General features: G+C 37.0%; 5 protein-coding genes, 1 long non-coding RNA gene and 1 other non-coding gene across 8 annotated transcripts in view; 3 read left to right on the top strand and 4 right to left on the bottom strand.

Annotated features, from left to right (window-relative positions):
• Positions 1-24747: 24747 nt before the first annotated feature.
• LOC132111441 (actin-histidine N-methyltransferase-like) lies at positions 24748-45791 on the bottom strand. Of its 2 annotated transcripts, none has more exons than XM_059518733.1 (13): positions 45703-45791; positions 42187-42314; positions 40377-40469; positions 39317-39465; positions 38552-38624; positions 36307-36563; positions 30511-30569; positions 29322-29436; positions 28071-28145; positions 27016-27182; positions 26204-26289; positions 25501-25661; positions 24748-25280 (listed from the first exon to the last, which is right to left on the bottom strand). In XM_059518733.1, exons 2-13 carry the CDS (start codon positions 42287-42289, stop codon positions 24816-24818), a joined length of 1803 nt encoding a protein of 600 aa, XP_059374716.1. In that variant the 5' UTR covers positions 42290-42314; positions 45703-45791; the 3' UTR covers positions 24748-24815. The 2 variants fall into 2 exon arrangements, with proteins under 2 accessions (XP_059374716.1, XP_059374717.1); XM_059518734.1 differs by having other exon boundaries at positions 42187-42298.
• Positions 45792-45960: 169 nt separating this feature from the next.
• On the top strand, positions 45961-52616 carry LOC132111440 (uncharacterized). The gene is made up of 4 exons (XR_009424807.1): positions 45961-46032; positions 49491-49727; positions 50944-51037; positions 51793-52616. It is a non-coding gene; the product is annotated as an uncharacterized LOC132111440 (long non-coding RNA).
• Positions 49120-83205, bottom strand: LOC132111439 (coiled-coil domain-containing protein 85C-A). Its single transcript, XM_059518732.1, has 6 exons — positions 82401-83205; positions 60765-60844; positions 56420-56524; positions 51748-51843; positions 50902-51000; positions 49120-49624 (listed from the first exon to the last, which is right to left on the bottom strand). Exons 1-6 carry the CDS (start codon positions 83104-83106, stop codon positions 49535-49537), a joined length of 1176 nt encoding a protein of 391 aa, XP_059374715.1. The 5' UTR covers positions 83107-83205; the 3' UTR covers positions 49120-49534.
• A 3654-nt stretch (positions 83206-86859) lies between these two features.
• Positions 86860-95901, top strand: LOC132111436 (HHIP-like protein 1). Its single transcript, XM_059518728.1, has 9 exons — positions 86860-87402; positions 90186-90832; positions 90914-91057; positions 91176-91504; positions 91646-91772; positions 92046-92191; positions 92353-92434; positions 94914-94996; positions 95298-95901. The coding sequence occupies exons 1-9, from the start codon at positions 87064-87066 to the stop codon at positions 95792-95794; spliced, it is 2394 nt and encodes a 797-aa protein (XP_059374711.1). The 5' UTR covers positions 86860-87063; the 3' UTR covers positions 95795-95901.
• Positions 95902-96845: 944 nt separating this feature from the next.
• trnat-ugu (transfer RNA threonine (anticodon UGU)) lies at positions 96846-96918 on the top strand. Its single transcript has one exon. It is a non-coding gene; the product is annotated as a tRNA-Thr (tRNA).
• Positions 96919-107859: 10941 nt separating this feature from the next.
• Positions 107860-125444, bottom strand: LOC132111435 (isthmin-2-like). The gene is made up of 6 exons (XM_059518727.1): positions 124640-125444; positions 118545-118787; positions 116468-116753; positions 112838-112975; positions 111071-111139; positions 107860-109679 (listed from the first exon to the last, which is right to left on the bottom strand). The coding sequence occupies exons 1-6, from the start codon at positions 124766-124768 to the stop codon at positions 109162-109164; spliced, it is 1383 nt and encodes a 460-aa protein (XP_059374710.1). The 5' UTR covers positions 124769-125444; the 3' UTR covers positions 107860-109161.
• An 891-nt stretch (positions 125445-126335) lies between these two features.
• Positions 126336-139594, bottom strand: part of LOC132111433 (serine palmitoyltransferase 2-like) — a 21924-nt gene continuing 8665 nt past the window's right edge. Inside the window, exons 10-12 of the mRNA XM_059518725.1 lie at positions 131411-131546; positions 130284-130413; positions 126336-128672 (exon numbers count right to left, since the gene is read on the bottom strand). Coding sequence (XP_059374708.1) covers positions 128553-128672; positions 130284-130413; positions 131411-131546 — 386 coding nt within the window. The 3' untranslated portion in view covers positions 126336-128552. The remainder of the gene's footprint in view (positions 128673-130283; positions 130414-131410; positions 131547-139594) is intronic.

Raw genomic sequence — 139594 nt, 5'->3', positions numbered from 1 at the left:
TTTTAATTCGAAATAAATTCCCATGATTCATGCTTTCTGGAAAATATATTTGCAACTGCAAAGAGGGCAGGAAATAACTAGTAATCACCCTTGTTTTGGAGCCTTAGTTTTAAACTAAAGGGGGTGCTTAGATGTAAATAACCAGCTAGTATGTTCAAATTGGCATTTCAATAAAACAAAAAATAAAAAAATAGAGGTCATACTTTAGTGTTAATACACGTGTTAACATTGAGAAAAGCTAATGAACTACATGCACTAAATATGTAAGTATTTTCTTGAACTGTGTGTAATTAGTCATTCTTTTTTATTATTGCCATAGCACTTAATTATAGTAGCATGTAATATGTGAACATGTTTAGTGTAAATTGAAACCAATTAGATAGACATGCTGTGGAAAAGTAAGCTAATGGTATGAGATTGAGGGGAACAGAACAAGTTATTACCGTTTTAATTCATGGAGACTGTATGTACCTTCAGCTGTTGATTAACCTGTGAGTAATAGAGTCATGGTGGATGGTCATGGAGTAACAGAGTCACAGAGGGTCTGACTTGTGCCAGTTCAGAGGCAGGTAGAGCCCAGATGAGAGCATGTCTGCGTCGATCCATCTGCTCATAATCCATCATGAGACGTGACGCTGGGTGGCACAGCCTCGCTAACAATGCCATACATCCTCCGCCCCTGAACTCTGTTAAACAGCACCCCGGCTTTCATGTAAATCCTTTAAGTAAGTAAGTAAGTAAGTAAGTAAGTAAGTAAGTAAGTAAGTAAAGTAAGTAAAGTAAGATAGATAGATAGATAGATAGATAGATAGATAGATAGATAGATAGATAGATAGATAGATAGATAGATAGATAGATAGATAGATAGATAGATAGATAGATAGTTTCCTTAAAGTGAGGCAAGAATAGCTGACTGATTTACATTAGAAATTCCAGGTGTTGCCAAAAAATGACATTGTATGATTTACAATCATCTTCCTGAAACTCAAGATTGGAGGAGGCTGTTGCTGCTCTGTTGCTGCTGAATTATTCTCCCTAAAAAGCGTGAAATGTTCTCTGAAAAGCAGTGGTTGCCCACAGCTGAGAATCCTATTTTATTGCATGAATTCATTGGACACATCCTGTACTTTGCTCGGTCATGTTTTTTATTGAATATTTTCCCCTTATGCCAATAAAACTGTCTCTATAACAATAGTTTTGTCTCAAATTGCAGTCCAAAAACTCTGAGCGCAAACTTTCTCCTCTGTGCATTACTAGTGGGGTGTGTATAAATAGTGTTTTTAGTTCTTGGTAACCTCAGGAAATGTATGCACATATACACAGATACAACATACCTAGTCTCAATACATACAGTATCATTACTGGTGATTGCACTTTTACACACTTTTATTTGTATGTTAATAAAGTATGTACAGTCGTGGCCAAAAGTTTTGAGAATTACATAAATATTGGAAATTGGAAATGTTGCTGCTTAAGTTGTTATAATAGCAATTTGCATATACTCCAGAATGTTATGAAGAGTGATCAGATGAATTGCATAGTCCTTCTTTGCCATGAAAATTAACTTAATCCCAAAAAAACTTTCCACTGCATTTCATTGCTGTCATTAAAGGACCTGCTGAGATCATTTCAGTAATCGTCTTGTTAACTCAGGTGAGAATGTTGACGAGCACAAGGCTGGAGATCATTATGTCAGGCTGATTGGGTTAGAATGGCAGACTTGACATGTTAAAAGGAGGGTGATGCTTGAAATCACCGTTCTTCCATTGTTAACCATGGTGACCTGCAAAGAAACGCGTGCAGCCATCATTGCGTTGCATAAAAATGGCTTCACAGGCAAGGATATTGTGGCTACTAAGATTGCACCTAAATCAACAATTTATAGGATCATCAAGAACTTCAAGGAAAGAGGTTCAATTCTTGTAAAGAAGGCTTTAGGGCGTCCAAGAAAGTCCAGCAAGCACCAGGATGGTCTCCTAAAGAGGATTCAGCTGCGGGATCGGAGTGCCACCAGTGCAGAGCTTGCTAAGGAATGGCAGCAGACAGGTGTGAGCGCATCTGCACGCACAGTGAGGCCAAGACTTTTGGAAGATGGCCTGGTGTCAAGAAGGGCAGCAAAGAAGCCACTTCTCTCCAAAAAAAACATCAGGGACAGATTGATCTTCTGCAGAAAGTATAGTGAATGGACTGCTGAGGACTGGGGCAAAGTCATATTCTCTGATGAAGCCCCTTTCCGATTGTTTGGGGCATCTGGAAAAAGGCTTGTCCGGAGAAGAAAAGGTGAGCGCTACCATCAGTCCTGTGTCATGCCAACAGTAAAGCATCCTGACACCATTCATGTGTGGGGTTGCTTCTCATCCAAGGGAGTGGGCTCACTCACAATTCTGCCCAAAAACACAGCCATGAATAAAGAATGGCACCAAAACACCCTCCAACAGCAACTTCTTCCAACAATCCAACAACAGTTTGGTGAAGAACAATGCATTTTCCAGCACGATGGAGCACCGTGCCATAAGGCAAAAGTGATAACTAAGTGGCTTGGGGACCAGAATGTTGAAATTTTGGGTCCATGGCCTGGAAACTCCCCAGATCTTAATCCCATTGAGAACTTGTGGTCAATCCTCAAGAGGAGGGTGGACAAACAAAAACCCACTAATTCTGACAAACTCCAAGAAGTGATTATGAAAGAATGGGTTGCTATCAGTCAGGATTTGGTCCAGAAGTTGATTGAGAGCATGCCCAGTCGAATTGCAGAGGTCCTGAAAAAGAAGGGCCAACACTGCAAATACTGACTCTTTGCATAAATGTCATGTAATTGTCGATAAAAGCCTTTGAAACGTATGAAGTGCTTGTAATTATATTTCAGTACATCACAGAAACAACTGAAACAAAGATCTAAAAGCAGTTTAGCAGCAAACTTAGTTTTTTTGAAAACTAATATTTATGTAATTCTCAAAACTTTTGGCCACGACTGTATTTTGGACCTCCTTTCTTAGATGCTTATGGGTAATTTGCACACAGTGGTCATTCAGATCCATAAAAGACAACTTCCATATATGAGCCTATAGAGGAGACGACACCAAAATGACATTAAACACATTTTGTGCATCTCAATTAAATATGGTTCTTCAAAAACAAACAAACTTAAAAAAATTAAAAAAAGACATCATTGTTTTTATCAAGACAAACTTCCTTGCTCTGAAGCGAATCACAAATCAAATATTGGAAGCACAAACTCTGAATTTAGTTTACTTCAGAATTTAGATACAGTACTCTGTATTTTAATATTGCAATGCTCCTGCAATAATTACCTTCATATGTGATGCAAAGTCCAGGACAATACATTTTCAACCAAATATATATATATATTTATAAACAATTTTTTTTTTTTTTCATTTACAAAGTGTGTCCACCACACTTGATAAGATATATCTTGCAATCTATCTCTCCTATGTGTTGAACTTTCAATGCAACAGCACCCTCTATTGGCCAGTTACTGCCACAAAGATTCAAAAGCATGGCTCTCAAACACCCATTTCACGCTTCATAATTGTTTTATTTTTTTATTTATTTATTTTTTATTATTAAAAATTCATGGCAAAATTTTGAATCACTTACATGTATTGCGTAGGAATTAGTTATCTACATATGTTTTTTTCTTCTGAAAATGCAAAATGATCTCATTTGTAAAGAATTCTTGTTTGCCCTTCATCTAGGCTACGTTTAGATTATAAGAATATAAAATGAGTAAATTAAATGGTTGGCTGAGTGGTCTAACACATTTCTTTAATTACAAATTAGTTTAATTATTTAAAAGAAAGATGTTGTCTCTTCAGCATTTTACAATGAAGACTTGAACAGACATTTTATTTGCTGAATGATGCAATGTATTCACAATTAGTTATATTAAGAGATGTTTAAGAAGCATTTAGCAACCTTCTTGGTTTTACTTGACTTCTTGTCATATCTCAAACAATACTGTGGAAAACAATATGTAAGCAAATCACAAATGTCTTGGATGTGTGTATGCTTGCAGATAGCAATGTAATAATTTGAAAAGTTATTAAAACTAAAATGTATTGATGAAAACTGACAGATTTACAAATGTGTCATGCATTATATTGAACATGATTGTACATTGTAAAAAATAGCCTGTCAGTGTACAAAAACATAAAATAAAATAAAAATAATAATAATTTAAATGTTATTTTGTAGAAATTATGGATTTTAGGACATTTTTCATAGAAACACGGAAACAAAAACCGAGAGGGACAAAATCTTTCTAAATTTCAAACCAGTTCTTGAAATTCATGAACAAAATCTAAATATTCCCTTGAAAATCACAGTGAATATGAATACACACCCAGCTTATCCTCATCATAGAGCTCATTAGGACTAGTCTATGAAGATTCATCTTATTTCATCTGTCCCCAACTCTCTCTCACCCCTGCTATGTCACCAGCAAGAGAGAAACATTAATCTACTGAATCTGAAAGGAATGTCAGCCTTAATTGCTGTTCATTGGGGGGAAAAAGAGAGATAAAATGGAAAGACATGGCTTTGTCTAGCAATAAAAGATGTGAGCGATAAGAATGTCTGATAAATCACATCTCAGCCTCCTGTCATCACTCAGCTCAAAGCCTGGTGGCCATCTTGTGGGCGGCTTTAACCTCAGGCCTGCAAATGAAACCAAACAGGTTTGTTTCTGTCCAGGGGCTTCAAGGATGTCTCCTATCACCAAACCCTGTTGGGACAGAGCATCGCCTGCACTTTTCCAGGACCCGGCGAGTGGGTCCGGGGGGTAAAACATGACTGTTTGAAAAGAAAAATGGCAACAGAGTGTGACTAAATCGGTTTGCTTGGCAGCCGGACAAAGGCTTGATTCCACAGCTCCCAAGAGAGAACACAGGCCTTGCAAATCCTGGCATCAGATCGGAAAGTTAAGCGTGGCCAAAGGCGCACATTCACAACAATTAGCTACCTTTTCAGTCCCAGTCCCCTGGTTATCCATCCCCTAGGTGGTTATCTAATCGCATGCTTTTGTTTAGAGGAACGTTTCTCTTTCACTCTGGGTTGACATCATTTACGGCTGTCGGCTGCCAATCTCAAAATCTGCAGAGGAGCGCATGAGTGGCATCCCATCGAGGAGTCTAAGTAGATAAACAGGGACATACCCAACCTCTTAATGCAACTTTGTAAGCCTCTAGCGTTCAAAGTGCTCCACAAATGAGCCAATCGTCTATTTTCTAGCTTGCTTTGTGGAGAAACTTTCAACAGAGGTGTAAGAGTGCCGGTCTGTTGACTTAAAACCACCACGAGGAGGAAGAGCTGGCATTTAGAGCCGGACCACAGGGATTTAAGAGACGAAATATGAAGAAGATTTCATCTTTATCTTTCAGCTTCATGTCAAGCCGACTACAGAGTTTCACTCAGCTGTCCCTTTTCCTGCACATTTCATCACTGAGGTGTTTGTGGCATAAAGCTGTCCATCATAAAATCTAGCATGTAATGGCCCAAATTGTCTCTATACTGTTTCTAGTCAGTGTTGGTCAGGTGACCGTGAGGTCTTTGCAATGATGAATAGTGCTGTCGCCATCTCCTGCCGCACTTACATAGAAGTCACTCCGATAACATCGCTCCAGCCGTAAATATGGGTCTTATTTACATCAGGCGATGACAAATGTGTGTGTGGGATTGCGTACGCACATGTCCTCCCACCGAGAGCTTGCGGGATGGTTCCAGGCTGTACCATATCAAAAGGCCTGACACGCTTTCAACAAGAAGACCAGGCACTATTACTGCAAAATACAAAAATGATGACACAAATTAGTTCTCATAGTTTTCTTGGGGGCATGTTGCAATGATGCAATCATAAGCAATGCTCACACTGCCATTTTTGAAGTGTCAGGGTACAAGAGAACGATGGCAATCCAGTTGCCCTGCTATCATGCATGCAGGAATGACTAAGAAACAGCTTTGCCACATATCTGCAAGGAGAATTTACAAAGTAGTAAGACACAAGAGGCTTAACCATGTCCTTAACTAGTCAATTTCTTTTATAAAAATGGAAGCAATAGCAAAAGGAAAACAGTACCAAGGTTCAATAAATAAATCAGTGAAGTGTGTATTTTCGGTGCCACTAATGTCAGACTGAATTACAAAAAAAATATGATAAATTTCAAACAAGAAATAAATTGTTTGGAAATTATTTATAAATTAGTAAAATTGATCATCAACCATTTCTGATCATAAAAAAAAATTCAAAAGTACTACTATCAAATTAAATATATCAGGTATTATCAAGTGACATCAAATATGATGAAAAAAAAAAAAGTTGCATTAAACATTTAATAAATGCATTAACTCTGACAGCCCTTAAAATATAATTTTGTACAGTCTTGTTTTTCTCCCTCAAATGATCTGCAGTCACACACCTTGCAACCTCTTTCGTTTGTAGCAATTTTGATTTATAGAATTCGATTAATCTGGTCACATGTGTGCATATATCAGCTTTGAATATCGCTCATCCAGTCAGGTTTTAACTTGAACTTTTATCATGTAAATCATGTTTTGGTCTGCTCATAATGTGAAGAGCAGCGATGCAGATTCTTTCACACCACAACTGTAAGCGATGGACAGAGTTAATCAACATGTCACACACACACACAGTGACCCCACAGGCTAAACCTGCTGTATTTCTTTGTAAACCTGCTGTATTCGAATCTGCGTTTCGAGGGACACTATACATGTTTTACACAAATAGGTCTTTGCACACACACTATCTCTTAGACACACACACACACAGACATACAATCTTCGCAGGCCCTGTACTCTGATGGTGAATAATGGCGTTCCAACCGTAGTCTTCTCCATCCAGCACCATCAGCACTTTAGAAGATTAAGTCCTACCTTCCCTTATCATGCTATGCTCCCTCCTGCAGGCTTGACACAGGGTCCTCGCAGGCCGTCCATGTCCCCCTCTGTCAGCCCTGCGTCGCTGTCTCGACAGTGCCTTAATTTTGGCCTCTCGCCGACTATCTTCTTGTTTCACATTTCTCTCTTCGGCGCTCTGAGCTCATCTCTTTCCAGTTGTGCGATTCATCACCGCAGAATCAGCAGCACACGGCCTCTCCGTCATTGAGCGTTATCTACCATCTCAATGTCAGCCCCTTCAGCCAACAGCCAGACTGCGTCACAGTGCACTGGGAAGAATGAAAAAAAAAAAAAAATAATGAAAAAAAAGTCATAAAAGCTTGCTTGGAACTAGATCTGGAATAAAAAATGAATGGATATTTATGGTTCTGGATGCTGACTGGTCAATAAAATGTTGCAGCCATATAGCTAAGATGTTAAAAACAAGAAGTTCTAACTCTAAACACAGGAAAGCATGGTGTTACAGGAAAAGTTTTTTTAGGAATGAATAAATTGACCAATTTAACCTAATAATGTTAGATTGCGACCATAGAGCATGCATCACGCCTGATGCATTCATTAGAGGAAATGTAGTGCCTTGTATCTGAGTACGCTTTAATCCCTTATCAATACAGTGCTTGCCCTTAATTATGCAGAGGTGACTGATAAATTAGTTTAGACAGAATTGTGATTATCAGTTCAATCTGCCTCTATCTGGAATTAAAATCGATGGCTCGTCAGCACACTACATGGTACACTAGCTCAAAAGGTGGAATACACAATATAGTGCAATATAGATTTTCTTTGTGATTATTTATGTAATATGTTAAATGGATGTCACTTTGTTTTAAAAAGTAGTAGGGAGTAAAAAAAATAAAATAATGGCTTGTTGGTCTAGAGGTAAGTCTTCTGCTTTGAGCGTGAGAAAACTAGGCCCGGGGCAGGAGCGAGGAAGTTGATAGCAATCTTATGTTTCAACAATCTGAAAATGTTCTTTTGCTGATGCAAACATGTCATCAAGCTAGCATCATCTACCTGGTTGACACAGATGAAGACCTGTTAAAAACTATGAGAGTGATTTGCCTGGGAAACATCGGTAAGAATGGGATGAAAATGCTAAACAAATCCGTAATATTTTTGCATATGAGACATGAATTTGATCTGAAATCTAAAATAAATAAATAAATAAACACCTATGTAGGTCTGACAATGTTGACTTATCACAGCAGATATGCCAATAAACATTAAAAACCTAAAAAGAAACATTAAACATTAAAAGACATCAGTAACTAAATAAATAAATTCAATAAATAAATTAAATAAATAACTTAATAAATAAATAATAAACTAAATAAATAAATTGACTAAATTGGCCATGGCAATAAATAAAAAATAATAATTTTACAAATATAATAATAATAATATAGCATAAAGCATAAAAGAGGCTTACGATAAGTTGATAAGTTAAGCAACAGCATAAACAAGATCAATATCCATTGCTATCAAAGCTTTCCGTGGGCCTAAAATAATAAATTTCAAACCGCTTGGTAAGTGTTTTTGTATTTTTCTACAGCCAAAATGCATGTATTATTATTATTAACATTTTCAGTCTTTAGATCAGAATTGAGCTGGACACCTTCATTAATTACAGGATTTGACTCATTAACTACCCACTACTGCCCTCCTCTGGTTGAATGCTTCCTAATGGTGAAAATGATATGATTTGTTGTATGAGAACCAAATAAGTAAGAAGTCAAAGGGGAATAATCATCCTTTAACTAAAATATGCACTCCCGCTTTGTATTATTTAGGTATTATAGAGCTATTTGCAAAGGCAACAAGCAATCAGTCATGTACAGAGCCTTAACAACCCATTGTACGATTGCTCCAGCCCGTCTAATGCCAGCTTTGCTCATAACTCCTGCTGGTGTGTGTGCTTTGCACCACTCTCTATAATTAACAGCAGTCGAGGTAGCACAGTCACATTTAAAAGGTTGCCATTCCACCAATATGAAAGCACAATTAAATATTAATTGCCTACTGAATAATATATGAAGAGTATCTGTGTACAGTTCAGGAGCCTAATTCCTGTTAAAGTACAAGTCTTTAATCAAGCAGTAATGAGCACTGCTATGTCAACAGGCATCGTGCCCTATCAGCAAAGAATAGAGAGAATTACCATCGAAGGCTCATGCTGCCGAGAGCCTGTATCAATTTTAATGTAATTATGCTTTACTAATAACAATTCAACTCATTATAGCAAGTGCTCGCAGAAATTGATTCTGTAAACAGCAGACACGCACAATTCTATTGAGATTATTCTCTAGAGGTTTGCTCCTGCTGTGTGGTACTTACACTATATGCTAGTTCAGAGACAACGTAAACTGCCTTTCTCCAAGGCTTCAGTATTTGCAGATTGCTGAGCTATGATTGACCTGTCGGCTATCATTTTACCCATTATTATAAATATATTATAAAAAAGAAATGAAAAGAAAGTAGCCTTCCATTAAACAGTCCCTATGACTTGAGTGCATTTCCATTCTGGAGGAGAGAGGGATTCTCAGACAGACAAAAGTAGTAATGCAAAAGCTGATGTAACTTTTCATAAAAACTATCAATGTAACATAGCTTGTGGAATTTTTAATGGAGCAATATTTTCCCAACACAAAGTTATCATATTAGGGATGCATTGTATATTGGCACTACCTTAATGTAATGCAAAAATGCTGTAAAAGCAATATTGTGAAATATTACAATAACCATTTTCTATTTTAATTTATTTTAAAATGTACTTTATTCCTATGATGATAAAGCTGAATTTTCAGCATCATTACTCCAGTCTTCATTGTCACAATGCTTCAGAAATCATTGTAATATGCTGAAACATTTCTTATTATTATCAGTGTTGAAAAAGTTGTGCTGCTTAATATTTTTGTGGATACCGTGATGCATTTCAGGATTCTTTAATAATTAGGAAAGTTCAAAAGAAAAGTGTTTACATGGAAATGAAATCTTGTGTAAAATTACACTGTAAATGTGTTTACTTCCACTTTCAGTCAATTTAATGCATCTTTGCTGAACAGAAATATTACATTTATTCGAAAAAAAAAAAAATGTAGTCCTACTGCCCCCAATTTTTTTAACAGCAGTGTACATCTTTTGTTTTGTTTTTTAATTGGTGTCAGAAGACAGATATAAATACATTAACTGGTATTGTAATGTTGAATATCCATTTTACATATTGTACATTAAAATGTTATAATGACTACATTCACTTATTATAGATTTCTTTTTTCATTTAGACACAATAATATAGAATTTTAACATAGACGATTTATCAGTTATCAGCCATAACATTAAAATAATTGTTGGTCTGTTTGTTATTTGAATTTTAATATCAGGCTTTAGAAATAAGTTGCATGTCTTATATTACATTTTTGTCTGGTTTCTGTCTTTTGTGGGGCTCTTTACTGTTCACTTTAGTTGTATGGACATGTGAAGCCAGGACATTCTGCAAAACATCTTCTTTCATGTTCCTCAGAAGAAATAAAGGCATATGAAGACAGATTTTGGGTGAACTATACTTTCATGGCATAAAATGAAAAAGAATGTAAAGTACGGAGAGCTTTTTGATGTGTGACACTCTACAGCCCGGTCAGTGTCTGGTCTTCTTGGGAAAATCCATTAAGAAAGATCTTGTGTCCTGCCCCAATTCTTCTCCTTGAGCTAGAAGAGACCGAGAGGAAGAGAGACGAGTTAATGCTACATTCACCTTTGATCATCTATGATTTTTCACACCGCACCGGTGAACTGTACTTTTCGCAGTCCGCTCATGGAAATGCGAGATGCTTTAGTGTCCGACTATATCTGCATCACAGCCACTTTCCCGCCACCCTGACCTAGAAACAGAGGACCCAGTGAGCCGGCTGACCGGTGAAGGGGGCGAGGGGCCCCGGCTGACATGAGCTGGCCACTCAGGTGGACGTACCAAGGAGAGGAAGACGAGATGGCTTGTGGCACGCTGGCTTTCCAGCTGGCCAACTCATCCCACTGTCAGGACGAATGTCTGCGGAAGAGGAATTCAGAGGAAGAGGGGAGAGAGTTCAGCATTAAGGCAGAGCCGATGAGGAGAGGCCAGTGGAGTTGAAGTCACACCTCAGGGACTGGCGCTCCTTTGGAGGGTCAGAGTGTTGGACTACAGGGGTTCAGGAAAAGGTGAAGGAGAGTCCGATACTGCAGCCTTGCAGTGCCAGACTTATGACCATCAGCATAAAACCTGGTCCACATTCAAACCTGTTCTATTCAGCAACTGTCCAATTACACTGGAAACAGACTTTTAAAGTTAGCAGTCACAGTTTGGCTTAAGACATGTTTAGGAATGGTTCAATCTGAAATTGAATAAAAAAAATAAAAAAAATTACAAATAAAAAAATCTGCAATAATGAGCTGCTTTCAAATCTGTTATAAAATAAGATCAATTCATGTTTTATTATTTATAAGGATGATGATTATTATTATTATTATTACCATCATCATCATTATAACAATAAGAAAAATGTAACTACTAATTCTTATCTTTTACTGTATAATTTTTGTTATAAATTATTAAAAATAGGTTTCTGTATTAAAGTAAAATATTAAATATTAGATTAAAAACTCCAAGTACTAAAGTACCAAAATTACTAAATCACTGAATTCGCAGTAAAGCTATATATAAGAATAACTTAAGAAAACTAATAAAAATGACAAAAAAACATAACAAAATTATTTCAAAATTACTTATTAAAATGAAAACTATATACAAATATATATACAAATATATATATATATATATATATATATATATACACACTGTATATATACACACTCACCTAAAGGATTATTAGGAACACCATACTAATACTGTTTGACCCCCTTTTGACTTCAGAACTGCCTTAATTCTACGTGGCATTGATTCAACAAGGTGCTGAAAGCATTCTTTCAGCAAAGAAATGGCCCATATTGATAGGATAGCATCTTGCAGTTGATGGAGATTTGTGGGATTTGAAATGATTCGAGCTTTGTGACATGGTGCATTATCCTGCTGGAAGTAGCAATCAGAGGATGGGTACATGGTGGTAATAAAAAGGGATGGACATGGTCAGAAACAATGCTCAGGTAGGCCGTGACATTTAAACGATGCCCAATTGGCACTAAGGGGCCTAAAGTGTGCCAAGAAAACATCCCCCACACAATTACACCACCACCACCACCAGCCTGCACAGTGGTAACAAGGCATGATGGATCCATGTTCTCATTCTGTTTACACCAAATTCTGACTCTACCATCTGAATGTCTCAACAGAAATCAATACTCATCAGACCAGGCAACATTTTTCCGGTCTTCAACTGTCCAATTTTGGTGAGCTTGTGCAAATTGTAGCCTCTTTTTCCTATTTGTAGTGGAGATGAGTGGTACCCGGTGGGGTCTTCTGCTGTTGTAGCCCATCTGCCTCAAGGTTGTGCGTGTTGTGGCTTCACAAATGCTTTGTTGCATATTTCAGTCAAAGTTGCTCTTCTATCAGCTTGAATCAGTCGGCCCATTCTCCTCTGCCTCTAGCATCAACAAAGCATTTTCGCCCACAGGACTGCCGCATACTGGATGTTTTTCCCTTTTCACACCATTCTTTGTAAACCCTAGAAATAGTTGTGCGTGAAAATCCCAGTAACTGAGCAGATTGTGAAATACTCAGACCGTCCCGTCTGGCACCAACAACCATGCCACACTAAAAAAAATTGCTTAAATCACCTTTCTTTCCCATTCTGACATTCAGTTTGGAGTTCAGGAGATTGTCTTAACCAGGACCACACCCCTAAATGCAGTGAAGCAACTGCCATGTGACTGGTTGATTAGATAATTGCATTAATGAGAAAATCAACAGGTGTCCCTAATAATCCTTTACGTGAGTGTGTATATATATATATATATATATATATATATAACTACATAAAAAAAAAAATTCATCTTTAAGTTTTAAGCTTTAAAATTGTTTTAAAAGAGCTTTGAATGTTTTGAAGGCAATACAGTCTGTCAGAGATAGATAGATAGATAGATAGATAGATAGATAGATAGATAGATAGATAGATAGATAGATAGATAGATAGATAGATAGATAGATAGATAGATAGATAGATAGATAGATAGATCACGAGTGCGAGGAATGACAGAGAGGACCCGGGAGAGAGGGGTTACAGATAGATGGATTGTTGCTATGCGGTTACTATGCTACCTTGGATGGTTGCTATGGGGTTGTTAGTCTATCAGGGATGGTTGCTCAGGTTTTGCTATGTGTTTGCTAAGGTACTCAGAGAGTTTCTAGGGTGTTGCTATGTCGTTGCTAGGGTACCCGGGATGGTTGCTAGGGGGTTGCTATACGGTTGCTAGGGTACCAGGAGAAAACTGAAAATATAAAAATATAACATACCAGTATATAAATAATACTAAAATCAAGTATTATACTGCTTTTTCTGTGTCTCAAAAAACAAAAGACTTTTTGATTAAGTGGTTCATATGTGTGGACTGGAGTTATGCTGACAAAGTAAAAAAAAAAAAAAAAGTAAAACCAAATAAATAATCGAACAAGCAAGCAAGCAAACAAATCACTCAATCAGTCAATCAATCAATTTTTGTCTCTGTACTTGGCATGCAATCACCACCATCTTGAAGTGACACTTCTCACTGAATTTAGGGGTTATCTGACCTCAACTGGTTCCAGTGGTTATTTTTTAGGTATACAACAGTTCAGTTGTCTGGAATGCAGTACAAGTATAATACATTTACAAATGCAATGCCATAACCCTCAAAAAATCTCTGTTTTACAGTTTAACATCTCACCTCTTTGTCTCTACAGTTCCTACAGAGGCCGAGTGATTGGCATCGATGACTCTGGTCACTTGAGGAGTGCTTTTACCAGGTTGCATGTTGTTAGGTCTCAGAGGGCATGCTGGTCTAGCAGTCATAGTGTCCACCTGAACGGGAGCATGACTTTTAATGTATATATTCTCTCCAGAGAAAGAGTCCGAGTTTGAAGACAAGTCAAGGTCCTCAAAGACACATACCAGAACTAAGACATCAATTTTCTTTTTCTCTTCTCCTAACATTTTTTGTGCACTCACATATTGATCTCACAAAGACCAAATTCATTTTCCCCAGCTCAGAAATGTAATTCTTTTATTACAGAAGTGTACCGAGTGAAAACAACACAAAATGCTCCCTATCACTTTCAGTACGACACAAGCCAGAATTCTATTATGGGAAAGCTGCACCAGATACAATGAAGTATTTTCAAGGGATCTTGAGGCAACAAAGTATATAAAATGCCATAAATAAATTATGGCAGACAATTTTAAGAGCATTAAAAGTTTGATCTCCTTCAGGGGAGGCTGGGACTTTTTGAAGCAGTAATTATTCATAAAAATGAAATGTCATATTAGTTTGTCCCGGTCTAATTTGATTTCAGGTTGATGAATTTTTTCCGCTTTGACAGAATTCAGTGGGACAAATGTGATGCTCTCCTTGTATCATTTTCTCTAATAAAGACACATTGAATAAACATTTGAATTTACAGATGAGGAGTTCCGATCAGTGACAGTAATTAAAACTATGAAGCCAATCACTGATGTTTAAAGTGTGTTATTGCATCTGATTAAAGTGACAGAATAAAATATATGAACTATGTTTTATTGGATTGGTACAGTCCTAAAAAGGTGCTTCAATGGTTCTTAGTGGAACACTTAAAAATAAACTCTGATTGGTATTAGTGGTTCTTGGCTATAAAACGGTCTCCTTGATTATAAAAAAAAACTAAACTAATTTGCCATACTTGCTTAGTTATACTGTTGTTGTTGTTTTTTCTTTTTTTGGCTAGCAAGATCAATTGCTTGTACTTAATTTACTTGAATGTGTATAAACACATATGTTATTATATTATAATACAAGAAATATTACAATACAAAAAAAACATGTATAAAAAATATACTATCTTTAAAATATTTGGGGTCAATGCAGTTTTTTATGTTTTTGAAAGAAGTCTCTTATGCTCACCAAGGATGCAAAAAAAAAAAAAAAAAATTAAAACATGAATATTGTGAAATATTATTACAATGAAAAAAAAAGTTTTTAATTTTAATAGCATTTTATTATTCGTGTGGTGGCAAAACTGATTTTTCAGCATCATTACTCCAACATACAAAAATCATTATAATATGCTGATTCATCAGAAACATTTCTTATTATTAATTATCTTTTTTGAGGAATTGAAAAAACAGCATTGTTTATTTTTTTAATTTATTTTTTTATAAAATAAAATGTTATAACAATGTCTTTACTGTTAAACTTTGATCAATTTAATGCATCCTTGCTGAATAAAATTATTAATTCCTTTGATTAAAACCCCAAACTCTTAAACAAGTGTAAATAAATAAATGCTGACGGAGCTTAAACAGTGTACTTTAGTGTTTAAACTGATACTTGGTTTTCTGGGAACATCACATAAATTCAGTCCTGATTTGTAATATTTCTCAAATTTGTTACCAGAAGTCGGGAGCAAGAGGTGCCCACAAGGTATGTATGGATGAAATGAAGTCTGAACCATCACTTGCATAGACAATTTATTTTAGCTTGTAATTCTCCTTCTGTTTGCCTGTTTTGCAACCACACAGTAAGCTGACTTACTTCCTTTTAAATATCTGACATTGCTTGAATATCTTCATACAAGATCTGGTTTGTTTGTTTCCATGGTGGACCACTTTTACTGGCTAGCACTATCCAAAGCAGATAATGAGATGGACATGGACCTGCACACAAAGGGTACTGAAACTGAGAGAGACACTATAGTGGGCTGACATGTCCTTTGAGTCCCAGACACACCTTGTTAAGGGTATTAGGATCAACACCATGATTGATCTTCATGCCAGATTGGTAAGTGAAGGCGTGGAGGCATCATTTTCCACCTGGAGGTCAATTAAGACACAGAGAGGTGATGAAACTGCTAGGACAGGTGCCTTACAGTGGATAGACCCTAACATGGAGATCTCACTACGCACACCGCATGAATATAGATGCACAAACCTAGCCTCATTTGATTGCTCAATGTCACTGCATGGGGGAAGGGTTCGGTCATGATAGACCGAGTGTCTTTTCTATGAAGTTATTCAGAGAAACAAAAGGAGGGGTGGTGGATGAAAAAACAGATGAATAAAAGGTAGAGCTTCATCTTTGACTGGGCTGAAGACTGTCTGTAGTCATTCAGTACTGCCTCATTTCCCTGTAACGTGCAGGGCTTTTCTTTTTCATTAGCGGAGTTCAGAGCACACGAGGAGTCAACCGTGTGGATATTCTAACACCCTTACAGCACTCTATTTAGTACCATGGCTCTTCAGTGATGTATCAAGGGGAACGTCTTCTCGGTATTAAATATAGATGCAGTCGAATTAACTTATCAGGAGAGAGTATGATTAATGTGAGATTACACTGGATAGCATTGCTGCTTTTTCCATCACTGCTGGAATAATGGACTTTGATTTGATTCCAATCATCCTTTGCCCATCAACACAAGCAGTCATGCTTAAGAGAGAGACGTGAAATCGCTTGACTGCTTTGACCGCATGTACAAATAATAAATGTAATTTGAGAATAAACTTCAGTGAACTTCTCTTGCTTGCCACTGGTCTAGATCAGCATTTGTCTGCCTTCAAAAATTCAGTCAAAAATGTGCTCTGCCATTTGGGCTACAATTGTTTTGTTGAAGAGAGGTGTACCAGTACCTTTCCAAGCGATCTATGACTTTGACATGGCAGGTGATAAAACGAAGAGAGAGAAAAATGAGTCCATAAATTTATTTTAAAGGAGGGCCTCAAATAGGGATACAATGATTCAATTAGTACTTAAGTTATTTTCAGAAAATTTTAAAATACCTTCATTATCACCCAAAACACACTAGCAACATAGCAACAACTTTGTAATGGACAAGTATTATCTTTAAAAAATGCAAAAACAGGAGGGACTGACATCATATCAAGAGATGTGCAAGTTAACAGCAAGCAAACACCCAGAACACACCACCAACAACAAAGCAGCACAGTAAACACTGCAGTATTATTTTAATTATTTCTCTGAAAACAATGTGAGTTGCACTTATCTGTGTAAATGCAAAAATCTAGGTTGTGCACTGAGCATCCTAGCAGCCAACTAGTATACCTTAGCAACCACTCTAATGCACATTAACAAAACCACAGCAACAACACTAACTACTAGAATCACGTCAACAGTTTTTTCCAGACAAACATACCCACATTCTTCAGAAAAGGGAAAATTTAGTTTATGAGTACTGAACATCCATCTAGCGTAATTAAGCATTCCACTACATATTAACCACCACAAAGCAGCATGCTAACCACTCAGAACACCTTAGCTACCACTCATAATACTCTAGCATCATAGCAGTGACTCACATGTTCTGATGAACATGTAAATAATCTAGTTTGTGAGAGCTAAACATTTCTGCCAACCACCTTACATACCTCCCAATACAAATTAACAACCACATAGCATCATGTTTACCAATTAGAACATCTTACCAATCATGGCGGAGACTTTCGCAAAGTGCCACTCACATTTTTTAAATAAGTAATATAATAATAATAATAATAAATAAAATAAAAGCCCAATAACCTTACCAGTCCATGACCACTTCATTTATTTTACTTGCTCTCTGCACCTTAGGAGATACATCACGAGTCTACGTGTGCAAATCATATTTCACCCCCTCAATAAATTGCCGAACCAACATATTGATATTTTCTGGCCTGGTCCCGTTTTGCCTACTTTCTCCTTGAGAGAGACACCCGGCAAAGGGTTAAACCCTCCCCCCTGTTCTGCCCCGTGCCACTGCGTCTCTCTCGCTCCCTCACTGTGTCTCCCTGCATCCATTTGCAAATGATCTCGCTTGTCTGCATATTGTCACTTGCAGCTTGCCCACACATTCATCAACTGTCGGTCGGCTCGCCGAGCACTCCCAGTGCCCTCTACACTTAATTGTTCCCACTCTGACCTGGGAGAATAGAGAATGATGTTTCTCTCATTCGTGCCGATGCAGGGCGAGGAGAATTAACAACTCTATGGGGATGGGCGAGCTGTGGTACGGTCGGTCAGGCTCTCCCCTCTCCCTTCTCTTTGTTTCTGGGGAACTGTCCTATTACCGGAGGCAGGTGAAGATTCACTAGCCACAGGAAGAAACGAGACAGAAGAGACCTTCCATAGGCCGCAAGTCGGAGATCTAGTACAGATATATCTGTGTAGACAAATGGACACTAGCTATCAAGATCTTGGGTGCAACTTTATATGTCTATATAAGAGAAAATATGTTATTTTAAATGTTTACCATAACTAGTTCATTTAAAAAAAAAATTTTTAAACTGTTCTAGACAGGGTTTAGCAATTCAAACAAATGAAATACAAAGCATACTACTATTACGATTTCTGCCATAAAAAAAAAAAAATTTTAGAGCATTTTTAGAGCATGCCATAAAATATTTTTTTTGATTTCCAAAAGAACATTTAGGCGAACAGATATTAAAATAAAAATGTTTCCTTATTGTAAACAACATTTTAATAATAACATTTATTTTTTCACTAAAAATAATGTTTTGTGAAATTTCAAGGTTTCACTTGCTTTATGTTTATTAAATCACATTTCAGGACTCCCACTTCATAAAGCATAATAGTTTTTTTTTTTATTATTATTATTATTTTTAAGTTAATGTGTCATTTAATGACCAGTCACTTTGACTGTTGACAGTCAAGTTGATCCCGATTAAGTATTTTTAATTCATATTAAAATCTAATTCTAATTACACTAATTAAATAATTTGAAATGGTATTTTTCAGGTCCACATTTTTTCATTTCCATACATTTCTGAATTACCTTCACTCACAATGCACAACAGTTTATTACATTTGCATATTTGACTAGATATTTCAATAGCCTAATTATAGGCCAAATCATTGTTCTTTTGCGGTCTAAGAGAATAAAAAAAGAAAAATTCTCTGGCCTTTTTCATTGAGGACAGTAAAATTGCATGTCATGTCAACTGCCTATCCAAATATATAACCATCGTGTCTGGTCGGGCCCCCGCTCCGTTCCAGCGGCGAGAGGTCAGTGCGTGTATGCGTGTCACAAGCGAGTGCTCCAGGAACGCGCCGGCACCGGGAACGTCACACACAATGGATTTATAGCTTCTTATCAGCATGCAATTTGCATTTGTGAAGAGATCTGCAGCATGGGCCAATTTTCTCTGTCTGGATAGCGGAGCGGCCTCCACTGGTGCCTAGGGGCTCCTCAATGCATCACTCTCTCCCTCCTTCGGCTGCTAAACATTCCCTCTGCATTAGCTAAGACAAGACATCAATTATACATGCTGTGGTTTCACTGTTGCAAAATACTATTTCCAGTAGGCTTAAATAAGATTAAAAATTAAATGTTGCTCGCCGAAAAAGAATATGAAATCAGCTTGAACTTCTGCTACTTCCAAGCAGGACATTTGGGGCCAGTGCAGAGCAAAGGGCCTATTTTGTGCGAGTCACATGCACGTGTTGCCCAAGTGATGGAAAAAAGGAAAGACTTTTAATTAGCTGTTTTTGGTCTAGCAAATATTTTCTCAAGCATCTCCCAAACAAGTGCTTTTAAAAGTTTGATTTAAAGCAGCCCTAACAGATGGTGAACCATGCGCTGGCTCATAACAAAGTTTCAGTGTGACCACGGGGGACCATTGCATATGTTAACTCAGAAGAAAAGCCGCTGGTATTGGTATCAGTTCAGCCATTCAAATCTTGAACTGCATACTCCGAGCTACAGCAGGAGGAAGCATTGAAACCACCTTCTGGAAAAAAAAGTGCATACCCACCACTAAATGTTCTTCACACTTCTCTTCATGGACTCAACTGCTCCTCCATTCAAATGTCAGATCCATAAAGAGCAGAGGTTGAAAGAGGAGTGGCCTCTTGGCTGATGGCTCATCCCCAGACCTTCAGTCCTGCCTCGTCAATTATGAATAGCTACTTCCATTACGAGGGCCACATCTGCTTTAAGGGCACACTTGCTCAAAGGAAAAAATGCTTTGGCAGTCTTCTTAGATTCAAGTTTTTATATATATATATATATATATATATAATATAATCGCTCTCTATCTCATACAAAAACTAACTTTCAAGGTAGTTTTTTTTTTAATTTAAAAAACTTTCTAATGTGCAAAGACACCTATAAGTACATTTCTTTTTGAGTGGCCCTACAAACAATGTGTGTGGTGTGGTTTAGAGCAGGAAATAACAACCCAACCAATTGCGGACTATTTAGTAACCTATGGGAAAGAAGGTACAGGTGGTTGCAATTTAATTTGGTGGCTCTAGACGCAGAGAAATATTACTTCAGCTGTAAAATCGACAGGAAATCAAAATCAACTATTTATTGTAATAAAATCGGTAAGAAATGGAAAATGTGGTCTTGCTTTTTGTAATGTTTGTCCCATGTAAAACAGCTTGTCGAACTAAAGAAAACCAGCAGGATTTGATTTGCGAGCAACATTAATAAAAAAAAAAAGAATTGACAATATAATAAACATATTTTACAGTGACTTTAATATATGTTCTGTTCTAACTAAACTATTAGTGAGCCCAAGTCATCCACCAAAAAAAATAAAAAAAAATAAAAAAATATTAATTTAAAAACTTCCTTTTCTGCTAAAACCACCCAATCCTCTTATCATTCAACAATGTGTCAAAAACTTTCCACAATCCAATACATTTCCACTATATTTAAAATGAAGTCCTTTCCCAGCTGCTTTTGCAGACATAGTTTAAAGATTAACTCTGAAATGGCCTGTAACACACAGCATTTAGTCTAAACACTTGAAAACAGAGCTCTTTACAGTCATACCTCAAAGTAGGTGGATGTCTTTCTGGGAGGCGACAGGCATTAGCCCTTTAAATTGAGCTGCATCTATAAAAATGACTAAGACAAAGTAAACTCTGGCCACCTAAAACCATCACATATTCTTATTTAACATACAAGGAAGCCACAGCTACTACTTGAAGTTACACATCACTTCAAAAGACAATGAAAAAACAACAGTGACCACTTTAAAGGGTGGAGAACACGAGACAGTTTCTCTGCGATTGTTCAAGGGCACTTTATAAATATGACCGTTAACACTTTCCAGTCATGTGTTATTTTAACTAAGCCCAAGCTGAGAAACCACAGACCGGAAGTCATGCGCGCTGAAGTATTCTCATACAAGAACAGAATTGCTTTCCATCACCTGCGCGACCTTTGCCTCAACTGGAGTTGGTTTCTGACCGCCTAATGTCTCACGTACCAAACTGTTTGCAGAAGCAGCTTAACACTTAAAATACAAATAAGAGGGTCTCCCCAAGGGTAGAGAAGTACCAATAATCCTTGATTCAATGCAGGTGATGTGTGAACTAACTGCAGAGCGGCTCTTCTCTAGAAAAACACTAGTTCACAAAGTAACAAGGCCACAGACACTGCTTCAGCATTAGGAGACCTAAATATCTTAAGAGACAGATCCCACTGCATGCATGCAGAAAGTTTTCACAAGACAACTTTCCCACTTTACATTAAGTGCCGAGAGGCATCAGAGACATTTTATAAATATAAAGGGAGCACCTTTTACCCACAATCTTAAAAGGTTCAGTGTTTGTTAGAAGACAGTGTTGTAATGGTAAGCAAGTCCATTACAGTCCAAGACCTGAGTAGGTTAAGTCGGACAGTCTTGACTCAGAGTCAAAATCAAGACAGGACCGACTCAAGACCTTCAACACTACAGAACTGGAACACTGTTAAAAACATCTTCAGGTTAGCAAAGAACCTACTCCTTTTGGGTTGTTTAATCTCTATAGTTTTGACAGTTAAATTTGAGTTATTCTAGGTCACATTAAATAACAGAAGAAATTAAGCATGCATGGTTATTTGCGGCACTACTGCTTTATCGCCAAGCAAGTTAATTTGTGACTCCTTGTACTGAAAATCAGATCTTCTTGCTTCCATCAAAGCACAAGGAGCTCTTTGGATCATCTGAAATCATGGAGAACATGATGGTAAACTGCTGGAGTTCATGCACCTCAAGTATTGCTAACATTACAGCAAAAAGAGAGACAAACCAAACATTCAGAAATTTATTTGAACGCAATTCAACTCATTATTAAACTCATTATTATGCAAAGGTTATGACATTTTGTGTTAAAGAATGCAAAAGAAACACTCATACTCAAGATTTTGGACCCCATTGTAGATGGTTTTCTTAAGACCCATGTAAAACCCTTTATAGAACATTAATTTCTAATAGTGCATTCTCTCCATAGCAACAGTACTGGTTGGGCCTCGACCACTTAACGTGCATGGAAATGTGACCCTGCAAACTTTGAACAAAGACCCCTCTCTCAAGCATGGCACATGTATTGGTAAATACTTGCATGACAATGGGTCCTCCGCCTGGGGTCTGACGCCATTCTATATTAATAGAAGCACTGTGTATTATTCATAGGCAGAATTACTTTGGTGGCATGGTTACAGGCCAAAGGGAGCTCCATGCACTCCTACTCTCAGCCCTGACATGAGGAATACTAACAATACCGGACATGTTCAGGGCTGCCAGAGTTTACCACTGCCCACACTATAGCCCATTATAATAATCTATTCAAAGATTAAAGGGGTTTTATCTTGAAGCCCATGAATAATGAATGTGGAATTTCAAAATTTAATTGCCCCGAATTAAATGATTCAAGATAATGTTTCTTTTATAAATTTGTAATGGGGATTGGGGGGCAAAGAATGAAAAAAATACATTAAATAAAACCTTTCTTTCCCCTCCAAATGAAACGAAGAATCAAAGGAAAATGGACGAGTGCCCCTTATGTCTCCTAACGGGATTTTTTTAAGGCCCTGTTAAAGAAAGACAGACAGGTCAAGGATTTGAAGAAAAGCACTCTACCTAATTTGATTCAGGTGAAAAATGCACAGAACTTTAATCTTGGACTTGTCATTGTAGACAGACTCTAATGGCTCTTACCTGTACAGTGGGAGTCAGTGCAATCCACTGTGTATTTTCTTTATGGCTAGATCACAATAAAGATTTGAGAATAAGTGTATTAAAGCTGTTAGCTTTCCAAAGCTATAAATCTATATACAGAAGCAGCAAAAACAACTGACAAGCTTCCATACACTCAAACATCTGTCAACATAAACCATTTTGAACAGTATATTGAACAGTGTTTTTCAGACGGGCAGAACACTTGAATTGAAATGTAATTTCTATTTCTATATATGTACACCGCTTCAAAAAGATAACAAAACATTGGGGGTATGTTTTGATTAATTTGTCATCGCCCAATACAAGTCACTATTGCCGGATCATGTGACTGAGTAGAGGTACACAGCCCTAAGACTTTATATATAAATGTTTTATGTTATTTATTATTATGCATCTCCTTGACAGTTCGAATTGATCAAAACCTATGCTGAAAAGCTTTTTAAGTCTTCCAAAAGCCATGTGATAGCTTTGTGTGAGGAAAGATGCAAGATTATCAGTAACTAATTGCTAAGCTTTAGGTAAAGAACAGACCAAAATGTATCATATGGCTTTAAAAGACGTAGAATACAGTGCATAACAAATAAATAATAAAACACAGATCTGAAAAAAAAAAAAAAACCATTAACTCTCATTTTGGGTGAAATATTCCTTTAATTAATAGCCCCCAGTGTTTTGTTATTTATAAGTTGACAGGGACAGGAGTTTTGCTTTAAGTGCACAAGGTCTTCATTCTGGATCAATATTTCTGTATCTGAAATCCAACTAAATGACGTTCGTTAAGGCTTAAAGATTTCCACAACAGTTTCATGACAAATGCGAGAGGTCATTTTGGTGTTGCAGTGAATACTAACATAAAAACAAAGAATAATAGATTTCCTAAAGATCACGCATGAGAGAATTAGTCCTCAGAGATCATAAACTTGACGTCCATTAACTGCAACGTGTTTCATAAGCACACAAAAGGATTAAAACAAATATATATATATATATATATATATATATATAACCAACAACCAACAACCTCTTACCCTCTGGTTCAGGTTACAACATTCAAAACCGAAACTAATTCTCACTTTGAGACCATTCTCTGAAGTGCGTGAAAATACAGCCTTTTTTGGGACCAAAGTCTTTCAGTAACCTTACTTTTTATGCAAGAAAAGTAACTAGCATGCAGCGAGGCAGTGTTGATCTCTTTACAGATCGATGTCATAACACAATGATTGTCAAGCAGCACTAAACATCAAGCATGTTTCTGGCATGATCTACAGCAACCGCTGGTTAGAGAGAAGTCGAGTTCCCTAAGCCAGTATTAGATGACTAAACCGAAACATCCTTGGCACATTATCATGTTAAAGTCTTTGATATATGTATTTTTCTTTCATTCTGTGAAGTCTGAGCAAGCCTTCATCTAGATAGTCCAATGTGATTGGTTACTTCCTCACCTTTACCAGGAACCTTTCTGGCAGCATTAGCGAAGCTACTACAAAAGAAACCAAATGTGGCACTGATAAAAACTCCAACAAAACAAAATAAAACAACAGGCTTCTTATCGCTTGAGCTAGCTCATACTTAAGCTGCATTTAATTAAAAAAAAACAAAAAAACTTGATCTTGAAAGCTGAAATCGACTGCTTTTTTTTATTATTATTAATTTTTTTTTTATTTAATTTTTTTTAGAAAGCTTTTACTCCTAATTGTGAGTCACTTAAATGAAAATAAATAAATAGCAGGAACTAAGATTGCCGCCGTGCTCTGGTTATGACTATTTGCTGCAATCTTTTGGTTCACCTTCAGTTCGTTTGGTACTCTGGTCGTGCTTCTTAACCTCACTCTCTTTCACCACCTCATTACTTCCTGGAGGATCTTCTTCAGTTCCATTGAGATCTTTACACTGTCCATTAAGAACGGGCATCTGGGAGGAGTCCAGACCAGCAGGGTCCGGCTTGATTTGGACCAGGTTCATTTCCTCCTGAAGACACTCATCATCTTCTTCCAGTTTGCGCAGGATTATGGGGAGTTTAGCATCTGCATTCTCCAAAAGGGCGATGTCGCTTTCTTCGTACAGTGGCAGCGGGGTACCTTCGTCCAGCTGCTTCTGGAAGTGCAGGCGCTTGGCCTGACCGCAGGACACAGCACGCTCCAGAATCTCTTTCTCCCCCAGCCGAAGCTTTATAGCGATGCGGGAGTGCAGGGACAGGTCGGGCTTCTCCAGCATTGAGCGGTCCTCCTGAACACCACAACAACAGAGATCTTAAACGAATGACGACTGGTTAAAATTATCATTATTTGAAACCAATCAGAAACCAGATGGCTTGATTGAACAAAATCAGTTGATGACAGAACTTTCTGCAGTTTTCTACCCTGTTCTAAGAAACCTATGCAATTAAACTTTTTATTGATGATGCGTGTGTGAAAAGTTTAGAGATTGTTTGCCATTGCTCCAGCACCTCTGAGGTCGTCTTGTAGGTTTTGAGAAGCAGTGCAGCCCGTGTTTCCAGGAACGTCCACAGCTTAATTTCGTTCTCCCAGCTGACAGGGAATTCAGTGTTGCCCAGGGTGAAGATCTTGTTGATGGCGTGATCGCCCACCAGGTAGTCCCTGAGTTCGTCTGCAATCAGAAACACACACCTCTCTGGTTAAGGGAGCAATCTGCCGTGCTAGTGAGCCGGCAGGTCTGATCTGCAGCGATTATGTAAGGTATGATTACACGGCTGCAAACGAGATGAAAGGGCTTGCTGAATGACTGCATTCCTCATGCTGAATCCTTTCACACCAGTAAAACAGAATCCCCCAGCACAGGGGCTTCGCTTCGTTTAAAAATTAACATAAAAATATCTGAATAATGTATCAGCTCAGACTTAAGAGGTCTTGCCAGAGGACATGGCCTTGCTTTATGGGATTTATGACAAAAACCTTTACACAGATGTTTATAAATATTTCACCGACTCTGGATCAGTCCTTCCACACATCTGCCGCACTGTCTTGATCAATTAAACACCTGAGGGACACTTGTTTAGGCTTTGTTGTCCTGTCTACTTTAGTGTAAGGATGTGATATGGAATAAGGCATCTCACTTCCTGTTTTATGGCTCACAGATGGTGTATCTTTGTGCCATGCTTGAAGGTATCTGGACAAACAAAACAAATTTACCTTCAGTCATGCAGAAGACACGGAGGAAAGCCAGGAGCTGAGCCGATATGGGAGGCTCGCTGCAGTGCAGAGCAAAGATACTGGACCTGAAGGAGGAGAAGAACCGGAGAGGGTTCAAAGCAGGGTGTTACTCCAACTGACTCCACCCCCCTCCCCCTCTCAAATCAAACCCCAATTAACTCCAGCAGAATGGGCAGGTGCTAATGGAAGCCACCTGCCTGCACAAGACCACATCGCTGCTCCGTCACATGACAACTGACTGATCTGAAGCGATGAGAGACCACTGAACTTGATGCATTTTTAAAAACATGCTCAATCATTTATAATTTACCATTTAATTACTGGAGCATATCGATGGCCTTTTCCTGTCTGACTTACAGTGAAATGAAAAGGAGCACCATATATATATATATATAAATGTATGTTAACTATCACCTAATATTATTATTAAGTTTATTTATTTTTATTGTTTTTTTTTATTATTATTAAAGCTACTTTCATTAAGTTATTAGCCATTTTTTGTCTTTAAGTGGCTATTCAAACTTCCTATTCACTTGATAATAATCACATGATGGCAAAATGTAAAAAGGCATGGCCAACAGAGGCAGTTTTTCATGACTAATCTAAAGTGAATAATTCTTGTAGTAGTAGCTATTTTTCAGAACGTATAAGCAAAAAATAAAGAGGATGAGGTCTGATGGGTTTTTATATGGAATTAAAACTAGACTGAACACTACAATGATGAAAAGAAAAGATAATGTCTTTACATGGATCATGTGGACTGGAGCTTCGTTTCTGTACAGGATACTCACGCAGGAATCCCAGCACGAGCCAGAACCTCGGCCTTCATGGCATACAAACGTTCACTCTTGCTCACACCCAGCTTAATCTTCACGCGGTCGTGTGCGTTGTCTTCAAAGAAGAAACCATTGTGGATCACAAACTCTGCATTGGATCTTGTACCATAGAATATGTAGATCTAAGGGGGAGAGAAACCGGAAAACATTTGTCATTTTGGCATAACTATATCACATTACTACAGTAACGCATAATTAGTATAAGCACTGCCTTTTCATTTCATGACAGAAACAGACATGGATTAACAGGTCCATTGCACAGGTCTATGGTAATGGATCTGATATTAACCAGTGGCAGTTTAGCCCTGAAAACTTCCTTCCCATACTACTGTCCTTTAAACAATGCTCAAGTCTTCAGCTCAACAGTAAATCCAAGACATTTACAGATAGTGCTGTGCAGAGAGAGTGTGAAAGAGAGAGATAAAATAGTGCTGAGAGAAAGAGAAGGGGCAGAAAAGCACAGTTCAATTTTGTTCTCAGCCTCTCCACATTGAGTTCCGGCCCAGTGTAAAATCTGCAGCAGGAATCAGGGATCAAACGGCTCTGTATGGAGCAATGCTCCCAAAACGACGCTCTCCTACTCCCACCCCCCCCAACGCTTGTCCAAGTCCCACACGCCAACGCCGCACTCTCTTTCTTCTTCCACTGGCTGTCTCTGTGAATCTTATCAAATAATCCACATTCTGGAGGGGGGGTGGGGGTGTACACCTGTCCTATCACTGTGTGCCCCGCGTATCCGCTCTCCCCATTGCTGAATCTGAATGCATCCACACTCTGACACTTCCCCCGGGCCTCCATAATGCCCACTAGCTGATAAATGCATCACGGAAGCACAAGCATAAAGCAACAGCACCAAGGTAAAAGTGAGCCAATGGAAATTGAAAACGTACATGTGCATTAGGTGGACCATGAAATCCACCCGCCGATATTGTCAATCACAGAGGCAGATGTGATTTTGTCTGAGATCCTGGTGTAAAAGAGTAATGGTCACACTAATTGTCAAGACTCACCTGTTCAGCCTCTTTGTAATCTCTAAGAGCCACACATTCGCATCGGTCATCCTCTAGATTGTAGCCAGTTGTAATCTAGAACAGGACAGAAAAAGTTTTGTTCATATTTGAGTCACTTAATATACTCCTGAGGTATATATTTTACGGATTCAGGGAAAAATGGAATTCTCAGAGTTTACGGTTTTCAACACTGGTAATAATAAATGTGTGTTGCCCCAGTTTTTTTATTTTTATTTATTTTTTATAATAATAATAATAAACTAATAGACCTTTAAAAAAAATATCCAGTGAGAGCATCAAATATATATACTAAAACAATTAAGACTAAAATTTTGAATCCAACTTTCTCATGTCCAGTGTTGGCCTTGTTAATTTGTCTATAGGCAATTATTTGTGAATTTTGTCACAAATCCTAACAGTGTTTAAACTTACAAATGAGATGAAGTGTTCCCTGAACCTAATTTGAGTGACTGAAACATTCTGGACCCTGTTTACACTTTAGCACTCTCCATTTGTCATCAGATCTCATGTTAATGTCAAACCAGTTGGCACGGTCAAATTAAATGGTCAGCAAAAACATTTTTGTTACTTTAACATGAATAAAAGCTTCAAAATGTTTAGACAAATTCCCTAAACAAAATATAAACAAATCCAACAAATAAATGCCACTTAGTTACAGAGGCAGCCTATTAAAATAACATACCCTAACAAATACAATCCTTCACTATTAAAATCTTCACAAATAAACTAAATCCAATAAATGGAGTAAATTGCCCACGAAAACACTGCTATGAAACATACAAAATGTTTTATTAAATCTTAACCAGGGGACTGCAGGAAAACCTTTTCATTATACATTTTAATGACCGTGACTTTCCATGCACATGATAATTTTGAAACAAAACTTTGTTTTAGGATATAAGTGCATTACAGAATCATATGAACAGAGGTGATATATTGCTCTCTGGCAAGAGCTACAGAGCACAATCAAAGACACATTATCCAAATAAATACAAACTATCCCTTGAGATGAAGCCATTATCTACCGAAAAATCCCATCAGATGCTCCTGCATTCCTTGAAAGAAAATGTTTTTTTATAGAATTCTTTCAATAGAAGTGGAAACACTGTAAACATCCATGTCATGGAGGAATTTATATAAAAATGGTTAAACTGGATTGGTTGCAAAAGCGTCTTATTATTTTTGATGGGGAGTTCTGTATTCATTTTGAAAGCAGCACTTAATACTCACCAGGCCGTTGGTGTGGTTGCACATGTCCCAGAGAGGGATGAGGGCCAGTGTGACCCGACTTCCGTCTGCTGTAGGAATCTGGTTCTGACGGGTCATCACAGAGGACACTGCCCACCTGACATACAAACGCCATTGCTTCATTATAGATTCAAATCTGTTTCAATACTTGTTACAGACACAAAACAAGTCCAAAATAATTTTCAATTTCAAAGAATTGTCTGCATTTGATCAACTAAAATTGCTGAATACTAAATGAGAATATAATGATAATGGGTTTCTCTTGCTCTCTCATGTATGGACACTAACTGCAAAAAAATGTTCATGGTATTTAAATCACAACCTTCCCAACATTAAAGTCAGCGTTAACTTAAACTGTTGACCAAATTCCTTATTGTGACATTGCTGAGTGAACTGGAATATATTTGGAAAAATAGAATGTTCTGCAGAAGATTACATAACTTTTTTTTATTATTAATTATTCACCACAAGACCAGTAATGTGTGCTAACAAAGTAAACATTTAGTTTTGATGCTCATTTCACATGCAAAAAGGTTAACCAAATCAAAACGGGTCATTTACATCTAAAATTCTTAAATATGTAAGAGTAAAAATGGCCTGTTTAATTAAGGTCAAAGTGAGGATAGAAAATGGTCATAAAACTAAATTTACACCCGCAAAATCTTATATTACAAGTGGACTTCAGACAGAGAAAAAAAAATTCATAAAAAAAAAAAAAATTATAGCTGCTTAAATAGTCTACATATCAGGCAATATAATGACTTTAGAACTGAATTTGTCCTGGAGAAAAATAAAAGGTCTTATCTAGTCTAAATAAATAATCTGGATGTAATTTATTAATAGAAACTTCATGAAGTCCACCGAAGACAACATTAGCTGTGACAAGACGCTATTCCATTCTCTTCACACATTACCCAACGGGAGCACAGACTTGCATCATATTCACCAATCTGAAGATGAAAGGGGACCAATGATAAATTATTCCTTCACAGATAATCTGGTGCTAATGAAAGAACAATGAGAACAAACACCTCATTTTTAAAGGCCATCGCGTAGCCCTACAACCAACCTACAGCTCATCTTCCTGCTCTTTTCTTTTTTTGAACCTCAGCAGGGAAGAGAAGTTCCACTTTTTTTTTTTTTTTTTACATGATAGGACATTTCAACCAACCTGTAGTCATCAAAGGTAAAAGCATCCTTCAAGGGCAGTTTGCTGGCGTTCGGATGAGTCTGGGAATTGAACATGAAGAACAGAGAGTGGAGTGAAGGAAAAAGAGTTAAGGACAAGAGAGAAGGAGATATGGAGGTAGAGGGGGAAAGGAGGAAAGAGAGAGCAAGAAAAAAAAAAAAAAAAAAAAATCAGTCAGTGGAATTTCATTATGTGGCTGCCTAACAGATCCTAACAAGAGTGTAGCCAGGCAGAGAGCGTCCAGTGGTGCTATGCAAGGATCATGGTGGCATTAGCCCCCCATACATCACTGTCAACTTAATTTGTTGTGCCCAGCAGCCGTCATAAATCTGCTTCATCAATTTGTGTGACAGAGAGCCACTGGTGCCACAGAAATCTACATTTAAAGCCACAGACTCACTCCCTCCAAGGGCTCATTTGCAGCGGGTGTCATGGAGAGGGGAAAAAAAAGCTACAATCCCGTAGAAGAGAGAGAAAAAAAAAAAAAGAAGTAGGGAGCAAAGAATGCCAGGGTCTAATTCAGTCGGCCCGTAGCACCCTCCTGAACATGCAAAATGAGCCATAAAAATAGACGTAGGTATGAAGCTGAGAGTGAAGGATATTCTTCTTTTTCCCCACAGGTGCTCTCACGGCTGTGTGTGTGGCGCTTGTCCTGTGAAATGAAGCACTGTACTCCACAATGAAATACCGTGCAAACCGTAATGGTGCTGCTGATATGTATATAACACAATATATCAAAAAGCTTGTGCTCAAATATCATAATCACGACTCAGATGATCAGTCCATCACACAGTACGAGTGATAAAATTGCCCAACAGACACTGGAACCAAAACAACATAACAGAAAAAGTGAACCCAAATGTCATAAATCACTTTCAGATGCGAGTACAAAATAACTTCCTTAATAAAAACATCTTCGACATTTTTTTTTTTGAGTTCTGCTAATCAACATCTGCTAATCAACATCCAGCAAATGTTTGAAAATATAATTCATTTTTGACACCAATGAAAAACATCTGACCAAGGATTGATGAAAATTTCACATGTATACACACACACACACACACACACACACACACAGGACAGCAGACAAAAAAATAATAATAATTGGAACTCTTCTGCAACGATCAAGGCTCTGAAATCAGAAGACTTAAATTAAATTAAATTAAATTAAACTTATGCATTTAGCAGACACTTTAATCCAAAGCGACTTACATTGCATTCAGGCGAACAATTTTCTACAATAATGTGTTCTCTGGGATACGAACCCCCAACCTTGTGCTTGCTGACGCAATGCTCTACCAGTTGCTACAGGAACACTAGACTTATTTATAAGACTTATTTTTTGGTGCTTATAAATTCATGAATTCATTCAGCAGCATTAACACTCAGTAAAACATCTCTGTTTAAGTACCATGGAAGAAAGTCATACAGGTTTGTATGGGTTTGTTGGAATGACAACAAAGTTGTTGTTTTTTGTTTTGTTGTTGAAGGATTCTTTCAAAATACAATTTCCAGGAAATGTGATCCTTCTCAGATGTTTTATGTGTGCTTACTGGAACGGGGGCACAAACTCCTTCTGTCAACCAAGTTGCACCATTAAGCTCACAAACGGAGGAATAGAAGCATGAAGTACAAGCGCTCCGAAGTAGTGGCTAACTTTTACCTTCGATGTCTCTCCCCATTAATCAATTTCCCTAACACTAATTGAGCCCTGTATTCCCCCTCGCTGATCTAGAACCCACACACACTTAGCGAAGACGGTGATACTGTGTGGCCACATCATATCTTTGCCAGAGACTCAGTGTGTCAGCAGAGTACAGTCCAGGTTTGGCATTGCACTAGCCCTACAGCAGAGCAAAAGAACTTGTATTTCGACTGCCCCCACTGTGAGTAACCAGGCAAAGGTCTAACACACTCAGGTGGATGAAGGTCTACAGGTCAGCTGTGAATTAGTAAAGCATGATATAATAACAGAGCAAAGCCTGACCACTTCCTTTCAGTCTAACCCCAATTCTGGGAACAGGGTGACTTGGTAGCAGCGTTCACGTAGTGATGGACAACCATTAAAAGATAAGTGCTGGGTAAAGTCAACAAATTCAGTGTCTTGGGTTTGAACCTCACACTGCAGATGAAGGGAAGTGGTTCATGTAAGGATGGGGGGGGGGGGGGGGGGGGGCATAATACAGATTTTGATGGAAGTAATAGGGCAAATCACCAGAGACTCAAGTAGTTCTCCAGACTTCCTGCAGGAAGATGTGCTGAGGCCAGCTAAAAAAAGATGGGGAAATAACAATCTTTAAGCATCAGTGACCATTATAGGCCACCTGAAAAGGGTTAAAGTATTGTTAATGATATTTTCAGCCCTCTGAGAACTGAATACTTGAGTGCCCAAGTAGCTTAATAGATTCAATTAAGGCAATAATTAGTTGAACAGAGTGATAAACCTCTGAGGAAGGGCGAACCTGTCTGAAGAAAGGCCATGAAGAAACTGCCTGGATCCCTCAGAGCACTGTGGGTTAGGATAAGTAAAAAAAAAAATATAGGAAAATAAATATATAGGATGTGCGCAGATACAGAAGAAGTCGTTTGAGACGAACCAGAGGTAGTTTTAGACGGCACGTTTGATGAGGTGTAGTTTTTGGAGATGAAGGGCAGCTGCACCGCTGCAGGTTCTGCTTGTGATGCATTAGCATCACCAGAGAGAGGTAATTCATCATGTACCTCAATGGCACTGCGGCTCAGAGAGAGACGAGGAGGAATGGCCCTGTAAATCAATTAGAAAACAAAAGCTCCCACCACGAGCGCCTGCTCTCCTTAACGAGGACGGCGGGAAATGCTGCTAATTGGCCGGTGGCCTCCAGGAGGTCTTTCTGGAGCCGAGATCCCTAAGTGCACCATCCGCCGCTCTGGCCGGCATTCATTAGCTCGTCATCCATGCACATGCTGAGGTTCAAACGGGATTGATTTTACTCCTTACTTTCATTACGTTGACTGTTTCAACATTCAAATTTGTGCACTTGGCTAAAAATGGCCAAATGGCTAAAAATTATGAAACGAAAACAGACACATGCCTGCTTCGTCATTCAATGTTGCAAACTCTGTCATTTTCCGAGCTGCATCAGGAAGGTCAGACATATCTTCCCAGGTGCAGAGAGAAGGGGTGGGATGGGAGCATACCACAGGGACCCTGTTCATTTCTCATCAACAGCGGCAGATGCAGCACACAAAGGTTACTTTGCATTCGCTGCATACCAGGGTCACCTTATGAGGTTCACCCCCACCCCCCAACACACACACGCACGCACAGGCATCCCGCCCCAGTGAGAAAGGAGTGACTCCCTCGTGGACACGGGAGGTGCTAGGATACTCCTTGGAGAGCAACTGGCGTTGACAACAGCCTATCCTTCTTCACGCAGTCATATATATATATATATAAAAAGCTCCTCGATTCCAGCAGGTGAAGGGCCTTGCTTTCTCAGTTTTTTCTGAGGAGAAGCAGGGGGTGGGTGGGGGTACCAGATACAGCAGGCAGCGGGAGGAGGTAGAAGAAGGGGGGACTGGGGTTACCAGTCATGTGTGGAAGGTACAATCAGGTCAATTCAATTCAAAGCCAATGCGACAAGCTAATTTTCCAGCCCGGTCATCTGCGGCTGCCTCCGAAGAGAGGCTGACATTGACAGTAGTCATTACAGTGACGCTGGCTCCCAACCTGAAGAGCCAAGAGGAGAGGAGCGGACAGGACACTCACTGAAGGGCCTGCAAGACAACTCTACCCCTCAACTGAACCTCTCTAGAAAATAAAACGGAGCTTTAGATGAGCAAAAAGAAAAAGTTATATGTTCATTTCACTCCGAGTTCCTGCCTGAACGCACACAGAATGAATCTTTCAGTTCATTAAAAGATTTGCACGGTGTGATTCATTACGCCAATAGGTCATGAGATCCTCTAGCTTTATTTCAGCAACACAAACTTTAACCAAGTTCGGAGTTTCAGAGGAAGAAATGCTTCATTTGAAGCTTAACTCACTTCTGCCACCTAATGGACAATGAAACTGCTTAAAGTAGCAGATGCATATATTCCAGTTTATTGTTTCCCCTGTTATTCGTCTCAGTACCTGTATAGAAAACGGTATACATGCACTTGATTAAAGTTATTAGAGTACAAGAAACAATAATACCGCTCCTAATTACACTCCAACCCCCTTTTATAAACTAGAAAACATTTAATAAAGAAATCATCAGCTGATTTGCAGACAAAATGACAAATACATTAACTATTTGCATGAATATTTGATGCCTTATCTTGACAGTAATGTGAAATATTAGTTTCTTTTCCCTAATTGACAGTCATCTAATGAAAGAAACAAAATGTACTGGCAGAGATTTTGAATAGAAATTGGGGAGAACTGGAAGAGCATATTATTGCTTCCTTAATAGCCAAGAAGAGGTTCAAGAAACGGGATAAAAAAATTATTGGACAGATTCAGTCACACTGAATGAACTCCCATCTCAATATGTCATTTAATAATCATAAATCTGCATATTCAAAATAATTTATTACAACACTGAAATTACATTTTATGGTAATATTATGCACTCTTAGTAACCAAAGTGGAAAGAACATGTTCTAAAACTTAAGAGGTTAAGGCTACCACTGAATATTAAGCACAGATGTTTCACTTTCAGATGTTAGGTCAAAGCAAAACTCAGTCATTTCTGATTATTGTTTAGTTTGAATGGTGGAAACAAGCAGATGTCTTTACTTCTGCAGTGACAAAAAGATATTCTATTTTTAGTCTAGAAGTAAATTAATATTGTTCCCGATTGAAACAGAGCAAAGAGTATCACACCATTTGGCATTTCATAGCCTTTCCGAACACCAAAATCTAAAACTTTTGGACGTGAACGTTATTATGTAAAAGCAAACTAATTAATGCTCATTTATATTTTGCTTTCAACATTATATTAAAGGATAAACATCTCCCCCTGCTGGCCAAAATCTGCCACTGCGGCACCATCTCTGAGCCATGTCAATGGCAGCTTATCAGGGGCCCTGAAATTGGGTGCAAGAGGGCATTATAAAGCTCATTTTACCCATCTCCAATGTGCCTTCAATGGCAGGGATCCTTTTAAAACTGGATTTCCTCACCTCAGCAGACAGCTGTGTAAAGGACAGCTATTCATGTGGCTAGAGTCTGAATAACTTGTAGTGCTGATTGCTTAAAGAGCCCTGCACTCAAATGGCTGGCAGTCCATGTATGAGACACAGATAGGGCTATCACTCACCGCACTCATCAAAACTGCCATACGTATGAGCACAACTCCATGAGTTAACTGAAGAAAGTTTGTATTTTTGTGTACTTTCTGCAGTCCATTCAGGGAAATCCGTAGCAGTAAAGTGAGTCTAGGTGCTGAGGTTATGCCTATATTAAGCCCTGAAGTTATACTGTCTGGAAAAAAGTAGGTAAATATATATAAAACAGTATGCAGAATGCAACAGTAACTAATTTAAGCTTTAAAACACTTGTCACATGATCACAATACATTGCCTTTTTTAACAAACAGCTTTAAATTAAATAATGTGATGGGTTTTTTTTTATTCATTTATAGATGTAAAAATGTTTTGGCAGTAAAATTTATCAATTCAATTAAGATTGTGTTTGTCACTTTGTCTTCATTTGTCACTCTTTGAATTAAAAGCCTAGCTAAATGAATAAGTATTTACACACACACACACACACACACAGACAATTATGAGAGAAGTTTCATGACTTACGTGGATGACTTTGTAGAAGTAAGCATACTGCCGCGCTGTGTTTTTGTATTGACTGAGTACGTCCTGTATGGCTTGTGTGGCCAGCAGGTGGCGCACTTCATCCTCTTCAAAGTACAGGGGTGTGTCGTAGTCAGCAGGCAGGGTCTTGATGTAGGGCAGCCAAGGTGAGCTGGGATTGGCCCGTTCACACAGCAAGTGTAGAGCCAGAGTCACATTGCCCATGGCCTGAAGGATCCGGTCCTGACTGTACAGTGGCCCTGTGAAAAAAAAAGGTGAATTTAGGGGTCTGTCTGGATATGTTTTATAAGCATTAGATTTAGAACTCAACTAAAGTTCACTAAAGTTCACTTTCACACTAGGTTTTTTGATGTGGACATGTGTTTAATTGTGCAGAAAGCTTGGTATGTTTGAAAGCCCAAGGCTGCAACACGAGTCATTAAGGCAAAGGCCAAAGTACTAAAATCACATTAAAAAAAATGATTAAAACTTAAACTAAACACACGGCAACCGTCACAGCCCTATTAAATAATATAATAAATAAAAAGAAAACCGACAATAAACAAAGAAGAGAGCAAGCTAGTTTTAGAGGTCTTTTTTATAATTTTGTAATAAATGAAAAGAAAATGGATAGAATACAAAAAGATAAGAAAGGTGGTTAGATTTTTTTCTTTTTTTAAGAATTGGATAGTTAATTTAAGAATTGAATAGTTAAGAGTTGAATAGTGAGTGCTAAAGTTATAGGGTCAAATAAAGATGGAAGAGATGTGTTTTAAGCTAAGCTAAGATGGCTAAGGCTATTAAAAAAAAAAAATAACAACATTAGTATATAAATAATACTAAAATAGCACTGGTTCTAGGGCTGTGCGATATGGACAAAAAAAAAAAGCATCACGATTTTTTGATCACTTTTGCGATTTCGATTTTAATCACGATTTTGACACACACAGGCATGCTTTACAGTCATAAATGCATTCAGTATAAATTTTAAACATTTCCAAAAGAAAACCAAATGAGAGCTTTATCAAAAAGTTGTAACATGTCTCTAGAACAGACTTAAGTCAAAATAATCACTAAGTAAAGATGTCAAACAAAATCTAGACAAATGGCAAAAAATCATAATAAAAAAATAAAATCAAACCTGTGTTCAGGGATGTTTTTTTTTGCCATGCATTGGTCATAGAGCTCACTGTAGCGGTGCCTCAGGTGTTATATGTTTTGCCCAATATATTTATTGCCCAAGGTTCACACATACTCCATCTGCAGTGCGTATACAGTAAGTTGTGTACGCGGTTCAGAAGCAGCAACGAGAGCGCATTATTGTAAGGCGAAAGCACATTAAAATAATGCACGAGCGCGAATCTATCCGCTCGCACGCAGATTTCCTTTGCTCTGTTAACAAAACCAGATGTGCGTGCTCAGATCATAGACTGTATAAGGCTCAGATACACGCTGCCTTACAACGTGTCTCCTCTCGCTCAACCTGTGTCCTGTGCACTCACAACTCTCTCTGTGCTCATGCGCAAGATATGAAATCTTTTCGCACCTTTCTATTTATAACCTTTTCTGTTCTCATCTTTTACAGCGTGCAGTGTGAACATTCTGATCCGTTAACATGGGCTCAAAAAAAAAAAAAAGGCTACGCATCACAGACAGAGTGTGTGAACCTGGAGTTAAGCAGCATATGCCCAGTCTGCTCTGTTCTCGCACTCCACTTAGGTGCGCTGCATCCTGATTGGTTCAGACAACATACTGCGGGAGGTCGAGGCTGCGGAAAATCGTGCTATAAAGCGATTTAGAAATCACGAACACTCAAAACGCGATTTTATTTCGATTAATCGCACAGCCCTAACTTGTTGTAAATGGAGCAAATATTAAGAAAACAACACTGGAGCAACATCTTCATGGAAGAATGAAAATTAAGAATGTTAAATAGCAAGCTACTAATATACATTTTAACAAAGTTATAGAAATGTAATCAAAAAATTTGCTGTATGTTTGTCCCATACACTCAGATTGCACTGGCATGTTTTGTGTGAAGTGTTCAGCTGTTGAACAAGTCAAATAATTTTTCTGTGGTAATCAACAGATTAAAAGTTGTATTTAACCTGGAACAAAAAGGTAACATTTATATAATTTTGGTCTCCATTTTCACTGTAGGGAGAGAAACATTTGCATTTCAAATGTGACATGTCATTGTCTGAGTTTGAGGTCAGAGATTGACATTGCTACAACTATGCAAACTCACCAAGGACAGAGTTCTTAGCAGATTCCACAGTCATCAGCATTTTTCTAGGGACCCACAGGAACAGCTCCTCTGCCTGAATTGGACAGAAAGCCCACAGAACAATTTAAATTGTCACTATCAAAAACGCACATGCAAAATCGACAATTGTTCTAATGTACTGTTGCACACAAATTTAGTTTAATTAGGGCTAGTCCTTTCCTGACACATTCAAATTTCATTATTTTAAATAGAAACCTTAAAAACATTGTGTAAAACTGTTGCAAAAGCAACTGAAAATGTCAATAAGTCATCATTGATTTAATCAAGCCAGGAGTTAAAATATGACCAGCAGTGATCAATAACCTATATATATTCCCTCCAAAAGCATTAACAAGGATGATGGTAAAAACAGCTCTGATCAATACATACACAGCTGTAATTACCACTTGGTCACTGACCATAAAGAAGGACCGCACAAATCATTATCATTTCTGTATCTATAACCAATATATAAGATGCGTTATTTATTTTTCTCTCAAGATATGACACTCTGCAGGTGGCAGAAAAAGCCAGCACATTGCACGCATACAATTTTGCCACAAACTGAATCTCGATAATACACAAGTGTGTGAAGTCAGAAAGACTACAAACATGAGGTCTGGTTCATATTGCAGCTTATTTTGCTAGGAACAGCCCCATTTAGAGACAAAGGCGCAGCAAGACCTGAACTTGTAAAAACTGTTTTACCATCAAAGAGTCCTTGGACTAAGTGAGAAAGAAACCAACCTTAATATCTCTGGTGGCCTTCAGACCATATCCTTCATCTGCAAAGTTGGAGATCTCAAAACAGTCACAAGAAGCCCCGCATTCTGCGGCCCAGGCCATCAGCTCGGAGAAAAAGTCCTCCCTGGTTCCCTCGAATGATACTGACAACCCTGAGAAAATAATACAGTCCTATCACAAGCTGGTTTAGCTATTGTATGTATACTGAACATCAGCATGAGAAGTTTTCTCTGTAATGATTTCCATTATTCTTCAGCAGTCTACTGAATTATGTTTTGTAACACCACACAATTGGACCTAAACGGTGCTATCTATAACTCTTGTGTATCCTGCTGCATAATGTGCCGTCTAACATTTATTCTAATGGATATTTATCTGTTCTAATGCACATCTCTGAGACTCCCACTGAGTATTTTATTAAGTAATGTGATAGGATCTTACTCAAGTCATCACATCACTGTAACTGAATACATCAACTTACTGCATATGTGCATATTGATGTAGAAGTCATTCTATTAGATAAAGAAATGTGGAACATGCAATCTTTTATGATAATAAGACTTCTCATAATGTCGTAAATGAATCCAAAAAGCCATTATTTACTCACCCTCTTGTTGTTCCAAGACATTTTTATAGCAAAAAGTAAGGAAAAGGGTCAAAAACTAATAGCCAAGCTATCATTTGACTAAAAGTCCAAAAATAGTGCATGAGCCATATGGACAACATTTATTCTATTCTACTTTATATATTTTTGGCCAGTTTTGAAGCTTTATAGGATCCACCTCATTTGCATTGTGTGGGTAAAGATCATTACATTTTTCATTTACCCAGAAAAAAAGAAAGTAATAAGCACAAGTAAAAATGACAATTAATTTAATATCTGGGTGAACTATTCCTTTAAATTCCACACCATCTGTTTTTTCCGACCTCTTTTTTTTCTTGCAACTAGGCCAGTTTAATACTTTAGTCCTTAAGATTGGTCAATGGCAAACCACAAGGCAAACTATGCTATGTAAAAGATACAGAACTGCTAAATCATATTAATTTCGAACCAACTGTGTACCTTTCTGTTTCTTACGGATCTTCTCCACCAGAGCTCGGACCTGAATATATTCCTCCCACTCTTTCCCAGGAGAGGGAGCAGCACTGCTACACTCTGAATGGGGGAAAGAAAATAAAAACATTCCAATAAGTTTATATTTAACAATCACTTATGTTATGATCTACAAAACCCAATGGGTGACCGTGGGGTAAATAACTTATTGTTCCATGTTAAAGAAATAGAAAAAAGAAAAAAAAAAAAAAATAGTTACTCAACCTCAGGCCATCCAAGATAATAATAATAATAATTCCTTACATTTATATAAAGATGTACAGTAGATTAGTTTATTTCTACATAAGAACAGATTTTTGAAGAAATTTAGCATCACATCACTTTGGTCACCCATGAATCCTGTGTATTAAATAGGTACCGTCAGAATGAGAGCCAACAACTTAAGCTCTCAGCAATTTATTTTTCTTAACATGTTGTACAGCACTTTGGCCGACTAAGGTTGATTATAAATGTGCTTTATAAATAAAACCGAACTGAACTAATTTGAGAAACCACATGATTCCAACCTTTTAAAGGGTTAGTTCACCCAAAAATTTAAATTAGCCCATAAATCACTCACCATCAAGTCATCTTAGGTGTATATGACTTTCTTCTTTTGGACGAATCCAGTCAGAGTTATATTAAAAATTGTCTGTGATCTTTCAAGTGGTTTCATGGCACTCAGCGGGTGTTGCATGCATCAGTCCAAAAGAAGTTAAATAAAAATCGCCCATCCATTTAAAAACAAAATGTCTTACAAGGCTCCGGAGGTGAACAAAGTATTTCTGTAGCAAAGCGATGCATTTTGTAAGAAAAATATCCATATTCAAAACTTAATATTCACTTATTATACCACCAAGAAGAAAGTCATATATACATAGGATGACTTAAGGGTGAGAAATTTATGGGCCGATTTTCATTTTTGGGTGAACTTACCCTTAAAATTAATTTCTTGTGAAACAAAAAGCTGTGCTCTCCGCTGTAGAAAACAATATTATAGATAGAGGACTCGTATTTTAGCTAGAAGCAATGATTTGAAGTTAAAAACATCTTGATGGATTTATTTATTAGAAAAGCTTTACGCTTTGATGTTAATTAATGGACTGGAGATTTTATCAGCTGTTTGGACTTTGATTCTGACGGCACCCATTCACTGCAGAGGATCCTTTGGTGAGCAAGTGACGTAATGCTAAATTTCTCCACATCTGACCCAAAACACAACTCTTGAATGGCCTGAGGTGGAGAATATTTTCAGAAACATTTCATTTCTGGGTGAACTATTCCTTTAAGTATAATTCCAGGGGAAAACAAAATGCTGGCTGATCTGTGTCTTCTACTAGCCGTTTTTTTGAAAATTGTGGCATTCACTGGCTTGGTTACAGTACAGCCTGCAAACTGCCTGTAATCTAAACAAATTCATGTCCTCCCCAAAATGAGACATTGTGAAGACCTGTTTGACATTGTAGTCAAAAATTTGGACTGATAACCAAATGACTCCATGAAATGAGCACTTAACCTCAGGTGGCAGCATTTGGATAAAAGCGTCAGATGATTAAATTAAGAAACCATTCTAAATAGAGGCTCAATTTTCAGCATCCAGCTGCATCTTTTTTGCCATAACAAATATTATAACAATCATGTAATGTGATTATGCCATAATCAAAAAAAAAAAATTGTGTACCAGTGACGCACACATGCAGTGTTGCTCCTCATTAAAGTAATTCAACACAACAGTATATCAAGAACAGGAATGCAGCCATAAAGAATACTTTATACTCACTCTGCAGCAGTTCAGAGATTAAATTCATCATCTCTTTCGGAGAAACCACAGCTGTGGCCCCAGTCCCCGATTTCTGGGTCTTCACTCTGCTCTTTTTACCCATCTTGCTCGTCTGGGAGAAAGGATCGCTGTAATAATTGCAAGTTGAAAGCAACAGAATAAATGTAAAAAATTTAAGTAAAAATAAAGCTAAATGCTTTAAAGCTAATGACCAGGTTTCATATCTCCTCCATGCAACCTAGAAGCCTGTATAATAAATGATCCTACACCTCTTATAAATGTTTACATCTAGTGGACTAGGTACAGTATATTCACAACTAATTGGTTGAAACATGTGAATGAGAGTATTTGGGTGTGAAACAGAGCCTAAAATTACTGCCAAGAAAGGTTAATGGTCTCTGTGAGGGATTATACAGATGGCTACAGTGAGCCAAAGAGCACTACATCAGGTACTTCATTGTAAACACTGAACATGTGGCTTACATGAACCTCATCAAATACAACAAACTTGCGTCATTTACATAAAACTTCCATGTAGGTAGACTGAATGAATGACTCCTATGGCAGCTGCTCCCATATTTCAGAAACTGTCTGGCTGCTTTACCTGTACACATTTGGGCAAAACATAAAAAAAATACTGAAAGACCATTACTATAATAATTCTATATAATTCTATTTCTATAGTAATTCTATATTATTTGTTATTGTGATAGTTTTGAGTTTTGAGAATTACATTTTGTAAATTGGAAAAGTTGCTGCTTAAGTTTTTATAATAGCAATATGCATATACTCCAGAATGTTATGAAGAGTGATCAGATGAATTGCATAGTCCTTCTTTGCCATGAAAATCAACTTAATCCCAAAAAAACCTTTCTTAAAGGACTTAAGGACTTAAAGAACCTGCTGAGATCATTTCAGTAATCGTCTTGTTAACTCAGGTGAGAATGTTGACGAGCACAAGGCTGGAGATCATTATGTCAGGCTGATTGGGTTAGAATGTCAGACTTGACATGTTAAAAGGAGGGTGATGCTTGAAATCATTGTTCTTCCATTGTTAACCATGGTGACCTGCAAAGAAACGCGTGCAGCCATCATTGCGTTGCATAAAAATGGCTTCACAGGCAAGGATATTGTGGCTACTAAGATTGCACCTAAGGGTGTACTCACACTAGCCAGTTTGAACCGTGCCCGAGTGCGTTTGACCACCAAAGCGCGGTTCGTTTGACTAGTGTGAGTGCTCCGAACCGTGCCCGGGCGCGGCTCGATTAGCCGGCCCTGGCCTGCTTGGAAGAGGTGGACTCGGGCGCGGTTCGCATGCAGTGTGAGCGCTAACCGTGCTGGAGCACGGAACAGGACGCGTGGCGTCACGGTTTTGCGACGCTCCAAAAGTGCAGCTGCAAAGTCCTTGCTGCACTTCAGCTGGTACCTTGCAAACCTCCTCATACGAGCAGCACGATTACGTGAAAAAACATCTGTTTAACAACAGGCTGTGAGAGGGCTGTGGACCAAACGACACAAAATCGTACGGGACGGGACAATCGTACTCGGGCCCGGTTCATGGCAACCGTGCCTAGTGTGAGTACACCCTAAATCAACAATTTATAGGATCATCAAGAACTTCAAGGAAAGAGGCATCCAAGAAAGTCCAGGATGGTCTCCTAAAGAGGATTCAGCTGCGGGATCGGAGTGCCATCAGTGCAGAGCTTGCTCAGGAATGGCAGCAGACAGGTGTGAGCGCATCTGCACGCACAGTGAGGCCAAGACTTTTGGAAGATGGCCTGGTGTCAAGAAGGGCAGCAAAGAAGCCACTTCTCTGCAAAAAATCATCAGGGACAGATTGATCTTCTGCAGAAAGTATAGTGAATGGACTGCTGAGGACTGGGGCAAAGTCATCTTCTCCGATGAAGCCCCTTTCCGATTGTTTGGGGCATCTGGAAAAAGGCTTGTCCGGAGAAGAAAAGGTGAACGCTACCATCAGTCCTGTGTCATGCCAACAGTAAAGCATCCTGACACCATTCATGTGTGGGGTTGCTTCTCATCCAAGGGAGTGGGCTCACTCACAATTCTGCCCAAAATCACAGCCATGAATAAAGAATGGTACCAAAACACCCTCCAACAGCAACTTCTTCCAACAATCCAACAACAGTTTGGTGAAGAACAATGCATTTTCCATCACGATGGAGGACCGTGCCATAAGGCAAAAGTGATAACTAAGTGGCTCGGGGACCAGAATGTTGAAATTTTGGGTCCATGGCCTGGAAACTCCCCAGATCTTAATCCCATTGAGAACTTGTGGTCAATCCTCAAGAGGCGGGTGGACAAACAAAAACCCACTAATTCTGACAAACTCCAAGAAGTGATTATGAAAGAATGGGTTGCTATCAGTCAGGATTTGGCCCAGAAGTTGATTGAGAGCATGCCCAGTCAAATTGCAGAGGTCCTGAAAAAGAAGGACCAACACTGCAAATACTGACTCTTTGCATAAATGTCATGTAATTATCGATAAAAGCCTTTGAAACGTATGAAGTGCTTGTAATTATATTTCAGTACATCACAGAAACAACTGAAACAAAGATCTAAAAGCAGTTTAGCAGCAAACTTTTTGAAAACTAGTATTTATGTAATTCTCAAAACTTTTGGCCACGACTGTAGTTTTTCAGAGATGTTTCAGCCATAGATATGTCCATCAAATACCCAAGCCACCTGTTTACTAAAAAATGACAGGCCCAACTGTATTAATGAACTGCAAATTGGGTTGAAACACTTAAAAGTAAGCTACTTAAGACTGAAACCAAAAAAAGGGAACCAGCAGCAGCACTGCAGCTATACTGGGTGACAGACAGCAAAAGACATTCAAACAAACAACAAACTCTACGTGTTAAAATTCAAAATACAAGATCAGTGTATTAGCTAATGATCTTAGCAGATTGATGCCTTAAAATAACTCCGACTGGCCCAATGCATCCATTCAAACCTACCAGTAACTTAGATGATAACCTGCTTCACATTACACGCTATTGCACTGCACGTCAGTCTTCATTTCAAACACTGGGTGGTCCAGTGATCATGACTAATACAAATGCATGAATCAAAACCTCGATATACATATAATGCATCTATTCATTCATTCATATTTACATCCATCCATCTATCTGTCTATCAATGGACCAAGTGTCTCAAAATCTGGTTAGTTGCCTACAGACATAATTTTAGGGCATCATAGGCACGTTTGAAACGTTCAACAACATATTGGGGAGCATACTGAACGCTTTAAGCACGCCTACGACGCCCAGATATGCTGCCACAAGATTTTGACAAGATATGCTGCCACAAGATTTTGAGACACATTCAATGTGTTAATAATCAGCATGCTTGTATTTCGCAATTTGCCACCATTTACAGCGTACATTTACGACGCATTTGCAGGCATGTGGCTTACTATATCTTGCTTAACTATCGTAAACACCTTGTGCCCGTTTGCAAACATTATTTAATCAGACTGAACACCAAAACTACCTTCCAATTGACTGCAGTGATCCTCCTGTCAACCTGGAATTCAATCCTCTTCTATCTACCTACACGGTCTGCTGATAAAACCTAACTTTTCTTCAGAGGCCGATAAGATTTTAAAAAAGCGGATTGGCCCATTCACTCGTTTGCCCCGCCCTAATATTGTACAGAAGTGTATTTTAATTGGCTAATGTTTCATACGCAACTGCGTACGCGTGTGATAATTGGTTAAAGCGTAATTATTTTTCACCCAGCTAAACTGTACGCACGTATTGGTTCGTGTTAAGGCGGTAGCCGTTTGCAGTGACTTTACTGGTCGTGAAGAGGAGTCGATCTGTGTGCGGTTAGATTTACAAGGTTGGTTTGACTACACTGTAACAGAAAAGGCGTGTGTGTCTTGTGATTGGAAGTTTACTTTGGGTTCGTAAAGTGACCATAAAAGGATAAAGTTTGCGCAACGTGATTCGCGGAGGAAACCGTCAATCACAGCTGCAACGAACATAGAAATCGTAAGACATAGCTATAACATATTGTTGTAAATGTAACATGGCTTATATACAAACCATTTAAAATATTCAAGTAAAAATCATACTCAATTATAATGTGTTTACAATAGCGTTTAAATTAAAACTAAATCATATTATTTATTTTTATACCACTTTATAATGTATAATTTATTTTATTTTTTACTTTCTACATTTATATTTTTATATAATATTCACAAATTGTGAGCATGTAGGATAACACATTTTTATAACTAACATTTATAAATAACAGCGTTGCAAAATAGGCAACCACATAAACGAATAAACGAGATTTTTTTTTTTTTTTTTTGCTTTCTGAGGTTGCAAAATAACATATTCTGAAGGCTAAACACCTAATTTATTGATCATTTTTTGGAAACGACAAAAATCCATTCAATCTGTTAACATTACTGCAACTCCAGCAAATCTCCAGTAGATGGCAGACTCTGCCTTTCTCTGCTGTTCATTTTATACAGTTCAAAAAGGAGACGAGACATTACGCAAAGAGGATTCTGTTTTATTTCAAATCTACAAGAGGGTTATTTGCAATTTATTTAGATTTTTTATTAGCTAAAATACAGGTCCATTCTCAGCTACATACAGCTTATTAAAAATATATAAATGCATGCTAGTTACAGGTATTCTATTTACATTGCGCTGAATTGTATGTCCTGGCTAGAATACAACTTCATGTGTGTTTTACATAAAGATGAGCTACACAGAAAATTGAATTTCAGGAAAGATTCAAACATCAAATCCCCATCCACAAAAGAAGCAGTGCATTTGTAAAGAAAATAGGAAAATATCAGCATTATAGATTCTTTTGAGCTTTAAACTTAACAAATACAAAAAAAGTCAGTAGTTGTGCATTCTAGATCTGTTTCTAAAGGACACTTTTAGTTGGATTTCAAAATTAGTTTTAATGTATGCATGTACTTCTTCAACAGCAATGATTTAGGTATCATGTTCACATGAAACACTTCACAGCATAGCAGAGACCATATTTACACTGTTTTACTGACCCAAATTCATAACGTATCCTTTTCATAAAAATATGCAATCATTTTCTTTTCTTGTTCAAATGTTTCCTGCTCATATTGTTCTCATAAACTTCGGACAAACAAAAAGTAACACTCTGCCAAAAGCAACCTGCTGCATCCAGTCAAAAAAGAAGAAGAAAACATCCAATACGAATGTGATTTCAGTCCAGCACTGTAAAAGTGCTGTCATAAATATACAAATACAATGAAATATCCACAACTTTAATACAAAAAAATAAGTAGATCGGCAGAGGGATTTCGCCAATGCTCAAAAAAGATTCGATTTAAACAAACAATAAAAAAATATGGCTTATCGGGTCTTAAAAAAAAGCTTTGTGTGAATGCAGCAAGCATCTTTTGAGACAGTTTGTTGTGTACACAGATAATAGACCTGAATTGTAACACAAAACACTACTTTCATTCATAAGACTTTGCTATGTACAGTACGCGCATAAAAAATGTTGCCTGGGAGTCTCATGAACTTGGCCTATGGAGCAGAATTAGAAGTTGTACACAAAATTCAGCTAAATAAGCTTATTGTTTATAATGGAAAACTTCCAATTTATCCAGTTTTTATCAGCACATATGTGAAAAAAATATGTGAAAAAAAAGGAATAATGGAAAGAGGTACTTTATAAACTCCAATAGCAGATTATGCCATTAAAATGTTAAAGTTTCTCACCTCACACTGCTAACTGGATTCAGGGTAAACAGAAAACATGCATCACTTCCATACTTGCATTCAGCATATTAAGTATTTAAAACCTGAAATTGTTCTCATATAGTTCTTTTCATATAGGACTCAATCTGTAGACCTAAAACAGATTAAAAGGAATAGTCTAAATCTGTTCCAATGAAGAAACAAATTCATCTACATCTCGAATGGCTCGAGGGTGAATACATTTTAAACAAATTTTCAGTTTTGGGTGACTTATTCCTTTAACAGTACTTTCAATTATATTATGAGCCCACAAAGCCATAAGGTCTTGTATGCAATCAAAAGCACTGCAAAAGATACTGATATTAAATTTTGACTCCATCTGCTCAAAGACACAAATGAAGCGACATTAATCACGATTGTCTATTTGGAACTTAAAAGTAATAATATGCTTTGAGTTGAGCTGGCATTTATAAGTACTGTTTGGAAAAAACAAAACACTTTAATTAAATGCGTAACTCATGAGCTGGCCTGCATATGTCATCTAAATATTTTTAGGTTATTTTAGACTATGTATTTCTGGGAACCTGAGCAAATGTGTTATTTGCATTTATGAACTACCTGGAAAAAGGTTTTCGGCTATGTAAATTAACACTGATTAATAAATATAAATTGTTAATAGTTAATGGCTGCTAACTTGGTAAGTAACATGAGGTTTAAGTTTAATTGCAATGATAATAGTCTGTGACATTCTGATGTGATGGGTGTGGCTCAAGTCAAAAATATATACAGTATACAACAAGTACAAAGTTTGGGGTCAGTAAGATGAAAAAAAGATTTTTATTTTAAATAAATACTGTTCTTGTGAACTTTCTTTTTAAGAATCCTGAAAAAAAAACCTGTTACAGTTTCCACAATATTATTAAGCAACACAACTAATAATAAGAAATGTGTCTTGAGCATCATATCAGCATATTAGAATGATTTCTGAAAGATCCTGTGACACTAATGACTGCTGAAAATTCAGCTTTACCATCACATTATTTAAAATTGTAATAATATATAGCCAGTATTTTTGATCAAATAAATGCAGCCTTGCTGATCATAACAGCCTTCTTTCAAAAACATGAAAAAATCTTACAACCCAAACCTTTGAACGTAAAAGGTAAAAAAAAAATATTTAAAACAAATCCTTGAATAATTGAATATTATGGTATGGTCTTATGCCAAAATCAAAAAGCTTTTAGGAGTGGAAAGGATCTTGTAGGAGTATCCCTGTGGGGTAAGAGCTGTGTGCTTTCATTCCCTATCTGGAATGAGAAATGAATCCATTAAGCTGCCTTGTATGAATACTTGGATGGTGTGCACATAAATAGAGCTATGATTTAGCTTGTGCTAATTGTGAGTCCATTATATATTAAACTACCACCTGGTGTTGTAAGTAATATGTTTGAAATGTCTCAACTGAATGGCATGGGCTGAAAGAAGCTGGCAGTAGAAGCAAAGCTCTTTGTGTCGTTTCACAAAGTTGCTGAGTTCTGAGAATGTCTGTTCCACCCGTCATATTCACAGATTTGATTGTTTGTTCAAGGCCCTGCTGGTCATTGACACAGGAGCTACAAAGGGCCTTTGAACTGGTTCCCAGAGAGATGTTGGCGGATGGAGGGTTTGGATCCTGCCGCATCACCGAGCTTACGCCACACAACCTGAACACACAAAGCAAACACACAGTTGGGTGAATCTTATGGCTATATGGAATCTTGAAAAATGAAAAATATCTTCAAATGATTTCTTCAATGTTACCATACAGTAAGTTCTAGGATGGAGATATTATCATATCATATTATAATGTGTGATGGTGTGGATTTTTGATATTGTGTATGATAGTAATGATGATGTGATTGTCTTCATTACAGAACACATTATCTAGCAGTTAATTAACAAATATATATATATATATATATATATATATATATATATATATATATATATATATATATTTCTAAATGAAAAATTAATGTATTTTCCATTTATAAAGTATTATTATTAAGTTTTTTATATTCTACAATTTTGTCTACATTTAATTGTTTTAATGTAATGTTTTACATTAATGTTTTAATGTGAATACATGTTTAATTTAAATTAACATTTTTAAAAATATAAAAAATATATTTAAATGACAAAAAAGACTTCTTACAAAAAAGTGAAAAGTATAAATTTCCTGATTTTGAAGTTGAGACAAGCTAAAAAAAAGAACAATTCCGATATGGCAGATATCTCTTTTGATTTGAGACTCTGTCTATTTAAAATTTAAAATCAATTTCAGTTTTAACAAAATTTTTTTGTATTAGATTAAATGCCTTTTGTAAGTTCTAGTAGAACTTTCTGAGATTTAGTAAAAGTCACAAGAGGCACAAATATATATGAATATATTCTTGATTAATCTATTATATTATAAAGTGAAGAGTTCCCAAGTTAAGCAATGACTCATCATGCAGAATGAGCTTCTAAAAGGGCGAATGGATGGGTGGGTGAGTCTAGGGACTAATTATGATCAGAAAAGAAAGAAGGCCTTGTGCTATCTGAGATTTTGCTTTTGACAAGCTGAGGTTCTCCGTGCAGGAACAGAGCACAGGTCCCAGATTCCAGGGGCCCTTCAGGGAGCAGATAAACCTGCATTGTTTCAGTGATCAAGTTATTTTAATTGCACAGACAACTGTGCGGTAAACATGCCGAGGACTTTTGCCAAGGTCTCTCATTAAAATGGTCTGAAAGTGGGTGTCTGTTGTGCAACATTGAAACAGTGTCCTCAATCAAAGCCGATGTAATTATACAAAGTGACAGCACAGCAAACACATGGGAAAGGGAGCACAAACTTACAGCCCCTTTCTGTTCAACAGGGTTTTATTAATGGCCAAGAGGGAAGTAAGCTGGGGTTCAGGGTTGAGGGAGGCAGATAAGAGGTGTTTCTAGGCAGACTCACATTACACATTTCTCTGACAATGGCTTTCTCTTTCTCACTGAGATCCTCCTCGTAGTCCTCTGGGAGCTTCCTGTCTAGGTTTTCGTGGACTTCTAATACCTATAAAGCAAAGGAACAGAGGGTTAAACAAGTAATGGTGCTTGCTAAATCAAGTTGAGACATATATACACACACACACACACACACACACACTTATATAGAAATATATATAACAACAATACATATTGTGAAACAACTAATTTATTACAATTTTGCATTTGCAACTAATCTGAAATAAGTTATAGTAAAGTAAGCTGAATTACTAAAATCTAATGACTAAAACTGAAATTGAAAATTAATAAAAATTAAAATAAAAAGCTTATTCCAAATATGAATATTATAATAAATACTACATATAAGCACTGTGGCAATGAGAAAGTTTTTAGTTCTATCTGGTTTCCTCTACCAGAATGTTATGTTGTCCTTCAAACAACAGAGATCCAAAAATCATAGAAATCCTCGAGGTGGCAGTATTGCTACAATAAGTAATAGTAACACTCATAAAAACGAGGATGGGTCCCTATGCTTTGGGAATGAAGAGAGAAACTTGATGTATTTCTTGTAAAATTAGGCTTGACTTTAAACGTTTTGATGATTTTTCCAACTTTTTACTGATAGACATTGAGGGATAACAAAGAGAGCACTACAAACTATTAAAAAGTGTAACACAATTGAGAAATGACCGCAAGCCTAAAAATATAGCATAATATAGCTGGGCATGATATTTTACAGCTTCCGTTAGTTCTGAAATTCAAACACAACTTGTAAGTACGGCTTCATTTTTCAATATGTGCATTAGAATCTCACTTTCATGGCATGTACAACAGCTTCTGGTTTCTGTGCTGCCGGCAGGTATCCGGTGACGGGGGACAGTAGATCACCTCCTGGCATCCGCGTAGATCCCTGTAGACAGATGGACACCCATTCGTCACAATCAAAAATCACTCATACTGCTCTCTCAGTTTACCAGAGGAGATCCGAGCACTGGAAAAGCCCATGGCTGTTTCTCTGAGTCAACTCAGGCTTGAAATGGGTTAAAGCATCTCATTATAACTCATCTCTGCTTGGACCCCCTTCATGGGTACGCATCAACAAAGAGTTCTTTCAGTGCACAGGGTCTGGTGAGCCCCTGTTTAGACACAGCCCTTTGAGTCCCATTCTAGCGTTAAATCCACAACAATTGAGCTGGCATTTCAACACCAGGGTCGGGAGAGGACCCCTGGATAGAAACTGTGGCTCGCTTTTGGCCTGGGAGAACAGGACTGTGATGTTCACTTGCAGTTGCCAGCAGGTTTATTAAGGGCTAGAGCCGTGGGGATTTTACCCTGGACTGACCCGAGTACATCCTGAAACGATGGCCGCTGTCAAGCATCGCCCCAGCAGTCTGATTAGAGAAGCACACAATTCATTCTGCATGGATTCATTTGCCATGCAGTGCTCGAATTACCTGGGTTATTTTAATAGCTAATGCCAATATCTATTCAGGGCCTTAAAATTCTCATATGATAAAGTTGTATAAACTATATTGCAACATGAGATTAAATGTAAGCGATTTAATTCCCATAAAATGTAATTTTATCAAATATAATGCAAATTAATAGCCTACTATTAAATAGTAAGAAGAAATTGTGATGAGTGGGGCAGGGGCGAGAGCCGTGGGAACGGAGCGAGGCCTGTGGAGTAGGGCTGGGACAACGCGTCAAGGTCATCGATGACGTTGACGCAAAAAATAGGTCAACGCAAAATAAGCGCATCGATTCGTCGACCTGTTTTTATTTCTCTAAAAAACGTTTGCAAAACGTTTACCTTATGTGCGCTGAATATACGCGATGTCCGGATCAACATTCTGTCCAACATTATATAACCAATCCAGGGGTTTTTCTGCATTGATCTTTTTTTTGGCGGCTGTCAAAGCCTTATTTGATCGGTGAGTGACAGTGACAGGGCGCGTACGAGAGAGAGCTCCGGCTGCGCGCGCACTCACAGTCTTCAAACAACACGAGCGCTTCTTGCTCTCTCTCTCTCCCTTGTGCATATTAATCAAAATCATTAAACACGATAGAAAAAGGGCGAAACACCAAAGTTTCACGCGCGCTCGCGCACTCACAGTCTTCAAACTACACGAGCGCTGTCTTGCTCTCTCTCTCTCTCTCTCTCTCTCTCTCTCTCTCTCCCTCCCTCCCTCGTGCATATTAACCAAAATCATTAGACACGATAGAAAAAGGGCGGAACACCAAAGTTTCACGTGGAGCATTCGGAGATTTTTTTTTTCTCCATGACAGGCTGCTGGCTCCCACTGTTAATTTTTTTTTTTTTTTGGAAAAGCACTCTCTGTATTAGCTTAAAGCCCTCAAGTTTACATTTACATACTGTATTCTTTCAATTGCTCTAAACAAGTATTTTTGGTGACCTTTTTATTGAATGCTAGACATCAAGTTGTTGTTATTTTCATCTGAAAGAAGAACTTTTTTTCAGTAAGCTAGGCCCTATGTTTTCAGTAAGCTTGTTTCAGTAAGCTATGTGTTTTCAAGGCTTCAAGGTTTTATTGAATGCTATCTCTATACAAGTGCAAAGTAATGCATTATTAGTCAGTCTTTTATTTTGTAATTTTAAGAGCAATAAACATATATTGCAATGTTAAGGAATTTATGTTTTTTTCATTCAGATATGTAAATCAACATGCATAAATTGTTAGTAGTCAATTAATGGGGAGATAATAAAAATCAAATCGGTCTGAAAAAATTAATCGTTAGATTAATCGAGGCATCGAAAAAATAATCACTAGATTAATCGTTTAAAAAATAATCGTTTATCCCAGCCCTACTGTGGAGTAATTGAAGATGAGCGACACCTGCACCACTCACCGGTCTCGAGTCCCACGGTGGAGCTCCGGAAGGATAAAGGGAGGAGTAACGACAGTGAAGGACGAGAGAGGACCAGGCCTGGGTTTTATTTTGTGTTTTGGTTTTGTTTGTGCTTTTTTGTGTCTATTTTATTATTAAAGTTATTGCTTGAATGTTCGCCGGTTCCCACCTCCTTCTTCTCTACTTACAAAAGTTTCCATTGTTACAGAAATATATTCATAAATACTTCAAACCACTTGGATTAGATTTTATGAATATACGACAGCACCACTATTTTCAGCATTGATAATAATAAGAAATGCTTCTTGAGCACCAAAGCTGCATATTAAATTGATTTCTGAATGATCATTAGACACTGAAAACTGCTGGCAGCTGAAATAAAGCTTTACCATCATAGGAATAAATCACATTAAAATAGAATAAATCTAACATTATCATTAACAATCAAACATTACTGTTTTAATGTTTTTTTGATCAGGTACTGACCCAACACTTTTAAATGGTATTGTATACTGTATATACATTAATGTAAAAAATCATAGTATTTCCATGCTACATCTTAGTCAAGCAAGCCTAAATCTCCATCAGCACCAAACTGCTCTGATTACCTCTCCTCAGGTAACCGATAACAATGGTAACCGATCTGCTTGCTTCTACGAACCTGATTATTGTTTCAGCAGCTCGCCGCTGCATTATTTAGTGCCATCTCCCCCCGTGATAACAACAAAAGTTCAAAGCAATGCTAATGAAGCCATAAGCTCGTAGACAGTGCTGAGATGCGCTGGAAAAAATAAACCCAGCAGCCTCTGAGGACGAGACCCACGCCTCTCTCTAATTGATTTCTCCTTCCTGTGGAAGCTATCCCTCATATTAAAGTGGAGCAGCTGTGCTGTTTTGGCCTGTCATAGCTGATGAGTGCACTAATTAGCTAAAGCAACAGGTTTTCTGATGACCTTTTTGAGGATACGAGTGGAGGGGAATGATGATGATGATGATGATGATGAAAATTATACTCAGGAGAAGAGAGAGATAGGGAGGAGAAAAGAGGGATAATAAAAAAAAAATTCACAACAGAACATATTCAACAGCATTCACTACAATCCCATAGAGCACTGTGGGCTTTGTTTCAGATGTTTCTCCTAAAAAATAAAGACTTTGGTATCTTGGAAATCCTGAGAACAGATTCTGAAAAAACACACACATAAAAAAAACACACAGATGCACTGGATATATTAAAACAGGGTTGGGTACACAGTTCCTATCAGGTCATTTTTGGGTTAGAAAGGATATCTAAAACAAGGAACGAATCAGCACTGAGACAGTCTCCAGCTGAGATCAGAGCGCAACAAATCTCCTGCAATCCACAGGAAATGACCTATAAGCATATTTCTTTTGTCTTCTGTGCTACATATTAAAATACAAAAGGTTCTCATCACACTACAAGAAAAAAAAAACATGAACCTGCCTAATGAATAAAATACTCTCTTGTTTAAAAGTTTGGGGTCAGTAAGACATTAAATTAAATTAATACTTTTATTCAGCAAGGATGCATTAAGTTGATCAAATATAAAGACTTTTTCCATGGTTGCAAAAGATTTCTATTTTAAATAAATATTTTTTATATACATTTGAGCTTTTTATTCATCAAAAAGTCCTGAAAGAACATATCACAGTTTCTACGAAAATATTATAAATAAGCAGCACAAACTGTTGATAATAATAATACAAATAATATAAAATCAAATTAATTAATAACAATGTTTCTTGCGCACCAAATCAGCACATTATAATGATATCTGAGCAATGGCTGCTGAAATTTCACCTTTGCCTTTACGTTAACAGTAGCCTAGTGTATGTTCTTGAAGTTTCATATTTGCAGAACAATACATTTTCATCATGAAATCTGATGAAAGCATCTTCTGTAGTTATTCTCAAACTCTAGCCAGCAATAAATAAAACTGGACTGAAATAATTTAAATAATTGATTGAGTTATTTGACTGATAAATCAACTCATAATAATAATGAACAGGTTCTGCTAATGTTTATTTGTGACAAAGTGTTTCTGTTGTCTCATTTCAATAATGCAACTGTCTGTTATGCAACAGTTGTTTCAATTAGTTTATTAGCAAATGGTGTGGTTTATTTCAATGATAAATAAAAAACAAAAGACTGGCAAAACTATTTCAAGATAGACATTTATACAAAATTATTGTATGAAGACTTTACTCAATAAACTGTAAATACTTGTTCTATGTAGGTGATCGACACATTTTATATTGAATTGTCCACTACCTGATAAAGTTTAAGAACACTGAACAAGCAGCTCTTATTCTTTCCAAAAAAAAAAACATAAGGCACTGTCCTCACTGGGACTTTACTCTGTCATTCCAGCTGATGTTTTAAGCTCCTTGGCATGAGTCAATTCTCATCTGCTTCAACAAAGAGCAATGCAGAACCCTTAAACCAGCTGGAATTGCGACAGCTAATTGTTGTCAAAACTCCAAATCGGCTTAACATGACATATCTTTTTAAACTCAACTGTGATTGAGGTATTGGCTCTGATGCAGAATAATGGGGTCACTTCAGATTTAATCAGATTTAATAGGATACGTACATTCTGTAAGGTGTCCTGAAACTGGGATAGTGAGGAGAGCTGGGACTCTGAGTGATACAGGGACAGCCCTTTCCGAAGTGTCTTCAGATCTCCCATGCTCCCTTGCTGTGGAGAAAAGCAGAAATGTGTCAAACACAGATTATTTGAGATAATTAGAACGATTAACATATAAAATCTGACAAAAAAAAAATTCTGATTCCCTAGATAATTCAAAGAGGGATAAAAAAGGGATCAAATATACAGTACTGTACACCACCTTTCCAATGTTTGGGATCAGTAATTTTTTTTTTAATGAATACTAAATAAAATCATCAAAAGTGACAGCAAAAAATAATAAAAATAATTATTATATAATAATAATAAAAAAAAATAAAAATGAAAATGTTACAAAAGACTTCTGTTTTCAAATAAATGCTGTTCTTTTGAACTTTCTATTCATCAAATTTTCTGAAAAAAATGTATCACAGTTTCCACCAAAATTATTAACTGTTTTCAACATTGATAATAATAAGAAATGTTGGTTGCACTTTATTTTACAGTACGTGTACTTACATGTACTTATAGTGTACTTAGAGTGTATTTATCTAAGAAAGTTCTGGTTTAGGTTTAGGGGTAGGTTCAGGGTTAGTATCTAGTTATTACATAGTTATTGTAATTACTATAATAAGTACAGTACATAGTATGTACATGGGGAACAGGACTGTAAAATAAAGTGCTACCGAAATGTTTCTTGAGCGCTAAATCTAGCGTATTAGAATAATTTCTGAAAATCATGTGACAAGGAAGACACTAATTCACATTTGCCAATACAGGAATAAATTACATTTTAAAATATTCAAATAGAAAAAAAGTTATTCTAAAATTTTACTGTATTTTTTATCAAATACATACTGCCTATGTAAGCCCAAGAGACATCTTTCAAAAATAAAACTGAAAAATTATACAAATCCCAAGCCTCTGAACTGTTGCCATTTTACAGAAGAAGGCCTATATTTATGCAGAGATATGAGAAATCCATCCATGTCCAGTCATAAAGTCTATATCAGTATTAGTAGGTGAGTTATTGGTCATTTAGCAGACACCAAAGATTGTCTTGCTAAAGGGAATAAAAGTAAGAGAAAATATTTATCAAATTCCTTCATGAACCAGAGCTCTTTGAGATACCAGTGCTGCTCTTTAACTACAAAATTACAATCACTAGATATGGCGATCCAAAAAAAAAAAGATAATGAATGTGTACGATTGCCACAGGAAATGTCATTAAATAGCAGTTTGTGTGCTGTTCTAAAATGTCATAAAACCTAGAATCTCTATGTGCACAGCAAACAGAAATGTATTTGATATATAAAAAAAATCATAAATAATACAAACACTGATTATCTACCCAATGTGTTCTAAGACATGATTTTACTTATCATCACTGGATGTGAAAAAAGTGTAAGAAGAATCCTGTACAACTAGAAAGATCCAAGAGTGGGTGTGTGATTACAATATAGTAAAGTATCAAACCCTTTAACCCTATAATTTCTATGACTACAAGTTGGTTGCTGTCTAGTGGTTAAACAGTATGTGCCAGTATACAGATACAGTAACTCTAGGGGTAGATTTTAGTAGCTTCAAACATCAGCCAATTAATATAAGCCTCTGAGTTGTTAATAAAAGCCTTTGAGCTGTTAATATGACTTAATTTGTAATAATGAATGGTCATATACTATCAACAAAGAAACCGTCCAGACAGATTTACTTCCACTTGCTTTACTCCAGATTTTTGGCATGGGCCGGAAGGTCTCTGAGGAAACCAGAGAGCATTAACATAGCCACAGTTTATAAATACAGCTGTTGCCTAACCTCATCTTACCATCTCTTCTGGACTTTAGTGTTGATCAATACAACGTTTAAACACTTAAAAGTGACAGTATTGTTCTTTATCTGAAGAACATAAACCAAAACAATGATTGAGCTAATCTAGATGATTGTGCTTTTGTAAAATGCAATCAGAATGACTTGACGATAAAAGATCTAGCAATCCAAGAACAAAGAAACCACAAGAACACCTCCACATCTTCTATCATTAAAGGCATAAGCCTGAAAAAAAAAAAACCTTTACGATTCGTAATGGAGCAGAATGTGCTGTCTTCAACATATCTGACTTCAGGATGATAACAAAACCCCTGTAATAATGATTGCGAATGAAAAATGGATAGCGGATGGCGCATTAGATTATTTCCTGAGTGGTGACCTGAGAAGAGGGTAAAAGGTAAAAGAAAGCAAAGCATAAAGCTCTGGAGCTGAGAGGTAATGTCAGTCACGCTTCATAAATAATGGCCTAAGAAATTTAGCCAAAAGGCACCTGTCGGAAAACTCTTACCACTGCATATTTGAGTGTCACAGCCATGAAATACCTTCTAAACAAGAGAAACCTTGTAACAGGTCATGGCCTTTCCTACTTTCATACCAAAAAATGAAAATCTCTCTACACAGTGAAGAATGAATGAATTTCCTCCATAGTAAAAGCATCTGTGTGTGATTATCCACATTTTGGCTTTCTTCTCCTGTATATTGATGGCTGTTGTGTGCAAACAGCTCACAAAGGGATTACTGGAGCTTAATCGAGGTTATGAACTTCTTGCTGTTTCAAAAGTTTTCTGCTATGTCTACGTGTCTACTTTGCGTAATTTGTACTGCATGTTACTAGTTCTGCAAAACATACAGTAACTCCACGCTATTCACGTTTGTACTGAAAGGGTCTCATATGATGAGAAATCTTATTTTCTGAAATTAACATTGTGTAACTTGTTGCAGCTTTCAGTGGTCAAAACCCAGTCCATACACTCAACAGGCCTGCATTAATTATTCAACAAGGATGCATTAAATTGATATAAAGTGTCAAGACATTTATAATGTTACAAAGATTCCTATTTCAAATAAATGTTTTTATTTTGAACCATCTATTCATCAAAATATCCTGAATTTATCACAGTTTCCACGAAAATAACTGCTGTACTTCAATTGGTTTTAACATTTCTTGAGCATCAAATTAGAATATTAGAATGATTTCTGAAGGATCAGGTGACACATAATAAAAAAAGATGTATTCAATTAATATTTAATTGTTAATTATTATTTTAAATTGTAAAAATATTTAAAACATTATCTTTGATTAAATAAATGCAGCCTTGCCTAGCATAAGAATAAAAAAACAATCCAATCTTTTGACCGAAAGTGTATATAAACACAATGGCTCCTTTAAAAATAAAAGGCATCTTCTCAACAACTTAACCAAAAGACAAAAAAATAAAACGACTAGAGTGAAATGAAATCCCTTCAGCTCACAATGTTTTACTGAGCATGCATAATTGAACACAGGTTTGACCCTATGAATGAGATCTTTTGCATGGACTGATGACCCTGCAGGTAACAGCATCCTTCTCCTCTTAAGACCCATTACACAGCTAAACACAGCTCACTATGTGGTTTACTACCTGCTTGAGGAATACAGTGACATTCATTCCATCAGCTAAAAACCATGTAATAAAATGCTCATATTTCCTAAAGTAAGAGCAAGAATGCCTTTGATCATCCATTCTTGAAAGTTATCAGGCACAATATAATACCCAGAACAAAGTATACAATACTTGCATATTCTGAGATATCTTTCCTCAAAGAATTGAGTTATTGATGGAGGCAATAAAAGGAAAACGAGGCTTCATCCATCATCAGAGAAAAATATAAAGTGGTAGCATTAGAATATCAGAGATGAGCATATGCAATTAAACTGACAGCAACTAGTCATCCGTGCCGTCTATACATATTGTGATGGATGTGCTATTTTGGATTATAAATATGGGCTAAGAAAATGGGAGATGAAGACCATCTAAAAGAGAAAATTGTTAGTGACAGATCTTTATCTTTGTCTCATGTAACTGTCGGAGCTCTGGGGCCTTTTGTTCAAAGCTGTGACAGTGTCATAATAGCATGTCATAATATGAAATCAGAGTCCCATTTCAGCATCAAAGCTTTGAGATTCAGTTAGAGTTATACATGTAAGTCTAGGTGCAATGACATGCATTAAAGGAACACCCACAAATGAAAATTTCCTGAAATTGTACTCAGGCCATTCATTCTTCATCAGAAGTCTTCATGGAGAAATTTGTTATTACATCACTTGCTCACCAGTGGATCCTCTGCAGTGAATGGGTGCCGTCAGAATGAAAGTCCAAACAGTTGATAAAAACATCATGATTGATTAACCCTTTGGAATCTGAACTGGGAAGGAAGCTTTGTGTTTCCATGGCATGTGCCTTACTCTCACATTACCAGCAGAGTTTAAAGTCTAGACTCTTACCTGGGATAACAATTGCTTGTTGTCTTCCTCTAAAATCTGGACTTTAGACTCAAGTTGGCGGATGTAGTTTGAAGATGAATCTGTACAAAAAATAGAGGGGGAAAATATAAATGGATTAGAAATTTGAACTTTGGCTTTTAATTGATTTCATGCATCCTTTAAAAATAAAAGTATTCATTACTTAAAAAAAAAAAAATGGACTGCAGCTTATTTATATACACATTTATGCATTCCTCATATATGCAATTCAATCCTTTGAGATCAGGACAGTTAATAGGGTCAAGATGATCAGCAGTTCTGTGTGGCCTGTGAGTTTTCAGCCTGTGTGATGTTTTTGGCCCTACTCAAGTTTCTCCAAACACAATTTCATATGTTATGAAAACCGTTTTACTGTGAAAACTCCTTAGAAGTGATTTAGTCATACCGGAAACTGAGTCATTTTGAAATAGTGCTGCTTTCTATTAGGCACTGACATACAATACCATATCCCAGAATGCACTACGGCTACATGAGTTAAATAGAAGACATCTGTCGAGGCAAAAGAAAGATGCTGAAAAACGAACGTACATGATCACATTAAGACTGCCTTTGACACACGCAAGCTGCCATGCAAGTTTGTCTCGAACAAAATCTGATGTCAATCAAATAGAAGCACAGGTAAAGAAACTGATTTCATTTATGTGAAGTGAAAGCCAGTGAACGGGATAAAAAAAAAAAAAGTTATTTAGTAGTGGTAGAGGAGGACCTTGAAGTGTTTGGTCTTGTGTGTTTGCTGCATTCCCAGAATGCCTTTCATGACCTTTTGGTGATGGAGGGCCTGTCGGCCTGAGAAGATGCAAAAAGGAGCATGTCTGTCTCAAAATTTTATGTTGAAAATCCTTATGCGTACTCAAAACCCTCCTGAAAGCGACCAAGAGGTGCTTAGTTATCTAAACATACTAAAATATCTAAATCCAATGATGTATACAAAGTCACCTGGCAAATATCACAAAATAAACCCAGACAGTGTGATCAAGACCCAGACATAAAACAGAAATGTCTTTTATCAACTACAAATAAAATAAAATATTTTTTATGTGAGAAAAACAAGATGAAACAGAATACCTCCTGTTTAATACTGTATTCAAATGAGTTTTTAAGTAAATTAAATTAAATTGTTTACATTATACAACAATTAAAATTGTGCAATTATTCTTTAACATTTTATTTATGAAACATGTATTGGTTAAAGTTCCTTAAAATTTTATTTTATTATATTTTATACACTATATATTAAAAATGTGGAGTCTTAAAATTAAAATAAAAGAAATCAACAAGGATCCACTGAATTGATCAAAAGTGAAGACATTTATAATTTCACAGATACAGCTTCTTTTTTTTTCAAATAAATGCTGTTTTGAATCACGTTTCCACAAAAAAACATGAAGCTGTTTTTTACATCAAGAAAGTTTCTTGAGCACCAAATACGTATAAGAACAAGCTATTTAATTTCTTTTTTTTTTTTTAGAAATATTTCACACTATTACTATTTTGCTGTATTTTTGATCAAACTAATACAGCCTTGGTGAGACCACAATGGATCTTACTGGCACCAAACTTCTGAACAGAACTATATTTTCACAAAAAATTATTTTGAGATTTGTCACACTTTTTTTCCTTACACTATCACTCTGACACCCTTCAGAAAGATGTTAACAGCATCAGTCAAGGATGACCCTTTGAAATGAGATTCAAGGGTTTAGCTCCTCTTCCCTTTGAACCCAGAACTAATAAACCATGGCCAATCCTCATCCTCCTATCAATCATCTTAGGCTGTCCCTCACCATTTTGTTCGTTTCATCACAGTGAAATTGATGATCAAGACCGTTATCACCACAAGGTGTCACTTATGCATCTTACATCCTTACAATATCTGATGAACCCTTAATGAGGAGAACCAAACAAATCAACCCATTAGTTTTTTACTCATCTCTTATTTCTGACAACAGCACATGCATGAAGATGACGATTTGAAAGCTAATTTAATTTAAATAACTCTGGGATGGGCGCATGTTTATGGGGCCACCAGAACCAGTGTTAATGCTATTTGCCAATCCTTGTGACCCTATAATCTAACTACAGTACATCTGATCTCCTGACACACAGCCAAGCTGATTAGTGAGGCTGTCTACAAAGCCTGACCGGTTCTGCCTCATACATAACCCCCACCTCGACCCACCTCTGGCGTTCCCCACCGCTGACCGGAGAAAGACGGAGCGGAACGCTACACTCCCTCCCACACCATTCACCACCGGAGGGTCTTTTATCTCTGCAGGGCTGTAATACGGCAGGAACTCTTTGAACATTCAAGAAAAACAGTTTTCTCCACCCCTCTGTAATGTTTTCTTGGGTAACCCACAGTAATAGGGTATACGCCCAGATTTGAATACAGCCATTATCAATATAGAGGATTCATGGAGAATTGTACAAGCTTTCCATTGTTGAAAGTGGAAAAATGAAGGGGATTATGAAAGGAACTTAAACACATACAGGATGTAGCCACATTTAAAAAGGACAAAAATAAACATCCCCCGGTTATCAGACAGCATTTTACGGGCGATACAATACGGCTCAGATGAAGTTATAGGTATGATTGTGAGAGCGTCACCCTGAAACCTCTGATCAATTAGACATTTTCTTCTGCGCAGCGCTGTAGGCTCTCCAACAGAGCACGCAACTTAACATTCAACTCTAAAAAGCTGTCCTACTGTTTTTTTACAGAAATCAAGAGAAACGTGGTAACGCCAGATCTATCTGCTATTGTGCTGGCAACATCCCAGGGTGAGCTTGATTTAACTGGAGAGACACAGTGATGTGAAATAGCCTGAGAGAAAGTCTCCCTCTGTCTTATCTGATCCTGTCATAGCAAAGAGTGACCCACTTGTAGTGCCATGTTTTTACTCTTTCTGTCGAGTCAGTCCAGTTGACTTGTCAGTGTTTTTAGCATTAACGAAAATTTTATTACAATTTGTTGACTGTAAAGAAAAATAAAACCCAGCATAACTGGGAAAAATCTAAACTAAAACACACTTTCTTAACTCAGAAATAAATGGTTTCAGTTTTACCTGAAAAATTAGACCCACTGGTGCACTTTGGTCATTTTTGACCGCAAAGTTTGACATTTTGGCATTTTTACAATTTTTCACTTCATCGGAATGGTACAAAATGTTTTACTTCATCAGAATGGTACGAAACTTGGGAAAGGTTTTGCCACTTTCATGCAACAAATAATGGCCATGATTCAAAAAAGGTTCTGTAAAACATTCACATTTGTACATTATGCAGTCAAATTATTGGAAACAAATTTCCATTGGAACTGATATTTCACATATAATTTGAAAGTATTATTTTTGTGCTTTGTTCACGGGGGCAGTCATGGCATAATGGATGGAGCATCGATCTTGTAACCCAAAGGTTGCGGTTTCGAGTCTCAGGCCTGGTAGGAAAAGTACTGTAGGTGGGGAGAGTGAATAACCAGCGCTCTATTCCACCCTCAATACCACGACTGAGATGAGACCCTTGAGCAAGGCACCAAAACCCCAACTGCTCCCTTGTATATAGGTCAGTCATTTGGTCATTTTGACCTCAACGTCAAAAGGGTTAAAGCAGTTAGTTAGCACATGAACATTGGCAAGAATGTGGTTAGCAGTTAAGATGCTCATATGGGCAATTTGAGTTTGAATTTGGCTTGAAATATATCTGTACCCCTAATTTTTATCCATAACTTCCTGTTCTCTGACAAAATCGGTCACAGCTGTGGCTCAGTCCATGCTAGGTTACACTCCTGTATACACTCCACCTTCCTTTCAAAATAAGTCAAAAAGTGGAGAAAAAAAAAATAATAATAATAATAAATCCAGATAATTGTCCAAAAACTATTTTCTGCAGGTTGGCCCAAACTCTCACCCTGTCCATTTGGTACCAGCATATACATTCTCACAAGAGTTTCCACAGAATTAATGTTACTATAAAGCCATTACTGACAATAAGGCCAAGAGACAGAAACGAAAAAACAAAGCAAAAGCAGCATATGTTCTTTACAGGTTGCACAAACATTAGCATTCAATGACCGAATGGGCCCTTAGAGGTGAATTATTCTGAGGACTTTGATCTCCGGCACACATTGGTTTCATAACTTACGCAATCTCAGTCTTGTGATGTCTGGAAACATTGAAGATATTAAAGTATGGGTGTGGACGAGACATTTTCAGTGCCAACTTCTGCAGTTCTTGATTTGCACACAGCCACCCAGGCAGGTGGACTGCTGGAATCAATAAAAAGCTCATTAGCTTTTCCAGTTAACCCCACATTTGATTCATACATAATGTAACACTCTACAAAAACAACTCTACACCCCTCCCACCTTGAATGGGTGTACAAGTCCCTGAGCAGGATCCAGGAATGATTTCAATTACTGCAAGATGTGGAAGTGGGGCTAACCAAACAGTGAGGCATTGTTCCACACCGCTGTGGTCCGTTTTGCTGGTGTTAAGCATTTCCCCGTGAAACCTGAAGTGGGTTCACCCCTCAACCAGAACATCCCCTATAGCAAGAGTTACCAAGAACTAAATGCATTTCTCAGGTAACAATTACTAAAGTTCATGGGTAAGTTTCTCATAATGTTAAGCATGAAAAATATGAAAATCTTGAAGATAAAAATCATCAAATTTTAAATCATCAAAATTTATTTTGTAGCACAAAAGGTGTAAATGACATGCTAAATATTTAGACACTAATGTCACAAATGTAATTTGTAAATTAAATTGCATTGTATAAAATTTGAAAGAAAAAAGGTCTAGACACTTTTTGTCTTTATTTTAAACAGTATTTTGAGTAAGAATTTATATAAATGTAAAAAATATATAATACAATTAAAATTAATTCATAAATGATACAAATTTCACAAATTAACTAATTGAATGGGCAAAAAAAAAAGTTTAGTTTGTGATACAAGGCTTAAAACAAAAAACGGTACAAACCACCTGCATTACACATGAAAATGCCAATAACGCTAGACAGCACTGAGAAAATCAATGCTGTTGAAATAATTTATATAAATCTAAAATAAAATAATATCAATATAAAAATAAACATAAAAAAACTATATATATTACATATTTTATAATGTCTGAATGTGAATGCATATGCAATGTACAGCTAAGTACAAATACTTTTGGTAGCTGCTGTGTGTGTTCCCTAAAATGACAATCTGACAGTTTACAGACATCTTAGAACAGAAAAAAAATCTTGCTATCTTATGTTCCCTACAGTGTCTAGATAAGAGTTCAGCATTATACAGAGATACGGTGTCACTGCAGGTCCAACAAACTACTGATGACTCATGTCCACTCCTTCAGAAGTTATCCAACAATAAATGTCTCAAGATTCTGCAAAAACACTGTTCAAAGAGCTTATAATAGAAAATGTAATCTTCCCCTCATCAATAAGGCCGACCAAATTACAGCAAAGTCAAGACCGACTACCTCTTCAATGCAACTGCCAATGACAAGTATAGAATTAAACAGTCTGCTTCCTGTAAAACAACCTTGGCACGAGAAGTAGAAGCAGTAACTCTGGCGCAGGTATCCAGTTCAGCTTACGCAAGCTCAGCACAGCAGGGAGTGCAGCTCACACATTAACAATCATGAGATGTGCTGATTTCACTCATTAACTGTGTTATGAAACACTGCTGTCAGAGCAAATACAGAGACTCTTTTGATATGAGCTGCAATGTCAAAGCACATTATCACTCACTCACGAAAAATATTATGTAAGTTTTCTGGTTGCTCTGTTCCAAAGCTGCCTACAGAGGCATTACATATATTCTTTCCACAGAATCCCAGAATGCATTGAGACAAGTTAGGAGGAATAAAATGATGGCAGATTCCAGACAAACTGGGAAAATTGTTACATTTCCAGGTAATTATACTGTCATAATTTTGGGATTGATAATATTATATATATATATATATATATATATATATATATATATATATATATATATATATATATATATGTATATATATATATATATATGTATATAAATGTTTTTTTTTCTTTTCAACAAGGATGGATTTAATTGATCAAAAGTGACACTAAAGAGATTTATAATTTTACAAAAGATTTTGATTTCAAAATAAATGCCATTCTTCAGAACTTTCGATTCAAATAAAGGAAGAAATGTTTCTTCACCAAATCAGCATATTAGCATGATTTCTAAAAGATCATGCGACACTGAAGACCAGAATAATGGCTGCTGAAAATTCAGCTTTGAATTACAGACATGGTTTACATGTCTAATTATATAAAAACAGAAAGCAGTTATTTTAAATGGTAATAATATTTGACATTTTGTTTAGTTTTAATCAAATAAATTCCCTTGATGAACATAAAAACATTTAAAGAAATCATACCAGCCCCACATTTTTGAATGGTAGTATGTTCTGTAGTTTATCTATAAAATAATACAGTATTTTTCAACATCAAAAACATTAATAAAAAATAATATTTTACTCATTATTTTGGTGTGTATTTTTACACTTAAGCTTAGAAATATCATAGCATCTAACTAATCCAACAACATCCTAACTAATATTAGCTTCTACTACATCTAGTTGAAAGTGAAAGTAAAAAAGTGAAAGTGACGTGACATTCAGCCAAGTATGGTGACCCATACTCAGAATTCGTGCTCTGCATTTAACCCATCCGACTCTCTAACCATTAGGCCACGACTTCCCCTTGTCTGCTTCATGTGAGCACACTGTTTTTCTTGTAACATTTCATTTTGGTTAGCGAGCAGCTTTGCTCTCTGTGACCTATCTGGGCTGCTTACTAGGTTTTGGAATTGTGCCGAAGTTTTCTTTACTTGTACAATTCCCAAAGAGTAGATTTTAAATATTTGAGATGTCACTAAAGATTTTAGGTTGCATATCATTATCAAAACAATTCCCGGAATAATTAAATAATAGATGGGAAAGGTAAACTACAAAACTGTCTTATTCATCTAAAACCATTGTGATTTATTCATACTGTTTTCATTCACTTAAACCATCTTCAGAACAATAGCTCTATGTCAGCCACAAATATAAAAATGGCATTTTGACAATGACATATCATGCTGTAGGGAACACCAGAAGGCTTCATGTGCTCCAGAGTGCAGCATGTGTCAGTGACGAGGCATGTGCTTATATGACGTAGCCCACGGGGGATCTGAATGTCAGCAAATGCTTTTCCTGTATCCTCAATGGGATCCGCAGCCTAAACAACCAGAGGCAGAGAAATGACAGGTGGAGGAAAAGAAAGAGCACAAGAGAAGGAGACAGACTGAAGAAGAACAGCGAAAGAGTGGAAGAGCATGTGTCCTTATGCATGCAGCCTTGTGCAGAAACGCCACTGTCACTATCAATCTCTGTCTGCGGCGCTGAGAACAGGGGTGTAATAAGACAACAAGGACGTGAGTCAGTCTTGCATCCCCCACCCCACTTACACAAACATCATGCACGCTGTCTGGCAACCACACCACGACCCTCACGAGCAAGACACATCCCTCGATGCTCAGCTGAGATCCAGAATGCAGCAGTGCCATGCAACAGTTCGCACATTCTTAATGAACAAGTTCAAGCAGCCTACAAAAAGGTACAAAATCTGTCACTGGGACGGTACCCTGTCAAACGGTGTACCTTTTTGCCACATTTACTCCTAAAAGGTGCATTTTAGTACCCTGAAAGTACATATTTGTACTGAAAATGCACATATATGTACCTAAACCAGGGGTCTCCAAACTTGGTACTGGCTCCAACCCTAATTAAACACACCTGAACAAGCTAATCAAGGTCTAACTAGGTATTCTAGAAACTTCAGCTAGTTGGAGCCAAACTCCAGGACCGAGTTTGGAGACGCCTGACCTAAATTATTCATATTAGTATCTTCTGAAATTGTAGGCTACCGCCCCAGTGACTTCTTGTGTACCTTACCTCAAATCATGCAGCTTGTTGAGAAGAGTTGATCAGAGTTGTTAATATTCACCTGTTTGACAATAAGATGGGTAGATAAAAGCTGTCTCTAGTGACTAAAATATCATATTTCTGTGATATATAGTGTGATCAATAGCACTGGATCATCCTAGCAACCACTCAGCCAAAGCAAATGCATAGCAACACCTTAGCATTGTGGTGGCAATTTTTGCATTGGCAGGTACTGCTCAAGTGGTCTAAACCTTCATTAGTATTTTTCATATGGAAATAAAGCTATTTTTTATTATTATTATTGTTTAGGTTTTTACATATGACAAGCACTATTTTCAGTGCCCTTGTATAGTAAAAGATCATAATATATCGGGAAGCTCGTATTTACTAGTTGAATGCACAACAAAGTCGTAATTACTATTGGGAAAAATTCTATATGCCCATTGTTTCAGAGTTGGACTGCATCGAAGAAAAAAACATGACGGACGCAATAGATGCAGCAGCTGTATTGACGGTATATTTGTTTCAATAAACTTGTCTTTTAATTTACGATAAAACTAGCCGAGTTGTGTGTACAAAATATGATACTGTAGTACTGTACAATTACGGTATTCTACTTTATAACTATTAAATTTACAGCACCTGTATGAACTGAATAAAAATACACCAAATCTTTATTCATCATTTTTTTAAAGAAGCGTCAAAGCGTTGCTAAAAGTTTTGAAATTACATGATAACGTTATGAATGTTGATGTCAATTTTGTAACCATGACGCAAAACTGTGTAGAACACACAATTAAATTACTCATATTTTCTGTATTAATTTTCACTAGCATTTAACATGTACTCCGATAGACAGATAGGAAAAAGATTGATTTTCAAGAAAAAAAGTTCAACAGTGTACCTAAATAATTAACAATTATAGGTGCAAACTAGGGGTAATAATTTTTGCTGTCTTGCAAAACAAAGTGACTTGAATGCAACTGAACTCATAAATACAAACTCTCCAGGAGAACTTCAACACACCAGTAATGGGGGACAACTAAATGGCTCTTCTTAAAGGAACAGATCACCCAAAAATAGGAATTCTGCAGTTTTACACCTGTAAGCTGTTTATTTTTTACTGTAAAACACATAAAAAGTAATCTTATCTATTTTCCATACAACAACCGTTCTCAAGCTATTTAAGCTACAAAAAGGACCAAAAACATCATACATCATAAAAGTCTAAATAAAATTAGTCCATGTGTCATTTTCAAAGACTTCGGAAGCCATTTGTTTGTTTGAAACAGACTACACAAAACACAGAATGACTACACAAGTCATTCTCTCTAAATGTCTATATGATGCATTTTATTATTATTATTATTATTATTTGGGAAAAACTGTATATAATGCTTAGAATATTCTCCTTGGGCATTCCAAAGAAAAAAACAACAGCATATGGGTGAGTAAATAATGACAATCTTTTCATATTCGAATGTATTATACACCCCACTGTTAGACAATGCAAATCAGTTTGCACAGTCCATTAAGAAAGCAGCTGAATAACAGCAACCAACACAATTAAGGCAAGAAACAATAATAAAAACAGCTTTTTTAAATCTGTTTGGCCCTGTACTGTGGAACAACCCACTGCTGAGTGTCTAATTAATGAGTTTCATTCTTCCGGGGTGTAGAATTCGCTTTAAATGCAGTTACTAAGTCGTTTTTGGATGGCCTATTGCCATTTTGCCGACTGTATTTTTTCAAGCAGGCTCTAAAAGCTATAATCATCTTACAGCAGAAATCTGTAGATTAGCAGAGGAGCATATGCTCACTCCCACTACATGTCCTCCTGTCTGCTCTATTGCCCTCTATCCATTCTAAACTCCGTGTTTGCCTTTTTAAAGAGGTGTAAATTGCCCATGGGTCATCTGTTTGGTTTACTGAACTCATAGGAGTGAATCACACTGTGTGCTCTCTTAGTGAAGAATGATTCCACAGTGTGCATTTACTGCCAGGTAATTGTCACCACGAGTTTTGCGAGTGACTTTGGAAAATACACAGCAATAAATGTGTATTTTATCGCTTATCTGCAGCCTTTAAAACGACACCAGGGAGTAAAGCACTTAATGGCGGTGAAAGAAAAGCAGAGCATGTCTCCAGACAGAACACATGGGAGGAGCCATCAGAGGATCTGCTGACACCTCACTTACCGTGACTGTGAATGGAGAAGATCACAACTGCCATGCTCGGTATGCATTCCTAATGCATTGCTTACTGCCTACTGGTTTTAAAAATAGAATGTGAAACAGTATGTAGTATGCAACAAAAACAAATGTGTGTGTGTACTTTTAACTCTTCAGTCAATGAAAGACTGATAACACTTCCAGATCATTCTATAATAATTCAAGGTCAAATTTAACAGTGCACTATGGGATTATACATTATGGGATGCACATTTTGGCATGTGCAGTTTGTCATGCCGGTATGCATACACAAATTTCGCAGACTCTCATATACAGTACTGCATTCCTAAAGGAGTTTGTAAGGTAGTACGTCATCCACTTTCTGCTTACAGTAAACTAATGGATTGTTCTCATTTGTCTTGTCCAACATCACACAAAGGGAAAGGTACACAAAGGTAAAGATAAAGGAATGCATTTGTATTCAGCTATGCAATATAGAAGCTGTGCATTAAAGGAACTATGCAATCTTTTGGTATGTATAACTTCAAATGTGCTTTCAAATGACCTAATGACAAATAACTTTCTATTATCCACTACATCTGTCTGGATATAAAGTACATAACAAAAGAACAATCTTAATATAGACAGAAATGACTGAACACATGCCCTCTGAAAATATGCAGACATGAGCAAAGTTCAGCCCAACTAACAGTGATTCGAAGAATCAAAATTTTTCTTTTGCTCTACAGTGAAAATAAAAAGAAACACAAATTAGCGAGGAAAAAAGATCTTGCAAACACTGCATAATTCTGGAAATTCTGGAATAACAACACATTCTAGAATTAAATAAAAAAAATCAACATTAAAATTAACCGAGTATAGTTCGTCAGAATGCACAGGGCGTATCATCAGCACTAAAAGTCAACACAGGGGTTTTGGGGTCTCCCAGCTTGCTGCAGACTTGGCTTGATTCAAAAATAGAGCAGTGAATAAGCGGACGGCAGAGCACAGCTCCGAGAAACGTGTTGGGAAGATAGACGGCATACCAAGGTATTGATAAGAATGTATCCTAGCAACAAGCCCCAGTGTTTGACTAAAGGGCCTGCCAGTGCTTTAGTATTACACCTCCAGCCTGTGCCAAATGAGCTTTCTCTTTCCTCTCTGCTTCTTTCACCCCCTCTCTGCTTTTCTCAGCACACACACATTTATTCAGCATGCACAGACTGCAGAGCAACTCGTACCAGAAGAGGAAACAGCATTTTTCCAGTATTTTCTTCTTCAAATATTATTTAACTTGGAAACTCTCCAGTTTGTGTGTGATCTATATGCTGTGCACATGACTCACTGTTTGACAGCACATCTTATCTTGAGAAATCACATGATTATTAGGCAAACAGATCACACCCGTAATAAAGGAGGAATCTCAAAACACTATTACAGATCGCATGATATGGATTTTTATGAAGCGTTTCATGTATTGGAAGAAGGGTGTGTTTTAAACACTCTTGAACACTTCCCTCCATACTAAATAAGTAAAGGAATAAATTGAGAGGAGATGTTTAAAGGAATAGTTCCTAAAAAATGAAATTTGCTGAAAATGTCAATGTATCATTCATACCATCATGGTGGCATATTGTGAAGAATCAAGCAGCACTCAAACTTCCTTCAAAAGAGGTTCAAATGAGTTCAAATGTAGTTTCTGGAATAATGTTTACATAAGTGTTAGTAGTACCACAAATGCAGTGCTAATGACAAGTTCATTACTCACAAAAACCAGGAAATCAAGTACTGAGTACTGATTCGCTTCACTTGTTGCACAACAATGGCACAGTAAACCCATTTGACCATTTTGAAGACCATTGAAATATCTTCTGAAAGCAAATACAGTGAAAACACTGATGTCACCCGACTTCATGTTCTTACAAGTTTGTCTTTACAGAAGAGCGGAAGGAAAGACTACACTTTGTCTCTAAGTTCTTCCATCAGAGAGGGTTGAGAATCAGTTTAGATAGTTGACCGCAAGCATGTCAATGGAACAAAAAATAAACCAGTAAAGGGATAGGAAGTAAGGATCAGGAAACAGAGATGAGCCAGAACTAGAAGACGCTCTCATGCCTGAGCAGAATGACGTTATGGCTCTATTCACTGGTGTTCTTTGAAGGACTCTTTCCCCTTTGTGCACTAAACAATACTGTTGGACAGATGGCTCAAGCAAACCGAGGGCGCACATACTCCCACCCCCTCTTGACAGTAGCAGGGGTCCACCAGACCCACTCCCCCTGTCTAAAGTTGAAGGACAATAGTGAGAAATATCCATCCAAACACCTCCAGAGTGGTTCAAAACTGAAACGAAAGATGTCAAAATGAAGATGTTATTGAATGTCAAAAATGTATAAAGCACAACCATATATTCTACAATGAGATGCAATATAGGTGGGTGGGTGCTGGAAGAAAACTCAACATAAGTCACTGGAATTTCAAATTATTGGTAGACCATTATCCCAAGAAAAATAATTCAGCGGAAAAAAAAGACTCATTCATGCTTGGCTAGTTTCCTCCAGAGGTGGCATGCCAAGACAAGGATCCTGAATCAACAAGATCTGTGCAATGGAGCTGAAATCTGACCTTCCCTTTGACATCAACGAGTACTTTAGGACCCAGGCTGCACTCTGTAAAACACTGATCCATTTCTGAGTTGGCATGGAAAGTGGTCTCATTAAAGGAACCTCAATTCACATATGCATTCTAAGCTATTGCAGAGTTTACAGAGCTTGACAGCTAACTGGCCAAAATCCAGTATTGTTGGACGGAAAAGATCATCCTCTATATGAGGACAAGATGATTGCCAAATTTTCGACAACCATCCTTTCCCTCTAAATCCAATAAATATGAGAAAATAGCCCTAAAACCCTCCACAAACATCACATGCTGATTGCATTCCCTTCATGTGGTCCAGAAACCCAAACACACCTCCTCTCAGTCATCTCACCCCTGGTGCCTCCAGTCTCCTGACCACTATCTCTGGATACAAACAGTGGTGCCCCCATCCAGCTCCACATGATCAATCAACCATCTTATAATTACTGTTGCAATGGAACTCACAACCTACTCCGTTCTGCCACCCGCCCCTTGACCCCCTTTCCATCTACTGACTTCATATTTTCCACAGGGTAAAAAAAGAGGAGGGGATAGAAAAGCTAGGGAGAGCAGAAGAGAAGGAACAGAGGTGGAGTGTTATACAAAACAAAACCTAGTTTTTTTTTATTCCATATGACTGGTTAATTAATTCAATCTAGACATTCTTCGGCTTCGTTGGGCAGATATTGCAGGCTCGTGAAGGCATGTGTAAATTTATTTATTCAGTGGTGACTTCATTACCTTACATCTGTTCAATTCTCTGACAGGGTTAACCAGTTCACCGACCACAGCTGACGGCATTTCTTCTTTCCATGCATCCAGAGTACAACAGAATTCAACATTTAAACACTGATCCCCCACCCCTTCGACAGTATTCAATAAGTAACAATGTGAAACCTTCACTATTGTTGTCATGGAATGTAGGAACTCTGGACAGACAACTTTTTAAATACAACCCGAATTCCGGAAAAGTTGGGACGTTTTTTAAATTTTAATAAAATGAAAACTAAAAGACTTTCAAATCACATGAGCCAATATTTTATTCACAATAGAACATAGATAACATAGTGAATGTTTAAACTGAGAAAGTTTACAATTTTATGCACAAAATGAGCTCATTTCAATTTTGATTTCTGCTACAGGTCTCAAAATAGTTGGGACGGGGCATGTTTACCATGGTGTAGCATCTCCTTTTCTTTTCAAAACAGTTTGAAGACATCTGGGCATTGAGGCTATGAGTTGCTGGAGTTTTGCTGTTGGAATTTGGTCCCATTCTTGCCTTATATAGATTTCCAGCTGCTGAAGAGTTCGTGTTCGTCTTTGACGTATTTTTCGTTTAATGATGAAAAGCTGCCCATAACGTATGCACTTATGCACCCCCATACCATCAGAGATGCTGGCTTTTGAACTGAACGCTGATAACATGCTGGAAGGTCTCCCTCCTCTTTAGCCCGGAGGACACGGGGTCCGTGATTTCCAACAAGAATGTCAAATTTGGACTCGTCTGACCATAAAACACTATTCCACTTTGAAATAGTCCATTTTAAATGAGCCTTGGCCCACAGGACACGACGGCGCTTCTGGACCATGTTCACATATGGCTTCCTTTTTGCATGATAGAGCTTTAGTTGGCATCTGCTGATGGCACGGCGGATTGTGTTTACCGACAGAGGTTTCTGAAAGTATTCCTGGGCCCATTTAGTAATGTCATTGACACAATCATGCCGATGAGTGATGCAGTGTTGTCTGAGAGCCCGAAGACCACGGGCATCCAATAAAGGTCTCCGGCCTTGTCCCTTATGCACAGAGATTTCTCCAGTTTCTCTGAATCTTTTGATGATGTTATGCACTGTAGATGATGAGATTTGCAAAGCCTTTGCAATTTGACGTTGAGGAACATTGTTTTTAAAGTTTTCCACAATTTTTTTACGCAGTCTTTCACAGATTGGAGAGCCTCTGCCCATCTTTACTTCTGAGAGACTCTGCTTCTCTAAGACAAAGCTTTTATAGCTAATCATGTTACAGACCTGATATCAATTAACTTAATTAATCACTAGATGTTCTCCCAGCTGAATCTTTTCAAAACTGCTTGCTTTTTTAGCCATTTGTTGCCCCCGTGCCAACTTTTTTGAGACCTGTAGCAGGCATTAAATTTTAAATGAGCTAATTAAGTGGATAAAAGTGTAAAATTTCTCAGTTTAAACATTTGCTACGTTATCTATGTTCTATTGTGAATAAAATATTGGCTCATGTGATTTGAAATTCCGTTTTCATTTTATTAAAATTTAAAAAACGTCCCAACTTTTTCGGAACTCGGGCTGTACACACAAGGGGCAGAAAAGAAAACTCATTTGGGATGCTTCCTTTTAAAACTTAATATCATCTATAGGATGGGCACAACAGCAAAACATTCAAAAGCATTATGGGAAAACGACATTAAACATCTAGTTCACTCAGATTTACATATTTTAAACCATGTTATTTTTTTCTTCCATAGAATACAAAATTGGACATTTTACAGGATGTCAGGATTACACATATATTTTTTTTATATATATTATGTAAGAAAATGGTTAAAGTAATTCATAAGCTATATTTTAATTCTTTTGAAGCCATATTATAGCTTTGTGTGAGAAAAAGAATGAAATGTAAATGGATATTCAATGCAGTATTATGTTTATACTATTATTAGTATAACCACCTCAAACCTGGTATAAAGGCGCAATATTTTTCCTTTTTATTTAAAGAGCGTGTTAGTAATATGCCCCTATTGGCGGGTCCACAACGCATGAACCCGCCATGGCGCGAATACAACTGGCTTTTAAAGGGGATGGGAGAGACTCTGATTGGTATATTGCACGTTAGGCCTAAAAAACACCCATTCAGACCATTTACACCTCTACCAAAAATGGATTTGGACATGCCCTGAGCACTAGTCTCAGCTTCAGACGTCACACCCATGGACCGTTGGCTGAACATCTAATGGGACACAAAAGTGGAAACACTTCAGGAGTGTCGAAGACGTCATAGGATTGGTTGAATTATACAGGAATTCCGGGAGACGTGTGTGTCGCATTCTTTAACGATCCGCAAGGAAAAACAAAAATGCTGTTGCACCAAACCCCCTCATGAAAGAAAAAAGCTTACAATAGTGATGACGAGCACTTATCAGGATCAACTAAACGTTGGATATTCAAAAGTATGTGAAATATATAAAGGTCGCGACATAAAATCTTTAAAATCGTCCGGGAGTTTTACACACCGGTCTGGTATTGTGGTGACATTTAGAAATTGGGTCATTTCACGTTCACACAGGAGATCACAAAAGGTTGCATTTAATTGGAAATGTGAACGGCCTTGCAAAAAAAATCAAATTTTTTCAAAAAATCGGAATTGAGCATTAAGCCCTGCAGTGTGAACGTAGCCTTAGATCGTCAAAATAGGACCCAAAATATTATACATTCTCAGGTGTCTCATGACCTCAATGATGTCAAGCCTATCACAATGCACCTTTGAATGAAGCCTATGTTTCTATTGAGGGCAAATACTCCACACATCAAAAAACTTATATGACATTTCCCTACTGAAATTCTCTAAAAGATTATCCAAAAACTTCATGTAGTATAATTCGTCATGTCCTGCCCCAATAAAAACGTAACTTTACATGAATTAAATAAAACAGACATGAATGAGTGCATGTTGAAAATAAAAGCGCTGAATTTAATTCTCTATCTGTTGTATTTGCTCACAATTAGTCTAGGAGAAAAAGTTCATTCATATTGCTTAGCAAAAGACGGATGATCAGGAGGCTTAAGCACGGCCACTGAATTAAACTTTTGACAAGATTATCTTGTTTAAACACCCTAGATTATATTATCATTTACTACATAACAATCATTTCGCTAATACACATATAAATATAGCCTACCGCTTTGTGGAAATTAATTATTTATTATCTCCATGCGCGATCGCGGTTGATTAAGTTATAGTCAAACAGCACTTTGTCAGTTGGCATTTCATGATTTAACATTAGATTAAATTTAGATCATAAAATGCCAACTGACAAGTGCTTTTTAACTTTATATAGTCTCGGAAAAAAAAGTTCGTTCATATTGCTCAGCACCTGAATGGGTTGATGATCAGGAAGCCTCAAGCAATGCCACTGAATGAAACTTTTGACAATATTATCTTGTTTAAACACCCTAGATTATATTATCATTACTACATAACAATTATTTCGCTAATACACATATAAATATACCGCTTTGTGGAAATTAATTATTTATTATCTCCACACGCGATCGCGGTTGATTAAGTTATAGTCAAACAGCACTTTGTCAGTTGGCATTTCATGATCTAACGTTAGATTGAATCTAGATCATAAAATGCCAACTGACAAGTGCTGTTTAACTTTATATAGTCACGGGAAAAAAGTTCGTTCATATTGCTCAGCACCTGAATGGGTTGATGATCAGGAAGCCTCAAGCACGGCCACTCCATAACATTTTTGACAAGATAACTCGTTTAAACCCCCTAAATTATAAAATCATTTGATTTACTACATAACCATTATTTAGTTAATGCAAATCTAAATAAATGCAGCTCTGTGGAAATTATTTATCTCCAGACGCGATCGCGGTTGAGTAGCCCAATTTATAGTTTTGTGTAAATGCATAGATAACTTACAGCGCTCTGTCAGAAAGCATTTCATGATCTAGACCGACAAAACCTAATAATTAATAACACTAGTTGGAAAATGCAATGATGTATGCTGTTTTGTTTTTTACTTTCCTGATAATGTTATATATTCCAGCTAATATTATTCAGTGAATTAAATTAAAATTACCCAGTGAATTATTCCTCACTCTTAAACCTATTAAATGGCACATAAACCTTCTAAAACTGTTTAAAATAAATTACATTTCTGCAAAGGTGATATAACTCCCCTGTCATTTATTTTCTCCATTTTAAAACATTAGACTTTTAACATTTATTTTGCCTATTGTTAACATTGTTGCTGTTAATGCTTATAAATCATATGTATAATTTAGATATAAATTATATAATGTAATATATTTTTTTATTGTAATTTGAAGATTTAAATTTAACATGAAAAACTGCTAACTTTCAGCACTTTTTTTTTAAGATGTCTGTCAAGAAAGTTCCTTTGCCCCCCACCGTCTTCGGTGCCCAGTGAACGAGTCTTCAGTGAAGTGGGAGCCATTTATGAAAATAAACGAAGCAGGCTTACAGGGCAGAATGCTGAAAGACTCTGTTTTCTACACTACAACCTAGTTCTGCTTAACTGGGAGTATTAAGTTACACTACTAAATAGCTATGCACTTCTAAATAGCCCCCCCCCCCCCGCCCCCACCAATATGTTATAATAATTTTTGTACTTTATTTTTTAATTTTTTACCTCATCAAAGCTTTTATTTTAAAACAAAGACACTTAGTAACAGTGCACTTTAATTTTTTGGACTCAGACCCCTCTATTTATTTGTGTATAAATATAAAGTTTTTTTGTATGCAAGGAGGGAGTGATTGTTATAAATAAAATGGTTTGTTCAGCTCATTTGTGTTGTAATAATTGTCAAAAACAGAAGTATAACAGTAAATAAATATCGGTTCTGCATATCGGTTATCGGGTACATAAACATGAAAATAATCGGTATCGGTATCGGTTATAAAAAATCTATATCGGTCGATCACTAGTTTTTACATTTCCACTATCCTTCTAATTCACACTTAAGATGATGGATGCAAATCACACCACATCAGTGACCACAAAACCACAACATTGTACACAAAACTGAGACACTGGGTTATTAAAAATATATATTTTAACTGCATAAAGTCTTGGTGTATACGTAAATCGTAATATTTCTTTAAAGCACAGCACTAAACATCATCCTCCCCTCAGCCATAATCATCACTAGCACTTCAGAGTTGCTGGTCCTAGGAGACCATTTTGTAAATGTCAGCAGACTGAAGTGGGACAGCCCAATTACAAGCACATTTACAGCTTGCTTTGGCAAAACCGCCTCACAGGGACTTGCATGCTTCATAAGATTATTATTATCTTTATGAGGCAAAGGCAAGCAGCAGGGAACAAGCAATAACATTGTAAATTCAGATTCAGCAGAACCAAAGACCCCCTCTGACAAGTCTGAGCTGTTGGGGAGGTGCTCTCCATCGCTGTTTGTTTTTAAAAGAACAATGGTTTGCACCAACAGTGAAAAGACGTCCTCAGCCAGGATGCACACTGACTTGAGTCACTGGACTTGCTTGGTCTGATGCAAAAACAGCTTTTTATTTTAGTATTGCTTTGATCTTTACTGTTTGGTTACCACCTGAAAGCATGACTAAACATGAACTGACATGGGAATTTAAAAGGTGCAGCCGTGTCATCCAGTATTTAGCATTCCCAGGGGAACAATTCAATTATCTCACAGATTACTTGAGGGAATTCATGAGTTCCCATCATTGGTAAAGGACTGTGAGCTATCCACAAAACTATATTTATATGTATTGTCAGAGTAGATAATAAGAAAATAGTTTTAAATGCAATTCAACTTCAATCAAACAAAAGAAAACCAGGGGCTTTTTTTCAAAAGGGTGACCTCCAAACTGAAAGCTTCACTCGTAAATTCGGATCTGTTTTATGACAAACCAGACATCTGTAACTTTGAGTGGCACAGAAGGGCTCTAAAAGCTTGATGAAGGGTCTTGAATGGGGGCAACTGAAGGCCTTTTCACTCCAGCCGTGGGAAGAGTCAAGCGAGAAGTGTTATCTGAACTCTGAAACAGAATCTCAACCCCAGCCACTAAACCTTTAGTCCACTGGTGGCTTTCTGGGGGGCCAGAGTCTTTTCAAAGCAGGAAAGAACCACTTTTACCCTTCAAAGGGACAGATACATGACCTCAAAGTCAATGATTCTGAACAAAATAAAGTAATATAGTGGATTACACTTAAATCCACATCCAAATTGGGTCCACCCAATATAGTGCTTTCAAAACAACTCCTCCTTTTGAGGAGAATTTATTTGATTTTTTAACATTTTTCCACTCAGCTATTCTGTTTTAATGCAAGTCACGTTCGAAAGAATAGGACATTTTCACTTTCTGTCTGTTTGGCCTCTCTCTAACAGTATATGAAAGTCTGAAATAAATAGCAGAAGCAAGGAACCCAATGTTCTGTAACACTGAATAATAAAAATATCACACTGATAAACTTTTAAAAATCATTTTGAATGTCGACTAACATCAAAAACACGTTTGAGAATGTCTAAAACACCTACCAGTTAGCCAAAAAAGAACATTCTTATCAATGCCAGGCGCTTCCAGCTGGCATTATCAGCAGTATATAACAGACATTTTTCTGCTACACTAGAGGTAAGTTTGTCATCAGTCTCCTGTCATGTGGCGGGAACACTACTGTTAGTCTTGACTTTTGAGTGAATCTTGCTGATGGAATAGGCCTGGACTGCTGAGTAATGTGTACTTTTATTACAACAGAACAATTCCTGTTTTTAGCAGATGTATTTCACGTATTATGCACATGAAACATTGCTTGCACCTCTCAGAGAGTTTTTGAAATTCTGCACTCAATTTCATGGTAGCATTCCACATTAGTAAGTCATTTAAGATATAAGCATCTGCTAAAATTGAAAAGTGCAATGCAAATAACAATTGTAAAGATCCAATTTCCTCTGTGTACCACTCACTGAGAGGCTGAATAGGGGAAAGCAATGTACAAGTAGCCGTGAAACAAAAGGAACAAAACAAACTGCAATAAAAAAAAATAGAAAGGGGGGTGGGGGGGCTAATTAAGCAAAGATACTGAAAGACATGTATACTGATTTACAGTACATTTCAAATAAATGTTGTTCTTTTGAACTTTCCATTTATCAAACAATCCTGTTGTGAATGTAGGCCTATCACAGTTTCCACAAAAATACCAAGCAGTGCTGTTTTCAACAATGAATAATAAAGAATTAGAAATGTTTCTTGCCAAATAAGCATATTAAAATGACTTCTGAAGGACACTGATGACTGGAGATCGAACTACTCCTACTATTGATCATTATTGTACATCATTTTCAACTAGAAATTAGTTTCTCAGCCATTTGTTAGAATGAAATGCCTGTGTTGTTTGAATGAAGTAACTGATGTTTAATTGACAGAACTGACAGTGTGCACCAACGTCACAAGGCCAAGAGAGTATTAAATCCTCATTAGACCTGACTTCTCAGGAAGAAGGAATTAACGCAATAGCATCTGTAGCTCCAGCCTGTTCAATTTTTGTTGTTAATACTCTGTCACAATTGCCTGTATAATCTGTTTCCCTGGAAACCCATGGAAGTCTCAAACACTGCATGTTACTTACTGGCATAAAATGAAAATAAAAAGCATCCTTTTCTGTATTTGGATGCCAATGCACAGAACTGCATAACACTTTCAAAGTTAGAAGGGCACCAGAAAGGTGTTTTAAACATGTTTTGCTTAAAGTCTTTCAAAATCTGTTAAGAAACTCCTTTGTTTTTCTAACTTCTGCTGTTTAAATACTTTAAATTAGTCAAATACTATGAATTACTAATACTATTTATAATTCTTGATTTACAGAGTGCTTTTTGTTTGTTTTCAGGAAACACTTCTACATGCCTGAGACTATTTCAACTTTGTGATACTAATACTCTATCAATTCACAGCCCATATTCCTACACCATATTCTTGACTGAATATAACTTTCCTCGGGCACATGATCTGCTAAAACACATAATTTTGCTTTCCACAAAACCATTAATCCAAAAGCCCAAACTCACCGTTGAGGCCATTCGGTATGCTTCTGATAAAATGGTTGGTTGATAGATCATCCATAGACCTCCTGATAGACATGATCTTTCCCTCTGAAGGTTTGTGAATATGGCTGTGGTGGTGATCAGGGCTTCCAGCACTGCCCGTGCTGGAGGTACTGCTCCCATCTCCAACATCCCTCACAGTAGCAGAACCTCCGTTCAGATTGGTCAGACTGGATTGGCTGTCTATGGAGCTCCTGGACCCGGCTCCATTCCTCTCATCATCCAACATGAGGATGATTTCCTTCAGCTCCACATTCTCTCTTATCATACTCTCTTGGTTGGTTTCTAGGTCTTTCAGTTTTTGTTGGAATATACCAACCTCCTTCCACATAACACTGGCAGTGTGCCTGCCAAATCTCTGCCATTCCCTGGACAGCTTCTTTCCTTTCTGCCGATCATCATCCAAGAAACAGCACAGTTCTCTAAGCTCCTGGTTGTCTTCTTGCAGTTTCTGGTTGACCTCCTTCAAACTCCGTATTTCGTGGAGATGCACTTGTAATCTCCGATTGACGTCCTTCATCATGTTCCCGTGTTCCACCATCAAGTGGATCTTTTCACCATCCACTTTCCGGAGTCTCCTAAGCAGCTCCTCTTTGCTACATTTAACCAGTTCTTCATCCGATAACTTACTTAAATCATCCCTTGGGACGTCTACAATATTTTTTGCCATATTCCAGTCGTTAAAAGTGGTCTGACGAGAGAGATCTGGTCACGATTTTCTAATAATTCCTTCGCGAAAACGTAGTAAACAATATTAAACTCATTTTCAAGCAGAACTCCGCAACGAAAAAATTGTAACTGACCCAGATAAGAAAACAATGAGCCGCGTTTGAAATAAATTCCTCTTCTATCGTTATTTCATGTTTATTTCAGCTGGAACCTCCTATTCCTGACACTGTGCCCACTGATATGACTCCGTGCATCCAACCGCTGAGGAAGATGAATGGTGAGAAATGAGCCTGCACTCGCGCTTCAGTTACAAATCAAGACGCTTTCGCCGCATTGCCTGCTAAAGTTACTATCTCTTCCTATAGGGGGCGCTTGACGACTCAAAAGCCCACTTCACCTTTCAGCTGCATTCAAATATCATGTTTTTGTCCTGCTAGACATGTATACGAGAATATTTATATATAAAATACTTAAAAAACTGTACCGAGGGAAATATATTGTAAATAAAAAGGAAACACAACATTGGGATAAAATGCACTAAAATAGTATTTGACACAGACTGAGAAACTAGCTGGGTGTTTCTGAAAACAAACATACATAGAAAGAAAGAATGACAGAAAGAAAGAAAGATTTAAATTAAAAAATGTACTATCCAGTAATCTCTGGTGATTGGTCCAATCCCGACCCAGTTTCAGGCACAACCTCAACAATAAATTACACCAGAATAATGACACCAAGTCAATGGCAATGAATTTATGTACTTAGATGTATATTTATGTAAATGAACATTAATATTTAAGATACATAATTTAATTTAATTAGGGCCACTTTACCTTCAGAGACCACAATCTGTCCATAGGGACCCATTGACCCTTGATACAATGCAAGCTACACTCTTGCTGGGTTGTTTCAACCCAACCCAAAAGTTGGGTTAGTCCATATTTGACCCAAAATTGGGTTGAAATAACCCAGCATTTTTTCACAGTAAAAAATGAGTGTAATTTTAACTGTAAAATATTGTAAAGAAGTTCTGTGCTACGGAAGAAAAAATAACTGTTAATAGGTTAAAAGTAAGTTCCCATAATACAGTAGCCTATATACAGGGAAAAAACTGTAAAATATATAACCAGACATTTCATGCAATTTTGCAGTAAAATACTGTTAATTGTAAAAAAAAAAAAAATGAAGTATAAAATAACAAATCAACATATAATTTACGGTAAAAATAAAACTGTAAACTGATATTCCCAGACTTCCCTGCGTGACACTCCACATTTTGTTTAAATAATCATGTTCCTTAATAGTTTTGTCATGTTAGTGATTATGTACATTTGGGTTAATGTTACATCTTTTCTTATGCTTAATGAATGTTTATTGCATTTTTTAAGTGTTGTGTGTTACCATGATGGTGTTTAGTGTTTGCGTGAATGACTGTGTCTTCTATATACTTCATCTTGTGGAAAACTACTTGGGATGAACTGATTCTTCACTGTCTGTTTTACCACCTGCATGGTGGTTGTCGGTTTATGTTAAAGATACAAAACAGATTTTAGTAGCATTATGCATTGTTGAATCTACCAGTTTACACTCAAGTTTATACTGTAAAATGTTTTTACAGTTTTTCTGTATTTTTTTCTAAATTATTCTGGCAACCACAGCTGCCAAATTTTTTTTTTAACAGTGTGTAGCCTAACCACCTGGACCCTGGCAACTATTTTAGATATCTAATGTAAGCCTACCAAAACACATTTTCCAGTTTTTCTACATTGCCTACAGTATGTAGTTTAAAATACTTTGGAACATGGAAATAAGGGGTCTCAAAAGACATTTGCCAAGGGGCTTCTCAGTACCATGATCTCTAATTAAAACACATTACCTCATCGCTAAGATTACAAATAGTATAAGCTTTAAATAATTGTACAACAATTAACTGGCAACGTCAGTGACACATTAAGTATAAAACCAATAATGTGGTGGTATTTATAGCACTACTAAGTACTTGCTTGCACCACTTGAGATGCTTGTATGAGAAATGATATAGGGCTGAAAACAAGCAAAGGAGAGGTAGGCATGTTTAAGCCAATAGGGAATAAGTAAAATTTTAGTCCCAAAAGCAGGTCATAATTTTTTATGTGAATGTAGCTGCAAAAATAGCCACCAATTTTTCTGTGAGAATTCAAATGGGGCTTAATTTCGTTAATAATAACAACTTTGTTACATTTTATTGACCTATTTTAAACAATGAAGCATTAGGAACATTTAAGTGGATATCAAAGACTAGAGCAACATCAGACAATTGCCTATCCATACGTTAATACATCCTGTAATTTAAATGAATGTATAAGAACATTTACAATTTAGAAAATGATCAGAAATTACTCAAGCCTTTTAAATGCAGATCCCACTTAATCTGCGTGGGTACTGAATTTGGAGTCTTCTAGGGTTGTGGTGTGTACACATCCCCATCTAGTGGCTAAAATTACTCGACTCACATCTGTCATTGTTTTACATGGTATCAACATGACGGTCATTAATTAATCACCTGAAATAGCTGAAGAACTGATGAGAGATCCATACAAATTTTTTTTTTAATTCCTTATTGGCTGGAACTGAACCAGACACTGCAAAGAGCTTGCAGAAAGCATTCAAAATGAAAAAATAAACTGCAGACACCAACATAATATCAATAATATCCATGGGAATTCTAGCTTAACCTGATTCTATTATTTCATCAGGAACATAGAAACAGACAAATTGCACAATAACAGCCATTAACCAGTATGCAGCTACTTGACAGCTACTTTAGTTTCTAAAATGTTTCCAATACAGGGGTTAAAAAGTCAATCAGAGACCCCAAACTCCTTAAACATTACAAGAACTGATTAAAAAACAAGATTGTAGCTTCATGTCTAAATGCTCATTCAGATATATAAAAAATATTAAATACAATTAACATTCATATCTTGTTTGCATACACTACTACAACCGGTTGTCTTATTTGCTCTACATATTTTCATACCTGGGGTCACACTGAGTCAACAACAAAAATGTTACTATCCTGGATAATAATCACCTTTCTGAAAGGGTTTTAATTAGGTCAGACGGGGAAAAAATTTAAAACTGCAGGTAGAAAAACATGTTTATTTTGGAATTACTATTTTATTTTTACACATACAACAGACCAAACAGTAAGGAAGTGAAGCTTATTTCAACAGAACATGAGTGCAAACTGAGGGTATCCAAGTGTTTGAAATATTACTGGTAAACTGATTACATAACAGAAAGATCAGATGGAACAAAGATTACTGTTTTGTTTCGGCACATTCAAAGCTAGTGCTCTAAGCCTCATTTTCTGTTGAGGTGACTACTTTCTGTTTGGTTTCTGTAATAACAACTGTTAATTTAATCCACTATTTTCTCTTCAAATTATGTCAGCGTGTTAATCTTACCTCAGCTTACATGAAAACTCAATATACAGATATGATTATTTTCTGCATAGATGCACTTTTCAGAAAGTTGATTTGTTCATTTCACTCTAGCAAATGCTAAGTTTTGGGCTAAAGTTGGGCTTTAAAGGGTTAAAATACACACTGAAGCTGTGGAAATTAGCCAGTTTTGTGGTTTCTATGGTAAACTCCAACATAACACACATGGTAAACTCCAACATAACATGTGTTATGTTACATTTGCGGGTAGACATGAGCTACATTCGGAGAATTGCGGTTTGGACCTGTGTGTGTGTGTGTGTGTCACATCTTCTCAGGATGTCAGACACGTCTCGTAACTCAAACATGGAGGGGATGGTTTACTATGATAGAGGTCAAACCGATCTGTGATTCGTGTTTATCCGCTATGGTAAATGAGACGTGAATTTGTTTGGAAATGGTTGATAATTAAAATCAGAGCATAGCACGACTACATAAGTCAGTAAGGACACACGCAGAGTAGGCTATCCTCGATGTTGCATAACTTTTACTTCCATGTATCTGAAGTTGGACGCCAGGATTTGAGCGCTATGTGGTACTTTCGCGATATTTTTGGCCATATATGGCAATCGCCGTTTATTTTGTTGGCGTTCTGGACGGCACCTGCGTTCCTGCATCCGCAGTGTTTGGATTTTAAACCTCCCTTTCAGCCTCAACAAGAACTTCAGTTCTGTCAAATGTATAAATACTTCGGCTGCTGTGACTATGCCAGAGACCAAGAGCTGATGGCAAAATACTATAGGATAATGGATAACTTCGATTATTATGGATTTTCGAAATGTGCAGCATATGTTCTAGATCTGTTCTGTCAGGTAAGTTCCTGCAATCTAAAACTTCTTCGAAACAAATTAGAATTTATCTTCTGCTTGTTGCTTGTAAATGTATTCGAACCATTATATGTTCGCCTCTCAAGTCTCAACTCGTAGCCTACTGCAATTTACTGCAGCCATAAATTGTAAACGTTGGTTCTTCCCAGCAGTTGCCATTGAGTTGAAATACTGTTGTTTGGTGAGAGGCCAAATGAGGTCACTAGCCACGAGGAATCTCTTTTGGCCAATATGAACAAAACCGAACCAGCAAATAATTAAAATCCAAATGCATGCATAGGCATGTAAATGAATACAAAAATAGCATAGCATAATAGAACAACAAAAAAACATATTTTCTTTATTTCCTTTATGAAAAGAATGTTTACAAATAAAATTTATTTGAATGCTGTTTTTAAATGTCTTTACTGTCTTTGACTAATTTAATGCATCCGTGATCAATAAAAGTATTCCTTTCTTATTAAAAACATGTAGTATATATACAAATGTATCTCGATAAATTAGATTGTGATGGAAAAGTTAATTTATTTCAGTAATTCAACTCAAATTGTAAAACTTATGTACTAAATACATTCATGGACTTCAAGCAACTTGGGCTATGAGCTTCTCCACCCTTCATCCAGACTCTAGGACCTTGGTTTCCAAATGAAATACAAAACTTGTTCTCATCTTCTTAGCCCAGGTAAGACGCCTCTGATGTTATCTGTGGTTCAGGAGTGGCTTAACAAGAGGAATACGACAACTGTAGCCAGTTGTGTGGGGTCTCTTGATCCTTGAGCCTTGACCCCAGTCTCAGTCCATTCCTTGTGAAGTTCAGTCAAATTCTTGAATCAATTTTGCTTGACAATCCTCATGAGGCTGTGGTTCTCTCGGTTGGTTGTGCACCTATTTCTTCCACACTTTTTCCTTCCACTCAACTTTCTGTTAACAGCGTGGATACAGCATTCTGTGAACAGCCAGCTTCTTTGGCAATGAATGTTTGTGGCTTACCCTCGTTGTGAAGGGTGTCAATGATTGTCTTCTGGACAACTGTCAGATCAGCAGTCTTCCCCATGATTGTGTAGCCTAGTGAACCAAACTGAGAGACCATTTTGCAGGTGTTTTGAGTTGATTAGCTGATTGGCATGTCACGATATTCTAATTTGTTGAGGGTTTTTGTTAAATGTGAGCCAAAATCATCACAATTAAAAGAACCAAGGATTTATTTAATACACGAGTTCCACAATTTGAGTTAAATTACTGAAATTAACTTTTCCACGCATGCGTGACGAACATAAAAAATGCACTGGGTAAATAAGTCCAGACTGCTCATTTGCATACAGACATGGTGTAATGCCCAATTATAGATCGACTTACTGTAATACTGTATACTGATGATAAACTCACGATTAATTGCATCCAAAATAAAAGTTTTTGTTTAGATAGCATATGTGTATGTACTGTGTATATTTATTAAGTATATATAAATACACACACGCATGTATATGTTTAAGAAAAATATGTTATGTTTATATATTAAATACATTTATATATAATATAAATTTTATTAATATAAATATATACGTGTACATGTAAATATCTGTAAATATTTTGTTGTATGTGTATATGTATATGTGTGTTTGTTACGAAGGAGAGTCAGAGGCGTTCGGATCCAATTGCAGCATTAATTCAACAGAATGGTCAGACAAGCAGAAATCGCATCAGGTGTGTCAGGGATATCCAGAATCATGAACAGTAACGAGCAGAGATCGGGGCAGGCAGCAGAGAATCAGAGTTGAAATACACAATCCAAAGGTCAGACACGGAAACACAAACACAGGGAAACCGCTCGGAAATGTAAGACGGGGCTAAACAAGACTTCGCAAAGTGTCTGTGTGTGAGTGCTGCTTATATGTGTGTGTAAATGAGGTGCAGGTGTGGCAAGGAGATTAGTTGATGGATGTGGTGCAGGTGTGGCAAGGTGATAGTGATGCAGTGACTCATGGGAGATGTAGTTCGGGTGTGGTGCAACAGTATGAGAGGTGCTAGTGTCCAAGTGATGATATGGTGACATCTGGTGGTTGATGGGTGGAATGGTCCTGAGTGGAGTGCCCTCTACTGAAGTTCATGGGCACTCCAGCTAATGATCGTGACATATACATACACAGTACATACACAAATATTATGTAAACAAAAATGTATATTTTGGATGTGATTTATTGTGATTTATCGTTTGGCAGCGCTAGATTTTAGGTTTGAAAATGATGAAAATTCATATAAAAAACAAATAAGTAAAAGTAAAAATTTAAAAGTAAAAGTAAAAGTAAAAATTTTGAAGTGTATTATAAAATATATATATTTTTTATTTAATATATATATATTTTTTTTTAAATATATAAAATAATGATCACACTCTATTTATTATTTTAGTATTGAATTTAAAAATAAATTATTAAAAAAATTATCACTATTATTGATTTTCATTTTTATAGTTATATTTAATGAGTGCACTGCACTATGTGCACTATGTGCAGTGTGAGCACTAAACCAGATTCTCTGAAACAGACCGAAACATATACATATACAAACACATACATATGCATACAGTACACATAACACCATAGCAATTGCTAGCAAACAGGGGTCACAAGGGACTTCTGAAGTGGTTATAGTGGTTGTGGTTTCTCAGACTGTTGAATGTGGGAAAGCAGACATGACTTGTCAAATCTATTGCTTAAGGCCATCGCAATTCAGCTACATCCCCCTCTTTCTCTGTTTCTCTTCTTCAGGAATGCTCTCCATACGCTGCTCACCTTTTTGACGCTGAAGACCCCAGCACGCCGTTACGGACCATACCTGGACTCTGCCCGTACTACTGCTCTCAATTCCATTCCAAGTGCAGATCCTTTCTTACCTTGTTGTCTGATGATCCACGTCTTCCAGAATTTGCGCATGACCAGCGCAGACTTTGTCAGTACCTCGAGCTGGATGACCCAGACTACTGCTATCCTCATCTGCTGAACAATGAACGGTTGACTAAAAATCTGGGCCGCACCACAGCAGACTCCGACGGTTGCTTGCAGCTGTGTTTGGAGGAGGTTGCCAATGGACTCAGAAATCCTCTTGCCATGGTTCATGCCAATGATGGCACCCACAGGTTTTTCATTGCTGAACAAGTTGGACAGGTCTGGGTTTATCTTCCAGATCGATCAAAGCTTGAAAAGCCATTTCTAAACATAACAAAGGCTGTGTTGACATCTCCATGGGAAGGTGATGAAAGAGGCTTTTTGGGACTCACCTTTCACCCTGACTTTAAAAACAATGGGAAGCTGTATGTTTACTACTCTGTTGAGGTGGGCATTGATGAGAGAATCCGTATCAGTGAGTTCCGTATCTCTTCTACAGATATGAACGAGGTTGACCATGGTTCAGAAAGGTGAGTGGTTTTTCTTTGACCCTATGCTTTCATATTGAGTTGAGAGCGTCCAAATGTCCCTGTGTCTTCATATCCCCTCAGAATAATTTTGGAGATCGATGAACCTGCTTCTAATCACAATGGTGGACAGCTTCTCTTCGCCGATGATGGATACTTATATATCTTTACTGGGGATGGTGGAATGGCAGGAGATCCATTTGGGAAATTCGGAAATGCACAGAACAAGTAAGTTAAGGTGATTAGTCTGGAACTCAACTCTGATATTGTACAAGATGCTAAATTCAGTTTGGTACAAGATTGATAGATTGTCTATAATAATTTTCAATGTGAATGTTACTGCTAGATCTGCCCTTTTGGGAAAGGTTCTACGCATTGATGTAGATGACAATGAAAGGGGGCCACTGTATAGAATACCACCGGACAATCCGTTTGTGGATGAACACAATGCTCGCCCTGAGGTGTTTGCCTATGGGGTGAGGAACATGTGGAGGTGCTCAGTAGACAGAGGAGATCCGATAACCAAGGAAGGAAAAGGACGAATCTTTTGTGGGGATGTGGGCCAGAATAAGTATGAAGAAGTAGACATTGTGGAGAAGGGACGGAATTATGGCTGGAGGGCAAAAGAGGGCTTCTCTTGTTACGACAAAAAACTCTGTGCCAACAGCTCCTTAGGTGAGAATACAGTTACTCCCAAAACCAGTCCTTCAAATTCTTAATGTTTGGAATAAATGTAATTGTAATCAGATGGACGGATATGTAAGTGTCTTTTTCATCCTGTGATGTCTTTTACACTATGTGCTTTTGTACTTCTAGATGATGTTCTTCCAATTTACGCATATCCACACAAAATGGGTAAATCTGTCACAGGTGGATATGTTTACAGAGGCTGTGAAAATCCAAATTTAAATGGCATGTACATATTTGGAGACTTCATAAGCGGGTACGTAAGGACATATGATATGCACACACACTACCATTTAAAAGTCTTACATATATATATGTGTGTGTGTATATATATATGTGTGTATATATATATACATATATATATATATATGTATATGTATATGTATGTATATATTAATGCTTTTATTTATTATAGTTTTTTTGATCAAATAAGTGCAGCCTCGGTGAGCATAACATAGTTCATTAACTAATACTTTTTCAAAATTCAAACAAACATTATTTTAAATGTGAACTGTATGAATTTCCACAGACGCCTGATGAGTTTAAAGGAAAACAGAAACTCACGCAGTTGGGAATACAGTGAGATTTGCATGGGGGTTGGTCTCACTTGTTCATTTCCAAGGCTCATCAACAATTACTATCCATACATCATTTCGTTTGCAGAGGATGAAGCAGGTGTGTACCCAGAAAGGCTAAATGTTCCTTTTTCACACTTTATATAATGCATAAAAGAGTTATTATCAACTCCTAGTGTACAAAATTATATTTAGCGTTTTATAAAAATTTGATAAATAGGATAAATATGTAACCTAACTTGTTTTGTTTTTTGTGACCAGGTGAACTCTATTTCATGTCTACTGAAATACCTAGTGCGGAATCTCCTACAGGTGTTGTGTACAAGATTGTTGATCCCTCAAGGTATTCATTTTCAATCATTCATGATGCATTCTCATGGTGTGCAAAGATCAGCTTGTGTTGCCTCTTAACAGACTTTACTCTCAAAAGATGAAAAGGCTGTGTTGGCAGCAATACGTGCTGCTGCTGTTATCTATCCCTCTCTCTCTCTGACAATGTTTTGACTTTTTCCTCCCTTTCTTAAAGAAAAAAAACACAGCTGGAATATGGGTTACAGTGAAACCCTTACAATGGAAATGAAAGGGACCAATGTTAAAATACTCACTGTTTTAATATAGCCACAAGCAGAGGTGGAAAGTAACGAATTACATTTACTCGCGTTACTGTAATTGAGTAGCTTTTTTGTGTACTAATACTTTTTAAAGTAATTTTTTAAATCTGTAATTTTACTTTTACTTAAGTATATTTTGTTTGAAGTATTGTACTTCGCTACATTTTAAAACACATTAATTACTGAGTAAAAAAAATAAAAAAAAAAAAAAATCGCTCCCTGGAAACTACGTCAGTAAATTATGGGGAGGGCAAACTGGCGCTAAAATCACAAGAAAGATGCAGACGGACAAAACAGGCGTTAGTGGTGCAGACACCGCTGAAAAAGAAACTCCCGTCATATTCTGAAGTTGAACTCGAAGGAAATGAAGTGAACCCCTGGCCATGTGTATGCTCTATTATGCAGTGTAAGCTGTACTTGCCTAGGAAGACCAAACTAGCAGCTTATAAAATCTCGACAAGACATCAACCATTCGCAAGAATGTAGAGGTAAGCTAAATAATTGCATCGTTGCATTGGTGGTTAAAATGAAGCTTTGACATTTTAGCAAGAGGTTTTGCACAAATTAGCTAAAAAGACCGTGGTGAGGAGTGTGCTATTTTTGTTTGAATGATGTGCGCGCGCATTTATAGTGCGTTCTTTCACTGTGTGATTCAGTCTCCTAAAATGCATTTAGAATGATCACAAAATTGAAGATATAGGGGCAGAAAATTCACATATTTATATAATTTCATATATTAAATCAAAATCACACAAAGAATGCCATCGTTTCCTCCAAAAATCATCATGAATATATACATATATATATATATATATATATATATATATATATATATATAACAGTTCAGTAAACAAGTTAATTAAGAGACTTGCGTTTTAGACACCATATTGCCTTTTTTAGCTCTATTTCTACAACAGAAAATAATTCCAAACACAGCCACCAAAGCACAGTTTTGCGTCTCTGAGCAACGTGACAGTGTTTCGTTCCTGAATGAATCAACCGTTTAAATGATTCGGTTCAATCGCAATGACTCACTTATTAACAGTGACTTGCTGACACATACTGGCCATTTTAATTTCACATTTAAAGTATCTTTTGATTTTTTTAAATAATTAATTTCTTATCATTTCAAATGAGTATTCAACATTTTATGTCTTGTATATCAAAACATTATTCATGCATTTGTAACTGCAGGTTAAATGCATTCTTGTCCTGCACTAAACAGTGTAATACATCTAAATGCCACTTCCAATGAATCTTCTTCATTTCCTCTGCATTAAAAGATGAGTTTGTTGATACTGATTTGCCTGGTAACAGCCCAAATGTTTTATTATTCTAAATAACTGATTCCTTTAATTAAAAACAACTAGTTTGAGATTAATAGACCTATCCCAGGGGTGTCAAACTCAGTTCCTGGAGGGCCGTAGCCCTGCAGAGTTTAGTTCTAACCCTGCTCCAGCACACATATCATGTAGTTTTCAAATAAACCTAAATGATTAGATTAGCTGGATCAGGTGTGTTTAATTAGGGTTATATCTAAACTGTGCAGGACTGTGGCCCTCCAGGAAGTGAGTTTGACACTCTTGGTCTGTCCCATTTTGACTCCCTCCCACTGTTAAAATATAATTTTTACTCTGAGTAAAGTTTAAATGAGCTACTTTTTACTTTTACTTGAGTAGATTTTTAGACTGGTACTTTTACTTGTACTTAAGTAAAATTTCATTAATGTAATGGTACTTTTACTTGAGTAGAATATTTTTGTACTCTTTCCACCTCTGGCCACAAGGCGTAAACAATATGAATAATAACATGTAAAATGTAATTACTGTACTAACCTTTTCTGTGTAAAGCAACCTCCATTTTTACAACTACATTGTGACAATGTAAAAGCCCTAAAACCCTAAAACAGTTGTAAAAATTTAGAACTATTTTACATCTTAAAAAAATGCACAAGTTTTACCATAATATAAGTGCTTTTATAAAAATAAGCTTCACATTTTTTTATTTTATAAATCCTTTAATAACTGGCCCCTGTTTACTTCATTTGTAAGAGCCTCACCATAACCTGGATTTTTACTTCGGTTAAAGAAAACAAGAGACAAGCTGAAATAAATCTGTGGTAATCAACATTATTAGGCCACAAATGATGTCAACTGAACCCAAAATATTCATTTTAAAAACTATTAAAATGCTCTCCCTGCTTTATTACAGACGTGCATCCCCAGGAAAATGTCATTATGAGCCACTTTCAGTTCGTGTAAGGAGCAATCTCATACAATTCAAGCCAAAGGAAAGTAAGTTGGCTGCTTTTTTAAATGATAAAAGTACATCCAAAAGTACACGCTAGTAAATCTGTACACCCAAAACGGTGTGCCTATGTGTTCAAAATATATTATTTTTTTGCCAAATTTGTAATAGATTGCCATAGGGAAGATCTATTTTTCTAGCCCAAGCCAGAAGTTAGCGTCACCATGGGATGATGGAACCCGAAGTTCAAAAATACCAACTCTTTTCCGAGTTTCTGACTCATTCCTGCAGCTCTCTATAACAACCTGATTGAGTCATTGATTTTTGTGTAAATCCCTCTTTTCACAGCACTAATAGGAGTCCATGTTCCAACAAAGCATCCCAGACTCTCAAATCCAGAGGTACGTTCTGATAACCCCCAAATAACCCCCACACCATTCACCCCAACTACATCCAAGCCCCTCAGGACATCCAGGCGGAGGAAAGGTAGACGCAGGAAGACCAAGCACAAGAATGGAGCAGTGAGGTTGGTTGGGGATGCAGAGGGTCGGAGGGATCGGGGAAGGGTGGAAGTATATGTCAGTGGGGAATGGGGGACCATTTGTGATGATCTCTGGAATACCAAGAATGCCATAGTGGTTTGCCGGCAGCTCGGGTTCCACCATGCACTTAAGGCTGCCAAGCACGCTGAATTTGGAGAGGGAACGAGCCTAAAGATTATTTTGGATGATGTGCAGTGTAAGGGGACAGAGGAAACTCTCTTGGCCTGTCAGCACGCTGGGATTGGTACACACAACTGTGCTCACTACGAAGATGCTGGAGTGATATGTGGATATTCAGTTTAAGGCCTGGAGTAATCTGAAAAGTTCTGAGACAACCTTTTTGTTATTAGTTGTAGCACATAGGTCTACCTTATCTTTACAATACAGAAGACATATGGCCTATAATAAAATGTGATATTTGAGTTACATTTTTATCGTAAATACGCTTTCATGTTCATGGTTTGGTGCTCAAATTCATAGACCTATGTGGATGTTTTAATTTGTCTGAATCAATAAAGTTATGTTATCCAATATAAAACTTTTGTAAACTTTTTGTAAACTTTTTTTTTTACCATCATTCGTTCACAAATAAATTCAGAATGATAACGTTTTTGTCATTATCTAAAACCAACACAAAATGTAATAAGGAAAACAGCATGTGGCACTTACAACTTCAAGGAAAAAAAATACTGCAAGTCAGTGACTTCCATAAACTGTTTTGTTACCCACATTGTTCAAAATATCATATTTTGTATTCAAACTGAAGAAAGAAACTCCTACTGTTTTGGAACAACTTGAGTAGACTGAATGATGAAAATGTTCATTTTTGCGTAAATCCCCTTTAATATGTCTTGAAAAGGTTGCTTTGTATATTTTGAAGTACCTTGGAGTACAATAGAAATAACATAGTATAAGGACATGGTATAGGGGTTCAGGTATTGTGTATAAATAATCTGTCAAAGTACCGTGGTATGAAAATCTTGTACAATCAAAATTTAAAACTAGCTAGTTCCGTGTTGTGACTAGGGCTCACACAACAGCTGGCCATTACTTGTTTTGTTATTTTTCTGTTTTATATTTACTCTAAACAATAACCTTTTCTCTGAAGTTGTTAGTCAGATATTTTTAGTAACGTTAGGTTAGCAAATTCGTTTTGTTGAGTCGCTGAGTAAGTTAGCTTAAAGTGAGCGGGTTCGTTTGCTTTGGTAAACATTTGTGTCTAAATACGCCAATAAAAAAAAACATTTGTGTCTAAATACGCCAATAAATTAGATATATAGAAATACATGAAAATTAAATATAGTTAGAATAATTAGAAGTATTTAATAGTTAGATAGAGATAAAACAACACTTTGGCTCCATAGCTCAGTGGTTAGAGCACTGGTCTTGTAAACCAGGGGTCGCGAGTTCGATCCTCGCTGGGGCCTTCTCTTATTCTTACAATCACCCAAAGATTTTTTTTAGCAATGTGGCACTAACAATTATTGGAATAACACAACTGATCAAAGTGGTATATTAACGAAGTATACATGTGTGTTTTAAAGGAGCCTGCATGGAATCAGCAGTGTGTAGAAGAGATTTTTTTTTTTTTTTTAATAAATTTTCAAATAATTTGGAAATGTAAAGTAAACTACTAATGTAAAGATACTAATGTAAAGTGCTTTTTCTTTTCAAGAGTTGTATTTAAAATCCAAACAAGGGCTAAATAAATTGTGTTATCTAAATGTGGGTAGAAGACATTGTTCTCATTGGAATAATGGTGTATTTGTGTGCTGAATACTAGCTCTGTTTTGAAAAAAGTCATTGATATGCTGAGCATTCAATCACGTAGGTAGTGCCAGCCTATCTCTGCTAACTTCCTTTACAAAGCTGGCAACCCTCTGAAAAGTAATTTAGCTCTCTCGCCGGAAACACATTTACAGAACAGGTCTCCCTGTTAAACAAAGCAGCAATGGAGAGATGAATGTCATTTTAGTAGACTTCTCAGGACGTGCAAATGTCTAAAATAGTCACTATATAATTATGTTTATTATAACAAATGTCTATATGTGTAACCATAAATATATATATAGAGAGAGAGAGACAGAGTTAAAGCTTTTTTTTATAAAAAACAGTGAACAAAAGACCTGCTGTTTATTACAAATTATTTAAATATGGTGTTATATTGACACCTACTGGCATTATTAGTGAATTTATTTAAAAATAATAATTTATGTAGTGAGTGTAACTATGTAATACCAATAGATGGCAGTGTTGCACTACAATAAATATTTGTCATTATGTAATAATTACTTTTATTAATTAATTTTATATTATAGTTAATTTTCTTTTATTTTCCATTGATTTATGGATTATACAAACTTAACTGTATATTGTTTAATGTTTCCAAATGAACAAATATTTAATAATGCTAATGTTCCTTGAATAATAATATATTTAACACACACACACACACACACACACACACACACACACACACACACACACACACACACACACACACACAAGGGAGATTAAGAAATGACCTGCTTTTGTGAATTTAATTAATAAGAACAGTCCAGTGATGCACGGTTTTAATAAAGATAGCTTTTTTAAATTAATTGCCATGTTTTTAAATTAATTAAAATAATTTACATAATCTTAATTTAATATATTTCATGGTTAGTAACTATGTGCATTAGACTGCAATATATTTATTTATTTATTTATTTTTACAGATGAATGATCTGTCTCTTGTCTTGTATATACTGTAAGCCATTAATAGTCATGGGAATTAAATATTAATAATAGTCTGCCACCCATATGGTGCTTCTGATCATCCTTCCTTTTGTCAAGAAGATTTAGTGTACATTAAAAAAAAAAAAAAATCCTGTCTTTACGTTTAAAAATGGCATTTATTTTCTGAAGGAAAACTTCATGACTGAAAACTGAGCCGCCTTCTGTGTGGAATACATTTTCCAGACAATGACACAGTGATTATTACATATGATGTAAAATCAGCAAATGTTGAACGGTTTGACTACTGCCCCCCTTTATAAAGGATGGACCATGTGGCTGTAGGATGCACAGTGGGTTGTTTCGAGCCATTTCAAATCAGAACAACCATGTCACCCCAACATGAACCCATTTCATATCTCACATTAGTCACTCTGTCTTCCTGGTAATTACGGTCAATTAATGGGACACTAGTGAGTGCTCTCCTAAAGCAAAGCTTTAAGTGAAGCACTGAACCTGAACAACTCCCATTTCCTGTTACGTTTCTCTGTCCTCTTATCAAAAGGTCGATCACCACAGACCCAGATCCTGCAGTTCTTGAGAGGCACTGGAGCATTTCTCTCTGCCATGTGTCACTGCTCATCACAGCAGACACATCACTTTGTACATTCATCCATTCATCAGACCATGTCTTTATTGTCACTTTTGATGCATCCTTCCTTGCTGAATAAAATGATTAATTTCTTGAAAAAATCAAATGAAATCTTACTGACCCCAGTCTTGGTCAGTAATGACAGAAGGGTGGTCTACCAGACCATGAAACACAAATCTGATGAAGGTCCATTGTTGTCATGCCTAACGTTATTCCATTCAGAAGTGTGTATGGCTGTAGTCTTGTCTGTTAATAGGACCGGGGTGACTGACACAAACGGGTCAGTGAGTGGGAGTAAGGGTCTGTGGCTGGCTCCAGTCCGCCAGGAAATCCTACATACAGCTGTTTACTCACAGCTTGGGGCCTTCCTGAGGACCTGCCCCCTCCAGAGACCTGGAGCACAACATGGCTACTGCCCCAACAATCAATTTAGGGTTTGGACCCAACCCCTCCCCAAAGTTAACAGCAGGTTAGAACGGCATAGTTGGCAAAGATAAAGGCTGACCATAATATTATAAATTGTGACAAACACATCTGCCATAATCCATTATAGGCTTTAACGTGTTATTACCTAAATTTTTACCTTAAGGAAAACATTATTATTGCTCAACCACATAGCTACCGCTCAGAACACCTTAGTAACCACCATGAGCACCTTAGCAACCACATAGCAACTCCTCACAAACCATCCAGAGCCCCCTAGAAAAAACACCTGGATTTGGAACTTCACTATTAACACCCCGGCAACCACTTGGAACATTCTATCACCTTGATATGCCCTATAAAACCACCCAGAATACTTTAGAAACCACAGCGGAGTACCATGATCTCATGAGTAAGCTTTCTGGTTGATTGAAAAAGACCTCTTCCCAGTTCTCAAGAGCTACACAAACTTTTTTGAGTGGTCAGATTCATTTCTGAAGCACCACGGGTTGCCCTTCGGAGGCTGTAAAAGCACGCTAAACACAGGACTAGAAAGCATCCGTAAAGAAAATAAACAGTCATAAGGACCTTGGAGCTCAGCAGATGTGGCGCTGTGCATAGAGAGCCAGCAGCAAACATCTGGTTAACTCTCCCATTGAACAATGAAAGATCTGGCTTTACGGCCATCCGTAGCAATCATAGCATTGCATTATTAGGTGAATTATCTTCTGCTATTGTGCTCTGTGAATGGGAATAGCTGAGATACCCTCCCCAGGTGAGTGATAACATCTCCTGGTAGAGGTTTTATGAAGAACCAAATGCGCAGCAGACAGGAGACTGACCCCGAGAGGTTGAGTTCCAGCCGCTCCGATGGTTCACTCTGGGATTTTGTGAATTCTCTTTAAGACCTCAGAATCTGGTCTGAAAACAAGAGGTTCTAACAAAAGTCTGGGTAGCCAGCAATTACTATTGGTTTAGAAGAAAAAGGCCTGCAGTTTAAGGTTGTTTTACAAATTGGAAATATTGGTCATTTTGGTCAGTTGGTGAGTTGTGTAATGTGCAGGTTGAGGAAGGATAATCTTTTAACCCTATCAATTGCTCTTAGAAAATGATATATAAAAAGAAAAAAATGCTAATTTGTTATTATTATAAATAAATACAACTAATTTTCTATAATTTCTGGCACTTTATGGTTTTGGATTTGAGTTCCGACCTTCAGAATGTTGCTAGAAAATAAGGTATAAAAAAGAAAATCAATCAGTCAATCCTATTAAACTGCTGAATTCAAGTAAAACATTTGTTTTACATAATATATATTTAAACAAAAACATTGAGAACTTTGACAAGGCTGTCAGTAGGCCAAAGAATGTTTTTGATTAACTAGTCTGGCCAATATACCAATCTATACTTGAGCTCTTGGAGTCACATCCTGTGTTTTTTATTTGAAAGAATGACGTTAAATAAGGAGAAATGAAATGACAAAAACTAGTGTAAAGGAGCAATTGCAGATAACTAAGGCTGACATCATTGTTCTGTCTGTTTTGCATTTTATTTGTGCCTGTGGAAGAATGAACCTGAGCTGAAATCCCAAACCGATAAAGCCCAAATCAGCCTCAGCTGTGAACAGGCCAGCAGGGTCAAGGCTAAAATGTACGTAACATATTCTTGCTGCAAAAAACTTTGTTCTTTAGCATTCATTGATACATACACCATGATAAATGAGAATGTTAAAGCTTTTAACAGGCTTTACAGACATGGTTTTGGTTTTATGCATAATTTTATTACAGTGTTTAATTTTTTTTGTCCCTTATAATGTGCATATTGTGGTGCAAAATGAATAAAATAAATGGAAATGAAACCACATTATCATTATGAATGGGAATGTATTGCTTTCTTAAGGCTTCAAAGACATCCTTGGTTTTAATCCAGCAGTCTGGGAGAATGAAGGCTTTTCATATGCACCATATAAGCCTGTTTCTGTGAGGATATTTGGATACAAATCACAAGAACAAATACGCATGTACACTGCTCATTTTGTAAGGGACAGAGACCTAGTGGCTAGTATAAACTGCTCACAGGCACTTGTGGCTCTCCTGCAGGAAGCATTTAGGAAATCTGGGATTCCTGTTGGTCTAGAAGAGTAAACATGGCGTTAACCACCAGGCACTGGCAGCAGACCTGTGCCTATGCTGTCTGTACACATTAGATTAGATTAGATTCAACTTTATTGTCACTGCACATGTAAGGTACAAGGCAACGAAATGCAGCTAGCATCTAACCAGACCTGCAATAAGTAGTAAGTACAGAATATACAAGGTCTACAATATGTACAATAACTATACAAATAAGTATTATGAACATAATTTACAGATTTTAAATACTATCAGCATGATATACAGATAGGTGTACTATGAATATACTATACAGATGGATTATGTAAACGTGTATGTACACTATAGGCAAAACTATGAACATATGAACATAATTTGCACTATTGCAATGGACAGTAAAGTGCATAGAAAACATTACAGTGTGCAAATGGATTACTCAGTGTTTCTGGATGAACAGACAGTCTCATTGTTGTCACTGATGAGGCCAATCACCGTGGCCAATCACATACAGTAGCTCCTCTTTCATGAGCTGGCTAATGCACCACTAAGCTAACGGCTCTGAATTTTTTTTTTTTTCCGTACAAACAGGTGGGAGGCCAAATTAAGGAAGTTAAGAAATTTTTGAAAAATCGAATTCTTAGTTATCATTATTTAATACAATTCTAAAGTGAATTTAACACAGAAAGCCTATTTAAGCAATATCTAAACATTAGATTGCTAAACATTACAAGTTTCTAGCTTGAATCGGATGTTCATCATGACATATGACAAATAACAAATCTTGATGCAATTAGCCCCACTGTTTTTCCTTTATTCACTTTCCCTCAACGGTCTACACATCTGCTGATGATTCCTCGTCTTTTCCAAGGACGCCAATGTGGTCTACACATGTTTGGCTGCATTTCCTTTTCCATTTAGCCCAGGTTCCCTCGGAATTAGTAATGTGTTGAATTAGTAATTTGCTTTATGCCATCATACAGATGTCCACCGGCAGGCAGTTCTCTTAAATTATATTTGAATAGACCCTTTTCAAAGCGAATTGGTGATGAATTAGCAATGATGCACCATTGCTCAGGCTCTCTTCACATCAGATGTTTAAATGTAGCTTGTGTTCCTGTTTCTCTAATTCTCCGTGTCACAAATCTGGTGATCTGTTTTCACAGTTTTCATGCAGCGACATTCGGTGGATGTAACAGAGCAAAGCTTTCAGGCAAATGTCATTCATATTATCTAAAGTTTCAGACTCAGAGCGCTCCGGAAACCTACCCAGCATGCCAGGGAATAAATTATATCAGTTCTGGGAAGTGGCTGTCATGCAAACAAACGTGCAAAATGTGCTAATGGATGGAACTTTTCACACCCAGCAAACCAGTGTAATGTACAAAAGTTGATTAATTGTGGTTGGTCATTTTCTGCTCAGCAGATGTGTACTTTGTCTCGTTTTGTGTAGATTATGTGTCAGATTAATATTCATTAACAAAGCATTGGGGTTTTAAGTAGGGTTCCTTGCTCTCTTCTTAACAGCTTCTCAGGTTGGGCTGCCTCCAGTGTATTTTCCGTGGCCCACCTGTAACATAATCAAAGCTGATGACTGTCTGAGGACAGTTCCCTTTGACTAGCTGCCCAGAGGAAAGAGAGATGTCCCTCGCGAGAGTATGTGGATATTGAAGGGTACCTTGCTCCTTTGTTCAGTCTGCATGTACAGGTTCCTTGGAAATTATTTGCCCACACAGATTTCGCAACTAGTTCAAGGTGGTCACATGGATTTGCTGCATTGAACAACAGAAAGCTGCTTGGTTTGAAAGTGACTTAGATGCTCCATAAGTACATTACTGGCAATAGACAATCAACATTTTTGCCTGCGAAACATTTGCTGTTATATATTATATACAGTATTCCTGTTTTCCTGTAGGATAAAAGCGTCTGCTAAATGATTAAAGGTGAAAGGATTTGGAGTCTGTTTAAATAATAAATTAGCAATAGTTATAGTGGTGCATGCATATTTTAAGACCACTAATCTGATGCAATGTAACAAAAATACTCTTGACTATCCTATATTGAATGTGTTTACTTAAGACACACTCTAATAACACATTAAGTTTTAGAAGCTAGAAATAGGAATTTAACTGATTCGTTTAAAATAAAGTGGGGCAAAATTAAGCAATAGCAGAACACAGACTTCTCTATTAGATCGAATCTGATGCAGTACAGGGTTTGTGCTGCGAGCTGTACTCAGTCAGAGCAGGAGGCTTTGATCTTGGCTCATCATGGTCCATTCCACTAGCACCCATATGGACTCACTTTTCTCTGGTCTGTTTTGGATCTCTCGCTCTCCCTTATTTATAACCCCAACAGTGGTTGTAAAACAAGCCCCTCTCATTCATCAATGCTTGCAGTGATGCTTTTGCCCTGACATTCATGCAGCATGTACTTCAAAATGTCATCATAAACCAGAAAACATCCCCCTAATTTTGCTACATTTATCACAAACAATATTTAAGGTCCAGTGCATGCTAGCTGCTTACATGTTTGTGGGAACTTTCAGGATTCTTTGATTTCAAGTTTAAAAGAACGACATTCCTTTGAAATATAACTCTTGTGTCACATTATAAACTTAACTTTGAACTTAAAATTTGTAAGCTTAAGTAAACTTCAACGGATCCATTTCATGAGCCCCAAAACCATTTCCACATTATGTGTTCACTGGTAATTATGCTTCCTAATGCATTAATGGTGTGCAGTCCATTGAGAAGACATATGCTTAATGTATGGACAAGAGCAAAGGCCATAGTTGTACATGAAATAACCCAATTTGGTTGTCTGTCTTTAGAGCATGGTCTTTATGTTTGAGCAATGTCCTGTGACCATTCACTCCTCTATTTATTTTTGTTTCCTCTCGTTGTGAGGGACAAAGAGCAGGCATCCCTCTGACCTCTTGGGGTTCTCCGGGAGGAGGGTGTTTTCTATGCAAACAACCCCAAATACAGGTAGAGTTATCTTTGCCTGACTCCCTGCACCCAGTTCCAAGCAGCCAAGCTTTGAGCTCACTGTGGGAGCCATGGAGGGCTGACCTCTAATAAATATTCTGTTTGAACTCTGTAGCGAGTGTAATTTCTGCTTGTTATTTCCACTGATAGAAAAGAAACATTATGATGAGAGCTGTGGGAGATTCACGGGTTGCCATGTTCACTTCAAAGGGCTCCAAAAGCCTTTTTAGTATTTAATTGAAAATATCACACCTACAATATAACACTGTTTCCACTTACTCTGATGATTTATTGCTTTTTGTAAATGGTTTAAAGCAATTCTGACTTATTTTTTCCTGTAAATGTTTTTTTTTAACAAGCAACTAAAGAATAAATTACATTAAATAATTTTCTCAAGAATATGTGAAGGTTTTGTGGTTAGAACACATTTTCAACTGGATCTCAGATTAGAAAAATTACCAGAACCAGATGACATTCATTTCAATTAATGGTCTCACATGCAAATTTTTCCACCAAGAATATCATACTAAACTCTGGCAAGTTTTCCTGACTTACATTTAAAGATGCCGCAAACCCTGCGACTGAATTCAGTGACGAATGAGCTCTTACAATGACTCACGTCATGTTATGAATCAATTGAGTTTTGTGTGACTTAAAAACATTCAGCTCAACCAGTGGTAAGGTGGCAAATAAGTTAAATAAGTGTAGTTGACAGACCAGACATAAATGTTGAGGAAATCCACTAAACGGTCTCTCAAAGAACAGAAGGGGAGGGGAAAGATTACTGACCACCACTGCAGGACCTGACTTGGTTCAGGTTGTGTCCTGGCTGAGGCATTCAAGTGATGCTTAACGTGAAAGCAATTAGATTATAATTATTATGCAGCAGATGGCAGTCACATAGCAAGATTGCTATTTAGTGATAATCACTGCAAAAGCCCTTTAGGGCTTCAATCTTTTCTCAGCTTTGTTACCCAATATGTAACATTAAGCGTAGTTCTAATAAAGACATCACACTAAGCCAGTTGTCCAATTCATTTTGCATTAGCTCGACTTAAAGCTAATGCTTCTTTTCGTCCAAAAACAAAATGTTCTTTCTCTTAATTGGTAATTGAGAAAAGCTGGCAGTACATGTGTTAAAGGCAACCTAATATCTAGTGGAAAATGAGAACACAAATCTACTGTTAACTCCATCATCATGCTCAGATTGAAAACGACTGGTGCTGGTGTCAGTTTGCTGTGACAGCTGTCCACACTTCATGTTTTTGTGCGATGTAAAACCTTTTGAGATGTGCAATCATTTTACACTTCATTTTTTGAGGTTATTAATAAAAATAAAACGGGTGTGGGTTGACCAAAATCAAGATGATAGTTCTGTATTTTAAATTAACATTATGCTCAGTATAAAAACTTTAAAACAGTACAATAAAGTATTTTTCAAACATATTTTACTCATAAAATTTGCTCATATATTGGGACTGTTGAGAGATTATGAATTCACCTGGTATTCATTTCAACAAATTTATTTACTCAAAAGAAATCTCTTCAACTAAACACCATGTTTATACCCAGGACACTGCAATTCAAGCACACATGACATAATCAAAGTTAGATTTATTATATCTGGACACAGAGTGTTTAATACAAAGAAAGGTCTAGAAGTAGAACGGTGTGTGGTATGGCACTTTCCTTTTCACAGACCAGAATTACCCTATAAGACAAATAACTCAGTCATATAGTGCATAGAATTATTTGATTATCCACTTAGCAATGAGTTACCAAATCAAAAGTAATAAATACTGTACAATGATAAATCAGCAGTTAAAAATGACATGCCAAAATTTTACATTACATAAAATATCCTTAAAAAATGCATTTGTTATTCATACCTTTACAATAACATTTTTATAAAGTCACTAAATTGTACAAGTATAATTCAATATATGATTATATATACACACACACACACACATATATATATATATATATATATATATATATATATATATATATATATATATATATATATATATATTCCAATATCAATATTTAAATAAAGTGCCTTTCTTATTGAAGTTCTGAAAGGTGAAATCTTACCATCAAATTAGAAAAGAGTGTATTTGATCTAAACTTCAACAACCAGTACTAGAAAAAAGTACTACATTTTCCATTTTAGTTAAACCTAGTTATACAAATACCCACATTCATCAGTTTATTCACGAAAGTATTGACACACAAAGCCAAAGTCAAAACTCAGGTAGGTAGACACTGCGATTTACTTGTGACAGAACCAACCCAGGCTCACTGGACATACCTGCCTGTGGTGACATTTCTGCAAAATATTGTGTTGCTTCTTACATGTTTCACAACACCTTCAAAGTGAAATGTCCTACACTAAACCTTACCTTTAAACCTAGCCAATAGTGTAAACAAGATCAACTGTAAGATAAAAACATGTATTCTGAAGCAACCATGCCATTTTAGTTTGCTTGGAACTTGTACCAAAGCACTCCACATTGCAAGTTCATTGAAGTACCAGGTGAGCAAACAAGCAAGTTTACTATAGAAAAGCCCAACAATTAGGAGCGGATTAAGTTATGCAAACAGAAAAATGTAATTATTTACTATTTATTCGCTATGGTAAAAATGTTTTTAGGTCACGCAAGGAATCAAGCTGAAATAAGTCATTACTAATTGATAATCTACCCCATAATCATAATTTGTGTAAAATAAAGTAATACAAATTGTTGCGGTTTTACTGCCACCAGTAGCTGGGTTTCCATCACCCTGCTTTAATGTACTTTTTGAAGAATCGCTTCAGAATCGAGTGATGGAAACACTGAATTTCAAATAAAAATTCCTTAATTCGCGAAAAAGTTTTTACGCTCACTTTAGGTGGTTTTGGACGAAAAAGGGTTACTGTGAACAATGGGAGACGGAAATGCATCTTAATGCGGATAAATTCCTCCAATGTTGGTATGGTATGTTTTCAGAGTTTTGAAAAATATTTAGAAAGAGGCACATATTTCTAAATAAGCCTAGTTTGGATAGAACCCATGTACATACTACAAAGATCATAAAATCTATGCCTGTAATATTAAAATATACTATCACTAAGAGCAGGATATTTGAATGCTTCCAACGTTCTCGCAGCTGGACTGAATGACAATGTCATGGCTGGCATTTATTTTTATCTCAGTGGAAACTTCTTCACGGTTTTGCTCAGGTCTGACAGGGATCATAAGCAATGCTAACATGCACTTGGCTCATTCCTACATTTGGAGATTTCCTGCAGAGTTTAGTGTTACTTGCAACCTGTCTGTATTTTTCAAGCGAATGCAAATACCTTGATTATCTTTAAGTTCAGAAGTTTATTTACAGTTAGAACTTAACTGTAGAGGAAAGTAGATCTTAAGACCCTACCAAGCAGATGAACCATGAAGCATAATTCTGTGCATAATGATTTTATATCAAAGTACCTTGTTCAGAATCACAGCTACATTGAAGACCCTCTGAAGTCTTTACCTTGCAGTAACTAACCTGGGATTTAAATCAAGAACCTTTTAGTCACAGGTTCAACATCACTCAATGCACATGTGCAGCAGATTTCATAGGACTATACTGTGCTTAAAATCACAATGTAAGATCTTATCAAAGGGGGATGTTTATTGCTACATGGAACAGTCATCTGTCAGCAGGAATTTACAAATCAAATCACCAGCATTCCATGTCAACATCTCACAAAGAGATCATGACAACACCTGTGCTGAAAAGGGTGGTTTAGGTCCTTCAAACTACATCCAATGGAAGCCTCTAGGCTTTGTTTGGGACTCAAGGATGAACTGAGACATTGAAAGAGCCATTGTATTTAAAGAGATATTCGTTTACAACAAGTGTCACCTTCACCTCACCTTTACAGGAAGACTTCAATCCATCAACCAAGCTCTGACAGCCCCCTGCACTGGTGTCAGGCGGGTGTCTCATATTGCATTCAGCACAAAGCTGAGTCGTGTTGAAAACAGAAAGGGATCCAATTATACCTCCGATTTTTAAAAAAACAAGCCTTACATTGATGAGGGGCATCTTCTCAAAGATAAGTTCAAAAAAGGTTCCCTATCACTTCTCAGATTCCCTAATTTTGTTCTGCTACAGTTCTCAGCAAAAAGGTAGGTCAAAGGTCAAATGATCCTGCATAAATATATATATCCAATGACACAAAGTCTGTGTATATTTGGAGTAACAATATACAAACTCTAAAGAGAAGAACTATTCTCAGAAATTTGTTGAATTGTTTGCGAGTGGTGCGGCTTGTGTTTGATTTGTTTGGACTGATCTCGCACAGATTGGAGCAAGGCCAGGATTGAGCTTCAGGTCTAAAGACAACAAAATAGGCATTCTGTTGCATTTTTGAATATCTCACAATTCTAGCAGCTTTATTGGAATTTCTTTAATGGTGGAGCAGAGTCTTTGAGGACACTTGAGGAAAACAAATGTGTATCCAATGAAAATACGAACTTGTTCTAGTGAATGCCATTGAAGAACTCTTGCTGAACTTTGTTTGGAGCACGTATGTAACATCACAGAAGAAAGAAGACAGAAAATTGCATCATGATCTTCCAATCTGGGCTTTGGACCAACATGTTAAACCAGTGTTGTTGCAATTGAGCTGTACAAAACAGTTTGTTTCAGTATCTAAGCTTTAGTTTTCAGAAGAATTTCTCTAGAGGACTCTCCAGAATTAAGCAAACACTGGTTGATTTAATGTGAAATCCATGATCTGGATCAGTACTCCCTGGCCTCCTCTAGTTCATTCATGTAGATATCTTCCTGCGGGTTCTCAACACAAAGTAGACCATTATTGGGAGGACGAACCAAATGAAAGCGGCTCCAGTCTCCTTTACACAGGATCCATGGAAGAACGTCCACTTTGTAATGAAGTTCTGGCGAGAACTCTGTACTGATGAGGTTGGGGGCTCCAGCCCCTTTGCCTCGAGTGATGAGCTTCATGTGATCATCGTAGCAGCAGTGCTGTGCAGCCAATGTGGTGCTGTCAAAGGAGAGCATCGAGCGAACACAGAACTTTGCAGAGGGCTTATAAATGTCCAGCCTCTCCTTTGGGCCGCTGGCGTCTTGCCAGCGATAGGTCTTTTGTAACTTCCTATCAAAAATGTTGACAGCACTGTAGACCACCTCAGATGGGTAGATGCAAGGGCAGTAGGGTAATTCGGTCAGGACCTGGTGTAGGTATTTCTCGAGGAAGTCGTTCTTGCAATTCAGCCACTTTTCACAGCTGTCAACATCTACAGGGTAATCAGATCAATTTATTAACGTTGGAAAAAATGTTATATATAACTTTTTGTTAATATATAAAATATAATATACTTCATATTATGCCAGAATAAATTATTGAGAATAATGGCCTAACATGCAATAGGGGTTGTCTCAGTCTGCTGCCAAAACATAAAGATACAAAAAAATATGTGCTGCGGTCATGCTGAAACATGGCTGTTATGTACATTTATGTTCCATTGTAAAGAGATTTTAAAAAAAAACACTTTATCCTGTTATGTTTTTTAACTACATTCATTTTTATTGCGGTTAAATGAAAAGAGCTATTACATTCAATGTTCAATGCCAAAAGTAAGAGACCAACAAAAAAAAAAAAAAAAAAACTCCAAAGCAAATACTGGGGTTTCTGGAAGAGGACTCTTTATTTTGTGGTCTCAGTAACTCTCTGTGGAGCATTTGTGAAAAATTTGAATGTCATATCTTTTACAGACTAACAGGGCTCCCACAGAGTTCCTCCTGCTGCAGTCTCAGAGAAGAAGTTTCTACAGAGATGCGGATTAAACAGGTTTTGAACTAGACATTAAGTTAAATGTACGCTAAGACAACAAATCTATAAACATTTCAAACAATAAAAGAACAGACAGCTTGAAAGGCAAGTAACTGAAGCCTCCATTAAGAGATTCAGTAATGCAGTGTTGCACATAGTCGTGGCCTAGTGGTTAGAGCGTTTAACTCCTAACCCTAGGGTTGTGGGTTTGAGACTTGGGCTGGCAATGCCACGACTAAGGTGCCCTTGAGCAAGACACTGAACCCCCAACGGGGTGCCACAGCATAAATGGCTGCCCACTGCTCCGGGTGTGTGTGCACTTTGGATGGGATAAATGCAGAGCATGAATTTTGAGTATGGGTCACCATACTTGGCTGTATGTCACTTTCAAAAAAGCATCAAAAATTACATTGCTACTAACAGTTTTTGAACAGTGTAACCTGGCACGGTAATGGGTTTTTGGACAAGTGTTATGCAATACCTTCTTCTTTTTTTCTGAAATACCAAAAATTTTCAGGTTTTGGATTTTTTTAATCTCTTGTTTTCATACTTGCTGAAAAATTACTGAAAAGTAGTTTGACCAATAGTGGGCAGGCATTGTACATAACTGAACAATCGTCGTGGGTGAGAAAGTGGGATCTAAAAAGAACAATGCAAAGATGGGCACACATACTGTTTGAAGACTTCAGAGGCATTTTTGGCAATTTAGAACTCCCGATTAGAACATGTCTGGAAAAAGGTGTTTGGTAGGGTGTTTGGTCACCCTAAACACATTTAAAAACTACTATGGCACCATCAGAATACTGAATTGCTGAATGACAACACCACATAAATACACAAACAAAACCAACCAACCTGTGCCAAAAAGCTCTGTGCTGTTTGCCACTTCATGAGGAGTAGGTTCTGTCACAGGAATTATGTCATCTGTAGATTTAATAGAGAAAATATTTAAAATCAACATGAAATATTTAATAAAAACACAACATGATCTTAAAAACCCTCCTGAAAATAAAAATCTTAGTAAACACCAAACCAAAAATCAAGACTAGTTCAGCTAGCACAATTCAGCACAATTCACTTAAATTTACAGACTTTCCTCCATGCATAGTGTGTATGGCTAGGCCAGACTTAGTCTTCCCCTGGCCACAGGTCTGAAATTAATGGGCTGTCGTGAAGAAAATGAAAATAAAATGGAAAATGTTGATTGCGGCGTTAAATTTAGATCTGTTCATAATGGATATTTCTTTTTACATGTTTACAGCGTTGTGCATTATACCCAATCAAACACGATTCTGCTGAGCTTATGGACACAATGGCCAAATCAGAGGCATCCAGGTGAAACGTTTTGTTTAGTGCATGTGCATTCACTGACAGAATCCTGCACTTTTGTAAATTCTCTCATCATAAACAACAAAGTACAGATATGCATACAGCATAAGAGATTCATTATACAGTGTCAATAACTTCACTGATCATAACGTGAGTGTTTAAGTGTTTTTAGTGCTTAAACTCGAGCTAGACTTAACAGACATAATGTGAAGTTCTTTGATAATGTGGGTGTTTTTTGCTCACTTTCTGTATATAATTGATTCAGTTTTAATAACTGTGGAAATTAAAGCATTCTAATTGGCAACTAAAATGTTTTTTTTATTAAACTGTGATCACGTTAAATACAAATGGAGTCATATTAAAATATTTTATGACGTGACACTTATATCTGATACTTGCCTAAAAAGAAGGGTTTATGATGTGCGTACAGTTTACATAGATTACACAAACATTAGGCTACTTTTAGTCTTAGCCTGGAGTTGGTTCACGTTACACCTATGCCACCATGGCTTAACTAGTTAAGCTGGTCTGCCAGCAACAATGAGTTTTGTCCTGTTCCATATCCAGGGGTCTAAAGTCTGATTTTTCATCCCCTTCTCAAAACTACACCATCTATCTGAAAAAAAAACATCATTTTTCTTTTGCCATTCAAAAATAGCAGTATATTTCACATTGCACATACTTCATTATAGCAAGGTCACCGTGATTTTGCCAAGTAAGACATGGTTTAACATCTTCTGATGGTCCTGGATCAACATTATTGTCATTATTTTTATTCATTGACCAAATTATTTCAGGAAGCAATTTTTTTTCAGGAGCTGAAAATGTTTAAATTAAGTTGTTCTATGGTATTTATATAGATTTAGCACTGTAGAACCTCACATAGCATATTTGAGCTTGTAAGCAAACTGATTTTGTGTGTAATGCCGTTTTTGTGCATGGCAGGTTGTGGACCGCCCTGTATCAGGGGCTTTTAAACTGAAAGCCCTCATTGAGCTGTCATACCGAAGCAAAGTAAACGCCTGCTGCTCTCAAAGAGCGGTTTTATAGTGTATACAGTAAACACACAGAAGGCCAGACTTCTCCTTTTCTAACACGAGCCTGGTGTCCCTGGTGTTTGTTCAACTTCTGCATGCCTGACAGAGATGAATGAGAGGCATTAGTGAAGTTTTCCATCACTATCAGCATAATTAGGAGTCGGATGGAATTAAGATCAAGATCAATAGTGGGTAGCGAAGTGCATTGTGGGGTTGCATAGGTCTGAGTTTAAGTGACAGTACTGACAAGTCTTACCGGGACAACGCTCTAAATCACATGTCCGTGATTCTGTGGCAGTGCAGGCATAGCCACATGAACGAATCCTCTTTTGATTCCCGTGTCCACAGGCTACACTGCAAGGTGACCAGTCGCTCCATTCTTCCTCCTCATATTCTGTAGATAAAAACAAAATAATGAGTGTAGGAAATCTTTGACAAAAAAGGATGACCTTTTCTACAGTATCGAATCTAACGAATTCCTCACACAGCATGTGGGAATGTTATGCAATGCAGGTCAAACCACAGATGAGTTGGGATTAATGGTAAAGGAATTTCTTTACTCTACACAAGCTTCTGAAAGTGAAATCTTCCACTAAAATATGTTAACTCAGTTCTAGTACTGAGGTTATGCCTTTAACTTCAATCTGCGTGCATCTGAACTCCAACATACTGGGATTGGCATAGAAAGAAATCCTAAAACAACCAAGAAGATAAGTGCATCTGTCTGTTGTTTGCGTAAGAAATCTAATGATGCGCAACTAAATTAATATTGCGTATTTCTCTGTAAAATATAATCTCTCTAATGAACAAAATGTGGGCCTTTCTGGCAGGCCAGGCTTGCTTTTTTTGGTAATAAATATGTCAGAGGCAAAGTCGGCCGATTACAGCTGTGAGAACTGAGCCAATACAAACACTTCAGCAGGAAGGCAAGGCCTAATAGCTTAGTCGCTTTCCAACAATGCTCTCTTTCCACCACCATGTTAAAGAGATTAAAGTTTCAGAGCACTCCATGGCGGTAGTGATGGAGAGAAATAAGTGCACTGTTTCCTCTGTGATGTATTTTGGCTGCATTGTTGTTGGTTACCAGGTGTTTTTGCTAATTCAGGGTCCACATTCTGATGATGAAGACGCCCACGCATACTATCACAGCAAAGAAGACATTAACTTCAAACTCAAATAAGAAATACCAACTTTATTTATGTAGCGTAATTGAGCTTGGTAGCCCCGTACAGGATAAAATCTGCACAAAATTGTATATTAAACCTCATATAATGTTTTGATACTGTGTTGTGTCACACAATGTCACTGTTTTGCAGTAACAACGTGACCAGACATCCATTATTAATTTCCAATTAGAGATACACAAGCGATCAAGACCACACAAACTGAATAGCTTTATATTTGCTGTCAAAGAACCTTGTTTATACCAACTAAAATTTCATAGGCGCTGTAATAAGTTACTATAGTAAAACTGTGGTAAATAATTTTCATAAGGGCAGTGGAGAGCAAAAAATGACTAAAGCTATAACATTCTACCAAGCTGTTGCTGAACATGGCCTGCCTGTAATTCTGTGGCTCACCATAATTGCAGAAAAGCGCTTCATTACCGTACGCCTCTAGAGCAGACCACATCATTAATAATGTGGTTCATTTGCCCTTCTCCGTTTCCCATTCAGGCTTGTTTGTACACAACACATCCTACTCTAAGTACACTCATTAGGACTATTTTAGAGCAGGGGATCCATTGGGGCTACAGAGAGAAGCGGGTTTGGTTTCGTACCCACATCCTCAGAGGCTCTCCTGTTCACACAGACACAGCGAGCATGCTGCAATTGCTTCTTTTTTGGCTGGTTGTTGGATTTAACCACACACCACCAATGCACTTTCTCTCTAATGAAGCTGACAGAACATGGTGGAACACAACCTCAATGGAGGAACACCCTGAAAGTCAGTGACAGATGGAGATGAAAAATGCCCTTGTGAAATAAAGCTGGTTAAAGGATAAATGTAAATTCTGGTTTTAAAGCCATTGCAGCATAAGTTTTTTTGCTTTTATGTGCTGTTCAAACTTTCTGCTAGTCCTGCTTACTTTAGAGCCACTAGTGTTAGTATAGTAAGCAGGGCTGATAGATCTAAAAAAAAAAAAAAGTTAAAAAGTCCTGTTAAAAATAATCAAGACAGGTTTATCTCAGGTTTTCAACTAAATAAACACATTAATGAAGAAAGACATTATTAATTTCCTTGCATATGCACCAAGATAAAATAAAATTAACACAACACAGTTTTTGCCAATTAAGTTTAAAGAGCCACTTTTAACACCACAGTGTTGCTTGTTACCATCACAAAATTTTAAACATTTTGAAAATAAATAAATATACATATTACAATATATTGTAATACACATTACCAAGCTGTTTGTGGAAACTATGACACATTATTCTGTTCAAAACAAGTTCAAAACAACATCATTTATTTAAAACTGAAAAAAATGACTGACATTTTTGACCAGTTTAATATTAAAATTAATTTAATATTAATATTAAAATACAATTTAAATTTAAAATTATTATTATTAATCTTTCTACAAGTGAACAATAGTCTGAACAGTAATCTCATGAGTTAGGGTTAAACACTACATGTTTGGAAACAGTCATTGGAAACAGAAATAAACAGTCATTATTTCATTCATTAATTGGCAGAAAAATGACCCAAAACAGCTTTGAGTACAATATTATACTTCCCAGCACTTTGATGTTGTTTGCCAATTTTTTAAATGTCTTACACATAAAAGAGTGACTGAATGCTTTAACAACTTCCTCAGGCATGCAGTGTATATAACTTCGGTGTGAAAAATGGAAACGACAGACAAAAAAACAAAAGCAGAAAAACACTTTCCTTCCAAAGCCTGAGAACTGCCATGAATTCCAGAAAGGACTCAAAAGGCTAGGCTGTGTGAATCATACCACAGCCCCAGTCATGGGATGAAAAAACAGCAGACGCTTTCTTTGTCAGCCCAAGCATGCTGGCCCTTCTTTCAATCTAATGTCTAATTGAACACAAATATTAGTTGTTTAGCCAGTGAAGAGCCCCATGCTGCTCTTAGCAAGCGCAGGGGCCCAGGTTTCAAACAGCCACGTTGTCCGAGCACTGGTTTCAACTTCAAAGGAAGGGCACACAAAGCTGATGCTCAAGCCCGCTGTCACTAACATGAACCAGACGTAGCATTGAGTTTCCTGCTGCAATCCCTTATTTCATATTTTTTACTGTGATCTTTTTTTCACCATATACTTTGAGAAGGTTCAGAGCACTTGATGATAGATTGTGGTCTGCTTTTTAAAATGGTATTTCAGCACTACAGTCTGCCCCGTATGTAAACTTTTTGAAGTAATGATCTGCTTAACCGACAAAGAAGCAGTCTAGTGGTGAGATAACATGCGTACCACAACTAATATTGTGATAATGTGCTAGGACACACATCACTGCGTCACCTTTTACTGTTTACTGTTGATAGGCATCTAGAGAAAGTCTTGGGAATTGGTGACAGAAATGCACGTTTATGTAGCAGTTCTTGAGTGCAACCCTTAAAACATCAATCATAATTTCAAGTCCTAAAGAAGAGGCTGGGGCCCGCATTGCTGAGGAAATCAGCTAGGCATATGTGCTCCGGCGTTCCAAGAAGCCCCAACATGAGCACTGATACTTCTGATAACAAGGCTGAAGAAAAACAAAAACTAAAAACTCAGGGTTTCCAATTACACTGTTGGAAAAAAAACATCAAGGCATTTTAATTCAGGACAATTATTATGATTTTTCCTTCACTTTTGCACAGCAATAGGGATGTGTCCAAACTCTAACTGGCAAACAGTGCTCAACTACCCGTGGTTACCGTAATTGTCCATGGAGTCCCAGTCCTTCCATCGTCTGTTCCAGTCTGAACCCACTCCACTCAACAGGGAATCTTCTCCCTCATAACTGAGGTCCTCCCCATTCTCCTCCAGACTCCCTTGCCCAGGACCTTCTTGACTGGAGTCATGATATCCCCAGAACAACGGCCAGAAGAGCTTTTTATGACCCAGCCACTCTTCTGAGCTCAAGGACCAGTCATTCATGCTCTCCTTGGCAAGGTCCATCTCAATCTCCATCTGTGGGTTGTCCACAACTTCAATGGTAACCTAATAGAGAGATACAAGTTGATATCAGAAAGTTCTACAAAACCTTGGTTTTGCTTATTTTTTGGAACATGATAACCAGTTTGTTGTGGGTTCAAGATGGACAACCAGCCCAAACAAGCCTGACCAAATTAGATTATATACAGTATATATACTATATATTATAATTATAAATATTTACCACATTTAAAAGGTAACTCTACCACCCCTTTGAGTACTGTGCTTTGTTATAGCTGTGCATTCAAGTTAAGTATGTTCAAAGTTCAAATTTGTTTATTTCAAAGGATGTTTTGAGGTGACAGATTTGTTCTTTGCATGCTTGGGCTCGTAGTGCCGAGTCAGGCAGACCTGAAAACGATAGCAAGTGTTCCAGCAGGCCGAGACAAAGGACTGGTTGTTTATTTCCCCTACAGCACAACAATCTGATGGCTGCTGCAGCTGTTTATAAAGGCACGGAGCAGTTTAGAGCGGGTGATTACGCTACTGTAACTGCACTGTTTACAACAGGTGGCCTCCAGCTCCTCCTTGAACTAATCATGACTGTGTTCTACTTCCAAAGAAGACCCAACATCATTTTTAAAGACAAAAAGATCCAAGGTTTAGATCACTGGAGGTCCATTAAATGGCAAATTTAAGTTTAATGGCAAAACAGATGTAAAAGAAAACACTGCTGCATTTCTTTTTAAAGGGGCGGTCACACTAGCCTTTGAATGTGCAAAATTATTTCGGACGCCGCTGCGAATATGGGCGGGAGCAAGATATAATGGTTTCCCCTCATCACAACATGGATTAATCTGTGCTTGTACTGTATCTTTTGCGACGGCATCGAAAGCGTCTTATTATATTGTACTCTCTGTCTCTCTCTCTCTCTATAAATATATACACACTAAACAATAAAAAAAATAATGTTTACCACATTACCTGCTAAATGCAGTAACTCATATATTTACATTAGCAGCCACCATATAGGAGAAAAATAGCTTTTTCTAAAAAGCATGGAAGATGGACCCATCCCACTTGGAAGACTCTTGAATTTTCCTTATTATAAAAGTCAATTTGCTTACCAGGGATCTCCTGTGTATTTTTTCCCTGAAGTTTAACTTTGTTTCCTCTCAGGTCCACTTACACACATAAACTTCATAACAGTACTAAAAATATAAAAATTCCTTCTTTACTGGTGTTGTAAAAACATTTAAAGATTGGGATCTGCTCTTGGAGGGAGCATTAAAAGTGCCTGTAAAAATAATACTGTGGCCTTTCACCTTTTGGATTTTCTTGGGATTTCTTTTTGGTACACTGTGCAGAGCCATTCCATGGCTGGAATGAGCTACACCAGAAAAAAGGTCTTGCTTGGGGTAATTTAAGAGGCCTCTCCGGTTTAGAAGCAGCTATGCCATGACCAGCAACAGCACAGAAACCTGAAGTCCCTACTGCAATCATAGCACCAATAACAGTGAAACAATGAGTGCATAGGTTAATTACATACACCACAAACTGTTGCCAAGTCAAATCAATCCATTACCCTGCTTGTTATACAATGATTTATTTCACCCTAAGGAAATAATGACAAGGTTTTGGGAACAGCGAGATTTTAAACATATCTGGAATAACAAACTACCCTCATAATATTAACAACTGTCTTTAGAAGAACTAATGCCAAGATATAAAGATATACAACAAAAGAAACCTAAGACACTGTATTACTTCTTCAAAAGCATTTACTGTATATACAGGAAGAAACTTGATTCTGAGGTAATTAAAATAACAATAAGGTGAGACTGGGACTGCTCTTACTTGTATGTTTGGGTTCTGGGAGCCCAGGTCTGCATTGGCAAGGTCAGGGAAGTTCTTCAGGTCTAAAATGAAGGGTTCTTCTTCTTCCTGTGGAGCAGGTTTGGGAAGGTCTCCCTTCGAATGAATCTGCGACCATCTCCTCTTATGACGGCGAGGCAAAGTTGCCTCACTCCTCAATTGGTTCTGCCGATGAATGTCCAGCAGTGCCTGTCTGACATCTTTGGAGTCACTGTGATCTCTGACCTGGGAAGTGCACACAAAGTATCCTATGAAAGGAACATCTGGTGATCTAACCAGCTTTATTTAGATGAAAGCATCCTTATGTATAAAGCTCCCAGAAAGGACCAAAGATAAATACCTCTGAGAAATTCCGTCATGCACATAAAGATGGTTAGAGGATCAGTCTTAGTTTAACACCATATCAAATCTATAAAGCTGTGACCTTATGGTCCATACGAAAAAAGATGTCTGGGTTTCAAATAAACCCATCTGGAGTGAAATGTCTAGCACATGACAGCATATCAGGTGAATTATGGAACAGGATTAGTAGAAATCATGGAAATAATTTAAGACCTCTCTTCTGCTTTAATGATCCAGGAAAAGGCTGTTTCCCAGAACTTTGGAAGACTCTGTCAGTCTCTTTTAAGGTTTTGGATACAAAAAAGTGCTCTTCGTGTTTTTTGATGTCCATGCTGCATATCTGTCAATGGATGCTTCATTGGGTTACCATTAGCAACATAACAAAACAGCAGAGAAACATCAACAAGGAAGAGGAATTACACGCTTACTGCTGCTGCTCACTCTTTCTCACTAAGTCTGAGACAGTCATGGCTCACTCTCTTGACAGCTGTTTGACATTACGAGTAATGCTGTATTCAACGGATGGAGGGACTATGAATTCCTGGAGGAAGACTCAGGAGTCAGGACAGTGCATGCAGGTAAATGATTACACATTAAGGGATATTTATCTCTTTCATCTGGTTTACTTTAATATGGAGACATACAGTCTGTGGTGGTACAAAGAAAAGGCTTCCTGCTGTCCATAAACCATAACAATACTCTAAAGCTCTTTGTTCCTTGTTACTAATCATGTCAACAAGTCTTAAGCCTCAAGATTGAGGCAGATGATGGTGACTATTTTCTTTTCTTTTTTTAAATATCAAGATTTTTAAAGTGCTTATTTTATTTATTAAATGTAAAACATTACTGTAATCCTGTAATGTCCTCAGACTAATTATTATTCACAAAATTGAGCTTAAATTTTATATATATATATATATATATATATATATTTTTTTTTTTTTTTTTTTTTTTTTTTGCACACACATTGTGCAAAAAAAAAAAAAAAACATTGTTTTCTTTTTCTTAATATACACTGATGAATTGTGCAGAATCAGACCAGGGACATTTAAATGTTCTAAGTAAATATTACAAAACGTTTAAGTTGTCTTTAGTTTCATGCACTCTCCAACATGCAATAAGTGCCAGATGAAACTCAATTTAGACTTTACATTTTGGGTCATGCTGCGCTTCAAAGAGTTCTTGAGGAGGTTTATAAGCCACCAGAGACTTCAAAAGAACAGCAACATACACAAGCATAAATCAGAAAGAAAGAGACACATATGTCCTCATCATGACCACATCATTCTGCAGGCATTCTCTCTATCTCCCTTACTTTCAAATGTCCACCTTGGTGCATTTCAGCATGTGGTATTCCTGCTCTTCCTCATCTAGAGACTCAGTTTGATGTTCTGTGTTCCCTTCTGATGCCGTAGAGAGGGGGGAGTTGAGTCTGTCTGATCAAAGCCTCTCTCTACTGATCATTCGTGGCCTGCCTTGTCTCACTTCACTGCTTGAGTGTCTCTCCCACACTCAAAACAGATGTCCTCTGCTCCAGACGATAAACTTCACCCTGGCTCTAATGAAGTTCATTATCACAGGGGGTAGGAAGGAGGAAAGGAAACTACTTGAATGATCCTTAAACAATTATTTATGTCCAAACGACAAACGTTTCGATTTAAATTCAGTATTTTTATGATTTTTATTGGAATTTGTTCAACACAGGGACCATTACTAGTTTACTGACTCGCTAAACCATGAGTCATTTTAAAGAAACGTCTGATTGAACTGAAATGAGAATGTTAAAGCCTTTCACACAAAGGGCGAAAACTACACTACTACATTGTGTCTCGACTTTCGTAAGACTTAAATCCAGAGTGGTTGTGACAACATCTAATTTAAGGTACGTATTGACAACCGAATTTTTACTGACCATGTACTGACCATTTTACTCCCCATGCTGTATTATTAGGCGTTTGAATATTCATGTCTGATGTGAAGCGCCTTTAGAAGATAGTAAACATCAAGTCAGCTTACTAAGATTTGAAGCAGAATGTGTCAGCTAAATGAATCTCTAGGAAGTACACAGTCGGAGTACAGTTGGGAACTACTGTCCATTTTTTACAGTCCTGTGGAAACCAATGAGATGTTACCATCCACAAAGTTTTCGTTGCCTGCCTGGTCTGAGCTGAAGGGATTCTGAGTGTTTCCTCACTTTGTGTGCCTTCCAGAGAGCTTTCATACTGTTCCCTTCAATCATTCTATAATCAAACCTCTTGAGAAAAAGTAATGCCAAGATAAGCTCCTCACTTAGCATTGCCATTTGTATTAAACTCTTTCTTTACATGGGTGAAACTGCTTACCCACCAGCTGAGACGAAAAGGATGGCTATGTTTTCATATGAGTTCTACAGGTAAATACAAGAAAAAAAACTTTAAAGAATACTTTCCTGTGCTGCAAAGCGGCTCGCAACAACCAAGTCCCTGGAGCCAGAATTCCTGACTCTCCACAAAGAGGGCCAACAGAAACAGAAGAGGACTCATGAGCAGAGTGACATGGTAAGGATGGAATCCTGCCCAGATCCTAGCAGAGACGATCACTGTCCTCATGCCTTTATGTTGTTCTTTCTATATTTTTTTTCTTCCAGCATACCACCATGTTACAATCTGATTCTCTTGGCATGCCTCAACAGCATCAGTGTACCATGTGTTATCTTCTCTCCTCACAAACAGTTATTTTGTTTTATAGGACGTGCCATCTGGACGGGCGCGGAGACCTAAGAGAATAAATGAATACGCCCCTGCCAAAATAAATACCACACACACACGTGGTCTGGGGATGCTTTGAGCTGAATATGCTGGAGCCGAGGTGCCAGCACAACAAGGGCATCAGGGCACCAAAGCTGAAGAGGGAACAGAGTCCCAAAGCACATGAAAAATTCAGTCGGATTTCCCCAACACCCTCACAAAGCATTACCTTTGACCGCTTAGAAAGAAAGCAAATGGGACGCATTAGCGACGGAAAACTGAGCGGCTTGTTCATAATTCAATAAAATGGATGGATTTGATTATTCTCTTCCAAAAAAGAGGGAAAAGCTATTTTTTCTTCGAGCCAAGGATTAGTCATACTGTCAGAAGTCCTTATTCCTAGTTAGTGTGTCATGCATTTACAACTATAGAAGCTCATTTCTGCTTCAGTGTGAAAAAATAAAAAAGGTAATTGTGGCCTTAATTTGTTTCTCTTTGATGGATTTGTGACTTTATATTCCACAACTGCAACATACTGTGGCTCACAACTGCAACTTTCCTTATAATTACAACTTTGTTTCTCAAAATTGTGACTATTTCTTAGAATTGATTTTTTTTTTCAAAATTGTAACTTTATTTCTTAAAATTGTGAGTTATCATCCCAAAATTTCGACTTTACATCACAATTGCAACATTGTTTCTCAAACTGCAACCTTACATCTTACAATTGCAACTTTTTATCATAATTGTGACTTCATATCTCACATAATCTCATGTAACTTAATTTCTCACAGTTGATGTTGCATGTCTTACATTGTAAACTTCATACTTTATCTTATGATTGTATTTTATTTTATATTTATATCTCACAATCTGACTTAATAATTTTTTTTTTTAACTTTAATCAGGTGTGCCACTTTTTTTTTTATCAAGGGCAGAAATGGGTTTACATGCAAAACACTTTTCTGTGCAGCAAGTGAACCTCAAGGTTAGAGCGCCTCGATTGACATATCCCACACAGATCGATGTCTGGCTTCTCTCAGATGGCTTGTGTCAAAAACTCTTCATTTACGTCATGTACTGTAAGCCTCATTAATCACATAACACTACAATTCCTGTTGACACTTGATACCAAAAGTACCAGTGGTACTGTACATCTTCATACCAACTCTATTAATGATATAAACTGGAAAAAGGCAGATTGGATACGTATCTTTTCTTTTACAAGCTTCAGATGTTTATAATCAGATCTCGGTGCTGCACAACATGTTTTGTAGGGCCAAGATCTAAAAAATAGTTGTACTCAGCAACATGCAGGCACATTATTAAATCTATTTCTACTTTCAAGCTGGTATGTGTGTGTTCTGGTGGGTTTTGTGAAATATTATCTGGTGTTTCTTCATTAAATTCTGAATATAGCTTCTACCAAGTCATTCGCTATATACTTTCAAACAGATTATGGTTTACAGTTTCAGCTTAACCTCAATTAGAGCACTGGACATTTGAGAGCTTTCCGCACCCGAGTCATTCGGCACAATGCTAAGAAAAAGCAACATAAGCTTCCAAGAGGGGCTCAAGAATTTGGCGCCATTTGTGGAATTGGTGTCTGCTTGGGCTTGAGGAGAGGAAGTGCCCTGTGATTATTGGGGCTTATCAATTATAGCACCAAGGCTGCAGAAATCCTATGAGATTTCTCTGAGCATGGCGTATCGGATTCCACCTGGCTGTTTTGATTAGTAAGTGTCAGTTTTTTTGTGTGAAGAAAATACATCCTGTTGCATAGGGGAAACAATGGCCCTCCCATGTGTGCATGAACCCCAGTGGCTACTTTAATAAAAACATCTTTCCCAATTGGCTTAAAAGGTGGGGGAGACGTGATGTTTTCACACAGCGCAAAATGTGCTTTCTGTCAGGTCTTCGCACCCTTGAGCAAGATGTGTTCTTAACCCCCTTCTCAGGTAATGCATAGTGAGTCGATTATCTACTATATAGATTGATTCATGTGCACATGCAAGAGGGGCCTTAATTTTACATCTAGGATAGTGGACTTCTTTTCAGAGCGGAAATGACTATTAAAATTCAGTCTGGGGTAGGTTTGCATTTCCTCTCTGTGTTAACACTCCATAAAGCTGATTCATGAAAAAAAGTCACAGCATTACCCTGGATTCAATGTGACCTCACTTCTCGGCTGAAGGAGAAATGAATTAATTAAATACCCAAAACAACCCATGAACATTAAACTGTGGTTTATCATTTAACAGATGGGGCAAATTAACCACCCTGCCATTCCAAGCATTAAACACACTTTAACTGGAAACTGTATTTTCAGTGTGTTTGACCTCTAATAAACGTTACCTTGGTTAATTCTGAATATGATATGACATGGAATAAAAAGATTCATACCTGTCTGATACCTGCTGCTCTATGAAAACTAATTTGAATTCAGTGCGTTCTGCAGCATAGTAAAGCAGACCGGGGCAAGTTGTCACAATAAATATCAAATCACCGTTTTAGCCAACAAATATTGTAATACATAAATGTATCCTTTTAAACATATGATAATTGTATGACACATATCTTTGTCTTGAGAAAACGGTTCTACTTTCAGTTAAAATATATAGAAATATAGATAAAACAGACATTTGTTTGAATGGATGGTATAGTTATTGGATGTGACATCTTACTCTGTGTGACAATTAGCTCCAGTCTTTCCTATTGGTTAAAAAACCAGATCAGGTGACAACATTCATTTTCTGCACATCACTGACCAAGATGGTTATAGAATCAGGAACATTAACATTGCCATGTGCCTGCAGATGAAAGGTCTAAAAGTTTTGTGTTTCATCCCAAAATGACATTAGCATTTATTTGGGATTTTCTGACTAATTAATTTAATCGGTAGGAATTATAAGTTTTTTTCATTTAGATGTGGATCAACTCTGTTGTTGCTTTAAAATAAAATGTCTCAAAAAATAGCTAATTACTCATTAATTACTGATGAAATCCTACCTCTAGAGATGCTTCACTCTTGCTCTTGATGTGATTTGCTCTTCGTCTTTTTGCAGGGAACCCCTTCACCAACAGTAGACAAAGTGTCAAGAAAACTGCCCACCCTAAAGCTTGACTTCGACTCAGCATGACTTCGTAAAAAAATATAATGGCAGTTTTTACTATGATTTTGCAATCGTGCACCACTTTTGATGAGTTTCTATGTTCAGCACTCAACCCTCTTCAGTTCCAAGGTTCTGTATGCCCATCCCTCATATAAAACCAATCCATCTAAAACATTAGAAATGCATTAGGCTTTCAACACGTAAAGCAAATTCTCAGTTTGCAACAGAACAACCCTCATATCCGCGTGTCCCTCAGATCTTGTAAATCTGAGAGGTTCTTGGTCTCCAAACGCATTTCAGCAGTTCCCAAACACTAATATTCCTCTTTCAAGTGTCGTGAGTTTGCCTCTATCCAGTGGAAATAAATGAAGAACAGTCTTGCTTGAGTGTGGATAGCTCCCCAAACACGCGTCTCACGGAGCTCAGTGCGCACTTAGCAACTGAAGGTCCAAGGCGATCAACGCAGCGCTAGTATGCGAATACAGATCTATGATGCGCTCCTGACTCGCGCACACAGAAGTCTACACCTCATGCAGGTAGCCTACTGTGGTGAAATGCCCTCAGTAGTGCACTGGCTGGAGGTGACATTCATCTCCCTCCGCTTGTGTGACGTCTCTGCATGGAGGAGGGGTTCATAAACCCCACAGTGACTGACTGAATGAATGAACGACTGAAGCGTGAAAGCTGGAGCTGCATGCGTGGGGTATAGCATCCTCATGAGATCCAGTAAAGAGAAAAGTTTTGGCTTATTTAAGGCATTATGTATGGTCCATATTATTTTTAAATTTATGTTATATTTATTTTAGATTTATAGGATACACTAGGCTACTGTAGAAATACTTATAGTCGGAAAGGATGCATTAAATTGATTTGAGTAATTTATTTGTTACAAAATATTTCTGTTTCAAATAAATGTTGAAAATAACGTTTCTCGGTTTACAAAAAAAAAAAAAAATGTAGGCTACCTGTTTTCAACATTGATGTTAACGAGAAATGTTTATTTAGCACCAAAGCAGCTTATTAGTATGAATTCTGAAGGATCATGTGACACTGAAGACTGGAGTAAAAAACATTAACGAAAATAAATTACATTTGGAAATATAATAAAATATTAAAAAAGCTTTTTATTATTATTATTTGTAATATTTCACAAAATTACTTAGTTTTTATTGTATTTCTAAGGATATAAATGTAGCCTTGCAGACTTTCAACAACTTCAATAAATATTACCATGTATATTAAACACATTTTATAAAAGTGAAAACTGTATTGTATAAAAAAAATATATATTTTTATACAGCAGTGAATACCTTTTTATTTAAAATAGATTATATTTTCATTATTTTGAGAATTGTGTAAATTGAAGCTTTGCCAACGATCAGTTCCAAGAAGCTTAATATGTACAGTATGTTTCCTCTGATGTGGTCTTGTGGTCATTTATATGAAGTCCTCTGAGGTATTAATTCAAAACTATCGCATTTCTAATCTAGCAGTTACTGTATTACCAATATCATTTAATTATGAAGTCGGGACAGTATAAAAATGTGCAAAATGTAAAGTGAGAAAAGGACACAAAAGACCTTAACAATAGGTTTAGTCATAGTAATTTAATTTCCTTAGGAGTGAAACAACTCTTGAACTAATGAAGCCAACAGTGTACTTTGAAAAGTAGGTCTTAAAACTGTATGCACTATACAGGCAGCAAAGTCCAAGTCATATTAGAGCACATACAGTGAATGCACTGGTAAAGCATGTGTTTCATATGAACAAGAAGTCTTTATAGTTGAAATATCTTTCTTAAATGTCAGTTTTTATATCATCAAGAAAACAAGATTGTTTCTTGCTATTTTAAAACATCTCTCAATCGGTGTAGTTTCTTGTTGCATATAAAGGAACACGGGTTAAAAAATGGTTAAAAAGAAATTTGATGTTGTAAAAGACTTGTACTACCCCACAGGACCAAAGCAACAGAAGCCACAAAACAGAACGTAGAGTGTATGGTGCAACACCGTTAAAATACCTTAAACCAGCAGACTCAGTGATAACATCCCACGTGCTTTGATTGGAATATTAAAATGATATAAAAATACTCATCAGTAGTATGTGCACTGAGAGCATGCACATCATGCATGTGCATATAAGAGGATATCTGGAGCTGCCGTTGATGATTAAAGTACAATTATCCAAACAATAAAAGATATGAAACTTGAATAATAAATAAATATGTACATTAAAGAACCATATACATAACATAAAGCTCCTTTTATGAGTGCTGAAAAGCGTTTTAAAAGACTTTGGAAATCATAAGACAACAAACTTCAATCAATTTTGAGGAAAGCTTATAAAACTACAGAATGAAAACTCTTGAGAGAGAGCAAACTTATTAGTTATCCATGCCATTGCACTCATACACTAATAAGTCCCTATTAACATAGTTATCAGAGGTTGCAAGTCACAAAATAGATCATCCAAAAATTTGAACTTGCTAAAAATGTACTCAGCCTCAGCCACGTTTCATTTCTTGTGGATCGAAAAGCTGCATGTTTGTAATAAATTCAACAATATGATGTTTTTAACTTCAAATGGTTGCTTCCAGCTAAAATATGCATCTTCTATCCATAGTACTGCTTTCGATAATAAAAAAAAACCTATGAAAAATATGCACAGATCAAGCAGCTTTTAAGCAAAATCAATAACATTATTATAGATGGACTCGTTTTTTAGTTGGGAGTGATGGTTTAAAGTTAAAATGGCTTGATGGCTTTCTTTAAATCACACCGCTTTTCACTTCTAAGGAATTCATTGATGGACTGGAGTCATGAGGATTGCTTGTGGATTACTGTGATGCTTTTATCAGCTGTTTGGACTCTCATTGTGACAGCACCCATTCACTGGAGAGGATCCATTAGTGAGCAGGTGATATGCTACATTTCATCAAATCGATTAAAAAACAAACAAACTCATCTACATCTTGGATTGCCTGTCGGCAAGTAAACTTTATGCAAATTTTCATTTTTGGATGAATGATTCAAGTTTTGGGATCTTACCGCACAACTTGCACTGCAGCTTTGGAGATACAGTAATGCATATAATCCAAGTTTCCACAGAGGTGCAAATTTGATAAGTATGCATGTTTCTACTTCGACTTCCCTCAGACATAACCAACTTCACCCTCCACGATTTGTATCTCAATGAAAAAATAAACATCCTGGTAACAAGAAAAACCATAGCCAGACTGACGCAAGACACCAGAGCAGGCCTCAAGTCAAAATCTGTGGAAACAACAACAACTAGAGAGCCAAGCTGTGGAGGTTTTCGACACAGTGAATGTAATGACAATGCCATAAGAACCTGTAAATCCTTTCATAGGTCAGGATCCTCGGAATTATGGGTTCGCTACCAGTCTGTTCTCACTTACTAGAGAGAAAAAAAAATGTCTCAATGGTTTTTGTACACAAAAATGGTTTTGAAGGCTGCAGTGACATATGGCTTTAGCAAGTACACAAGCAGCTTCCTGTGGCTGGCAGAGAAAAATCAAAATATTTATTTCCCTAAACGAATGCCACAACGAGTTAAAAACAGACCCCAAACCTCACGTCAAAACGAAACTGAGGTGACAAATGCAGTAGAGGAAACTGGGGAGGTTTTTTTTTCTAAAAGCATCAGTGTTTGGTCATTCAGAGCTTCATGTATTAAAATAAAGATGATATACCTAAGTTTAAAAAAAGATATATTTATTAAGTGGTTCACTGCTTCCTTTTGGAGAGCAGATGATGAGCAGTGCACATTTGGTTCAGACAGGAAGTATGTCACTCTTCGTTCTCCTCATATGTGGTCTCGTCAAAGGGCCGGTCCAGCGAGGGAAGAACTTTGTGCCGCGAATACTTCAGCTGCAGCAGATCGCCTACTTCACTGATCACATCCAGCGCCTGAAAACAATCAACATGCTCCATTACTTTCATGGTTACACATGTAAGTCATAACATGCTAATGCTGAGAAGCAGCTGCCACTTACCATGCAGTACTTTAAAAAGTTTGATATAATACAGTCATGGCAATGCTAGTTGAATTATTTATACTGCAACTGATTCCATGCAGACTTCTGGTTCAAGTTTCCATAAAATGCACAAAATGTCAGTTATTAAGGTAACTTGTTAATTTTTCAAAGAAGTGTTAGACTATATGCACTTGGGCGGATCAATATATTCTATGTACACGATACATTCACAATTAATTGATCAACAGTGTCAAAAGCTGCAATTAGATTTGGTAAGTTCAATGAACTGATATAAAACTTTGATTCAATGAATCATTTGAATCATCACTCAAAATGTTGACATCTGTCATATACTGCAATGTTTCAGCCAAAAAAATGAGAACAATACAGCTATTTTCGTGCCATTATAAATAAAACAATTGGGTATTGATACTTAAAAGTCATTTAAATATTCTTCTGTGTGTTCATTTGTTAAAAAACTTTTTTTTCTACTTTTACTTATTACTACGTTTTACTATTTGCATTGAACATTTTATATCAACTTGTCAAAAATGTCTGTTTGGTTTAAATGATTCTAAATAAAAGTAAAATACATACACTAAAATGAATTAAAATCAAATAATACAAGACAAATACATAAATCCAAATATATACCAAAAAAAAAAAAAAATTCACCAAAAGGCATTATGAAAAAAATTTCCAGCCCCCAAAATGTAAGAAAATATATCAGAAGGACACTAGAAAAAAAAAAGAAATTAGAACAAAAAATTATGAAAATAATAATAACCAAGATATATAATAAATTATCATCTAAAGGTAATAAAAATATATTGTGATATATATTTCCATTAAACTGTCCAGCCCTAAACCCTTTAAACTTTAGTTATGCACTTTGAACAATCTTAGCCATTCAGCAATGGCAGAAATGCAAGAAAATATGTCAGAAGGACACTGAAAAATGTGTTGACGTGATAACTGGTCACATCAAAGTGCACAGTGTTTTCTTAAGCACGGGGAGGGGGGCTGAAGGCCGGTGTGCTTTTCATCATAGTTAAATCAAAGTGTCCTTGGGGAGGCAGATTAAGATGCTCTTTGATCTGCTGCCAGTGCAGACCCCTGTAGCAAGAGCTGCTTATGTAAACCCTCAGTCGGGACCTGCATTAATTTATAGCACAGGACAGTTTGAGGAGGAGCCTGGAATTCTGGAATTTCTTTAGACAGTTATTATTTTCAAACATAAAGGTTGTATCAAGTTTGAGATACTATATTTCAGAAATCTGATGGACAGGGGTTTTGAACTTTGAAGTACAGAGACGACACACATTCCTGGTCTAATTCCTGTTGAGAGACATCCTTCTTGAAATGTTAAGCACATATCAACTTATCTCACTCTATGGAGCTCTGTATGTCGACTTTAACATCAGGTTTTTTTCCATTAAGTCAACATATTCCATTGTTAACACTAAAATGTATGGAATAAGAAAAAAGGCCTAGTAAAAAGGGTACAGTGCTGCTTTAAAGTGATCTAAATGACTGTAGTTACCCTGTCCAGCATTTCCTTGGTGTGGGCCGCAGAGATACAGAAGCGGGCTCTGGACTCTATGATCGGCGTGGCTGGGAAGCCCACCACCACTACTCCAATATTTCTCTTCAACATCTCCCGACCAAACGCCCTGGAAACACAGACACAGCCTCATCAATTTTCAAGAAATTCTTTCCAAACTAAGCTTTCCCTTATGCGCTTGTTTTTGTTCTATTATGAGGCACTATTAAGAAACTATTATGAGAGTAATCCATTTGGATTTATTTGGAAATTTATACACTTGAAACCTTGTTAAACAACATTTTTCTTCAAGAATATTACTTCACTTACAAATGGAAATTCAGTCATTATTTATTCACCCTCATGTCATTTTAAAATAAAAATTTAAATCGTTTTTGGTTATTGAATTAGGTGTGTAATAAAATTAAATATAAATATTAGATAAAAAAAAACTCAACTTTAAAAATACAGCAAAAATGTTTTAATGTTGTCCTGGTATCTAACTGAAACCAAGTTTTTGAAACTAAAACTGAAATAAAAATTAATTAGAGCTATGAGAATTTAAAAAATACAATAAAATGACAAAAGCACAGTACACAAAGGAAGAATGTTGAAGAGGATGAATAAAGTACTAGCAAAATAGTGAAGACTTGTGCACTATATTCTTTGTTTTTGGAAGTTTGAGGAACAGACATTAGTTCAACTCATTGACAAGTCAAATCATACATCTCAGTTGATTTTCAGAGCTGCACACTGCATTGCATGAATTCATTGCTTAAACTTTGGCTTGTTCATCACACAAAGCTATCATGAGGGTTTGAAACATTTATATTGAGGCTGTACACACTTATTACAAACATTTATTATGATTTTATGAGCTTTTTAGAGCTTGACAGATGTCACTACGTAATATGTAATGCCATTCTAGGAAAACACTGAGTCAGAAATGAGTCACTGAGTCATTTTGTGTTTCACTGAACAAAGTACAAAAAACATGTATTTCTTTATTTTTCCAAGGGATTTTTGTATGAGGGATTTTTGTGTGAACTAATTCTTTAATTTGGATATTCATATTCATATGTATTAGTATATTGATAGATTGAAAAAAGAGAGAAAAAAAGACTAACCCGATTTTGGCGGGCATGTAGAGCATCATGGGTACCACAGGTGAGTCATTGTTGCCATAGATGATGAATCCCATCTCCTGCAGTCTCCTACGGAAATAGACTGTGTTTTCAGCCAACCGCTGGATACGTGAACGGCCTGAAACCAACAAACACACAAAAACCATTAAGCTGAGAAAAAAAAAGAAAAAAGAAGTGATTCTGTCATCTGGCACTGAGCATCTTTTTCCACAGCCTTTCATGCGATCAGACAATTAAAATTCACCAAGCCACAAAACTCATTACTTCAGATACTAGGAAAGTCGACCACCTGAGCTATAAACTTTATACTTAAGCTTGCACGATCGCTAGATCTGAAACTGTTCAAGAAGAAATATGTAATGCATGCTGATTTTTTTGTTTTTTTGAACTGTGTGTTTATTGAACCTTTTTTTTTAACAAAACACTGTTACATAACTTTTACTTACAATTTTAATACATTTAAAAAGTAAACGAATAAATAAATAAACACTAAGAAAAACTAACTAACAAAAAAACACTAAATAAAAAATAAACACAAAAGTCCCTGACAGCGATTCAGTAAATACGCCACATACCTGCATGGTTCAAACATTAGTATATTACATATACTTCCTTCAAGCAAAAATGTTTCAATAAGTGCCCACTTCTGTTGAAAAAAAGTCAGATTTTAACTGCAAGTCTGTGGTCATTTTCTCAAATATATATATATATATATATATATATATATATATATATATATATATATATATATATATATATTAATGGGTATTGCACGTGATAAGGCTATTATCTTCTAAACTTATTTTCTATGGTGGCCCAAATGCTGTATTTTAAGTATTATTCTTGGTCTTTTGTTTTGCCAAATAAACTTTTAAATAATTTTGTCTAGTTTGTTAATTGCTGAGACCGGAACCCAAACCATTAGGGACTGAAATAGGAACAGAAGTCTCGATAATATAGTCATTTTCACTGTTTCTATCCTACTGAACATGGAGAGAGGTAGTACTTCCCGTCCTGCCAAGTCTTTTTTTCATCATCTCAAAAAGAGAGGTTGTTTTTAATTTCTTGTAAGTTTAAAGCATTTCTTATATTATTTATGCCTTATCATCCATTGCTAAATCCAGTCTGATCCAGTTTAACCAATTTTTTTTTATAAATATGTTTTTTTGAATTCTGTTTGCTAGTATTGATGTTAAAATGTTATATCATGACAAAGCAAACTTATTGGTCTATAGCCTGCTGATTTTTATACAACATTTTATCTTTCCCCCCTGATATCTTCAAGGCACCTGCCCTTCGTCCACACAAAAAAAAAACGTATCAAATGTTTGCATCCAAAGTGCTTTTTTATCACAGTTCAGATCCAAGCTTGACGTCTAATGGCAGAAAGATTTGAATCAGCTGGAAAAACAAAACCCTGGTTCTCCAGGTCACAGAAGTTTGCAACAATCCACTGTGTGAGTGGTGTGGAAGAAGAATACAGTACTGAGAATTATACTGCAAACAACCTCCCAGCATGGTTTCCAATAATCCTGACAAAAACAGGAAAATTAGGGACGTGATTTTTCAACGGCTCCCTCTGGAAGCAGGACGCATGTTCCCTCGGGGAGGATTGCTTAGCGATCCACGTCAATGGAGCTTTTAAAACACTTAGTCCACCGCAGTGATCTGAGAGCCACGCTAGAGGTCTTACATTTCTGAAAGCCTCGGTTCTGCTTCGTTAAACATTCCAAGCATGCTAAAAGTTTGAACAGAGGAATTTCCTGCTCTGTGACAACGTTTCACCTTGGTGTCATCCAGACACCAAAAATCTAGCAATTTTCATGCTTGCCGTGCATGCAGGGTGACACAACTACAAGGTCCCAAAGAGACGCTGCGCTGTTATGACTTAACATTTTGTCTGGCTTTTAGTGGTTTTGAAAAACAAGGGTAATAAAGAAGGGATCTCAAGATTGAACAATTCGGCCTAGTCTATATAACGGAGCTATTGAGGTTCCAACTGATGAGCCCTTGCTAAAAGAGATTTGATTGGCTGTGAAACTGGACTCCTTCCTCAATCCCCCAATGTAAATTGGCCACTGACAGATAATGCAGGTTCCTCAAGTCATGACCGGGTGAGCCCAGCTGTTCTTTGGTAAGGAAATTAAACCTGGCCAATGTGTAACGTTAAACACAATGGAAGCCCAGTTACGTGATCAGTGATTTCCATTGGTTCCTTGCCCAAATAATGTAGTGCTACAAACTATGGCAGTGGTTCTCAAAAAGTTCAGATCAATCTTTTAAAACCACCTGGCTCATCATCTTCATCATTTATTCACTCTTGTGTTATTTTAAACCTGAATGACATACTGTCTTATGTGGAACACCAAATAAGACATTTTCAACTGTTTTTGTCCATACAATGCAAGTCATTCAGATCAAAAAAATCCATTGGACAACAACAACTTTCATCGTATGGGAAAGAAAACACTGAGATACAAAAACATTTTATTTTGTGTTCCACGGAAGATTAATGTCATTATTATTGTATATTGGCTCATATCAATCAATGGATAAATCATGCAGCTGTGAAACTGAGAAATCAGTCAAACACTGCAATTGTACACATTGCAATTAAAGTTAAACAATAATGTTCAAGAAATACAGTACCATTCAAAATGTTGGGGTCAGTAAGATTTTTTAAAAACTATTTTAACACTGGAAGAAAAAAATCAGTAGACATTTCTGACATGTCACAAAATATTTTATGTAATTTCTTTTTAAATTACGGTAAATCAAAGAATCCTGTAAAAAATCTAAAAGTTTCCAAAACAAATTCTATATTGATAATAGTAAGAAATCTTTCTTGAACATCAAATCTGCATATAAGAATGATTTCAGAAGGACCAAATGACACTGAAGACTGGCTCAATGGCTGCTGAAAACGAAGCTTTGCCATCACAGCAATACATTTATATGTATTTATAAATTTGGTCAATGTTAAACTTTTTAGAGAGATCTTAAACCTCTCAGTCTAGTGTAATTTTAATTAAAATTAAAGTTTAAAAAAGCAACTGAATCACTCAGGAAGACTTAAATCATGGCTATTATGTTTAACAGCCCTTAAAACAGAGGAATCTGCAGAGATTCTAAAGAAAACCTAAAGAGAATCGAACAGCTACAGTACGTGAACAGCTCAGGTGAACAACTTTTCATATGAAAATGAGCATCTGAAAGCAATAGCCATTAACGGAAGTGCAAGCTCCCCAACATTGGGCCATTGAGATGGCAAACAAGGGCCATAGGGCTTTGGGGGGAGGTCGAGCGCACAGAGGTGGAGCTCAAATCTCCAAAGTAAATCTTTCTAGGGTACCTTTTCAACAGCTAGTTCCATAACGCACACCCCTGCTAACTTCTTCCAGACCCAAAGCTGGAGGATCTGGAGCAAGAGAAGCAGCGAAAGGGACAAAAAGAACTTCCAGATGTGGGGACTGTTTCCCTTTTTTGTAACGCCAGTTCCTCCTCACTTCCTTTTCATCTGAAGGGAGGAGATAAGTAAAAGCACCAGGAGTTGAGGGTGGCTGACGTCCCAAATGCCTTCTCGCCCCTTACGAGGACCTCTCTGGAGAAGGGCAACAGGAAGCAAAGCAGCTCCTTCCAGGCTCAAATCTGTGGCCTCAATCATTCATGGGCTGCAGTGGTGCTCACTAGCTAGCAGCTGTCCTGATGCTGAAGTCCAAGTGAGCGGAAAGTGAACGCGGGATTTTACACCCATTTACAAGTTGATTCATTTCAGTCATCCACATTCACTCCTCTGATCAGAAGCATCACTTTTCCTGTGAATTCAAGAGCCGTTTCACATTTACACTGCCATTCAAAAGTTTGGGGTCAGTAAGATTTTTTTTTTTTTTAAGAAATGTAAACTTTTATTTAGCAAGGATGCATTAAAATAATTAAAGACGGCAGTAAAGACATTCATAATGTTACAGGATATTTATATTTCAAATAAATGCTGTTCTTTCAACTTTCTATTCATTAAAGAATTCAGAAAAAAATAATAAGCAGCACAACTGTTTTTAACATTGATAACAATAAGAAACGTTCCTTGAACACCAAATCAGCATATTAGAATCTTTTCTGAAGGATCATGTGACACTGAACATTCAGCTAAAGTTAAAGTTAAGATTTTTAAAATAAAATAAAAAATAGCATGTTACAATAATACTGATTTTACCGTATTTTTGATCAAATAAATGCAGCCTTGGTGAGATTAAGACACTTTATTCATCATCATTAAAAAAAAAATTTATTAATAAAGATCTTACAATAAAATATTTAACCGGCCGTATATCCTATTTAAAAACATAATCACTTGCTTTACATGCAGGATTTCAATTACATGTAATTTATTTAAAAGCACATTTAAAGTCCAACAACAAATAGTTAACATTATTGTACTACTTTTCTTCATTGCGCTGAGTTTGACACATATACATGTATATCCCTCACTGAAAAAAATAAGATACTCACATGAGTAAGTGTGAGTTATGTGCAGGGGGACAAAAAACTCTCAAGCGCATTAAACACAAGCACCCAGCAGAACAACTGTCATGAAACTGTTTATGAGCACTGTTTTCTTTTGCAACTTGGGTAACCACTATGATTTACAAAGCAAAATCTTTCAAATTCACACATTTTTTTGTGCATTTTCCCCTGAGAATGAGCAAGGCCAGGAATATGTCTTATCTGCATTTTTGTGTTGGGACGCCAGGAGTTTTGGATGGTTTGAAAGCCAGATCTGATTGAAAGAAAACTTTATTTCCCTTCAGGCCAAGGACAAGTCGGACTGTGAAATCACTAGACTGTGAAAGCATCGGCATCCGTATTCAGAAACAATAAATGAATTGGAAAATTTAGGGCAAACCTCAGATCTGGGAGAAAAAAATGTAAATAAAAATAAAACCTTTAATTGTTTTTAATTGGCTTGTTTTCCAGTAAAAATGTCTAAAAATCCTTAAAATAATATTATATTTTATGCACTGTTGCTTCAAGTAATTTTAAGAGTTGTTTTAATAGACTGCATTTTTAATATAATTTTTTTCGTATTTGGCACTGACCGAGTTTTTAGCTTGTTTTAAATTGTTTATACTTAAAGTGAAAAAGTTGCTTTTCACCTAAACTGATCTGGTTTCAAAGATTATTCAATATTGGAAAATATGGAATAACAAGAAAATATTTTTGCATTGCGCATGGACATCAAATGCAAACGAATCACAGATGAAATAAACACTATTTAATTAAATGAACTCTACATAATAATCATCCTGATGATGAAATCAGCTACCCAAGTACAGCGAATCGCCAAGTATGACATCCAAAAGAAAACTGTAGGTTTCAAATTGCCTTCAAGATCTACTGAAATATTGCATAAACTGGAGAAGTGGGATTGAAATCTTTGTTTTGACACAATAGGAACGAAATGACACATTTTGAAAGAATATAAATTGTAACTCTGGCAGTAAATGAGTGCTGGAGGAAATTTGTTCACACTGAAGTAACGTGTCAGATTAATACATTGCTGCAGGCTTCAGATCAAACATGTGGGATCAAGTGTAAAAGGACTGGGATGCAAAAAGCGAGAATGAAAGGACCAAAGAAAGCAGGGAGGAATAGATTTCAGTTCCCATGAGGATACGCAGGATGTCTCCCAGTTGACCTTTGCTTGATTAGTTTTCTTTGTACATCAACCCCCCAACAAACCCACACAAACATGCTGATTGTTCGGGTCCACCTTTGTTCTCACTCTTAGATGCTCCAATATCGGTTAATCTACAATAAATGTCATCGGTTCATCAGTAACCCATTATTACTGCATGCACCTAAAATCCAAATGCATTCACACAGCAATTCTCTGTAATTCTAGATAAATAATTAATTTATTAAAGAGAGGGGTATGCATATGAAGAATGTAATAACAATGACAGTTTTTTGGTACAAAACAATAAGCAATCCCCCCTAAATATCTAAAATTAGGCAAATGCAATAATGTAAAATAACATTATAGACCTGGTTCATTCATATATATATAAATACAACCAGTGGAGATCACAATTTGAGAACAATCTATAAAAAAAAAACAGATTTTTCTGAAACATTGTTAATCTTCATCGTTAAAATTTGAAGGAATATAAGCAGTAGGTACACCACTGTGCTACTAACACGCTTGCCAAAATTTCAAAGGCAATTTAACAAAAACCTTTATTTTGTGGAAAACACATTGGTCAAAATTAGAGAACAGAAACCACTGTAGCAGGAAAGAAGATTAGAACTAAAATTTCGGAGGGTTACAGCTGTCAGAAATTTGTAGGAAGTGGAGAGGCCCTTGCTTTGAATGACTTCAGCTCATCTGCGGCCGCAGGACATCATTCGTTTCCAAGACTGCACTGGTGTGATCTAGGTCCACTCTTCTTCCACTTTCTTCTATAATTCGGTAACTGTAGTGAGTTTATAAGCCATAACTTCGTCACTAAGGATTTTCAATCAGGTTTAGATCAGGACTCTGGCCCGGCCATTTCATTATTTCAATGTTCTTAGCCTCAAGGAACTGCTTTACACATTTCGTAGTGTGACAGAGGGCATTGTCGTGCATGCTCACAGGGAAGGAACCACATGTTGCCGAAGGAGGTTCTGATAAACATTGGCATTCACCCTGCCACATAGCTCAATAAGAGGCCCAACTCCTGCTGCACAAAACATCCCCCAAAGCATGACCCTTCCTCCTCCACCTTTCACTGACTTCTTTATGCACTTGGGCTTTAACTAAACTTGCTCTCATCACTAAAGTGATTAAACATCTCTTAAACGTGACAGATCCTTACCCTGTTCAGCGCTGAACTGGCGAGCAATTCCAGCTGCATTGTTGAACCGATTCCCCACTGAGTGTCTTCTCATGCATTTGTCTTACGTGGAAGCCCAGCCTTGAATGAATTAGTGTCATTGTAAACCTGCAATATTCGAGAAATCACTGATTTGGAATGACCAACTTCTCTTGCAATTGCTGAAAGCATCATCTCTTTGCCCTTCATCCGGACCGTCTCCTGTCGCAGGGTTTCAGTCACCTTAGAGCGGCCCACCATCTTGCAATCTCAGTAAGAATTGGAGGAATGCTGCCAGTTAAATAGGTTTTATCATACAATTAAGGAAGTTAGCACCAAGTGCCAGATTAACACCAAAAACATGGAGAAATCTACAAGTGTTCTCTAACTATGATCAGATTTCTTTCAAATGTCTCTTTTAAGTTTGTTACACTGTGCTTCAGAATACAATTAATTTATGAAATATGCTTTAAATTTAATAAAAAAAATGACCCTCTACTCCTGTTAGGATAACTTCAAATAGTACTAAGCAGTAACCTTGAATTTTAGGAAATTATAGGTTGTTCTCTAATTTTGATCTCCACCAATGTGGGATGCTGGTGAAAGTCATTAGCAAGTCCATTAACAGGTGAAGGAGAAGAGAAAAGTCACTGGGAGACAGCAGGATTTTCTCAGGAGACATCTTTAAAGATGATGGAAACAATAAGTCTTTGTAAGGAGATGAAAATAGCCTTTAGCCAAGCAAAGTAATACTCATATCAGTCATATTGAGCACCTGGACCCGACAGACTGGTAGAGCCTGTTTGTTGTAGCTGCCAGCGTTGATTGAGTGGCAGGGGGGAAAACAGGCAGTTTGGTGGGTCTAACCAAAGGGCCAGATCACACTAGTTACGTAGGTAATTGTTAACACATTTCTGAGGTTTAAAACTTAAGCTAAATATTTTACCTGGACGGAGTCAGTGTACAGCTGTTGAACTAATCAGTCTCATTTCATGAGCGCTGGGAAATTGTATGAAGAAAAATCTCAATCCCCCCCATCTCACTTCAAAGTGATCTTTGAGAAACACTTATTTCAATTTCTGGGCCAAGTTGATCCAGAGTACACAGAGCAAACAAACATAAAAATTGTATTTGCGCAGTGAAATAAAACACCCAATAAAGCAAAGACAAGAACAACAGAGCTAACAAAGTAAAGGGACGCTTTTCAGTGAATGATGTGCAGATGAGAACAGGAAATACATGTAGAGGAAGACATGACTGGTTACTGTACGACTGATTGCCATAAAAAAAAAAAAACATACACATTAGTGAT

This window comes from Carassius carassius, chromosome 31 (assembly GCF_963082965.1).
Source record: "Carassius carassius chromosome 31, fCarCar2.1, whole genome shotgun sequence".
In the NCBI taxonomy this organism is placed as follows: Eukaryota; Metazoa; Chordata; class Actinopteri; order Cypriniformes; family Cyprinidae; genus Carassius; species Carassius carassius.
Note: the sequence above shows the minus strand (reverse complement) of the source record. Positions and strands in the feature narration are given on the sequence as shown.

Bases quoted from the DNA above. Each gene is read 5' to 3' on its own strand.
- LOC132111441 (XM_059518733.1), bottom strand. From the start codon at position 42,289: ATGGGTAAAAAGAGCAGAGTGAAGACCCAGAAATCGGGGACTGGGGCC. The intron at 29,437-30,510 runs GTTGGTTGAAAT...TTTGTATGTCAG, and splicing joins TTTACCTTTGATGACTACAG to GTGGGCAGTGTCCTCTGTGA. The intron at 27,183-28,070 runs GTGAGTCTTGAC...TCTCCCCCTTAG, and splicing joins ATTACAAAGAGGCTGAACAG to ATCTACATATTCTATGGTAC.
- LOC132111439 (XM_059518732.1), bottom strand. From the start codon at position 83,106: ATGGCAAAAAATATTGTAGACGTCCCAAGGGATGATTTAAGTAAGTTA. The intron at 56,525-60,764 runs GTAAGAGTCTAG...TTTTCTCCACAG, and splicing joins ACAAGCAATTGTTATCCCAG to CAAGGGAGCATGGGAGATCT. The intron at 51,001-51,747 runs GTGAGATTCTAA...TTTGCTTTATAG, and splicing joins CTGTTGTACATGCCATGAAA to GTATTAGAAGTCCACGAAAA.
- LOC132111436 (XM_059518728.1), top strand. From the start codon at position 87,064: ATGTTGCATAACTTTTACTTCCATGTATCTGAAGTTGGACGCCAGGAT. The intron at 87,403-90,185 runs GTAAGTTCCTGC...TCTCTTCTTCAG, and splicing joins TTCTAGATCTGTTCTGTCAG to GAATGCTCTCCATACGCTGC. The intron at 92,192-92,352 runs GTGTGTACCCAG...TTTTGTGACCAG, and splicing joins GTTTGCAGAGGATGAAGCAG to GTGAACTCTATTTCATGTCT.
- LOC132111435 (XM_059518727.1), bottom strand. From the start codon at position 124,768: ATGCTGAGTCGAAGTCAAGCTTTAGGGTGGGCAGTTTTCTTGACACTT. The intron at 112,976-116,467 runs GTAACCACGGGT...TTTTATCTACAG, and splicing joins GGACTCCATGGACAATTACG to AATATGAGGAGGAAGAATGG. The intron at 109,680-111,070 runs GTTGGTTGGTTT...ATTACCCTGTAG, and splicing joins CACAGAGCTTTTTGGCACAG to ATGTTGACAGCTGTGAAAAG.